The 142140-nt window shown below is 44.8% G+C and overlaps 3 protein-coding genes and 2 long non-coding RNA genes across 16 annotated transcripts in view; 3 read left to right on the top strand and 2 right to left on the bottom strand.

The window, feature by feature from the left end:
• The first annotated feature begins 264 nt into the window (after positions 1-264).
• Positions 265-32658, top strand: B3GALT5 (beta-1,3-galactosyltransferase 5). Of its 10 annotated transcripts, none has more exons than XM_068179557.1 (4): positions 265-422; positions 28789-28972; positions 30037-30219; positions 30658-32658. In XM_068179557.1, the coding sequence occupies exons 3-4, from the start codon at positions 30139-30141 to the stop codon at positions 31609-31611; spliced, it is 1035 nt and encodes a 344-aa protein (XP_068035658.1). In that variant the 5' UTR covers positions 265-422; positions 28789-28972; positions 30037-30138; the 3' UTR covers positions 31612-32658. The 10 variants fall into 10 exon arrangements, with proteins under 10 accessions (XP_068035658.1, XP_068035663.1, XP_068035660.1 ...); XM_068179562.1 differs by having other exon boundaries at positions 30037-30135; XM_068179559.1 differs by lacking the exon at positions 28789-28972 and having other exon boundaries at positions 30037-30135.
• Positions 32659-39561: 6903 nt separating this feature from the next.
• Positions 39562-44754, bottom strand: LOC137468156 (uncharacterized). Its single transcript, XR_010995781.1, has 3 exons — positions 44224-44754; positions 40814-40936; positions 39562-40647 (listed from the first exon to the last, which is right to left on the bottom strand). It is a non-coding gene; the product is annotated as an uncharacterized lncRNA (long non-coding RNA).
• A 2884-nt stretch (positions 44755-47638) lies between these two features.
• On the top strand, positions 47639-76029 carry IGSF5 (immunoglobulin superfamily member 5). 3 transcript variants are annotated; one of them, XM_068179565.1, is made up of 9 exons: positions 47639-47768; positions 49665-49866; positions 55226-55546; positions 56696-57004; positions 61131-61259; positions 61738-61762; positions 65153-65265; positions 66529-66605; positions 75008-76029. In XM_068179565.1, the coding sequence occupies exons 2-9, from the start codon at positions 49809-49811 to the stop codon at positions 75074-75076; spliced, it is 1101 nt and encodes a 366-aa protein (XP_068035666.1). In that variant the 5' UTR covers positions 47639-47768; positions 49665-49808; the 3' UTR covers positions 75077-76029. The 3 variants fall into 3 exon arrangements, 1 of the variants encoding a protein (XP_068035666.1); XR_010995782.1 differs by lacking the exon at positions 61738-61762; XR_010995783.1 differs by lacking the exons at positions 47639-47768; positions 49665-49866; positions 61738-61762 and adding an exon at positions 52666-53125.
• A 20095-nt stretch (positions 76030-96124) lies between these two features.
• Positions 96125-142140, top strand: part of PCP4 (Purkinje cell protein 4) — a 48723-nt gene continuing 2707 nt past the window's right edge. The window contains exons 1-2 of the mRNA XM_068179566.1: positions 96125-96219; positions 114373-114424. Of these exons, the coding sequence (XP_068035667.1) occupies positions 96211-96219; positions 114373-114424 (61 nt within the window). The 5' untranslated portion in view covers positions 96125-96210. The remainder of the gene's footprint in view (positions 96220-114372; positions 114425-142140) is intronic.
• Positions 115476-117335, bottom strand: LOC137468158 (uncharacterized). The gene is made up of 2 exons (XR_010995784.1): positions 116862-117335; positions 115476-116587 (listed from the first exon to the last, which is right to left on the bottom strand). It is a non-coding gene; the product is annotated as an uncharacterized lncRNA (long non-coding RNA).

Consider the following 142140-nt stretch of genomic DNA (forward strand, 5'->3'; position numbering starts at 1 on the left):
CTCTGGAAATGTGGTAAATCCAGTGTGTGCTGTGCCTTGATGTATTCCCAGGCTGCCTGAGCTTCCTGTGGCTGGTGAACCACAAGTTCCACTCTTCCCCTCAGAACAAAACCCCTGAGAGTACTCAGGACATCAGGCAGGGATGCAGCCTTTGGGTTTGAGACAAGACCCACCACACTTTGTACATTCTTGTTAAGGCAGAAATACAGCAGTGATCTTCTGGACAGGGTCTAATCTGGGAGGGAATGTGAGGAATGCTAAGCCTCCCACGTGGGAGGGACACACTGCCCTGGTCCTCAGCTGGTGACTGGGGTGAAAACAGCAAACGGGTAGCAAAGATCCTACAGCCAGCACAGAAATTTGGGGTGTTCCTTGAGATCAGCACGTGCTGGCCATCCTTCCTGCCAGGAGAAAAGGAGGCTGTGAGTATGCCAAGGATAAACTGGGGCCGGCTGCTGCTTGGTGGTTTTAGCCGTAATGTTAATTCTGCTTACATAAGTTTAATACTTTCTGCAGTAATTTAGTGCAACTGGGCAAAGAATTCAATCTTTTCTAAACTGCAGCTGAATGAAAATCAGTAGCACGAATTTGTGAGCTATTGGCTTAAATACATGTGGAGGAATACTGTCCGCATTTATATATTCCTGTTTCACTGGGAGAAGGCAACTGCAGCTGGTTAACACAGAGTACATGGCATTTCAGAGGCTTCAGGAATTCATGGATCCAAAATCCTACCAGTGCACCCCAGTTACACACAAACCAGCAGGCTTTTTTATTCTTTTTTTTTTTTTTTTTTTTTTTTTTTTTTTTTTTTTTTTTTGTGGTGACACTTTGGTATGTAAAGCATTTTCCTTGGATGATTGATGCTTGAAACTTCTCGTATCCTGAAACAAGCTAAAATTAGAAAGGCTTCAAGCTATGCTTCCTACAGATCCATGTATGCCATAGGACGTGGCTGTTGGCACTTCAGGATGATTGATTGTCAACTTTCACAGGCTGCTGAAGTGTAAAAGACGTGATTTCGAGTACCATGGCAAGCAACAGAGTGGATAGGGTTAGTCAATTGTTTGTTTTGTGGGAAAATAAATATTAAGTGCTTCAATGCGTTGCTAATAAAGGGTTTGGAATGGCAGGTCCAGAAGGCAACTTGGGCTATAGATGAGAGCACTTCTGAGCCCACAAACTGTGTGAGAGATTTTCTCCTAAGAAAACTCTTTGTGAAATTCATTGGAGAGAAATTAAACTGTTCCGGAGCTTTGCCAAGGCAGCACCAGTCCCCAGTGAGGGTTTCTGTCCACTTTTCCAGCCACCACACCTGTTCATCCACCTTCCAAGTAATAAAACTTGCTTACATTCTTCTCTTTAATGTCAGAATGTCAGTGTTAAAGGAGGTAAGTCTGTCTGTCTGCATCCTTTGGCAGCTTTGGGAGGCTGGAAATATGCTTGATATATCATCTGGGAAGCTGAGAACTCAAGGCAGTTATTCCTTCAGGAAGCAGATAGTGAGTTTTAGGTTTGATGTCAAATATTCTGAAGGATGCTTCTTGTTCCCATCATTGCCAAGCAAGAAGCACAGGGAGAGAGCAACAAATCTCAGCTGAGGCTCATCTTAATGAGTTTCTGTCTCCAATTAGCTCAGGGGAAAGGAACTTATTGGTTACTCAAGGTGCAGAGTTGGATGACACAAATCAAGGGCACAAGAGTCCAAATTAGGTGTGGAGAGCTGTGGTGATGCCTTTCTGTCACTGAGAATTTGGGATCATTTAGGTTGGAAAAGACTCTTGAGATCACTGAATCCAAGCATAAACTAAACACTGCCTACCCCACCACTAAAAAAGCCTTCTCAAGAGTCACATCTTCACTTTTAAATGCCTCCAGGGATAAAAGTAGGAAGGAACTGTGGAGAGATGAAGGATGACTCTCTGAGAACACTTGCGACTGCTTTAGACACCACAGTTCCTTTGAGGCACTGTACCTTTCAGGATGCTTGATTTGTGAGGAATAACTCTGTCACTGGATTTGAGAGAAGTTGAGTTTTGGTACCAGCTCATCCAAGCCCATTTTTGACCATAGACTACTGTCCTGGTTTGAAAAGCCAGGTGTCTGCTAAGGAAGGCAGGAGCCTCCCCTGAAATGGAAAATGTAAACCCCCTCCCCCTGAATTATTATAATTTTGAAATTAAGGGGCTCTCAGGCAAAGATATGGGAGCAGGAATAACAGTTCTTTACTAGGAAAATTAAAAATATAAATGCAATAGTACAAAAAAACCAAACAAACAAAGAAACAAAAAAAAACCCTGCCAAAGTCAGATCAGGCCCTGACCCCCTGTGGGTCAGGGTGGTGGCAGCAGTCCCATTCCATGGTGGCTCAGCCCTCCTGCAGTGCCAGCTGTGGCTCTGCTGGAGCTGGGATCCTGGACAAGGCTGGAGTTTTCCTCTGAAGCTCCAGGGCTGCTGGAGATGGGGCTGGGCTTCCTCTGGGAATGCAGTGGGCAAAGGCTGCTGTGGTGTTCCCAAAGTCAGATTGTATCCAGGTAGGAATGCTTGGCTCCTCCCCTGGGCGGAACATCTCCCCATGGGATGATGGAATTTTCTCAGCCATGCAGGGACACTCACTGGCCATGGACAGAAGATAATTAATAATTAATGGCCTATGAACAGAAGAGATCTCCTGGAGGGAGGATTGGATGTGAGAGAGATAAAGAAAAAAATGCCCAATGAACAGGAGATACCTGCCCCACCTCTGACAGATGGGGATAGAACACACACCCAGCCAAACCTGAGACAACTACCCAGTTAACTTCCTCTCACCTTTATGAGAAAAGTGAGAAAATATCGCAGAGAATTTGTGGGAATAAAATCAAAGTATCAATGCACTGATTAAAAGATGAAAGCATAACTGCGCCTTTTTCCTTTGATAAGATGATTTGCTTCTGGGTTGTACATTCCCCTTTAAAAATGGTAACTTTTTCCCCCCATCATACTGATATCTGACAGCTATCAAACCTTCTCCTTCACATGGTATTTTCACTGCTTTCTCACCAAACTCTCCTACTAAGCAGCCTGCAGGAGAAATGGCTGAGAATATGCTCACCTTTCACTCCTTTTTGCTCACTGGATGGCCATGAAGGTCTCCTCCACCCTTGATGTTTCTGTGATTTAGTGACATTTTGAAGCAGAACAGAACTTATCTGTGTTTCCTACTTCACTGAAAAAGTTTGGGGCATATTTCTGAGACTGCAGAGGTCTCTTCCTTACTTATGTGGAGGAAGATGCCACACAGAGTGCCTTCCTGACAGCTAGCTGGGATTTTGCTGAGAGGTGTGGAAAAAACCTGTTAGCACCTCTCCTTCCTCAGCAGTGCAATCCCTCAGGAGAACATAGCCCCAGAAAAAGAAGCCTGGAGGCACAAAACAATGCAAGAACCTAGAAGAAAAGTTTTTTTTTTTTCCTTTTCTTTCACTGTAGCACCAGAGTGGAGCTCAGTGGATCAAAGAGAAACCAAATACCAAAGAAGGGATCTTCTCCCCCTCCACAAGAAAGTTCAGGAAAGAAAAAAGGAAAGGGAAAAGGAAAGGAAATTCAGGAAAGTTCAGGAAAGTTCAGGAAAAAGGAAAGGAAAAAAAAGGAAAGGAAAAAGGAAAGGAAAAAGGAAAGGAAAAAGGAAAGGAAAAGGGAGAGGAAAAGGGAGAGGAAAAGGGAGAGGAAAAGGGAAAGGGAGAGGAAAAGGGAAAGGGAAAGGGAAAGGGAAAGGGAAAGGGAAAGGGAAAGGGAAAGGGAAAGGGAAAGGGAAAGGGAAAGGGAAAGGGAAAGGGAAAGGGAAAGGGAAAGGGAAAGGGAAAGGGAAAGGGAAAGGGAAAGGGAAAGGGAAAGGGAAGGGAAAGGAAAGGAAAGGAAAGGAAAGGAAAGGAAAGGAAAGGAAAGGAAAGGAAAGGAAAAGGAAAGGAAAGGAAAGGAAAGGAAAGGAAAGGAAAGGAAAGGAAAGGAAAGGAAAGGAAAGGAAAGGAAAGGAAAGGAAAGGAAAGGAAAGGAAAGGAAAGGAAAGGAAAGGAAAGGAAAGGAAAGGAAAGGAAAGGAAAGGAAAGGAAAGGAAAGGAGTGGCCTCAAGTTGCACTAAGGGAGGTTTAGATAGGATATGAGGAAAAATTTATGCAAGGAAAGCATTGTTGAGCATTGGGGTGAGCTGCCCAGGACAGTGCTGGAGTCTCCATCACTGCAGGGATTTAAAAGCTGTGCAGAAGTGGCACTTGGGGACATGGGGCAGTGGTGGCCTTGGCAGTGCTGGGGGAATGTTTGATCCTGATGACCTTAAAGGCCTTTCCCAACCTAAATGATTCCATGATTCCAAGACACATCAGAGCTCAGAGTGCACAAAGAGTGGGTGAGGATGGCTGTGGAATCCTGAGCCCTGAGCTGTGGGGCTGGGGTCAAAGCACGGTGGTTTGTGCTCTGCTGAACTCCAGGATGGGTTCCTGGCTGGATGCCATTGTCCTGTCAGTTCCAATTTGCAGTCCCCTGCTCTGGTGAGGCCCAGCAGAGGCTGCAGGTGAGCTGGAGCCATGTGCTGAGCAGTGCTGAGCCTGGCTGTTGCCAGCCCAGGCCTTCAAAATCACATTACCCTGATAACATTTCCAGGCAGCACCAAGCACAGGAGCTGTCTTCTTTCCTGATGCCCAGCCTATGTTTGCCTTACCCCTCACCATGGGGATTTTATTGTTTGTTTAATATTTTATTCTAAAAAAAGTGAAACATCCTCCACAATAGGCTCCAAATAAATAAATAAAACAAGCAGACACATCCCTTTCCAGCCCCCCTCTGGCCAGGGAGGTGACAGTTTTTGCATGGCACTGCACATGAGTGATTCCCAGCAGTCAGTGATGGAGCAGGAATATTGGCTTTCCGTGGGCTCCGGTACTTTTCCATAAGCATTTGAGTCTTGTTGGATTTTAATGATGGGTCGTGCTGCACCCAGTTGAAATGGGTTGGATACTGGTATCTGTGTGGTCTTAATCAGATAAATCACTACAAGAAAATTGTATTTAATTTGGCCAGCCTCGGGCTGCTTTTGGGGGAGCTGCCAGTGTGGCCAATCCAGAGACAAATACAGGAGGTGGAGGAAGCAGCTCTTGGAGGGCCAAAACTTGGGTGGGGAGTCACCAGCTGTGCCATGGTGAGGACACCTCCACCTGATTCCCAGCACTGGGAGAAGGGAATTTGTGGGGAAGGAGGAGGGACATGCCCAGGGTAGAGAAAACCTCCAAGGGTGGGTCCTGGGACCATGTTTAACATCAGCCCCAACCCAGGCTGCCTGTTCCAAAGAAATGTGAACTGGCAGGGAGTTGAGGAGCATTGCCAGTGTGGAGGAAAACAGGACAGCGTCCCAGAAAGAAGTGGAAGATCCCCAAGTGCAGATACCAGACAAAATTTGGTGGCATGGAGTGCCAGCATCGCTTGCTTTGGGGTCTGATAAGAATTTCTGCTAGAAACTGGGATCCTGTCCTCCTAGGATTGGCAGGAGGCAGAATTTTGTGTGCACAGGTTTGTCTCCAAGCTGTGGGGAGCTGTAATGTGATGCAGCCGTGGCAAAGAGGAATGTGATGAGTAGCTGTCCCAAGGAGTTATTTTCAGAAGTAAAGTGAATACCTAGTCACATTGCAAAGCACTGCCCTGGCACCTCCTTTGGGGCAAGTCTTGTGGAGTGTTTTAATCCTGACCAAAAAGGTTCAATCCACACTGAAGAGATCGGGGAGAAGAAATTCCAGTTATCCAGGTCTGGCACTGTCCAATTTATGAGAGGAGGCAACAGGACCTTGTCTGGTGTAGAGCAGCAACATTTCCAAATTGGAAATTCCCAAAAATGGTGGATAATGAAAGTTGTTTCATACTCAGGAATAGAGAAAGCATAAAGCTGGGGAAGGAAATTATCCCAGAGGAAAGGGCAATAACATCTCTTTGGCAGACGTGCACTGAGTACTGCAAGTGTCAGGAGGAGCATGGGATGTAAAACAAGGACAGACAGCAAATACTGGGTGTGCAGGACCTGTAGTGTGCCAGAGGCACCTGGAAAGAGGCAATTCAGCCAGTGCTAGATGTCCTTAGCTAATTCTCCTGCACTCCTGTTCTCAGCAGTGTGTTTTTAACCCGTGGTGATCTTTCCCTTGCTGTTACTATTCCAAACCACAGCATCACCCTCTTGCCTAAGAGGAAGAGCTAAAAACACAGACATTTTGGTGCCTGCTCCCTGAAGGGGGGCATGTTGAAATCGTGTCTGCTACAGCTCGAAGATCAGAGAGCCGGGCAGACACTCGATCCCTGTGGTGTCTGCGCTGGATAATCCCCTGGGAGGTGACGGAGCCTCTCTGGGTGAGGGACAGAGGACACAGCCCACCCCAGAGTGCCCAGGCTGGCAGCAGGGCTTAGCCACATGCCACAGATGAAGGGCAGAGACTCCTGCAGGGTGCCCTGTCAGGCTGTATTTCTGGTTTCCAAATTAGATGCTGAGCTGGCGGCAGAAACTCGGGAAGTTCTTCTGCCTTGCTTGGGGCTATCACCTGTGGGATTGTGTCCCTGTGCCCCCAGAGGTGAGAGCCCACCTGCAGAGCTGCCCCAGCCCTGTCCCAGCCCAGGGAGGAGCTGGAGCTGCTGCAGAGAGCCCAGAGGAGGCTCCAGGATGAGCAGAGGGATGGAGCAGCTCTGCTGGCAGGAAAGGCTGGCACAGCTGGCATTGTTCACCTGCACAGGAGAAGCTTTGGGCTGAGCTCAGTGTGGCCTTGCAGGGCCTGGAGGAGCCCCAGGAAACCTGGAGAGAGACAATTTCCAGGGGATGCAGGGACGGGACCCAGGGAATGGCTTCACACTGCCGGGGGCAGGGTTAGGTCAGACATTAGGTAGAAATATTTTACTGTTAGGGTAGAAGGCACTAGAACAGGTTTCCTAGAGAAATTTTGGATGCTCTATTCCTGGAAGCATTTCTCAGTGACATTCTCAGTTTTCTTTCTTTCTCACAGAAAGAAAACCTCAACAGCTGCCTTTTGGTCATAAACTATGACTCCAGCAGGAGTCTTTTTTTTTTTTTTTTTCCTGTGAGTTGGATGAGCTTTTTGTACAAGTCATTTCCTCTAAAGGATTTTTTTGACTTTTGTACAAGTCATTTCCTCTAAAGGAGTTAGATTAAAAATAAAAGGTTCCACAAAAGCAAAAGTCAGTGACCTTCTTATATTTTGCCTGATTTTTTTTTTCGTAAGAAGTGTTTCCCCTCTTTCTTTGTGTGCAAGGGCTGGGAGACGCCCTTTGTGTTGAGAAGATGCCAAAAAGGGAACGTCTAATTCCTGTGGCCCTTGCCTCTGCTGCCAAGGCTTAGCCATGCAAACCCAATAAAAGACTCCAGAGTGTCCATTTGCTTCAAGAGTTGACGGTTTAATATCTGAAGCCCAACACTGACTGACTTCCTAAAAGCAGGGAGCTGATTTAGTGGGCAAGAGGAAGCAAGGACAGGTATATTTACTGCTCATCTATGTTTTGCTGCCCTGTATGAAAGATTAATGAGTTCTGAACTTGTGGGCAGGCAGTTTTCCTGGCCTGAGATGCTAAAGAGGAGCTGGAGGGGTTTCTGACAGCCCTGTTTCTGTCTGAGCACAGCACACCCTGATCTGGGTGGGTCATGAAAAAAAGAGGGGTTGAGAGGGGGAATATAAATTAGAAATCAGATAAAATGCTCATAAGCAGAGCAACTTGTACTATCTGTAGATATTTTAATTTTTTTTAATATTCTTTTCATAGAATTACAGAATCATTGAGGTTGGAAGAGACCTCCAAAATTATCCAGTCTCACTATCAACTCAGAGCCACCAAAATCAACCCTGAACCACATCCCCAGGTGCCACATTCAGACATCTTTTGAGCACTTCCAGAACTGGCAGCTTCACCACCTCCCTGGGCAACTCATTCCAATTCCTGACCACTCTTCCAGGGAAAAACTTTTTTTTTTTTCTCTCTAATCTGAACTTCCCTGGGCAGGACTTGAGGCCATTTCCTCCCATTCTTCACTTGAGAACCATTTTTCATGTTTAAGAAATGCCATTCATGTAAAGTGATCTGGCAAGGAAGCCCCCAGAAATAAATCTATAAACACCCAGCTGGACACTGCCCTTGTGGTGGACGCCTTGGAGCTCATGTTTCATGGGGCAGAGTGGAAGAGGGATGGAGTAAAACACAAAAGCTGTGGCCACCCTGGCTGCAAGATGACCTGAACTCTGTAAGGGGTCAGGGAGCAAAGACTGGGGCTCTTCAGCTTGGTGTTTGAGCAGGGTCTGCTCCACCAGCCATTTATTTGATTTAGTGACTCTTACATTTACTCAGGGTGTCCCCCTGTGCAAGGTGAGGGATGCAAGCACCAACCCAGGGTGCAGAAATGAGGGAGATCCTCTCCAGAATCAGACATCCTTCACAGAGGGAATGCTGGTCACAACAACCCTGTAGAGCTCCAGGCTGGACAGAGGGGCTGGAAAGCTGGAAAAGGTCCTGGGGGTGCTGGTGACAGGGGCTGGACACGAGCCCAGGGGTGCTCAGGTAGCCAAGGAGGCCACTGGCAGCTGGGCTGGGTGAGGAATTGTGTGTCCAGCAGGAGCAGGGCAGGGATTGTCCCTCTGGGCTGGCTCTGAGAGGCCCCTCGAGGGCTGTGTCCAGTTCTGGTCCTGCAGGAGAGACCTGGAGGGGCTGGAGCGTGTCCAGGGCAGGGAACGGAGCTGGGAAGGGGCTGGAGAATTCCTGAGGGAGCTGGGAAGGGGCTGAGCCTGGAGCAAAGGAGGCTCAGGGGGGACCTTGTGGCTCTGCACAGCTCCTGCCAGGAGGGGACAGCCGGGGGGTCGGGTTCTGCTCCAGGGAACAGGGACAGGAGGAGAGGGAACGGCCTCAGGCTGGGCCAGGGCAGGCTCAGCTTGGACAGCAGCAGGAATTTCCCCATGGAAAGGCTGCTCAGGCCTTGGCAGGGGCTGCCCAGGGAGCTTTGGAGTGCCCATCCCTGCAGGTGGCACCTGGAGGTGGCACTCAGAGCTCTGGGCTGGGGACAAGGTGGGGATCAGAGTTTGGACTGGATGATCCTGGAGGTCTTTTCCAGCCTCAGTGATTCCATGGTTCTGTGTTTTAGCAGCAGGTGGGGGACACAGCGATGGCACCTTTGGCATGGGGGGTTTCAGCGCTGCAGCTCCTGAAGGAGCTGCCTCTTCCCGCTCTCAGGGTCACATCCCCTGCTCCAGCCTGGATCCTCACCCACCAGATCCCTGCCACAGGTACCTGACAAACCCTCAAGAAGCACAGAAAAAAAGTCAGAAGCTGATCACAGAGTAGATGTGAGGCGTGAGTTAAACACCCAGGAAATCATGGAGAAGATGGATATGTGGTTGACCAATATCCACTGTCACCCGCCTGAAAAAAAAAAGAAAAAAAATCAATCCAAAACCCAACACAGAAGGAAAAGTTGTGGTTTTTTTTTTTTTTATGTATAAATATTTAAAATTCATTGATAAGTATTTGTGGAGTCAGTCAAATATTACTCAATTTACAAAACCACTGCAAAAAATGCTTTGAGGGAACAGAAAATTGTGTGGTAGAGCAAGTAGATGGAGAACTGTACTGACAAACATGGTTTCCCCTAAAAAATAATAGGGTAAAAGAGTTATAATTTTATTTCTGATGCTGACATGGCAATATGTTATAGATCAGTTCCAGATATAAGAAATAAAATAAGAATATAAATATAAGTAGTAGAGATATAAATAAGAATATAAATAAGAAATAAATGTTCACCAAATGGCATTTTTTTCTTTTGTGAAAAACACATTTCACTCCTTGGAATTCATCTTGAAACAGAGTGGAAACATTTCAAAGAGTCAAAATATCAAAAATATTTCATTTTGGTTGAGCTTTTAGGATAACTTCTTTGAATTTCCAATTTCTTTGAAGGCAATTTTGTGTCACATTTCCTTTTCATCCCATTTTATACCAATGCCGTGCCCAGCAGCAGATGAACTCGTGATCAGCTGGATTTGGAGCCTTCTGCTCTACACAGGGCTCTGCAGGACATGTGCAAGGCAGGGTGGGCTTTATTTTTTAAATTTGGAAACTTTGGTATACTTGGTTTCAACCCAAATGACCTGAAACTTCCCTGCTGACAAGCCCTTGTTTTGAACCAGATCAAAAAATATTCCATTTGGACACCTTCCCCTTGGCTTTTGCTCTCTTGCTGGCCCAGAACAGGAAGAGGCTGATAAAAAATAATAAGAGAAGCACATGAAACTCAGCAGCTCAGAAGGATCCATTTGTCAGAGGCATAACTGAGTGAACATTTTTTGGCGCTTCAGTCAGGCTCCATCTCAGCCCTGCACCAGACAAAGGCGCTCAGATCAGTCAGGGCTGAGAAGATATTGGAGGCAGATGCGGCCGGGAGGGAAGGAGTGGGAGCTTTGTCAAACCTGGGCTGCAGCCCTTGTTTCCCGGGGGTCACATCCTTGGCTGGGTGTTGTCCTTCCCTCAGGGGTTAAGGGGACAGAGCTCTGCCCTTTCCCGGGGGAGGCTGCAGATTCCCGGCTCCCAAAGAGAGTCCCAGGGATGGATTGCTCCAGGCTGGTCCTGCAGCAGATCCCAATGCCTGGGCTCCATCCTCTGACCTGCACAGCTCCAGGGTGACCCCTGGCCTTCCCTGGGCTCTGCATGACTGCCTCACTACTGACCCTTTCCCTTTCTCCCTTTCCCTTTTCTCCTTTTTCATTTTTTTATTTTTTCCTTTTTTCCTTTTTCACTTTTTCCCTTTCACTTTTCCCTCTTTTTTCCTTTCTTCCTTCTTTTTTCCCCTTTCTATTTCCCCCTTTCCTTTTTCCCCTGTTCCCCCTTTTCCTTTCTCTTTTTCCTTTTCCCTTTTCTTTTTTCCATTTTCCCTTTCTTTTTTTTCCCCCAATTTCCCCTTTCCCTTTATCTCTTTCCCTTTCTCTTTTCCCCTTTTCCTTTATCTCTCTCCCGTTCACTTTTTCCCTTTTCATTTTCCCCTTTCCCCTTTTTCCTTTCCCTTTTTTCACTCTCCCTTTACCCCTTTCCATTTTTCCCTTTTCCCCCTTTTTCCTTTCCCTTTTCACTTTCCTTTTTCCTTTTCCTTTCCCTTTCCCTCTTCTTTTCCTTTTCTCTTTTTTTTTCCTTCAAAATGAAGAAGGGTTGTTGTTTTTTTTTTTTTTTTTTGCCAACAGGGCAAAAAAACCCCAAAAAACAAACAAAACCCACAAACATATGGGAAACGTTCACAACCTTCCACTTGATTGTGCAGTGGGCAGGAACCAAAAAAAAATCTGCTTTCCTTATTCCTTCAGGCAGAAGCCCCGGAGCATGTGATTTGATTCCCATCACTGCCAGGGCAGTGCTGCGTGCCCGCTGGCAGAGAGGGCAGTTCTGGGGGGCTCAGGGGGTCACTGGTGCCCAGGGCAGGCATGGACACCCTCAGCTGTGTCCAGTCCCTGTCCCTGCATGCTGGATTAAGCCCTTTTCTGACTCAGAGATTGGGGCAACTGAGAGGCATTTAAAAAAACTTGTATTCTGTTTTTAGTTTCATTTGGAGGGTGAGACAATACGGGTGTTACAATTCATGTTATCACAATCAGAAGCCAACTATTTCCAAATTACAATACACTATAAGTGTTTCTTGGCCTAGCAGTTTTTGCTACACCATGCTGCAAATCTAAAATTACTCTTTGTGGGTCTTACTACAATGCATCTTCCATAGTTCTATTTCTCTAAAGTATCTAGTCTTTTTTGTAAGGCCATTCTTTGAAACTTGTTTTTAGTTCAGTTTCTCTTTTAACAATGTCTGTCCTATTCTATGGTGTTTTTAAGTCAGTGTTTTTTATTTCAAGGTTTGTATACAGATGACCCGTCTGTCGGGTTTTGAGAATTTTCTACAAATCCATTTCCCACACCTGCAGAATGTTTCTCACCAGATTTGCCAAGGGCTCCTTCCAGGAGAGCTCCAAGCAGTGAGGGCGAGGTTGTGCTGCACTTTTCCAGTGGCCCCAGCATTTCATAACCTGCACTGCTTATTGAAACAAGCCACATGCCTTAGTTAAAGCCTGAATGGCTCCAAGCCTAATCCCCCTAACGCCAGAGGAGGGACGTGGGAAGGGCTGGTGGCACTGGAGAGCACCAGTGCCACGCTCTCATCCCTGGTGCTCTGCCAGGGCTGGCCTCGGGCTCGAGGAGGGGCCAGCAATGGAAGTGAAGGGAAGAGTTAAGGGGACTCATATTGGAAAAATGCAGCAAACCCCAGCTCAGGGAAGAGATTATGATGTCTGGCTCCAGATCAGGAGGCTCAAGGATAGCTTTATTAAAACTACACTATATTACATTAATATACTATTAAAAGAGAGACTATCCTATTCTACATACTTACTTCTTCCTTACCTGTCTAACTAACTCAAACTCGTGACTCTGCTGAGAGCCCGAGCCACAGCTGGATCCATTGGTCACTGACCCCAAACAACCTTCACCAGAATCCAACCCAGCAATCACTGCAGGTAAACAATCTCCACACCACATTCCACATGGGGAAAACAAAGGAGCAGAGAGAAAGATTGTTTTCTCTTCTTCTCTCTGTGCTTCTCCTGAGGGACAGAATTATGTCTTTCTGTCCAGAGAATGGGAATGTCACAGGCTCAGGCCCTGGAAAGCAGCACAGGACACGGGATGGGATCAGCTGAGAGGGCTCAGCCAGCCAGGGGGAGGAGGAGGGAGCTGCCTGCTCTGTGTAGGTCACAGCTGAGGCCAAACCTCTGAGCCCTGGCTGGCGTGAGGCCGTGGGGATGAGGGTGAGGTTGAGCTGGAACCCACAGAGCCCTGGTTGCCCGTCCCGAGGCCATCCTCAGAGGGCAGGGAGAGCTGAAAGCTGTGCAGAGCCAGGGTTCACCCTGCTCTTTGAGGTGCTGAGATGGCTTTGGCATCCTCAGGGAGGATTTTGGGAAGAAATTGTTCCCTGTGAGGATGGTGAGGCCCTGGCACAGGGTGTCCAGAGCAGCTGGGGCTGCCCCTGGATCCCTGGCAGTGCCCAAGGCCAGGCTGGACATTGGGAGCAGCCTGGAACAGTGGAAGGTGTCCCTGCCATGGCAGGGGTGGCACTGGATGAGCCTTAAAGTCCCTTCCAACCCAAACCATTCTGGAATTCCATGACCTTTTCAGAGCACCCAAATATCTTAAAGGCAGGTGCCAAGGGGATGGGGCCAGGCTCTTCAGTGGTGCCCAGCAGCAGGACAAGGCAAAAACTGCAACACACAAAGCTTCATCTGGATATGAAGGAAGAATTTCCTGTGGTGGTGATAAAGCATTGGAAGAGGCTGCCCAGAGAGGCTGAGGAGATGCTCAGAACCTGCCTGGACATGATTCTGTCAGCAGGAAAAACCTTTCTGTGCCCTGAGGGATTAAAGCAGGACTGGAGGCAGCCCTAGGAGCACTGATGGGTACAGGAGTCAGCTCTGGGGATAGTACACAGCACTGGCTACCCACTTATCTTGTTAACTGCTGATGCTGAGAGGTATTTGGGCCTTGTTTGCACAAGCTGCAGTAGAATTTTACATATTTTGATCTCATTAAGTGAGCACTGTTCCAACCCCCCCATGGCAGAGGTGCTGTTATAAAATCAGGGAATTTAAATCATGCATAGTGAGGTGCCTGGTGTGTCTTGTCTACCAAAGTCCCTGCACCATCTGCCAAAGGTGTGGGTTTAGAGCCACAGAATCGCAGAATGGTTCGGGTTGGGGGGGACCTTAAAATTCATCTCATTTCACCCCCTTCCATGGGCAGGGACACCTTCCACTATCCCAGACTGCTCCAAGCCCCACCCAACCTGGCCGTGGACACTTCCAGACACTGGGCAGCCACAGCTGCTCTGGCAAAACCCATCAGTTTTGCATCAGAAGTAGAATTATAATCCTGAAAATCCGAGGGTAGAAATCATTTTGCTGCCTCGCAAGTAGGTTTTATTGGCAACAATTTTCCTCATATTAGATTGATCTGCACTTCTGTTGTGTCTTTGCAACATAAACTGCACCCATTGAAGGCCGGAGGCTGTTATTTCAACAAAACTCCTCCTCCTGACTGAAATAAATCTGTAGATTTCTGTAGAAAAATCTTGAAAAGCTCTGCATGAAGATTGGGTTTGATTTTGCATTGGAGTGAATATCCTTAAAGCTCCCAGTGCAGTCAGGCAGTGAAGCCATCAAAACGTCCCGTTCCTACACCAAGTGGCAGAGTGTAAATCAGTGACCCCAGAGCTGCCTTAGCAGCCCGTGTGCTCAGAGAAACCCAAGGACACAGCTCCAACTCACATTTTTCATCCTGGTGAACAAACAAAACGTAGCAAACCTCAGCCCCAGCCAAACAATGGCATCTCTTGGTGGGTTTTGTTTGCAGCCTTACCTTACCCCTGCCTGCCTCGTGCTCTGACAGACTCGGGTGTGGAAATATTTACTGTCACTTAGCCAGGCCATGGCCACCCAGACTTGGCAGAGGAGATGACAACACAGAGCCACCGATGCAACCAGCAACTCAAGCTGGCAGTTTCCTGCTTGAAGAAAAGATGGGAGTGCTGGGGGGGCTGAATTTGGGGCTGTGGGGCTTGGGAGGCAGAAACACCCCTTGGTTCAAGCAGAATTTTAAGTCGTGTGAGGAGGGGCTTATGGGGTTTTTTAGCCTGGAGAAAAGGAGGCTCAGAGAGGACCTTGTCACTCTCTGTGGCTCCCTGACAGGAGGGTGCAGAGCCAGGTGGGCTCTGCTCCCAGGTGACAGGACAAGAGGGAATAGCCTCAAGTTTTGCCAGGGGAGAGTCAGGTTGGACATCAGGAAGAATTTCTTCACTGAAAGGGTGATTAAACATTGGCAGGGGCTGCCCAGGGAGCTTTGGAGTGCCCATCCCTGCAGGTGTCACCTGGAGGTGGCACTCAGAGCTCTGGGCTGGGGACAGGGTGGGGACCAGGCGCAGCTGGGTCTCCATGGACTGGGAGGGCTTTTCCAACTTTGATGATTCTGTGAATATCCTGCTCCATGAGCCCCACCTCCTCCTCATCCTCTGAACAGCATCCACACTCTCTGCTTTTTTTTTTTTTTTTAATTTGATCTGGCCTCTTTTGATGACTAAGGGAACAGGAAGATTACAGTTTAAGTATATAATTTTCATTTGATGTGACAGGTTAAAGCTATGTGCATTTAGAGCAGGCTTAGATTATTTCAGTTCAATTGCAACACTGATTTAGGCCCTGACTCACTCTTTGAGGCCTGATTTCATGTAGATATATGTTAGCTTAAATTTACTGCTGGTGAAATAAATGCAGGCACATGTGTGCATTACTCTGCTGAAATGCTGGGGTAGGGGTGGACTCACACAGCAAACACAGCCCTGAATCAGAGGCAGAGAGGAGTAGATTGTGTTTGTTGGATATTGTTTTTTTCCCCAGCACGAAGGCTCGATATTCCAGAGTTTATTTTCTGTCCCCCTTTGCCCCTCCCAGATGCTGGGCTGTGTAATCTGCCCGTGCAGTGAGTGCTTTGCGTGCCCTGGAGCCTCCCTGCCTTTGCTGACAGCTGGGCAGCCTAAAAAGCGTGCGGCAGCAAATTGCTAAAACTCACAGAGCAGGCTGGGAGCAGCGACCTGGAGGTGGCTGGCCTGGCTGGAGGGAGTGGAAACTGCTTTATGTGGATTGACAATGCATTCTCCCCCTCTCCCCTGCCCCTGCGAGCCCCCCCTGCAGTGCTGTATCCAGCTCTGGGTGCCCAGCATGAGAAAAATGCGGAGCTGTTGGGATGAGCACGGAGCAGGGACACAGGGATGAGGGGCTGGAGCACCTCTGCTATAGAGACAGGCTGGGAGAGCTGGGACCACTCAGCCTTGAGGAGAGAAGGCTGCAGGGAGACCTTGGAGCCTCTCTCAGTTAATGCTTTACAGGAGAGTTGGAAAGGGGCTTGCACAAGGGCATGGAGTGACAGGACAAGGGGGAACGGCCTTGAGCTGAAGGGGGGCAGGGTTAGAATAGATATGAGAAAGAAATTGTTCCCTGGGAGGATGGCAGGACTGGCACAGGGTGCCCAGAGCAGCTGGGGCTGCCCCTGGATCCCTGGCAGTGCCCAAGACCAGGTTGGACACAGGGGCTTGGAGCAGCCTGGGACAGTGGAAGGTGTCCCTGCCAGAGCAGGGGTTGGAATGGGATGAGCTTTAAGGTCTTTTCCAACCCAACCAAATCTGTGATTCCATGATTCTCATTTTAGGGCTGCCCTGGTGGCAGTGTGATGTTCAGCAGCGATGCGGGCAGAGGTTGGGGCTCCAGCCCCAATACTGTTCCTGTTTTCCATGGGAAAATGCCCCATTTCCAGGTGGAGGGCAGATCATTTGCATGCAGAAGCTTTTGTGTGTTCAGTAGCTGTCAGACTTTGTAGGTCAGACTGTGACAAAGGAAGTGTTAGCACTCTCCCAAAACTAAAGGCCAGGTTTTTTTAGGAACTTGGAATACAAAGGAGAGAGTCATGCAGGCAGAGGGAGGCACAGGCATTCTTGGGTGCCTTAACTAATGCTTCCTCATTACAGGAAACTAAAGCTACCCGGGAGTGGTTTTTTGAATAATTAAAAAAAGGAAAAAGCTTTTGGGGAAGTCCTTTCTGCAGCAAATCTGGAAGTGGATCTGGAGCTCTCTTCTCACTTGTGTTTCTCCTGCAGAGTACACCAAGCAAACAGCATTTTGTGTGTCTCCTTAACTGCATCTCTCCATCTCCAGCCTTGGAGTGGAGGGGGAGGAGAAAGGGAGCTGCCAGCAGCTCGCAGTGATTGATTTGTCTCGTGTTTTCTTATGCTGCGCTCTAACAACCTGTTAAAAAAAAAAAAAAAAAAAAAAAAAAAGAGAATGACAAATCAAAGCGAATATTTTCTCGCTAGAAATTCAAAGTGCCCTGGATCATCCCTGGGTATTTTGCTATTAAATGTGCGGCTTTATCCGTAACGTTTGTCTGGGAGGTTTTTTTTTTGGTGGTTTTTTTTTTTTTTTTTTTTTTTTTTTTCCCCTGCTGTAGCTTGCAGCGTTTAGAAGAGAAATGTCTTTCCCCCGGAGCCATTTGCCTCAATAATTGCTGTGGTGCGAGGCTGCCGCTGCTTGCTGTCGCCAGAGGACAGTTCATAAAGGTAAAAGCGCTGCAGCTCTCCACGTGCTCCAAGTACTGGAAGTGGCCCTGGGAAGGGATCGGCTGTCCTGCCTGGACTCCTCCTTTGCCCTGAAGCAAAGGCTCGGGGCTGAGGGCTGTCCTGAGCCCGGACAGCTCGGGGGTCGAGCAGACAGGGCTGTCCAGGGAAGGGAGGTCAGGGATGCTGTCACCCCGGCGCGGCTGCCGGGGGCGCGCTCAGAGTGAGCTTTGCTCCCCTTGCTTTCCCCTTCTCCCCGGTGTGGTGGTTTTGCATTTGGCTGTCATTCCCCATCAGGAAAGAGCCCTTCCGAGGGTGCCTGAGCGCGGGCTTTGGAGCAGAGGGGGATTTCTGTCCCACTGAGGCTGTGCTGTCGGTAACTGGGAGCGCCCAGCCGAACTTTCCCAGCGCCGGCAGGAGCTGCCGCTGCTCTGACACCATTTCCAGCTCCCGCTCCTGGCAGGACGCTGCTTCCCACCTCCCGTCCAAAATACCCCAAATCAAACCATTTACAGCCAGCTCCTAACCTGCCCTTCCCGCAGAGGTTACCCGCTGAGAGAGGGAGGGAGAGAGGGAGGGAGGAGGGAGAGAGGGAAGAGGCAGGCAGGGAGTTCAGGTTACGCTGCCGCATCGCCGCCTTCCTTCGCTTCTGGCTCGGGAGCCGCGGCCGAGGATGAGTCCCTGGCTGGGGACAGCCGGGCTGCGGGGGGACAGGGGCTCAGCCAGGCAGCTGTAGCCCCGCAGATCCGGGCGATCCCGCTGGGAAGAGCCGGAGCCGCCGGAGGATGCGCTGCGGGCGCCCGGGGTGAGGAGGCGCCTCTTCCTTCGGCCAGCTCCAGGTAGGACCGGGAGCAGGGACTCCCTCCGCTCCCTCCAGCCCTGGGTGAGCCCTCGGAGCCGCCGCTCCGACTTTCCCAAACTCTCCGGCGGCCGCGGTGGGTGGGGAGAGGGAGAGGAGAGGGGGACGCAGGTGTGACCCTGCCTGGAAACCGGGATCAAAATCCAGACCTCCCAGTCCACGGGTGTCCCCAGCTCCGGACTGCGAGGTCCTTCTCCTGGTAAAACGGGTATCGTGCACTGATGTAAACGATGCGGGAGTGAAAACGTGGTGATGAGTAATCTGACTTGCCGGATTTAATGGGGGGAACCTTTTGGCAGCCCCACATAAAGACCAGGATCAGTATGGACAAAGCCAGGGCAGCATTCTCCTCGCTGTCCTGCTCGGATAAAACGCTGAAAAACGGAAGATCCACGAGGCACAGGTAAGTAATTAAAAATGCAGCCACTGGCCCTGATCCCACAAACATTTCTGTGTATAATCAGCATTTTTAAAGCCAAGTAGTTATTGATAATGGAATTGTCAGCATGAGGGCCCCACGGTTGGATTTGTGCTCCTTTGCCCAGGAAGATTTTTTTCCTCCCAAAGTACCAGACTTGATGCTTGAACAGACACATGAATGCAAAGACTTAGTTCAACTGTTAGAGGAGTATAAAGTTCCAAACACCAAAAAATGACTGTGCCAAGAGGCAGAATGAAACAAAAGGGCAAAGCATGAGCACCAGGCTCACCTGCTCCATGTGCTCCCCCAGCTTAAAAAAGGGGAAAAAAGCATCTGCAACGTAACATCCTGACAGGTCCTCATCCTACAGTGATATCATCAGGACTGAGCAGCAGTCAAAGATTTAGGAGTGGTATTGGAATACCTTTATTGGAAATTTTTCCCATTTTGAATGTTTTTTTTTTTTTTTAACTTGCATGATTATCACTTTTCTTCAGTGCTATTTTACTTCTTCTTTCATTTATCTTGAGACTGTTTCCAAGGGAGAAGAGCAAGATCCTCAATCTATCTGAAATACCATTTTCAGTTTTATTTCTCTTCTGCATTAAGATGAGGAAAAACAACCAGCAGTACTACTTGTAAATGAAGGTGCTATAAATAATTTGGTTTGGGGGGCACAAAATTTCTCGGAGAACTGGACTTTTGGAGTCCTGGCAGAGGCAACAAGAACCTAAGGAAGAAATTTCCTCATTACTTTGTTTATGAAGGTAAGAGGAGTGTGAGTTGGATTTTATTCCTGTTCAGCACAGTGAAGCACACGGGTTTACACAGGGTCAGGTTGCTCTGATTCATCCCGTTGTGGACAATTGCTTATCTGTGCTGAGATCTGGGGTTTGGAATAGAGCAAGTAGGATGAAATTGCTGATTCATGAGGCCATTCTGAAATAAGTTAAATATGCCCATTAGCATCAGGGATAAAAGGAACATGGTGGTATTGTATAGGAATAGAGGGAGCATTAAGAAGAAGAGTCTATTAGCATTGGAGAGAAATCCAGAGAGGGATGGTTGCCACTCAGCAGGTGAAGGGAGGACAGAGACAGGAGGAGGAGAAGGCTTTTATGCTGAATGCTTGGGAAAAACACTACCAAGAAGAGAGAGAAGGAGGGAGTGCCCCAGGGCACTGCTCTTTTCCCTGCCTGTGAAGGAGGATGCCCTTGGCGGGCTGCCTGCCAGCTGTGTTTCCATCCCCTGTGCAAGGGGAATAAGCCAAAAGTGTCCAAATATGCTCCTAAAAAGGACACAAAGCACCTGCAGTGGGGGCTGGAGTGCACTGGGTGTCCTGTACAGTGTCCCTGCATTGATGGTCTGAGCTCTCCAACAGGACACCTCCAGCCCCCGCTGCAGCATCTTCTCCATCCTGGAAAAGGGATCTGGCCGTACTAAATACCCAAACTGAACATTTTTGTGGGTGTTTAAGGGCCAGGATTCATCCAGACAATTTTGCAGGTGGCTTGGAAAAGCAAGCTGATATTTTAAAATAGAAGCAAGCTTCCTTAGCTTGGCTGAAGTCCCCGGGAATATATTTCTTTTTGACTCCTCAGCTGCAGCACTTATTTCCTGTGACATTACCAGAGCAGTGACACCTCCTGCCAAACTGTTTCAGTTTGAGTCACTCCAAGACACAAACTTCTTGTTGGTTTTGAGAGCAAAATTGCATTTAGGTCTGAGGATGCTTTTTTGGCTTTTCAAAACAGATGTCATGAGCAAGTGCTCGTGTTGGGTGGATTAGATCAAGGTGTATTCAGAGCTAATGGCTCTTGATTTTTCTTTTAATAAGGAGGAAGATGCATCCTCTGGTTCAAAAGATTCCTGTGCCACAAAGGCCTCCCTTCCTGCCATGATCTTGATTCTCCTTTAGGCATCTGGGCAGGGACAGAGGCAGAACCCAAGGACACCTGGTCTGGGCCATTGCAACCTTTTTAATAATGGAAATTTCCACAACCGAGGTGACACCTCTGTACCTGAGCTGGAAACACTTTTCTGAGTGGATGAGGCCCACGAATGTTTGTTTTTCCTGTAAAAACAAAGAGGCAGCTACTAAATGGATGAGTGTTACCTGCAGAACTCCCCCTGTGCCCGGGCTCTGCCCCTGGCAGAGCGGCCGTGTTTAAGCTGTGTTTGTACAATCTGCTGGGACTGTGGTTAACCACCAGTAAGTTGCCCTCTGTGGCACAGAAAATACAATTCAGAGGAGGAAATGGTGCAGATTTGCCTCTGAAGGGGTGAGGTTAAGGAGTCAGTGTGGGTCAGGTGGCTCTTCTGAAATAGCCTCCATAGCATGATAGGGCAAGGAAGTGAAACTTGAATTCAATATCTTGCTCAGATATTGAATTTTAAGCAATTTCTATTTTAAAGTTTCTCCCTTTTTTTGACCATGGTTTTTCTTTGATTGCTGTGAAAAATGTTTCTTTGCTTATTCTAGCTGTGCCAGTGTTTAGGCCATGTTGGCCATGCATATTTCTGTATATATGGAAAATGGTATTTCATTTGGCTTACATTACTCTAGAATGCAACATCTCACTCTAATTTTTCTTTCTCTAGAAAGAAAAACTTCTATAGTAAAAACTTGTTTTTACTATGCATCTTTTTATTTTAATTATTCTTAACTCTCTCCTTATTAAAACCCAAAGTGGCAAATAAAAACCACCCAAAATAAAATATAAAATAAAATAAAAATAAAATAAAATAAAATAAAAATAAAAAATATAAAATAAAATAAAATATAAAATAAAATAAGAAAAAAAAAACCAGCCCAACTTTTCACAAAGAAAATTCAATCTGCTGTTGGAGTCACAGGGTCAATCAGCTAAATGGGTATTAGTGACATAAAGACAGAGCATAATCCAGGCCACGTAGTGGGATTTGCAAATCCACGACAGTAATGCTCCTTTTCTATCTGTTCTCTAATTGATGGCTTAGGGACTCCTGCCCTGGGTCTGTGACAGAGTCACTGCCTGGACATAAAACATTTCTGGAGAACCACAGGCTCGTTTTAAGCCTGGAAAGCTTAAAACAAAACCCAGCCCTCAGATCCCTTTTTTCCCATGCAGATCCCATCACAGCAGTCCTGGGAGGAACTGGGGAAGCAAACCCTCTCCCACCACAGTGGAAAAAATGGGAGAAAAGCAAAAAAAGCAAAAATAACAGAGAAAAGAAAAAAAAAACCCAGCAAAACAAACAAATAAGCAAAAACCCAAAACAAACAAACAAACAAAACCCAACCAAACTAAATAAAACAACACCCCCCAAAAAATAAAACCCACCCCAAAACAAACAAACAAAAAAGCAACAAGCAAACAAAAAAAAAAAAAAACAACCAAAAAAACCCCAAAAAGATTAAAAAAAAAAAAAAAAAAGAAAGGAAAAAAAAGGGAGAGGATCTGGCCATAAATAATGAGCCCAGCAGCTCAGTGCTGCAGTGATAGAAACTGGTGTGTGTGGAGAAGAGGAACAGTGCCTTGCCCTGTCTTGCTGATGGACTGCAAGGAGACACCGTCCTGAGAGCAGAGGCTGGTGAGAGGTGTCAAAGGGAAAAAGGTTCAGAGAGTACAGCACAAAAAGTTTTTCCCTTTGTCCTGCACTTTTTGGGTTTCCACTCTTTTTGCCTGCCAGTTTGGGTGAGCACACATAAAGCTGGTGACCCAGGCACTGCTGAACCCATTGCATCACCAGAGATGTCCTTTTGGAGAGCTCCAGTCTGGCCCCTGCTCCTCTGAAACTCTTGCATTTAGGAAAAAAAAAATGTTTCCCGCTGGTCTTGACATTTTCTTATTTTCTGTGTGTGTTTAATCCTTCTCTGTGTCATGCTGAGCTTATGAAAAAGCAATTTAGGGGCTTTATTCCAAGGAAAATTGTGAGTTAGCAGCTTTTACTAGTCCTTATACCAGGGCATGTGTTACATTCAGTGATTAGGAAAGGCAAAAGGGAATAACACTGCTGACTTTAACTGTGCAGGACCTGAGCTTGGAGCTCCTGGTCCCACTCTTAAGTCATGCCTCTGATTTTGGGGCTGCAGCTGTTTGAGTCTTGTTGCAAAGCAAGGATTTTGCAGGTGTCTTGGGGTCTGGTGGTCGAGGTGACCCCGAGAATGCAAAAGTCCTTGCTTCCCAGCCCGCACAGCCAAAGAAGGAGTCTGAAGGTGTAGGGTCGTCTTCTCAAGGTTGTTTATTTTCTCTTACCTATAACATTCTTTCTCTGCCCTGCTGAGCTCTGTCCAGCAGGTCAGCCATGGCATTCTGTCTGCCCTCTGAGGCGGTGTTCACATTTTATACCAAAAACGACGTGTACTGTGTTTACAGTCACATGCCAATATCTGTCATTTATGTTAGACAGTGTGTCTCTACCTTAAACCAACAGAAAAGTGTCACCATCACAGCAAGACATGGAGGGCAAGAAGAAGGAGAAGAAGGTCAGGACACACCCAAATCCCTCCATCTTGTCCCCTTGAACCCCATTCTAAAAAGCCCCAAAATTCTACTTTTTCACCCTGTGCTAATTCAACTACTGCACCACTCAAACCCTTGTGGCTTGTAATTCCTCATACTAAGTTGGCAGCTTTTTCCTAAAATCGAAGCCACAGGTGTTTTTGACTTCTTGTCACAGTCTCTGAGCCCCCTGCCAGGGTCTTGAGACAGCCAGGGCAGCCAGAGGGATGTCCTGGGTTCCCACACAGGCGGTCCAAAGCACTTTGATCTTTTGTGGTTTGGGTTTTTCTCTGGCTGATGTGTGTGACCTCGGTGCGGAACATCAGCAGCCACCCACTGAACCTGACAGCAGCTTTGCCCCAGAAAAGGTAAGGAAAGTTAGTTCTTTAAATTGATATTTCCAACCTGCTCCTCAGGGGGACTCCAGACCTACTTCCCTGTCTCTGCCTCAGGCCAGGCTGCTTTCCTTGAACTATATGGCACAGCCCCCATCTCTTGGTGCTGTTCAGACAATTCCACTCATTAAAGGAGATACCAGGTTAATTTTGATGCAGTAATTAGGCTTTGGCACAGGAGTTACCACGGCTTGTTCTCTGGGAAACACAAAGGAGTTCCAGCAGGGTCAGAGGTGTGAACAGAGAGACCCTGAAGCCAGCCCACGGCAGGGTGTAGGAGGGAGTTTGTGCCACCGGTGGAAATAGGGACTTGCAAAACAGAGTGCTGCTGTTTGGGATTTGGATCCCAGACCTTGGCTACCTTCTTCAGAGGGTCCCAATGACAAATAATGTAGAGAACAAACATTTCCACCTCCCCTGAAGCTGCTGAATAGAGCTTAAAGACCAACTGGCAAACAGAAAGATAAAATTATTATGTCGAGGCATGCCCAGAGGATGATAATCGTGTCTGGGACCAGTGGAGAAATAGATAAAGAGGCCTCCAGTTTGGCAAATTATGTAAAAATTATCAATTGTGGCAAATTATGTAAAAAGAAGCAACAGAAAGAAAGTTAGAAAAGTTTATTCCCGCCAATTTTGGTGCCATTTCTGGTGAACACACACAGGACAACTGCCTGGTCTCCCCTGAGGCTCTGGGATTTTCCATGCTGGCACCAGGACTTTGCTGGAGAAAATCACAGATTCCCCCACATTCATTTGGGACACAGGTAGGATCCCACTGTGACATTGAGGCATTCTCTTGAGCTTGGGAATCCTGCCCACATAAGACACCTGAAAATTGGTATTTTGGAATTGGGTACTTTCGAATTTGATATCTTGGATATCTTGGGTTACTTTGATATTTTGAAGCTTGATGTTCTGGCATTTTGAAGCAGAATTATTTTAGTATTTTGGAACTTGGTATTATAATATTTTGAAACTGGGTTACTTTGGTATTTTGGAACTTAGTATTTGAATATTTTAAATATATGCTACTTTGGTATTTTAAAACTTGGCATTCTGGTACTTTAAAACAGAGATTTTGAAACCTGTTTTTCTAATATTTTGGTGGAACAGCTAGCAGCGTTCAGATTGTCAATGGAAAAAGGAAGTTTAAGACTTAGCTGTAAAGTCCTGTTCATAGAGAACTGAAAAGGCCAGCTGCAGGCATAGATAAGAGAGAAATAAAGATAAGAAAACATTTGGGAGGAAGGTAAAAGTTGCCTGGCTTCTACTTTCATAGGACAATCCTCAGATGATATTAGAATAAAGCTACTGAAAATCCAAGAAATGGGTGGTTATAATACAGGTGAACCACTTCATGTTGCATGGTCAGTGTATCAAAATGTGCAAATCCAAAAAAAAAAAAAAAGAAAAGAAAAGAAAATAAACAACAGGGAAAAAATAAACAGAAAATGATAGAAATTATAAAAGAAAACAGCAAAAAGTTCTTACCCCAGTGAGGAGTCTTGTAACAGGGGAAGGTGTTCAGTTTCTCGATCTCCATTAGGAAGATTGGGAGCTAATCAATACACAAATTACAAAATAAATATAAATATTGGAAGCAGGAGTATGCTCAGGCAAAACCCAAGACTCCTCCAAATCTTCTCATGTCAACAGCAGTCTCTGGTAACAGCCACACCAAGAAATGAAAACCTGGAATTTTTAGTAGGCACAGGAACCAATTATTCCATTTTAAATACCAGTTATTCAGTTTTAATTACCAATTATTCAGTATTAAATGCAAGGGGAGTTTAGGGATGCCTCCATCACAATTGTTGCTGCCACTGGAACTTGTGAACTGTGCCTCTTTTTCAAACCAGTTAAGTTCAAAGTAGAAAAATTATAAATAACCCATCAATTTTTGTACCTGCCTAACTCTCCAAAACCGTTATTAAAGAAAAAAAAACTTACTGGGAAAATTGAGTGCAAAAATCAAATTTCAGGAAGGAGACATTCAAATTAAAATCCCTGAGGCTAAATGCATGTAAAATTCAATTTTTATATTATACTGACTTCCCAATCTGAACCTATCCCAAAGTGAATTAAGGATGCAGTGATCCCCATTGTGTGGGCCAGGGAGATTCCTGGAAAATCAAAAAGAGCAGAATCTGTGAGAACCAAATTAAATCAGACACAGACCTGGTAAGACAAAACTAATATCCTTTAAAATTAAAACATTGAAAAGGCTCATTACCTAAGATTAAGAAAATTGTAAGGTACAGGTTGTTGGTGAACTCCAATTTTGCCAGACAAAAACATGAATTGTAAAGATTAATACAAGACTCAAGAGCAATTAATAAAATTGCTAACTAACCCCAAAATTGCTAAGTTACCCAAACCACTCATAACCACAAACACACACACACAAAGTAAACAAATAAATAAATAAATACATTTGGAATGGCTCACTGTAACAGATTTAAAGGAATTTTGAATTATTGGTTCACCCTTTGTATGGAATTCTAAATATTTTATATAGTAATAGCCATACATAGTTAATAGCCATGAATACTTTAAAATACATAAATACTTTTAAACACAGAAATACTTTATTATATGATGATGATACTCATGCTGCTTTCAAACTTAAAAAGCCCTAATGAGTTCTCCAGCTTTGGGCTTCCTAGATCCTGTGAAATCTTTTGAATTATTCCCTTATGCCAAGGATGACCCAGCTGTTTGTGAGCAGTCACAGCCACGGAGCTGCAGAGCCAGATATTAAACCAGAATATAGCACAAAAATTTGTCAGTTAATCAAAGAATTAAATTCTAAATTTCACCCTGGTGGATGGGCAGTCAGCCCTGCTGGACAAGTAATAGTTTCTGAGAGAATAAAGTAGTGACAGAGGCTGTCAAATGTAGACTCTCCTGGAGATTATTATCAAAATGACTTCACAGAACTTCCATGCAAAGACAGCTGTGAATTTCTTTTAGTGGATCCCTGTGCTGCGTGGCCTGAAGCATTTCCCTGTTGCACCAACATGGCAAAAGAAGTAGTGAAAATATTTCTGAATCAATTATTTCCATGCTTTGGAGCTCCTCTAGGAATGCCATCAGACAGAGGGTCTGGTTTTATAGCAGGAATAGTGGGACAAGTTTGCAAGGCCTTGGCAATCCAGTGGGATTTACACACTCCATGATGGTCACAAGCCAGTGGAAAGGCAGAAAGAATGAATTACACTATTCAACTTAAATTATTATTCCCAAGCAGAATAAAATGGAGCAAAAAGAATGAACAACCTTGCAACTGAAGTATTGCTCGTGTCTGTAAGATGTATCTCAATACAAAATCTTGTATCTCACGCCAAAATCTTTGTTTGCCAAAAACACCTTTGGAGTTTCACGGAGGGATTAGTCATGAAAATTTGTATGAAAATTTCCAGTAGCTAAAAAATATATTACTGATATATATTATTAATATAGTATATATAATATTAGAATATATAATATATATATATATATTAATATATATTAATATATATATAAAATGTAACTAATTTCTGGATATGTTCTCAAGGCATGTTGGTAGGAATGAGGCTCCACAGAACCACATGGCCTTAAGGAAAAATTTGCTGTTATAGGGTAAGAATGTTGCACTTACATCAGGGATGAGTTTGAAGCCCAGCAGACAAAAATCGGTAGAAAAAGCAATAGAAGAGTGGCAGAAAGAACAAAACTCTTTGATGAGGTTGGCTTAACTCATGGCTACCAAACTGGGGACTGCTACAAAATGCATTTGTGGCAGTCATTTGTAACCATTACAGAGTGTTTGCTTGTTTGTGTTCAATGTCAGAGTTGCTGTAATACTTTGTGCTGAAAAAATGAAGTATTGTGACTTGCCTAAAAGAGACAGTCTCAAGAAAAAGGAGGGATTTGATAAATAACAAAGAGAATAAAACATTTCAGCTCCCCTTAAGCTGCTGGGAGGGAGCAGAGTCTTTTTTCATGTGTTCATTTCAGGTGAGTGTGAGAAGAGGCTGCAACTCCCACATGGTTTGGTACCAGGATTCCATGCAAGCCACAGCTGCAGAGACCCATGAAGTGCCAGTCAGTTTAAGAAAAGTCTCTAGGTTATGAAACAAGCAATTTTTTGGCAATGCCCTTCATCAAATATTTTGCAGTTGGAACAACAAGAGATGGAAACAGTGTTGAGATAATTAAAAACTGATTTCTGACTGAGATCACAGAGAAAAATCAAATATTTCATCATGCAAAAGGACTTTATATAAAAGCAGAAATATTTGTTTTGATGCAAAATGGGGATGGGAGGGGGGCTCAGCATCTCATGGGTAAGGAGACAATACCATGGTGATTTAATTCCCTGATACAGAAACTTCAGGGCTCCAAGGAACTGCCCTGCCTGCATTAATATAAAACGGTTTTAGTGTTCAGAATTCTCCCCGTTCCTCTGAAAACAAGGATTGAATGGATGGTTTTTGAAGAAAAACGGCCTTGGCAAGAGGAAGCAGCCTGTGTGTCTGCCACTCCTTTCCCTTGGAGGTCTCTCAGTGAATGCCAGGCTGGACACTGGGGCTGGGAGCAGCCTGGCACAGTGGGAGGTGTCCCTGCCAGGGCTGGGGTGGCACTGGATGAGCTTTAAGATCCTCTTCAACCCAAACCATTCCATGGTTCCACTGCCCGCCCCTTGGTCCCTACACAGGGACCTGCTGGGAGAGGATACACGGACACGTGTGCCATTTGCAAAACTTCTAAAATGCTGTTTACAATTTGCATGCATTTGCAAGCATTTGCATTGCCCAGGTGTGTGTGTTTGTGTGTTTATGTGTGTGTGTACAAGCTGTGCCCCTTCACACATGGGCTGAAAGGAAAGGAATCTGGTTCTGGAAAGAAAAAATGGTAAAGGTGGGAGGCTGCTCACCCAGCTGTCCAAAACAAGACAGCTTTAAGATCCTCTTCAACCCAAACCATTCCATGGTTCCACTGCCCGCCCCTTGGTCCCTACACAGGGACCTGCTGGGAGAGGATACACGGACACGTGTGCCACTTGCAAAACTTCTAAAATGCTGTTTACAATTTGCATGCATTTGCAAGCATTTGCATTGCCCAGGTGTGTGTGTTTGTGTGTTTATGTGTGTGTGTACAAGCTGTGCCCCTTCACACATGGGCTGAAAGGGGAAGGAATCTGGTTCTGGAAAGAAAAAATGGTAAAGGTGGGAGGCTGCTCACCCAGCTGTCCAAAACAAGGACATTTAAAAAGGTTTTTTTTTTTTTTTAGATCTGTTACCAATGCTGGAAATAAAAGTAAATAATGGTCACGTTACATTAGTCTGATTCTACATAAATCTTGTAAAATGGTTGTTGTGTGTTATGGCACCTTGCACTTGGATATTTGGGGATATTTTAACAGAATGCTGCTCTCCATTGTTTTCTTAGTTCAGTGTTTGGTTTGTAGGTGTTCGGGAATTTCTGTAACAGAGAAATATCAGACTCTCAAACAGTCTTCTGTGAGCTGGTGACAGGAAAAAACCTCTGTACATCTCCATTGTCAACCTCAAAACACCTTCCTGTCCTGAAAACACAATTCAGGTTATTCATGTGCTTCCTCCCAGGCCACTGAAGAATGTGAGGACAGATGCAGGGCAGATTTTTGTTTAATCTTTTGTATCTACATATAATATAACTGCATAGATCTAATCTCACACAATTTTACCTGTGTATTTAACTAAAGCAGTTATAAAGTTAATTACAAGACTACTATGAGCTATAAATACAAGGAAAAATCAGATCTGAGGAATACTCTATTTAAGGATAAAGTGAATTTCAATATAAGTGCCAGAAGAGATGTGAACTGCTGAAATATTTTCAAAATTCATTAGTGAATCATTGCAAAAATGCACTTCACTATGGGAGCAATTCCAGCAAACCAAGACTCCACTTCTACTTGTTTCATGCTTTTGAGAATTCCCACTGAAGTCAGTGGGACTATTCTTGGGGGTAAAATGAGCTGGATTTGGTTCCAGGGACACCTGGCTGGACTTTCAAATGAGCTGAAATCCTGCAGTGCAAAAACCTCTGATTGCCTGGAGAGGGGAATTTGAGCAAAAGGAAGGCACTAAAGTGATTTGGGGGACTCTGCACAGAACATTCCTGGTCAGAAGGCAGAGATCAAATTTCCATGAAATCTGCAGCTGTGGGCATGGTTAACTTGGTTTGCTGTGTTGTCAGCTGGGGAGCCAGATACAATTCTTTGTTAAGAAAGGGGAAGGTGGAAGGCTTGCCCTTCTCCTGGTAAAAATTTTCCCATCCTAGTGCTCTAAAATAGCAGTAGGAGAGCCTGTGGCTTACTGGAATGAGCAACTCAAGCCTTAAACTCCTCTCACCAGGTTTAATTTATGGAGATGTTGATACTTTTGGCACTGTAAGGATTTGGGGTTTGCTTTGATAATTTTTCTCCCACTCAGAATTTCTATTAGATTTATAACCAGATGCCCAGCTCATTAATCCCTTACGAGGTTAAATGAGTGAGCATTGTTGTTGTTTGGATCTTTCTCACTTAAAAAGGGGAGGGGAATAGGAGAAGCCCCTTCTCACCTCAGCATGTCCTGGTGAGTCACTCAAACTCTGCACAAGCTGAAACACCCAGATAATGTGACCCACTGCTGTTTTGGTTCTTTTCTTTTTTCCAGAGCAGCTGACCCAACTTCAAAAATGTGACTCATGGCCCCTCCAGCAAAAGGATCAGGAGCAGTTCCTGGGCTGGTGCAAGAGCCCCACAGGACACGAAGGTGATGAAGATGAGAGGAACCTGGCTGGGTGTGCCCCTTGGACACCTGCTGGCTCTGGGACACAGGCACAAATGGAGAAACACGGTATTTAAACAAAAGAAAAAACAAAACCAAACCAAAAGACTGTCACTGTTATTCTCTGCCCTCTGAAATGGACACATAAATCTGCTCCTTCTCTGGCCCTGGTGGGTCTAAACTTGGTTTGTAGGATGCTGGAAATGGGGAAGAGGTTTGAAGCATCAGCCTGGGTAATCCGGTGTCAGTGGACACACTTGTGTGGATTTCTGAGGACACACTGGCTTGGAGGGCAGATTCAAGTTAAGCCCAAGCGTGAATCTGCCAGGAGAACATCTCGTGGGGGTGACAGGAGGAGAAATGCACGTGGCTGAGTGCCCTCAAACAGGCTGCTTTCTATTAGAGCGGACCTGGCTTTAAATCCCTGCACTGGGAGTTGGCAGCAGAGCGCTGAGAGGAACCAGAGATTATTTTTATGGATGTGCTGCTCCTTCTTGTTCCTTTCAGATGGATTCCAGAAAGTTCAGGCTGTTTGTCTGCCTGGTGGGGCTCAGCAGTGCCAGCCTCTGGGTTTTCCACACCTGGACCGAATTCTGCGTGTTCTGTGAGAGCAGCCAGGGTTACCTATTCCCCACGGAGACTTTCAGGAGGATGGAAGGGAACTTCTCCCAGCTCCCAGACATTGACTGCCACAAGAACCCTCCTTTCCTTGTCCTGCTCGTGGCGTGCTCCTTCCAGCAGCTGGATGCCAGGATGGCCATCCGGCACACCTGGGGCCAGGAGAGGACAGTGGCTGGGAAGCGCCTGGTGACCTTGTTCCTCCTGGGGAGCCCTGTGGATGCCAGCCAGCAGGCTGACATCGCTGCTGAGAGCCAGAGCTACAGAGACATCATCCAGAAGAACTTTACAGACACCTATTACAACCTGACCCTGAAGACCATGATGGGAATCGAGTGGATTCACAGGTTTTGCTCCCAGTCCAGCTTTGCGATGAAAACCGACACGGACGTGTTTGTCAACGTTTTTTACCTCACTGAGCTGCTCCTGAGGAAAAAGAAGAGCACTGGATTCTTCACAGGCTTTTTAAAACTGCACGAGTACCCCATCAGGACAAGAGGGAGTAAGTGGTATGTGAGTAGGGAAGAGTATCCAGGAACCACCTACCCACCCTTTTGTTCCGGGACTGGATATGTTTTATCCAGCGACGTAGCCAGCCAGATCTATAACATTTCTGAGAGTGTTCCATTCATTAAACTGGAGGATGTGTTCATAGGGCTGTGCCTCGACAAATTAAAAATTCGGCTGGAGGAGCTTCACTCGGAGCAGACGTTTTTCCCAGAAAGGATCAGGTTCTCTGTTCCTCGCTTTAGGAAAATCGTGACGTGCCATGGAATAAAACCATCTGAGCAGCTCAGCTACTGGAACCACTTAGTGGCAGCAGCTCAAGGAGGAGTGCTCTAGCACCTACCCTGCTCCACTTAACAGACTGAAATTCTCTGCTTTTACAGGGCTACTCCCCACTCCAGCAAAGTCCCAATTAACTCCAGCTCCATCATGGTAAAGGCTTTAGAAATGGTTATTTTAATCACAGAATCAGAGAATTGTTAAGGTTGGAAAAGACCTCCGAGATCATCGAGTTAAACCTTTGACTAAACACTACCTTGCCAACTAAACCAGAGCACTGAGTGCCACGTCCAGTCATTCCTTGAACACCTCCCTGGGTGGCTCCTTCCAGTGCTTGCCGCACCCTTTCTGTGAAAAAATTCCCTATTTCTGCCCAAGAACATGCAAACTTCCTTCTCTCCCATTCACTCCCACCTCTGTGCATCCCTTCTCTACAAACATTACAATTACTATATTTTTTTCCTGAAACATCCAGGCCTGCTAACTCACCCTCCAAATCTTGCTGCCAGAGGCCTGGGAACATTTCTGCTGTGCCAAACAAAAAAGTCGAAGCACTTTTGTTCAGAGAACAAAATCTGCACCATCTTCCTGGTCGCCCTTGATAAATTACTGCACCCATCTGTGCAGGCACTTAAGGGATGATATTTGTAGCTGTCAGGATGCTCCCTCCTGGCATGGGAAGCTGCAGCCCTGCCCTTGCAGCCAGCTCTGAGTGGGCTGAGCTGCAGCCTGGCACAGATCCCTCCTTCAGTCTACACCAATTTTTTTTTTGGCAGAGATGGTAGAATTTACCCATGCAATGCTCTTGAGTCGACCTTGGGCACTGCAGGTCACCTGGTGGAGGTGTAAAAGCTGCTGCAGCTGTTTCCTTGTGTGTGCTCCCTGCTGCAAATAATCCGTGGTGGAGCCAGTGCAGGGTGTCCTGCTCCTCCTATTAAAACAGACCCTGGAGATGTCTTTTATATTTGTGGCTCACTTTGATTGCCTGAGAGCTGCTGTGAGTGGTTTGCCAAGGCTAAACTAGAGTCACTTAGAGTGATTTAGACATTTTTTTTCCAAAGAGAAACTGGGCGTGTGAGGGAGAAGACAGGAGGATTTTTCTCTTTTGAACAAGACCTAATAGGAAAATGTTCTCAAGTAATCATTCAGGCTGGGAGCCCTATTTTTTATTTCATTCCCAAGCAAAGACTCATGAAATCTCTGGGATGATTATAAGTTTCAGAAATAAGGAGAGGGGTCTTTACAGCAGATGCTGAAAAATCCTGCAGGGCTCTGAGGAGGGAGAAAGGAGCTCAGAAATCCTCCCTTATGCAATGGTCCTGTTTGATTTTCCTGCAGGCACGGGCAAGGTCAGTGTTATCAGCATGGAATGCCTGTAATGTCTGTGTGAAGTGTTTTTTCCAAACAGCAGTGAAAGTGGAGCTGTTCCCAAGGCGAGCTGAGGGGATCCAACACCCAGCATGGTAAAAGCATGGAAGAGAGACAGGAAAACAAATTTTATTATTTTGGAGTTATTTATTTTTATTGTTTTTATTTTCATTGAAAAGAAGAATTTTCTTTCTTTCTTTCTTTCTTTCTTTCTTTCTTTCTTTCTTTCTTTCTTTCTTTCTTTCTTTCTTTCTTTTTCTTTCTTTCTTTCTCTTTCTTTCTTTCTTTCTTTCTTTCTTTCTTTCTTTCTTTCTTTCTTTTCTTTCTTTCTTTTTCTTTCTTTCTTTCTTTTCTTTCTTTCTTTTTCTTTCTTTCTTTCTTTCTCTCTCTCTCTCTCTCTTTCTCTCTTTCTCTCTTTCTCTCTTTCTCTCTTTCTCTCTTTTCCTTTTCCTTTTCCTTTTCCTTTTCCTTTTCCTTTTCTCCTTTTCCTTTTCCTTTTTTCCTTTTCCTTTTCCTTTCCTTCTTTTCAAATCCTTCTTGGCAAGTATTTCCCAAGTATCTCATTTTACTTGCCAGTGTCTGAAGAGCAGGGTAAATATTTTCAGCAGGAAGATCCTGAGAAGTGTTTAATAATGGCCATAATATATTATTTATTTTCCTCTGGTGTAACCTGAGATCATGCACTTACTTTTGACCACTGATGATGAAAGAAACAATGTTTATTTGTTTGTCAGAAGAATGGTCTTTTTCATTTTAAGCTTCTTTAATAAACTTTTAATATTTTATTTAAAGAATTAAAATATTTAAACAGCTGAATTTTGCTTAAAATTCAGCTATTTTTGAATACTTTTGCTGCCTTCAGAAGGCATGATGGGTCAGACTGGTAAAGCCAAGCCAACAAATTTTTAATCACTATTCTTTCCATATAATATGCAGAAATATCTTGTGTCTTTCATTGCTGTTGGGCCCAAGGTTCAAGCTGGTTATTCCTTTAATTTATGGGAAAATGGTGAGCAGAAAGGAATGTGTCCTGGTCATTCCTAGCTCCTTGTCTTGAGGGGCAGAGCTCTGTGGGCTGGGACAGCATCATCAGCCTGATGTTCTTTTCCTGTTCCCAGAGGTAATAATACAGTCATAAAAAAATTAAAAATGTAATAATGAAATAATTCTCAGGCAGTTGTAGGTCTCGCTTCCACCTCTGTGCCTGGTCCCAGCTTTGGCTTTGCATCAGCATAAAAGAAGTCACCCTTGAGGGTGACCCAAGTCCTGCTCGACCTCTTGGCTGGGGCTTTTATTTCAGTCCAGGAATGCTCCAAATTACTTGAATCCAGCTGCTGACTGCTCTCAGTCAGTCCCTTCTGCAGACCCAACCTCTGTATTCCTGGGGTTAAATTCTAGTGGAGGATGTCCCTGCCCGTGGCAAGGGGGTGGAAATGGATGTTCTTTAGGGCCCCCTCCAACCCAAACCCAACCATTCTGTGGCTCCATGAAACCCATCTCTGATGGATTGGGAACGAGGACCTGACACAAGGTCCTGAAAACCATCCTGGGAGATGGAGTTGTCATTTCAAGTGACCTGTACAAGATGTCCCTGTTGCTGCCTTCAGAATGTTTTGTCCCCACATCAGTCTCCAGTGGCCTGACTGTCCATGAGTATTTAATTTGCATCTGCTGAAGCTCTGCTGAGGAGCGGATGAGTTCGGGTTGAAACGTCAGGGATTCATATTTTCAGGGATTTTTCTGCTCCTCTCCTCTTTGCAAAGTGGTTTCCCAAGTGAATGCTTTTAGCTGCTGCACAGAATTTTCCTCAACATAATGATTTTCTTTGTGTAAATGAGAAACTGATCTTATAATTCACAGAATCGTAGAATTGTTTCGGTTGGAAAAGAACTGCAAGTTCCCTGAGTCCGACCATTATCCCCAAAAGGTGTCCCTAAGCACCACATCTACATGTTTTTTTAACACTTTCAGGGACAGTGATTCCACCACTTCCTTGGGCTGCCTGTTCCTGTGCTTTACCACCGTTTCTGTGAAGAAATTTTTCATAAATGCAATCTGTGAATTCTTAAATGCAATTTAGACCTCCCCTGGTGCAACTTGAAGCCATTTCTTCTTGTCCTGTTGCTTTTCACTTGGGAGAAGGGAACAAGCCCCATCTCACCACACCCTCCTGTCAGGGAGTTTTGGAGTGCAATGAAATCCCCCCTGAGCCTCCTTTTCTCCAGACTAAACCACTCCCCTGCTCCCTAGGCTGCTTTGAATAAGGATATATTAATTGAGTAATTAATTACTTAAAGCATAAGCTTACCCTGCTGGAAAATGAGATTTAAGAAAAAGCAGATGATTGCGTGTAAGGCAAATCCATTTGTTTAAACTAAACCACAGTGCTAGTGAGTTTATATGTATCAGCTAAATTATATTAGCTTTTGCAGCTGAGGCCTCAGCTCATGAATTTTAAAACAATCAAAACAGCATTAGTGGCCTTTTGCAAAATTAGATTCATTTTCCTATGAAAGACCATCACAAAACAATCAGAAATATAAGTGGAACTGCAAACACAATACTGCAGTGTACATATACTTATTTTTAAAATTTTGTATAGGCTGACAAAAGAACTTAGGCAATTTGGGGGCAGTTTGTCTGCCGAAGTTGAGCACTACCCCAGTGTTTTTATGCATTCTGGGTCAGAAGTTCATTAAATCTTTTTTTTTTTTTTAATGAATAGCTTTGAAAAGGTCATCTAGAAGTTACTCCACTGCTTCTAAGTAGGGAGGAGTACAGAAATCAGCAGAGCTGACACTGTCTTAGAGTTGGTTTCACTTCAGAACACTCTATTTCTTTCAAGATCAGTTTTTAGATGCATAAAAATTAATACTTTTTTTTTCCCCCACAACCCTAATTCATCAACTAACACATTCTCAGTTTAAATTATGATTTTCAAATCTGTGCGTGAAGGATTTGGTCTCACAGCCCCTCTGACTCAGATTATTGAGGAGGTACAACCCTCCCAGGCACTTCTGAAAACACAGAAGTGGATTTTTTTGCCATGGAAGTTTTGCCTTATTTCAGAGTGGAAGGGGACAAAAGGTCTCCTGGTGTGTGCTGGATGTGACAGGAATGCTGCTCTTCATGGATGTGTGCAGGTGACAATGCAATGTTAATTGAAAAGGCATGACAGTGTTTGTGTTATTTGCATAGAACATGAGAGTGTTGAGCCAACAGTTCCACGTTTGATATTTTATTAGTAAAGAATTTTGCTACCACAGTTTTGTGTGTTTGCTTGTCTTTCTGGCTGTGAATGTACCAACATTTTGGGGTGTAGTCATGTCAGGGGGCTGGTTCCTTTTCCATTTAATATCAGTAGAATCATAGAATCATTTAGGTTGGAAATGACATTCAAGGTCATCGAGTCCAACCTTTAACCCAGCACTGCTGAGTCCAGCACTGACCCATGTCCCCAAGTGCCACATCTACACAGCTCTCAAATCCCTCTGGGGATGGGGACTCCAGCTGTGCCCTGGGCAGCTGTGCCAGGGTTTGAGCACCTTTCTGGCAGAAATTTCCCCAGATATCCAATCTAAACGTCCCCTGGCTCAGCCTGACACCGTTCCACCCTGTAACTTGTTACCTGCAGGGAGGGTCTGACCATCTCAGTGCCCCTCCTGGCAGGAGCTGTGCAGAGCCACAAGGTCCCCCCTGAACCTCCTTTTCTTCAGGCTCAGCCCCTTCCCAGCTCCCTCAGGAATTCTCCAGCCCCTTCCCAGCTCCGTTCCCTGCCCTGGACACGCTCCAGCCCCTCCAGGTCTCTTCTGCAGGACCAGAACTGGACACAGCCCTCGAGGGGCCTCTCAGAGCCAGCCCAGAGGGACAATCCCTGCCCTGCTCCTGCTGGACACACAATTCCTCACCCAGCCCAGCTGCCAGCGGCCTCTTGCCCCCCTGGACACCCCTGGGCTCATGTCCAGCCCCTGTCACCAGCACCCCCAGGGCCTTTTCCAGCTTTCCAGCCCCTCTGCCCAGCCTGGAGCTCCCCAACGTTGCTGTGACCCAAGGGCAGGACCCAGCACTTGGTCTTGGTCTTGTTAAATCTGAATTTGAAACTGTTGGATTTTCTCCCCTTCTCAAAAATTACTTATGAAATAGAGAGGGAATTGGAAGAAAAAGATCAATTTAACCACAGCTAACACCTTTGGGAAGAGCAAGAGCCAAACTGAAATGATTTCTGCCCCACTGTGTGCCCGAGGATGGCTGTCATGGTCCTTCTGGGACCTGGAAGTACAGGGCTATTCTCTTATCACTTCAAAGAGAAATGTGAAATAACTGAAGACTGTCAGATTGATTTTCAAACACAAGCAGTTATGAACAACAAAAAAAAAAAAAAAAAAAAAAAAAACAAAACATAAAAAGAAAAGTCTTCCCTTACTGCCTTTATCTTTTATTTTCTCTTGCTTACATTTCTGATGTATCATGCATGAGGGTTTTTTTACTGCTGGACTTCAATTCATTAGTTCATGACAGCAATATATTCCCAGGAATATCTACAAATATTGTCACAGGACTTAGACATATGCAGCACATAGGAGATCCAGCCTGAAAAAGCAGACTTGAATTTGCACATGTTCTGGCTGAGCAAATAGAGACTTTTTTCAAAGCCTTGTAATACAGTGGGTTTGAGGCTGTTCTTCTAAAGAGTTCACTTAAGTACATTTTCACCGAAAAATGCAATTGGGTGATTTCAATGGCTGAGAAATAATGCTTCATATATTCAAAAATGCATTATTTTTGCAGGAAAAAAGAAATAAATCCACGTCCCTTCTTAGAATCTCCCCAAGTGAACCGTGTTCACAACATTCCTTCCATTCAGCTACTGACCTGACCCGACCTTGTTTAATTTATGACTTTGGGTGCAGGGACAGAGGCCTGCAATCATCTTCCTGCTCCTCAGGAATCCCAGTTCCATTTCCATTTCCACAGTTCCACTCCACAAACTCCCGTGTACAGCCGGAGGAACGTGGAATGCCATAAATGAGTGATGTGCTGTGATTTGCACCTCCAGCTCGTGGATCTCCGGGCAGCTCTAATCCCTTCGTGTTTAATGGAATTATTCCCGCTGAAACAGCAGTTGTAAGTAAATGTTTGACTCGGGTACACAAAGGGACCTGCAGCTTTTACACGTGCTGCTGCTCGTAAAGGTCCAGCGGGGGAATTAGAGAGCTGAGAGAGCTGGGCTGGGAGCAGGGGCAGCACGCGGAGTGGGAGTGATGCTGCTGGGTGCTGCTGGGTGCTGCTGGGTGCTGACAGGGTGAGGAGGGGTGGAGCAGCTCAGGGTGAGGGGCTGTGAGGCACCTTGTCACACTGCGACACGAAATAACTCACAGAAGCAGGCTAGATGTAAAAGGAAATAAAAAGAACCCCAAAAAGCCAACTTTATTTTCTGACTCCACTACATATACAAACAATAGCCAAAGTGACAGTGGATTGGAGGGTGAAACTGCCACCTCTCCAACCACACTGGTCAAACCAACAGTCCATCAATTCTCTCCACCCACAAAGAAGAATGTAAAACAATCATTATTTACATGAACATGCGTGAAAAAACTCAGTTGAAATATGTAAGTATGAGAAGGCGTAGGAACTTTTAGAAGAAATTTTAAAACTCTCAAAAGAACAGGGCGACAGCACCTCAACCTATTTTGGGGATGTCAGCCCCTTATCCTGAGGGTGGGACTCTGGCAGGAGGTTTCCCGAGCCAGACCACCTTCAGGTGCATGGGAGATGGAAGAGGAAAGAACTGGAAGATTTAGCCTTGAAAATGTCAGTCTTCACTGTATTCTTGAGATCTTTTAGTACTCACCAGTTCCCTCAGCTTTTAGGAGATCTCATTTTGTCTACAAGTGTTTCAAAGGAAATGACCAAACAGAATCATGAAATCAGAGTGGTTGGGTTGAAAGGACCCTTTAAAGGTCATCCAGTCCAACCCCCTCTGCCGTGGGCAGTGACATTTTCAACTCACTCAGAGCCCTGTCCAGCCTGGCCTTGAAGTTTCCCAAGGATTGGGAATCCACCACCTCTCTGGACAACCTGTTGTGGTTTTCCTCATTCTCAGTGTAAAAAAAATTCTCTCTCCTATCTAGTTCAAACTGACCCTCCTTCAGTTTAAAGCCATTACCCCTGGTCCTATCAGTACAAGGCCTTGTAAAAAATCCATCTCCAGCTCTCTTGCAGCCCCTTCAGATAATGGAAAAGTGCAATAAGGTCTCCCTGGAGATTTCTCTGGTGTGAACAGCCCCAAGTCTCTCAGCCTGAATATCAAAACAAATTCACTGCTCCTCTACAGGAGAAAGCCAAAATACATCAGAGATTGTGGCACACAAAGAGAAATTGAATCTCTGAAACCACCTCTTCAGAGCCTTACAGTGTCATACTGCAAAAGGGCAGCTTTCAGTCACAGACCTGGTATCACAAACAGTGCAGAGGAAACACTGATTTCCAAAAAAAAACCCTGCCATTTCTACTTGGTGATCTTAACTGAATGCCCAAAGGGAGCAGCAAGTTGTCAGTGACAGAGATGTAGTGTAGTTTATGAAAATGCAAAAGGGAGACAGCTCTCCCAATATCACACCTACTGTCCTGGTGCCACTCTGGATCATGCCTGTGGGGCACGTGGGGAATGTTCATTAACATTCTGTTTTCAGAGGTGTGAGTGTGAATGTTTCTCATAACCGGCAGCCCTTGCAAAATCATCAGGAAAATAAGAAAGGTCTGGGGGTGTTGGACAAGATGAACTTCAGAGGTCGCTTCCAGTCCTAACAATTCTGTGGGATTCTGTGTGAAAAGGGGTTTAATTCCATGGTCCCATGGTAGGTTTCCTGGGAAGTCCTGTGGGATTTGGAGCCCTGGGCTCAGTGTCTGTGTGTGCGTTTCTCTGACAAATCTGTCCATTTGTCCATCTGCTGTGCCCAGAGCTGGACTCGCTGTGCTTGCTAGAGAGAGGTGTTGAACACCAGTTTTAAAGGAGCTCTGGATAGATTTGCACTTTGTTTGAACTCCTTGAAGAATCTGGTTTTCCATGTAAGCCTCAGGAAGAGTCTAAAAAGCACGACCTTAAGCGATAATGAAAAATGCAATCATGATTATGAGTGTAGAGAATGATGTTTCCCTTTTCTTGGCACATTATCATGCATTGAAAAGTTCTTTAGAATAAACTGAAGGATAAACCAGAGCAATTAAAGCTGTTTGAACCAGAGACAAAGCATTTCTAAAGCTAAAGAAAATGTTGCCAGGGGAACTGATGTATTAAAAAATTTCCTTCTCAGATTTACACTCCCTCTGACAGCAGCAAAGCTGCATCTTCTGTCACTGTGTGATAAACTTTCTTACTTCATCTTGCCTGAACTCCACGATATATGTCTTCATCTACCTGCCCTGATTGATGACATTTTCATTTTTCCAGCTACAACTCCCTGGTTTCAGTGCTGGAGAGGAGAAGTGCACCTGGCAAAGGGGAAGCATGGAATGTGCTTCCCAAGGAGTGCTGGCATGAGAGAACTGGAGAACAGCATTCCAGTTGTGCAGATTTATTCAGGCCAAATAAAAAAATGTGAGCATATTTGTGCCAAAAAAAGTGTTGAATACTGAGGCCTCCTGGGTGTGAAAGTCTGGAAGAAGATTATGTCCAAAGCTTTCCTCATTAAGAGCCCACAGCAATTCTGCAAAGAGCTGTGACTTTATTATAATCAGCGAGGAAAAAAAGGAAAAAAAAAAAAAAAAGAAATTAAAGAAAAAAAAATCAGATCAGTTAAATTGGTGTTACAAGGTTTTTGAGAATTTATCCTGGCCTAGATTCATGGTAGCATAATTTCACGAATCTTTACATCAAGGCAAAGATTACCTGACTTCCTTGGAAAGAGATAAAGCAGGATTCCTCAGACCAGTGGGAAGCAACCTGGTGGGATTTGTCTCAGCTACTTTTGCAGTCTAAACCAGAAAGTCCAGTCCAGCCTTTCAGACTCCTCTGGAGTAAAAATAAGGAAGGAGGCAATGGGGGAAAATGCATCTCAATGTTTACAAAGGTGACACAAAGAGGAAACGGCCCAGCCCTGTTATTTCCAGAGCATTTCCTCTAAGCTTCTAATCAGAAGAAAAATGTGACTACACTAACAGACTAATTAAAGATTTTAAAAAACTCATTAGAAACAGAGAGGGATCTGTGTGTCTCACTTGGACCTCTAAAATCTGTTTTGAATGAGAAACACCTTGCAGAGCACCAGATATTTTGGAGAGCATTAGAGGAAAGGAGGAAGAGCATAGAAAGAGAGGAAAAAACCAGAGGCAGAGATATAAAAGTTATGGCTTAGCATCTCTTTGGCCTGATTTGCTAGTGGAGAGCAGCATCCTGTAGGCAGCAAGATAGAGACAGCTATTTTAGTCCCATGGGCAGCTTTTCTCCTGCCTTTGTCTTTTCTAAGGGTTTCAATTCCCTTGCGCTTCATGACAGAAAACAACATTTATTTCTTTGACAGAGAGGCATTTCTTAAAATCCTTGTAATGGTCCAACCTCCTTTCAAGCCTATTTTCATGAAGAAATGAAGAATCTTATTTCTGCTTCTAGCACTGACCTTAAACGTGGCTCTTCTCTGCTGTTTTAGTGCTCACACAATCTGATCATATTTTCTTTGACTCAGCTAAATAAGCCAAAGTACAGCGTGGAACTGTAGGGCCTGGTGATTTTACAGATGAAGGTGTCTAAATGCTGTTCATTTTCTATCACAGAATGGTTTGGGCTGGAAGGGACCTTAAAGATCATCCAGCTCCAACTCCTCTGCCATGGCAGGGACACCTTCCACCGTCCCAGGCTGCTCCAAGCCCCAGTGTCCAACCTGGCCTTGGGCACTGCCAGGGACCCAGGGGTGTTGGATGAAGTCTTTTTCTGACTTAGACATGGGGTAACTGAGAGGCATTTTAAAAACTTTTATTTTATTTTCAGTCTCATGTGAAGGGTGAGACAATACAGAGGTTATAATTTACACTCTTACAATCAGAAGCCAAGTATTTCCTAATTACAATACACTATAAGCATTTCTTGGCCTATCAGCTTTAGCCACACTATGTTGTAAATGCCTTAAAGCCAATAATTTAAAATTACCCCTCTTGAGTCCCACTACAATGCATCTTTCATCGTTCTATTTCTCTAAAATATCTAGTCTTATTTGTAAGGCTATTCTTTGAAACTTTTTCTAGTTCTATTTCTCTCTCAACAATGCCTGTCTCATTCTATGCTATTTTTAAGTCAGTATTTCTTATCTTAGAGTTTGCATACAGACTACTATGTGAGCCTTCTGTGTTTGAGAATTTTCTACAAATCCACTTCCCACACAGGGGCAGCCACAGCTTCTCTGGGCACCCTGTCCCAGGGCCTCCCCACCCTCTCAGGGAAGAATTTCTTCCTAATATCCAATCTAAACCAACTCTCTTTCAGTTTGAAGCCATTCCCATCGTGACAATTTGTCCCATTCTCCTGCAGGGGAAGCAGAAATTACACTTGTGGCCCCAGTGGCAGCGACAGAAGGTTCCACTGAGTGAATCCCAGGAAGTCCATTTCCCTTGGAGCTCCTTGCGTGGGATTGCACAGCAAGCTGTGCAGACATATGTTCCAGCCTCACACATCCCAGAACAAAAATGTGGGGGGTTGCTTAGGAATTCACAGTGTGCACGACACCCAGAAATGGGTTTGGAAGGGCTGGGGGTCTGGAGATCGAGGTGACCCCAAGAATGCAAAAGTCCTTGATTCCCAGCCCGCGCAGCCAAAGAAGGAGTCGGAATGCGTAGGGTCGTCTTCTCAAGGTTGTTTATTTTTTCTTACCTATAACATTCTTTCTCTTGACCTGCTGAGCTCTGTCCAGCAGGTCAGCCATGGCATTCTGTCTGCTCTCAGGGCGGTGTTCACATTTTATACCAAAAACTACGTGTACTGTGTTTACAGTCACGTGCCAATATCGATCATTTATGTTAGACAGTGTGTCTCTACCTTAAACCAACAGAAAAGTGTCACCATCACAGCAAGACATGCAGGGCAAGAAGAAGGAGAAGAAGGTCAGGACCCGCCCAAATCCCTCCATCTTGTCCCCTTGAACCCCATTCTAAAAAGCCCCAAAATTCTACTTTTTCACCCTGTGCTAATTCAACTACCGCACCACTCAAACCCTTGTGGCTTGTAATTCCTCATACTGAGTTGGCAGTTTTTTCCTAAAATCAAAGCCACAGGTGTTTTTGACTTCTTGTCACGGTCTCTGAGCCCCCTGCCAGGGTCTCGAGACAGCCAGGGCAGCCAGAGGGATGTCCTGGGTTCCCACATGGCAGGGCTGGGAGGGGTAGGGGAAAAAAGGGTGAAAATCCTCCCACTCACCAGCAGAAGAAAAAGGAAAAAATGGAAAGAAGTGTCTATAGGAAGTGGAGTGGGAGGTAGGACTTGCCTGGTGATTCACAAAGTGACCAAGATGCTTCTCCATTTAAATCAAACTTAGGAGCTGGTCTTTTGAACATCATGAGCGTGGGTAACTGTCGCTATTGGACACAAAATGGGTACACAGAAGCTTGGTGAGTTCAAGAGAGAAAAAGAGCCAATTTGATTTCTGACCTCGCAATACATAGAATTCCAGAGATGACCGTGGATTGGAGGATGAAATTCCACCTCTCCAACCACACTGTCAAAGCACCAGTCCATCAATTCTCTCCTCCCACAAAGAAGAATGCAAAATAATCATTGTTTACATGACAGTGCGTGAGGAACTCCAGTAGAAATATGTAAACAGATCAGAAGGCTGAAGAAGTTTTATGAGAACTTTAAAACTTTCAGAAGAACTATAAAAGAAAACTTAACACTTTTAAAAATCAGGGCAACAGGTAACCTTGTGCATGCACACTGGGGACTCAGACACTTCACCACATCTTATCCCAGCCATCCTCACCCAAGGTTTCACTCATCCCAACACCGTGGCTCATTAGGAAGGCCAAAGGAAAGAAGGAGCTGACAAGGGCAGCAATTAATAAATAATAAAATGTCAATGCACATGCTGGTCTTTTCTAACACAACTGATTCTGGCTCTGTCATCTCTCTAATTGCTCCTCTCAGGTAGGCTTAAGCTGCTCTGAGGTTCATGCCCATCCCCTCAGTGTAGAGAGGACAATCTCAGCAGTGCCAAATGACAGCTTTGCACAAGTTCTAAAAGCAGCAATTATCCTTTCCAAAGCATTTTTATGAAGCGTTATCTTGATTAATTCAAGTTGAAAATTCATTTTAACCTTCTGCACTTCTCCTGCTTGGGCAACCAGAGATGGAATGTGCTCATTAGATGTTGTTTATCCCTTTTCTTGCTCCAGCTTTAGTCAGACACACCTGTATGGAAGGCATTTCAAGAATACTGTCATTGACATCAGTGGAACAAGAGTGCAACGTTTTAGACTTAAAAAAAAAAAAAGGTTTGTAAAGTGAAGGAATAGTAACAAAAAATTATAACTGGTCAAAAAAACCCCTTCCTGCAGCTTTTGTGGCTATTTCTTTTAACAAGTCTAGGCAATACTTTTTCTAATAAAGCAAAGTCTTTAAAATTTATTTTCAGAAATTTCTCACAATTCCCCCAGTTGAATGATTCATTCCCCTCTGCTGAACCTTTCCATTTTGAGCCACTGTGGCATTAATTTCTACTTGCTACTGTTACTGTGCTTAGTAGGAAACACAGTTCAGGGAAGTTTTATGTCTCTTTTTTACAATTTAAGCTCATCATAAAAATACCCTGATGTGTCAGATCGGTTCAACTCACTGACCAGCAATGGCATAAAGTGAGGATGCAGTTCCTGGAGGAAGACAAAGGCTGTAAGGACATCTCACACACACTATCCCTTTAGTCTCCCCGGACCTTCAGGAGGAATTTCATCACGGAAGGGGTGATTCAACACTGGAAAGCACTCCCAGGGAGGTGGAGTTACTGTGCCTGGAGGCGTTAAAGGAAAGATTGGGTGTGGCACTCAGTGCTCTGGTCGGGTTGACAAGGTGATGCTTGGTCAAAGGTTGTACGTGATGATCTCAGAGGTCTTTTCCATCCTAATTGATCCTGTGACTCTGTGACGCTCCCCAGTGGTGCCACAGCCTGATCCATCCCTGCCCTCATCCTTGGATGGGCACCTTGGGTTTACGTGCAAAAGATTTACCTGAGAAGTTTTACACCACAGCTCTGACAAAGCCTTACCTCCAGCCCTGCCCCATCTCCTTCAGAGGAGGGGGGGCAAACTGGACCCCTGGATGCTGCCTGCTCCTGGCTCAGCCCCTCACCCTGTCGAGGGCTGCTGGTGGACCGCAGCACCCCCAGCTGAGGGTGACAGTGACCACTGGCAGGGCCATGGCTGGCACAGGCACTTCTGCTCTGTCACGCTGCACGAGACATTTTGACAGTGGGATGCGCTCCAGCCTCATCACACTCACCTGTGCCATTGTAATAGGGGACATCAGTGCCAATGGCACTCACCTGTGCCACTGTAACAGGGGACATCAGTACCAATGGCACTCACCTGTGCCATTGTAATAGGGGACATCAGTGCCAATGGCACTCACCTGTGCCACTGTAACAGGGGACATCAGTGCCAATGGCACTCACCTGTGCCATTGTAACAGGGGACATCAGTGCCAATGGCACTCACCTGTGCCATTGTAACAGGGGACATCAGTGCCAATGGCACTCACCTGTGCCACTGTAACAGGGGACATCAGTGCCAATGGCACTCACCTGTGCCATTGTACCAGGGGACATCAGTGCCAATGGCACTCACCTGTGCCATTGTAACAGGTGACATCAGTGCCAATGGCACTCACCTGTGCCATTGTAATAGGGGCCATCAGTGCCAATGGCACTCACCTGTGCCACTGTAACAGGTGACAGGAGTGCCAGGCACCATCACACTCACCTGTGCCATTGTAACAGGGGACATCAGTGCCAATGGCACTCACCTGTGCCATTGTAACAGGGGACACGAGTGCCAGGCACCATCACACTCACCTGTGTCATTGTAAAGGAGGGGCATTGGTGCCAGCACATCACATTCACCTGTGTCATTATAACAGGGGACATCCATTCCAGGCACATCACACTCACCTGTGTCAGTATAACAGAGACATGGCACCACTGCACTCAACGGGTGAAATTGGCACCATGGCTCTCACCTGTGTCACTGTGACAGGGAACACTCGTCCCAGGCACCATTGCACTCACCTGTGTCACTGTGACAGGAGAAATTGGCACCATGGCTCTCACCTGTGTCACTGTGACAGGAGAAATTGGCACCATGGCTCTCACCTGTGTCACTGTGACAGGGAACACCATCCCTCTCCCCTGCTGGTTGCACACCTGGCCCCACCGAGCCCGCTCCGCCCGCCGTGTCCGTGTCCACCCCACCGTGTCCGTGTCCATCCCGCCGTGTCCGTGTCCATCCTACCGTGTCCGTGTCCACCCCGCCGTGTCCGTGTCCACCCCACCGTGTCCGTGTCCACCCCGCCGTGCCCACCCCGCCGTGCCCGTGTCCACCCCGCCGTGTCCGTGTCCATCCCGCCGTGCCCGTGTCCATCCCGCCGTGTCCGTGTCCATCCTACCGTGTCCGTGTCCACCCCGCCGTGTCCGTGTCCACCCCACCGTGTCCGTGTCCACCCCGCCGTGCCCACCCCGCCGTGCCCGTGTCCACCCCGCCGTGTCCGTGTCCATCCCGCCGTGCCCGTGTCCACCCCGCCGTGTCCGTGCCCGTGTCCACCCCGCCGTGCCCGTGTCCACCCCGCCGTGTCCGTGTCCATCCCGCCGTGTCCGTGTCCACCCCGCCGTGTCCATCCCGCCGTGTCCGTGTCCGTGTCCACCCCGCCGTGTCCGTGTCCACCCCGCCGTGTCCGTGTCCATCCCACCGTGCCCGTGTCCCAGCCCGGCGCTCCGCGGCGCTGCGCTGGCACCGTGCGGGGCTGGCACCGTGTGTCACCGGCTCCGTGTGTCACCGGCTCCGTGTGTCACTGGCACTGTGTGGGGCTGGCACCGTGTGTCGCCGGCTCCGTGTGTCACCGGCTCCGTGTGTCAATGGCACTGTGCGGGGCTGGCACCGTGTGTCGCCGGCCCCGTGTGTCACCGGCCCCGTGTGTCACCGGCTCCGTGTGTCACCGGCCCCGTGTGTCACCGGCTCCGTGTGTCACCGGCCCCGTGTGTCACCGGCTCCGTGTGTCACTGGCACCGTGTGTCACCGGCTCCGTGTGTCACTGGCACCGTGCGGGGCTGGCTCCGTGTGTCACTGGCACCGTGTGTCACCGGCTCCGTGTGTCACTGGCACCGTGCGGGGCTGGCTCCGTGTGTCACCGGCTCCGTGTGTCACCGGCTCCGTGTGTCACCGGCTCCGTGTGTCACTGGCACCGTGCGGAGCTGGCTCCGTGTGTCGCCGGCTCCGTGTGTCACCGGCTCCGTGTGTCGCCGGCCCCGTGTGTCACCGGCTCCGTGTGTCGCCGGCTCCGTGTGTCACCGGCCGTGCCTCACTTCCTCCGGGCCGGTTAAACATTGACAGGCACAGGGCGGAGGAAGGCAGAGGCCATCCCTGCGTGTCACAGTGCCAGGCACGGCCTGCGGCGGAGGGACAGCTCGGAGCAGCCTTCCTTCTCTCAGGGACAGCGTCCCCAACACCTGAGGGACGTTTCCTTGCGACAGCAGGTGAGGGCTGGCCCGGGATCCTCGCCTGGATCACCTCCAGCCTCCTGCGTGGGCAGCGTGAGCCGGAGCTGTCGTCAGAGGGAAAGCGGTGGGAGAGATCTCAGCGCCGGGGATGTGATCCAGGTAACCCCCTCGGCAGCCTGGATTTGCGTCCCAGCAGACGGAGCCAGGGGCTGGAAGATAATTTAGCCCTTTTGGCCCTTTTCCCTGCTCCTGCCTCAGCAGGGAGCCTGCCCTGGGCTGGCAGGAGTGGTTTGTGACTCTGTCTCCTATTCTGCTTCCTGGCATTTAGGGCCGGTGTCCATCGTGGGGAGCCCAAAGCATCTGAGCCCTTCTCTGGGTCCAGCTGCCATTCCTTGAGGGCCATATTATTATTGTTATTCCCTGTGTGTGTCGTGGATGAGGGAGGGAGCAGGCTCAGAGCAGCACTGGCAACCCTGAGTCACCCCATGCACCGGCAGAGGAGGGGAAAAGCAGCCCAAAACAAACCCAGGCATTTAATTCATCATCAGCCAAAATATCCTGTTTCATCTGGGGATCAGAAAATATTTCCCAGTTCCTTGAAAGTCCATGTTGAAACAAAGTAAAACAAAATATTATAGATCCTTCCCTTTCCTGCCTTGCTCTACTTCAGCCCAAGCTGGTTTACTTGTTTACTGGTTTTTGTCCTGGATTTGGCACAATGTTCTTGCCAGTTTATTCTTCACCATGTAAAACTGCCCAGCTCAGATTGCTTTGGTGCAGCTGGATCTGTCAGGGGAGGTATGAAGGCTGCTGTTCTGGCTGGAAATCCTGCTTGGTGTCACAGCTTCCTGGATAAAGGACCCAGCCCTGTGTTTTGGATTTGTTTCCTGGTGCTTTACTCGGGCTGTTTCACTTGGTGACAGATGATACCAGCTCCTGTAGTCCTGACTGGTTTGTGTGTGACAGCCAGAGAGCTGTCACAGTGACAGAGCACAGAGAAATCCCTCCAGGCTGTGCACAGGGACCCTCCCTCCCCACTGCCTGCTGGGGACTCCTCCACACATGAAATATGGAGATAAAAAGACCCCAAACCTTTCAAAATGCATTAGGAAAACCCAAACCAGCCTTTGAACGAGCAGGTGAAGAAACCAGCCCCCAGGTTTGGCTGAAAACCAAAGCTGATAAGTTGACAGGGCTGTCGTGTAGGTTCCCAAGGTAAACTGAAAGCTTGAAAAATGGGAAAATGTGGATGAAAATGCCAGCTGAGCCTGCCAGATTCCGGGCAGGGAACAGAGCTCCAGTACCTCCTGGTGCTGAAGCTGAGCAGGAACCTCAGGGTGTCTCTGTGGTGACACTTAATTTTTATGCACTGCACAGTCTTGCCACAGAGAGCAGCCCCGGAGTCAGAAACACTTTCCTGACAAGAAATTTGGTCTGGCCACAAAACCACATCCTCTGGCCCGGGTCCCTTTCACAAAGGCAAGCTCCAGTGACCCAGATGAGGAATTTGTACACCAAGCGCAGTCAAAGCCTCTCCCACATATTTTGAGGGGGAGGAGGATAATATCTCACAAGTGAATCACACACACTGAAAAAGCAGAAAATGTGGAATTAAGGTGGTGTCTCACACCCAGAATCTGTGTATTATTTCTGACCACAGTGGAGAGCTGCTGGTGGTTTATGGTGGGACACAGAAGGCACTCTCAGGTTCTGAGGAATAACTCTGGGGACCTTTTTTGCGCTATCAGCCTTTCTCAGGGCTCAGTCTGGGCAGCTGGGAGGAGATTTGATGTTTCTCATCCTCACAAGTGCAGCAGCTCAGAGAATTATTTTTCCCAGTTGCTGAGGAGTAACTTTAATGATGCAGCTGGAGTCAGTGCTGAAGCAGGAGTGTTGTAACAGCCAGAAGGGGCTGAGGAAGGGGAGATCTGCAGGAGGAGGCTTCTCTGCTGAAAAAAGTTCCTCTGTGTCTTTTGAAACAGTTATTTGAGGAAAGATTCTGCTCTGCGTCCAAACCCTCCCTCATTTAACCTTTTCCCCTTGTTGGTGGTACAGGCCACACAAAGTCACCCTTGTCACAGGACCCAAAGCGGCGGCTCATTCCCGAGTTTCTCCAGAAGTTCTGTCCTTCAGCTTCTTCTCAAGCATGCAGTGACCACTGGTGGCTTCCTGCCTCAGGGACCAGGAGAGAATGCTCCAATGGAGAGCTTCCAGAAATCCATTTTACTTCCCCTCATCCTGACTGCCTCGCTGCCAGGTAGGACACGTTCAAAACCCGTGAGAGGAACCACCACGGACAAAATACGGGCGCTCCTTTCCGTGTGGAGTAAATGGCCTTTGCTGATGAGCTCAGACTGAGCACTCAGCCACAGAGTGGGATTATTTCAATGGTTTGAAAGGGGGGATGTTTGTACTTCAAGCCTGCACAATCTGATGATTTAAAGTGTGCTCCAGTGGGAAGGACTGAGCAGTGTGTGGGGTGGGGAGGAGGTGGGAGGGCTGCCTTCTTTCAGTTTCTCCCTCTCCTTGTTCTTCTTTTCCTCCTGTTTGGGACTGCTTTTGAGGGTGCATCTGTAGAAAACTCATCAGCAGCTGGTTTTTAATTCAAGAAGTAAATGCAAATTATCACGTTGCTGGTTTACCACCAATTCACACTTCACATGCCTGAGTTTCAAAGTCAGTTCAGATTAAACGTGTCTTGGTGGCAAAGCTTTAGAGGAAAAGTGAATATTAAGTGACTAGTTGGGTAATTGGAGACAAGGCTGATTTTTTTTTTTTTTTAATTATAGTCTAGCTGGAGTTTTAACAGCTTCTGACAGTAAGGAGCTGCAGTGGGATGAGGGAAAAGGTGTTGTCATGGATTAATAGTGAAAGGAAACACAATGCAGGAATAAACCCTGAGTTTTCTGAGCAGTGGAGCTGCACAGGGATGTGTGGTATTCAAGAAGCTCTCAAACAACCTGGTGAAGAGGAGGGAGCTGTGAGGTGGCAGACTTTGCAAGCGGTGCAGAATTACTTAGGGCAGCCAAATCCAAAAAGAAACTAGGAAGATTTGCCAGAAAATGTCATGATGTCAGATGAGTGAGTAAGAAAGGCAGAGAAAGCATTTAATGCAAAGCATCTCTCAAATTCAATGTCTAGTGGAGAATAGAATAGATGTCTTGGAAAGAGAGTAAATTGCTGAAAAAGAGAGAAAATTTCACCATTTAATGTCTTCAGCAAGGCAGATAAAATGAAACCCGGCATGATGCAAATCCACAGAAAGGTTTAAGCTCAGATATTGGCTGTTTTGTTAACCCTTCCATTATGGGTTAGATTTGAGAAAGCTGCAAAGTGTGACTGAGCTGTTCAAAGGTAGAGAATCAAAGAACCATAGGAGGGTTTGGCTTGGAAAGGACCTTAAAAATCTTCCAGTTCCAACCTCCCTGCCGTGGGCAGGGACGCCTTTCTCTAGACCAGGTTCCTCAATGCTCCATCCAGCCCTGAGCACTTCCAGGATGGGGTGTCCAAAGCCCCTCTTGTCTAGGAGGGAAGGATGAGGAGGCTTCACTAGAATGGGATATTTTTTTCCTGCTTGTGAAGAAGAATAAATAGTAAAAATGTATTAAAATGATTAATTATATGGGAGCGAATGGTGAAATGATTATTCACAATTTCTCATAACCAAAAGAATTCGTGGCAACCACCAAAAGTATCAGATTTAAGGCTAACCAAAGCCTGTTCTTTTCTCAGAGCATGTAATTAAATAGTAAAGCTCATGGTCACTGGCTGTGTGGGATATCAAATTATAAAGAGGCTGAAAAAAAACTAGAAACAAATATCATAAAGGGTAGATCCATAGCTGCAGAAGCAATTTTTGGCTCAGGAAGTCCCTCGATCTCTTTTTTTTTTGGGCACTGGGAAATTCTACCATGGATTGCTGTCAACAGTGAGTGAGAGGAGAGAGGGAGACATGCCTGGGGGCTGTGGAGAGGTTTGTGTGCAGGTGGGAGGAAATAAGAGTTGCTGAGCATCAGGAGCCTGGTATTACTTGACAGAAACATCCTTGTAAGCATTTAAAAATTCGTGTTAACATAAGCGAACAAGCCGGTCCCCTGCTGCAGGCTTTGACAGGCTCTAACCTACTTTGGTTTTCAAAAAGCTCAGCTGCAGGGCTGTTGGGTTTTGAAACACACTTGGGCTATTTCTTTCTTTCTTTCTTGTTGTGTATTTAACAGTTGGTAGCAGAGCTGTGGCTGGAGCAGAGGGCCAGTGGTGAGGAAGGGGAGGTAGAAGGCAAGGTGGGGTGAGCAGGAGACTGAAGAAAAAGTGAAGAGAAAAAGGAATTTCAGAGGGACTGGAAGGAAAAAAAAAAAAAAGATGTAGAAATTCAAACAGAAAGAGCAGAGAGGGAAGGGAGAATGATATATTAGATACAAAAACTGAAGGATGAAATGCAGTGTTTGTGGAAGGGCAATATGGGTAGAGAGAGGGAGATTATTTTGAAATACAATAATGAGGCTGGAAAAAAGGAGAAATCATTATGGTAAAAGGATAAGCCCATCCTGTCCTTCCCTGTGCTGCATCCAAATAGGTCACTTACAAAAGAGGAAAGACAGAGCCAGCAGAGGACAGGAGGCAAGGAAGAGAAGGTAGCCACGTCTCAATGCCCCTGTTGTTGAAAACTCCAGTGTGGAAGAGTGGTCCTTTGGGGCTCATTCAGGCGTGGAGGAAAAACCATTGCTGATGAAGAGCAAGGGTGGTTCTTGGCAAGTGAGGTTCTCTCAGTGCAGGCGTCATCCTGCACAAGATGCATTTTCATTTCTTCACAACCTGCAGCGGCGTGGCGGTGAATTTGTGTGGCAGAGGAGGGAAAGCACCAGCTCACAAAGGAGTTGGTTTGTGCTCTGCGTGCTGCTGGGAGGCACTGAGCACCTGGGACACCATAAACACTTAATTCAGCAGATTTTCACCCCTGGTGACTGCTCTGTAAACGTTTAGTGATGTGCCTCAAAGAAGGTGTCCTCACTCAGCTCTGATTTTCAAAAGCCCAGGGGTGATCAGGGAGCCAGCCCAACATTTCCCTGCTGCAAGGATGGTCATTGCCTGGGTGGGATGTCTGCCTGCTGCTGTGTGGGGAAGCAGATGTTAGAACAGCTGTTAAGAGCTGAACATGTAATTCTGTAAACTGCAATGAAAATCTAGCTTGAGGCCTTAATTTGTTTAAAAGCAACCATCTGCAAGGTATTTTTGAAGCAGGATGCAAATGAAAGAAGCACTAACATTTTTCTCCCCAGTGCGTGAGGCAAGGTCCAGCAAAGGGGCTCCCAGCACTGGTTTAAGGCATTGGTAGCTGGGTTTAGATCCCGTTTGTGCCATGAATGTCCTCTGTGACCTCACACAGGTGACTTTGTCAGTGTTTGTGCACGGGGTGGACAATGGAACATGCTGTTGGTTCAGGACTCCACGTGCAGAACAAACAAAAGCAAGAAGATAAAGAGGCAAAGGTAAAATGACCAAAACCATTCAGGCCACAGGTGGAGAAAAGCTGGTGAAACTCCTTTATTGGTTGTGCTGGGGCTGGGATCTAAATGGGGGAGATGTTATGTCCCATTCCTCAGTCCTCTGCCTCCCAGAGGATCCCCATGCAGGGCTCAGGAACCTGTTCCCTGTGGGGCAGCAGTCAGGGAAAGAGCATTTATTGCTCCAGCAGACATGGTTGGTGGAAGAAGATGTAGATCCTGCCTTAGCTATGGACTGATAAAAAATAATTATCACAGATAAATGATTAACTCATACCTACCTGCCTATACTGCCCTGAATGTCTGAAGAAAGCAAAAGCAACATAGCCAATTATTTTTACAGCAAATGATCACTGATTATTCCTGTTTAGGGATAAATTTCATAGATTAATTAACAGCAAGCATTGTCCTGAAAGTTGCATCATTTATTCAGAGCCCTGGCAGACCACAGCTCCTTGAAAAAGTAGAGTGTTTGCACAGGCATGGAAATAAATTCCAAGTGCACAGAGAACAGTTGGCATTAAGAGGGGTACAGCAGGTAAATTTTAATTTTAACAGAATCATGATTTACTTAATCTTATCTGGCTTTATTAATTATCAGTGTAGATAAAGTTTGCTTTTCATTTAATGTTTTGTTGCTCACACACAGATATACTTTGCAGACTGAGGTGCATGGCAGAGGTAACATAACCCAGGAAGGTGGAAAATTTTTATGAAGGTTTTTGTAAACATGACAGAACTCAGAGTCAGCCATACACAGAACCAGGGAGAGCGAGGTTTGCACAATCCTGCAAAACAGAGAAGTCTGTAAATGCTTGCAGCGGGTGGGAGGAGAGGGAGGAGCTATTTATATTAGAGAACAATTCCTGGTTGGATGTACAGTGGTTAAATGTGGGCTGGGAACTGCAGAAGGCTCTGGGCAATGGAGCAATGAGGTTCCAGACCCTAGTCCTGGGTGCAGCTCACTGAGGTACTGGTTGCAACATCCTCACTGAGACTGGGCTCTGGTTCCATTTACACAAACACCAAACACTCCTGTTGTGTGAAAAATACAGCGTGTCCTTCTCGCATCAGCTGCTGACTGAAAGAATTTTTTTTTCAATAATTCATAGCTAATCCATTAATGAATAAACTACCTAAAAAAAAAAAAAACAAAAAAACAAACTTGGTGTGAACAAAACCCTTAAAAGTTACTTCATTGTCCTGAATACTCTTAGCAAGGGAGTGATGAGCATTTCAGGCTTCCTTTCTCCTGGAACATAATTGAATACTTATTCTCAGGCCAAATTTGCTGGCATGGGGTTTTAATTAGACTGCCATGGACTGCAGGGTCCAATTGCTGTCATGGTGCAGAGCTCAGCTGGGAGCATTGGGGCACCACTGGCAGTCCTGGTGCTCCCTCAGCAGGATTGTTCCCTAGGGAGGGACGGAACATTCAGGCAGATCCCCCTGGCAGGACTGTTGGGCCTGCAGGGAGGGAATTGACCATGCTCGGACTCAAAATATTCCTGTGCAATTGGTGGAGTTGGCAATGGGAGGCCCTGGGTCTGCGAGGAGGAAAGGAAAACAAAATGACTTTGTTAGGAGCTTCCAGCTCTGAAAGATATTGGCCAAAATTCATACTGCCTTTCAAGGGTTAAAACTAATGAGGTACAGCACCTCTGGTTAACAGGAAGCCTGGGGAAGGCTTTAGGAGAAGCACATCACAATGTGTGTGATGGATGATTGAGGAGCAGGGGAAAGGGCACTGAAGGATAAATGATGGGGCTGCAAGAAATCAGCAGCAATCCAAGATACGGAAAAGGGACTGGTTGCACACTCCTTTAATTATTTAAAATGTAGCAACTCATGTCTTTTCCTACTTAAAAGCAGATTTTTTTCTGTCAGCAAAAATGGTAGTCAGTGAATTACTTAAGAGAAGCAGGTGATTTTGGAGTGGGAGGAGAGACAAAATAATTAAAGGCATTTTTAAAGAAAACCACTTAAATCTAAGCAGGATCTGAAAGATTAGATTGCACACCTCCATCTCTGAACCGGTTAAGATGTTTTACACTATCCAACCACCTCTGTTGGTGTTGTATATGTATTTATGGGCTGATTTTGGTTCCCTCACAGGTCTGGGCTTTTGTTACTCCATCACAAAAGGCCCCGAGAACGCCACAGTCCTGGCTGGCTCAGAGGCCAGGTTCAACTGCACGGTGTCTGCAGGATGGAAAGTCCTCATCTGGCTCTTCCAGGGAAGTCCTGTCCTCACTGTCCTCAGCTCCCAGGGCTCTGTGGAAACCACAGAACGCTTCACCTCCAGGAACTACACCAGTGGGGATGAGTTCACCTCGGAGCTGATCATCCACAACACCCAGCTGAGTGACTCTGGCAGGATTGAGTGCAGCATCCAGCAACCCAGCGAGAACAACTTTGCCTTTCTCTCTGTTCAAGGTGTGTATGGCTGATGCCTTGTGAAGGCTGGCCTAGAGCAGAGTTACAGAATAAAGCAGGGATTTATGAAAAGGATCTCCTCCATGGATCCACCTTGGGCAGCACCAGAGCCCAGCCAGGGCTGCACCCAAGATGAACCCAAATGGTCCCAAAATGCACGAGCGCTCCCGGGGGCTCTCACTGTGATCAGCTCTGCTCCATTGGCACATTGGAGTTCATTGTCCCATTCCAGCTTTAGCCCATGCAGTCCCATCCTGCTTGTTTTCCTCTCTCCAGCCCACGTTGTTTGTGCTCTTGGGCTGAGATTTGGATCATTTGTCCTTGGTCCCCAGCTGGAGAAGGAATTGTTTTGTCTCCCTGCTCTGTGCAGAGAGCTCACCATCCCCTGATAGGAAGCCCAGACCCACACACTAAAGCAGTACAGAATCTGAAACATAGGAAAGCTCAAACCTGAGGCATCATAGCCACCAGCAAAAACCTGTTTTATTGTGCTGCACTTAAGGGAATCCTCTGAGGAATTTCTCAAGTTATCCCTGGGAAGGAGTACATGCTCCCATTTACCATCCTTTGCCTCCTGCCCTCCTCACCCTAAGTGTGCTGTCTGAGTGGGTTTTAGAGTCACGTGCAGAGTGCCAATAGCAGAGGTTATAACTGCCCCTGTTTTTTCCTGCTCCATCTCTTGTTCTTTATCAGCCTGCAGCCAGGAAAGCAGGATCTCACCACCAGGCACTATCCATTTGTCAAGGAGGGGCTTGGTGCAGTGATGACATCTCATCACCTACCTGTAAACCTGTTCTTATATGACCTGAACATAGTTAAAAATTAGAGAGAAACACTGTTATTCCATTATGCTGTCCTCCAGCTGGATATGTGTCAAGATAGCTAAAAAGTGCAATTTCCTGCTTTTTATTGGGAAGGTACTGAAAGCTGAGACTTGTGCTTTAGACATATTGGGTAATGGGCCCGTGTAGTTGAAATATCTGCATGTTTCCATCATGCATATGGTGTATCTGTATTAACAATTGTTTTCCACCTCATATCTCAAGGCATAGCTATTTCTGGGTAGTGAAATAAGATTCAAAACTACCAGCAGGAAAGCAATGCAGCGAAACATTCTGAAGGAACAAAACCATCTTTTCCCTCCCACAGTTAATGGATCTTTACTCATCAAAAATAGCACCTTAACAGTAAAAGACAACCAAACAATTGAGATTGTTTGCGAAGCCTTAGGATGGGCTCCGGCTCCAGACATTACCTGGATGACAAATGACTCTTTGATTGATAAGTCCAGCTATGTTACCCAGCAAAATCCAGGATCTCATGGCCTCCACAATGCCCTGAGCACCTTAACTCTGACTCCGAGGGACACTGAGGTTTTGACTTGTTTAGCTGACATAGAAGCACTCCCCAGCCCTCAGAATGCAACTGTAACTCTTATTTTTGACAACTCTGCGGCGGGTAAGTGAATGTTTGTTGTGCTTTTCCCGTCCTGTACCGCCTGTGCTCAGGGCTGTGCGTTTTGTTCTGGTTGGTTTTGCTTCCAAAAGTTGTTTATTTGCAAATGAAATCCTCTGGGGTGTGGAATTCAGGGCCAGGAGTCACAGCATGATGTATAGGTAGGGTTAAATGTACTTTTACCAGTCTAATGAACCATGAAGCCCAAGGCAGGACTGAGCAAGACAAAGCCTCTGACAAATATCTGCCTCTGACTCCTGTGGATTTGCTGCTAGGAAAACCAGCCTTTGCTCCTTGACCAAGAAAACCCCCAAGGAATTTAGATCTTAAATCTCCTTCATCAGAGCACACCAGCTGTATTAACTTAATTTCTTACAAAGCCAAACCCTCACGTGAAATTGTTTTCTGTAATATCCAATACCAGTTTTACCCCTGATTTGGGGAAAACAAACAAACAAACAAACAAACAAAAAACCCTCCCAGTTTCTGCACACAACCCAGAATAAATTCTGTCCTAACATATATGGATTTTTTTGGGCAGTGCATTAGGTTGCCTTTTACTGGCTTTTACTTAAAGAAATTCAAAGTTGCTTTAATCCAAGCTGGGATGTGGTGCAAATCTCTCCAGAGCAGTTAGCAAGGCCTTTGGTAATTCTAAATATTTTTGCTAAGGTCGTAATCATGCTGACAGCTTCTCTTGATGAACTGATTCTTCTTCTGCAGTGGGTGAACAAGGCACACACAAAACATCCTTACAGGGTATCAGTGAGGGGTTTGGTACAGACATTTTGACACATAAACAGCTGAGAAGATTGTGCCCTTGGTTTTCTGTTTGAATCATTATTAGCAGGCCTTTTTCAGAAGTGCTTGCTCGGTAATGCAGTTGGAAAAGGTCATTTTACCATCCCTAATATGGCCTTTTGTAGTCACATTGATCTTAATTACTGACTAAGCAAAATAGGACTATCCTGAGGAAGTTAATAAATTCCCCTGCCCACTCATTTGTGATGTTTCCATAGCTACTCCCTGCAAATCAGAAGAGGAGAAAAACAGATGTCATGAAGCACTATTAGTGTATAATTAGTGATTGTATAGGACCATCATTCATTTCTCTCTGGAAATACCATTGTGCAGCAGCAGCAGGCACTCAAAATTTGTCAGGATAGGAGAACCTGAAGTCTTTAAATGATCAGAATGAAATAAAAGCATGGCATTTATGACATAGGAAGGTATATAATGTAGATATCACACTCAAAACCTAAGAGCTTGTCCCAGTTTTCATACACAGGCTCAGCCTTAGCTGGCTGTTGGGAAAGAACACAACCAGCTTCAAACATGTAAGAAATCCTTCCCAAAACTACTGAAATATCAATTTTCCCCTTCACTTAAAAGCTGGGGGAATCAAATTCTTCCTTGTTCCTCTCAAGCAATACAAGAACTACAGAAAATCTGAGCCCTCTCCAGCCACCAGCTGCTGGTGAGGGAATGTCCCACCTTCCTGCACCTCTGGGTCAGTCTTTCCATACAAAGTGATGCATTTTTATGTCATTCTCTCTTCCTACAGTGGTGTTTGGCTGTGCCTGAAATTTGGGAACTCCTACAGAGTTATCCCAGGAGATGCATTCACAGAGCTGTTACTTGGAATGGGATCCATGGTGGAGTTCCTTAGCTGGGTCCAAGCTGTCTTTGGCTTTGGTGTTGAATTCCCGTGGCTTTTGACCCGCAGAAGTTGAGGACAGACAGTCTCCCATGAGCCTGGATGTCCTTTGCTTTTGAACTCAACCAGGAAGCTCCAAAGTGTCCAAGAAGCCACCTGCAGGTTTTTCCAGTCTCTCATTCCTCACTGGTCACCAGCACCTGCCTGGGAAAATTCCCTTTTCTGCAGACACTTTGTCAAAGTCAATGTTTGGACAACTTAGGGAGGAGCCAGAGGTCGGGATGGCAGCAGAGGATGGGCCCTGTGGAATGAGGAAGTGGCTCTGTCCACACTAAACACTTCATGGAACTTGGCTTGGATTTCCTAAGGGACTCAAAGGGATTTAACTCCTTGACCCCTTCGTGCCCTCCCTTGCAGCCCTGCTTGTGTGTTCATAAGCTCCTCATTCACACCCGGCTCCAGTTTCTTTCTGCATCCTCCAAAACTGCAGAGACACAAAAATGCTGAAGCTCTGGGAGTGTTTGTGTTGTACCCTGTCCTTCTGGCTTCAGCTCCATAAATCTCTGGGCACATAAACTGACCCTGGCAGGGAGTGAAACACCTTGGTGTGGCAGCCAGCCTGCAGGAATGGGCTGGTGCAGCTGTGTTTATCTCCTCCCTTCTCACTAGGGTTAAGCTTTCCCCTCTAGCTAAATAGATTTCATTCATATTTTAGTCATCTTGAAATCACTGTGGCATCTCTATGGAACAAAATGTACTAAAATGTAGATACCTGTTGCAGTAGTTCTAGATAAAAATACCATGAACAAGTTTATCATCAATTGATGGCAGCCTACAGGATTTACTGCTGATTTTCAGGTTACTGAGTGCTTGTTTTTTTTCCTAAGAGAAGAAATTCCAAACATGCTGGTTGAGCATTAGGATTAGAGAAGACCTGGAACAAATTGCTTAATGATAATGACCTGAGCTTTGGAGAATGCAGGTTCTTGGCAGAGGTTCAAGCTTTGTAGGAGGCTCTGGTACTGTATCTTTTCAGTCGGAAACCTCCAAACCCCGAACACTCACCCAGGAAAATTCATAGATTGAAAGGATTTAGTTTATTCCCTGCCACAAGTAAACCTGATTCCCACTTCAGGGGAACTGCCCTGACCTTGAGCAGCTCCCAGTCACCCTCATTCCTTTGGTGCCTTTTCCAGAGGCTGACAGCCAATTGTGGCCATGGAGTTGTTAATTAGGACCTCAAATGAGGAAAAGGCAATCATAGACCCATGGGACAGAACTGTGCCAAATCTGCACGTCTCACACCTGTAATTTGGATTGGAGGATTGCTTCTAAAGAACTGCCAAAAGTGTTTGGGGCTGCTTTCCAAAGGGAAGCCAAACTGGAGGTGCTTCTGGAATGTTTGGTCAAACCAAGGGGCAGGATGATGTGGCAAGCAGAACTGGCACCTTCCTTGTACATCCAGCTGCCTGAGAAATATTCCCCAGCCCTGGAAGTGTCCAAGGCCAGGGCTTGAATCAACCTGGGATGGTGGAAGGTGTCCCTGCCCGTGGCAGGGGGTGGAACTCAGTGATCTTTGAGGTCCCTTCCAACCCAAAGCATTCCATGATTCTGTAATTCTAAATGCAAGATGTTTTTAAAATTCTGCACACGTGGGAGCCCTGTTTGTAGCAACTGATTTTAGCAAGACATTGAATTATCCTTAAATCCCCTCATTTAACCCTGTAGATTACAGCAAAGATGAAGGAATCAGTTAAATGTGAGAATGCTGTAGAGGAGATGGGTCAGTAGCTGTGTGTTCTTCACTGGTTTTGCTCTTTGGTGCTCTTTAAGTGGGGAACAAGAGTCCCACCAAGCACATCCCAAAATCAAACACTTGTTGAAATCATTGAGAGAAATTCCAAGATGGAACTGATTAGAAAATCATTTTTCCAAGCTAGAGGTCACCAACTCTACTAATCACCTACAACTGTTGCTGTGGTTTGCGGGGAGATATGGACTTTTTTTCAAAGCAGTTCACCTTATTAAAAGGGACACATACACATTTGATCAAATTAATTGTAAACCAAAATACCTGTTTCCTCTCCACTGACAAGAGCAGCCAGGCAAGACACTCAATATCTGCAGTATGGACACCTAAATTGGATCTTACCTTTCCCCAAATGTCTCCAAAGGACTCTGGGATGCCCAGCATAATTATAAAATAAAGTTGAGTTTGAAGGTTGCAATGCTGTGCTTTTCAGAAGAGAGGTAGCAGTGGGAGAAGCTACAACTGCAATAAAGGATTTGAATTCAGGAATATTTTAAATTCTTGGGCGCCATCCATAAATACAGAGTCTGTCATTTGGAAAACACAGACTCCTTGTTAAATATTCACCAAACACTTAATAGCATCTCACAGAAAATGTAAACATGCTGAAAAGGATGTTTTGAGGCTTTGACAGTCCAATGTTTCTCCATTTAATTTAACAGAAAATTATTACAGTGAAGACAACAGGAGCACGTGGGTTGTTGTACTTGCAGTTGTGCTTTCATTTCTTGGCATTGTTCTGCTGGTCGTTATTATTGTGGTTGCTGTGCGCTGCTGCCTGAAGAGGAGAGGTGAGTGGACCCTCACAGATGGTCTAAACATTAAAAAGTGGTTTTTGATGAGACATAAATCTACTGGTGCCAGCTCTGATGCTGCACAAAGACCTGTAAGCAGAAGACTGAGCAGGCAGATCCTGCTCTTAACCATGACCTGTTTAGGATCCTCCTTAATTTCACGATCATGTTTCTCTCATAAATTTATTCCAGTCAGTTTCAGTCCTTCACATTAACTCCCATGGGTCATGTTTTTGGGGAGTTTTGACTTTTAAAGACATTTAAAGGTTCTTTATTGAAGGATGTTTTCAATGCTGTGTGCCTAATTCCAGTTTCCATGTAAGATGCTCTGCAAGGCTGCCCAGTTTTGCAGACAGCATGGAGAGATGCTCCTGTGGTAGCTGGAACTCAGGACATGCTCTTAGAGAACTTAATAGAAGTTTTAAATTTTAATTTCCTGCATTTTAAACACTTTTTTTTTTTTTTTCATTTTTAGGATCTACTTACCAAAATGAAATAAGGTAAGACAGACGATGGAAAACTTTTTGTGTTCGCCGGACTCTGCTGCAGGGCGGCAAGAGGGACGTGCCAGTGTCCTTGTCCTGGCATCCAGCATCCCAGAGCTCCCGGTGCTGCCAGGCTGTGGTGGGGACAGCAGAGGGATGGGGGACAGCATCCAGGGAAGGGGGCTGACCTTAGGGATGAAAGGCGAGCGCCAGGGCTCGCAGCAGGCTGTGAGCTCCGATCCCACAGCGGCGAAAGCCCCATGGAAACCCCAAAGCGCCGCCTCGCCGGCTGATGCAGCGCAGAGGGGACAAACTCAGCGGGCTCTGTAAAAGCTGAAGGACAAAGCCAATCCCTCGGAGCCGGTGTCCCGGGGGAGGAAGGGGAGGATGGCTGGCGACCAGAGCCCGGCGGGCGATTGCCGCGGCCGCCACAGGATGTCACTGCCAGACCGGCAGCGGGCGAGCCCCGGAGCGCGGCGGGCGAATTCCCCGCATAAACGGGTAAAAAAGGCTTCAGAGGCCAGGTTTGGATTAGATATTAAGAAGAAATTCTTGCCTGGGAGGGTGGTGAGGCACTGGGACAGGTTGTCCCGGGATGATGTGACTCTCCATCCCTGGGAGCGTTCATTGGAGCAGCCTGGGATAGTGGAAGGTGTCCATGCCCACGGCATGGAGCGAGATGATCTTTAAGGTTTCTTCCAAACCAAGCTATTCAATATTATTATTATTACTATTACTATTACTATTACTATTATTATTATTATCAACATCATCAACAACAACAAAACAACAACAACAATAATAAATTATATAATAATAAAAATCTATTCTAAATTAATAAAGCTGCCCCGTGGATGGGTATCAGCACCTCATTCAGTGATTTTCAGACGTGTTTCAGTGCAAAGCTAATGTTCCATTATTGCACTGAGATGGAAAACTTTAGAAATCAATAGCTGGTGGCTCTCAGCATTAAGATGCTTTTTATCAGCACCTGTGACAGCCGTGGCAGTGGGGTTATTAATATTATTATTTATATTTGGGCAGCATTGTGAATTCATTCTCTGCCTACGCTTGTGGGGTTTTAAGTCCCCGTCCCTTAATGAGTTTGCAGAACGTTCCACCCCACTGCCTGCCACATCAGTAATTCCCAGTTTCATTAGCAGCCTCTTGTGGGGGAAGTTTGTGCAGGTCTGTTGACAGATTTCCATTTGTAGAGCACTTTATTGATAGGAAACAAAATAAGGAAATTAGATACCCTCTGTTTTCTCCCAAGGAAATGATGCTTATTATGCTATGCCGTATGTGTAAACTTCCATGTGATTTCTTACTTTGTGGGGCTAAATTCATCATTTTGCCAAGTGCAGCTAAATAAACAGGGCAGGACTAAATCAGCAGGGATTGCTTGGATTCTGACTTGGTTCAGAATCCCAAAAACTTCCACAGGGATCAACCCTACGAAGGCAAAAGCAGTTGAACATGCAGGGAAGGACCTGCCCAGCAGTGGGGTCTGGAACAGTCGGGTCCGTGCCCTTCCCAGACCCTGCCTCGCTCTTGTGGATCTGCAGTGCTTCTTTCAGACAACCTGAACAGGTCCAGAATAGGGCATAACTTTCCTTTTCCTCTATGTTTTTTGCATCTGATCTAGGCAGAAATGATTCTACCTTCATGGCAGAAGTGTATTTTTAGCTCTCAGTACTGCAAAGTCACTATTTCTCCATTAAAGATGAGTCGCCTCATTGTGTTCACAAACTTGGTTTATACTTTAAAGTTAAAAAAACTGGGATGTTTTAAGTTAAAAAAATTAAGTAAAAAACTGGAATGAGTTTAGGCTCTGAGGCTCAGTTTGGACTTGAAGATTCAGTGTTGATTTCAAGGTTTGAAAAACAATGACCCTGAAATCACAAGGATTATTAACAATCACAGATTTTGTAGGCTCAGTGATATTTTCCTTGGGGGGGAACTTCCCCTTGTCCAGATTTTGGAAGCTGCATTGCTGTGGTAGCAAAGAAGTAGTGAGACCAAACCTACACTGGTTTTATTTCCCACCTTTATTTTTAACTTGGCTGGTTATCTTCCTGAACCTCCCACACAACTTTTCTTTTTTTTTTAATTATTTTTTTGTAGCTGCTTTTTATTTGGCTACTCCACTGAGTTTGCTGAGATCTAAGGCTCAGATAAAAGAGACAGCACAGTGTCATGTAACATGTGGGGGTGTTACAGCCCTAAACAATGCTTTTGTCTTCTAGCAACCACGGCAGGGCTCTTAGTGGTGTCCAACCAGTCCAGCTCCTAAAAAAGCCCCATAGCTGAGAGCTGACTCACCAGATTTGTGTGTGCATTAGTAACACCCCACTGAAGCTCTGAGGGCCTGCAAAGCGATTCCTACTAAATATAAAAGAAGTAGAATTACAGAATCATGGAATCTCTGAGGTTGGAAAAGACCTGCAAAGCCATCAAGTCCCAGCTGTGCTCGACGCCCACCTTGTCCCCAGCCCAGAGCTCTGAGTGCCACCTCCAGGGGACACCTGCAGGGATGGGCACTCCAAAGCTCCCTGGGCAGCCCCTGCCAAGGCCTGAGCAGCCTTTCCATGGGGAAATTCCTGCTGCTGGCCAAGCTGAGCCTGCCCTGGCCCAGCCTGAGGCCGTTCCCTCTCCTCCTGTCCCTGTTCCCTGGGAGCAGAGCCCAACCCTCCCTACAACTTTTGTACAAGGACATGCAGCATTTCCCAGAAACGTCACTAACATCCCTTCCCACTAAAAATTCCTGGTTTTCCATAGTAGATTTGCATTTGCCACACCTCAAACCTAGGCAGAGAGGGACCTGGGAGTGTCCTGGAGATGATTCTATGGTAGCAACAGACCAACACTAGCATCTCTTCTAGCATCAGAATTTTGGGTGAAAAAGCACCATTCTCTCCCTGTGCAGCTGTGAGGGCACCATTCTGCAAATTCAGAGATGTGTAACTTTAACCAAGGGATTTCTCTCATGTGTAAAGGAAGTTTCAGAATGAAAGATTAACTCCAGAGTGTACAGATGAATCCCTGACTGTGAGGATGTGAGAGGACACGCAGCTGGGCACCAAAACGATGACCTGGCTGGTATTCCATTACTGGGCACCTAAATATCCTGCAATTCAGAATCAGAGATCAAAATTAGTTTTCTGCAAAACCTATGATCTGGCACAGGGTCCACACTTTTTGAAGCTTGCCTTATTTTCATGGTTTTTGACATTGCAGCTGATGGAAGCTTTCCAGACAGAATTCCATGGGCAATACTGCCATGCTGATTGCTTGGAATATGTTTTACACCTATTTTTTGGGACATTTACTCTTTTCTCTCTAGTCTGCTACCCAGGAGTTCTCCCACCATGAAGAACTTCTAATGACACCTTTTTTGTTTTCTAGAAAAGTTTCAGCTGAGAAGAAAAAAGAAGGTGATTTGGAAAACGGGCAGAGGAGTGGCAATGAAAATCTGGGATACATTCCAGAGGAATTGTGGAACACAGAGCGAAGCCCAGGTGAGTGTAAGCTGGTGAATCACAGGTTGTCAAATTGCTTCTCAACATGGGCCTTTTGGACAGCAGGTCAAGCAATTAAAATCATGAGGTTTCACAATATTTAGTGAAGGACTTGTGTTTTTCCTGGATCTGTTCAGAAGATTTTTAATTTTTTAGAGGAAGATCCTCCAAAAATATTGTGGAAACACCCAAGTTCTTTGCAAATTAATTTAGGTTTAGTCCTGGGTTTGTTTTTTACATGCCTTTGTTCTTCCAATTGTCTTCTGGGGCCAGATGTGGGAGGACTGGATTTTCATAGAAGCAGCAGTTTAGGCAGTATTTTGCAGTTGGCCAGTGAAAACAAAAGGAAATCCACCACTGCCAACATGCACACAAAAAAAAAAAAAAACCAAAAAAAAAAAAAACCAAAAAAAAACCCACCCAAAAAAACCCAAAAAACCCCACCAAAACACCAAAGAGAAGAAGGAAAGAAAGGCGGTTAGTGAACTATTATTTTACTGATAAATGACTAAGTTAGCATTATAAATTCTTGTCCTTAAGCACAAAGACTCTTCAAAAGCAAATGTAAATCTCCACCAAATCGTTACCTGGCACTTGCATTTATAACCACATTATTCTCAAAACATTCAATCAAACACTTAATGGCATAAAATTATTGTGCAGAGCCTATAATCCAGGAAGACATCCTTTCCTCTCTGACAAATAAGTGGTAAAGAAATAACTACAGGGGAAAGATTTTGAGAGTATGTAGTATTATAAAATGCAGCTGTTATAAAAAGTAAAATTAAGTGAATCTGGACAAATTGATTCCACAGAGTCCTAGACTGGCTTTTTTTCATATTTGTTTGTGTTCTGGGTTGACCTTGGCTGGTCACCTCCCTTCTCCACTGACCTGGGTGTCTCCAGGACTGTTTCCCTCACACTTTCTCACTCCCCTTTCCCAGGTCCTGCTCTGCTGTTTTTTTTTTACCTTTCCTTAAATATGTTATGGCAGAGGTGCCACCAATGTCACAGCTCAGGCAGGACCCACCTGGAACTGCCTCTGTCTGACACTGGGGGCAGCTCCTGGTGTCACCTCACAGAAACCACCCCTGCAAACTCCCTCAGTACAAAAATCTGGCTGTGTTAGCCCAAAAAATTAGCCTATTGCTCACAATATTAATAATTAATATTATTAATTTATAATTAATATTATTAATACTAGCCATTGTGGTTCCTGCCATGGTGGACCCTGAGTAACTAATTTTTATATTCTTTTTGCAGGAATTGCCTCTCTTCCCCCAATGATTTCCAAGTTTTCTGGCCCTGATGACAATTTGCACATCAGTTCTGTACCAAAGGTAATGCTGATAGCTTCAATATCTCGACCTTTTTTTTTTTTTCTTTTCCTTTTTCACAGAGTGTGTATTGTGCTAGAGGCAAGCATAGATTTTGGGGAGGTAGACAATTAGAAGTCAATTACAGCTGTAATTGAGGAAGTGGAATGTCCCTTCAGCATTCTTGACTGTATTTTCCTTCAGACTTGAAGGAGATGTGGGTCTAAGATGGAGGCACTGTGAAGGTGAGGTTTGCAAACAAAATCCAGTGTAGAGAGAGTAAATAAATGTGCATTTTCTCTCGATTATTTCTTGACTATGTTTTCCAATATTCTAGAAGTTGCTTCCATCTGGAACTTTACATTGATCTTGAAACCTTTGGTATCTCAGCAGAAAAAGCTGGGAGGGAAAACAAACACCCAACACCCAGTGCCCCCAGAGCTTTGCCCCTTTTCCTTGTGGATAAAATGTAAAAAGAAGAGCTCAGTGTTTGTTCCTCCACTGGTTCCATCCTCAGTGGCCTCGTTCTGAAGGCTGGTGCTGCTCTCTCTTAGTTTCCAGCAAAAGAGCATGTGAATCTTAAATTTTAAAAGTTTTATAATTTTTTTTATTTTAAAAAAATTATAAAATTTTAAACAATTTTCTTATTTTTTATAAAATCCATTTAGCACCTCCAGGATGTTTTCTGCCAATATTCTCTTGAGAAAGTGGAGGTGATGTGGTACTGAGTTCCCTCCTCAACACAGTGATAACTCATTTATTTCTGAAGAGCTGCTTCAACATGTGCAATGCAGAAATCTGCCTTGGGGATGACATTGCACATAAATCACAGCAGAGTGTGTGTGTCAACTTCTTTTGGCACACAATGAAATTTAGGAAGCACTCAATCAACAATTAAAACAATCATCACATAATACCAGTACAAAATAACAGCAATGACACTGATGCATTTGTGCCTGGTAGTTGTGATGGTTGACATGAATTACTTGTCAAACAAAATACTGATAAAGCAAAGCTGAAAAGCCTGCAAAAAAAAAAAAAAAAAAAAAAAAACCACCTGTGGAGGCATCAGTGTGGATCTATAATCCCAAGCAACACTTTCAGACAGAGTTTGGAATGCTTGTGAACAGGATTATGAGGCTTTTATCAGCTCCTGCATACACAAGATGGGGCCATCACAATATTCTGAGAAGCCCTGTTCAAAATGACAAGTAGTTTGTCCTCACCAAACCATTTTTAGATTGCTAAATATTCCTCTAACACATGGAAAATAGTTACAAATAATTTTCACCTCTCGATTCTCTCTCGGTGTTTTTCAAGAATGTGTTTGCAGCTATTGATGCAGGTAGAAGCCACTGTGACAGAGTTTTTATATTGTCCAGGGACAACAAAATAAATATTTCAATTTTATGCTGTGTTCCTGTGATGGATTCAAAGTTTCCCTGGCCACTTGATCTCCTAGGCCATCTAACCCAGGATTTCATGTGGAGGCTGCGCCTTTCCTGTCTCAGTTTGAAGCAGGACAGTGAACATAAGCTGTGCTTCCATGCATGTGGCACGTGGTGTCTGCTCTGACACCAGGAAAGGTTGTGCTGAGCACCCTGGACACATTTCAGGGCAGGATATTGACTCCAAGAGCCATCTGGATGTGGCACCTGGGGACATGGTTTAGGTGTGGTGATGGTGGTGGTGGGCTGATGATGGGACTGGATGATCTGAAGGTCTCTGCCAGCCTTGAGGACTCTGGGATTTGCTGGTTCTGGGATCTATTTGGCATTTCCCAGTGCCTGGGTGCTCACTGATCGTTAGTGGGCACTGGCTGGGCAATGTGGTGGCGTTAAGGCATCGAATTTGGGTGTTCTCAGGCAGCTCCATCCACTGTGAGAACAATAATGCTGTGAGTGGGGACCATCAGGAGACTGGGTTCATTGTCCTGATTCAATCTGAGACAGGAAAGGCGCAGCCTCCACATGAAATCCTGGGTTAGAAGGCCTAGAAGATCAAGTGGCCATGGAAACTTTGACTCCATCACAGGAACACAGAATAAAATTGAAATATTTATGATTTTTAAACCAGTTGTCCCTGGACAATATAAAAACTCTGTCACAGTGGTTTCCACCTGCATCAATAGCTGCAAACACATTCTTGAAAAACACCGAGAGAGAATCGAGAGGTGAAAATTATTTATAACTATTTTCCATGTGTTAGAGGAATATTTAGCAATCTAAAAATGGTTTGGTGAGGACAAACTACTTGTCAGTTTGAACAGGGCTTCTCAGAATATTGTGATGGCCCCATCTTGTGTATGCAGGAGCTGATAAAAGGCTGCTGAAGGTTTACCCTAAATTGTGGATTTGCAGTCCGTGATTTAATTGTATCACAACAAATGCAAACAGAGTAAAACATTTCCCACACAAAAAGAGTTTTCCTTTTACATTCATAACCTTCCCTGTTAAGTGCATAATACAGATTTTCTCTCAAAAGGTGCTCCTGGATATTTTCCAATCAAGTTCAATCACCACTGATGCCTAATAGCCACGTATTGCCTAATAACCATTGCAGTGCTCTTTCATTATATTTCTTGTCAAGTAGGTGAAATCAGATGTTAACTCATTTAGCTGTTTGCTGGCTAGTGCTGAATCAGACAATTTGTTCAGAAACCACCTGCCTTCCTGCCATCTTCCAAGCACAGAAGTTGTGATTCTCAGGCTTTCCCTGCCTGGAAACATTCCCAAAGACTTTTCATCTTTATTCTCTAGGGCCTTTTAGGGAGAAGAAGGGGGTTAAAAAAACCCAAAAAAATAACAGGACGAAGAAAAGTTATCCTGAGAATTTTTTCCATAGTGAAGTAGGTCAGGAAGGTGTGGACTCCAATAAATTACTTCTCTCTCCCTGAGTAATCAGGAAAAATGAGCAAAAGTCCTTGCAGTGCTTCTTTAGAGGTCAAGAAGAAGGAAGGAAAATCCAAGGCCTCCCTGAGGAACAGGAAGTCCATCTACTGATGGAAAAATTGCAGACTGAAGATGTAAAACCTTATCTATTCCCCTGTCTCTGAGGGTAAGGGCTTCAAATTTGATCCCTTTTGTTCCATATATAAAAAAGTTACAATTTTAAATGATTTGGGAGATTGAAGGAGACTTCATATCACAGGTTTTGTTTCCTCAGGATTTGTTGGTACAAACCCTGAAATCCTTGGTGTGTGTCATAAAAGGTGACAACAGAAAAACACTGAGCTCAGCTTTTGGCCATTCAAACTCTTTGAATCAGAAACTAATGCAAAACGTCCACAGAAGATAAATGCTGCCCAGCAATTGCACCGATCAATTCACAACCTGAACAACAGGTTTGGCAAAGAACAAGGGAGGAAAAGCAAAGGTGTGTGAGATGTTTAAAAAATGATGAGTAACAAAGCAGATTATTGAGCTGAGGGAAAAATGACCAGCCACTGGAAGAGGAGGCCAGAAGCATCAGTCAGAGGTGCTGGAGGGTCTTTGTTGTGAGGATATTAACTGAGAAAAGGTCAAACTGAGAGCAGAGGTGCAGGCTTCTGTTTAATTGCAAATGTAGTTCCTGTCAGGGATGGGTGAGTGTGATCCTTGCTCCCAGTATTGGGGCTGAGCTGCCAAAAAAAAAGGGTTTTAGGGGCCAAAATCCCACTCAGGGAACAGTTCCTCATTCCCTGACCCACAGTGCTCCTTCCAAAACCCAAGAGCAGTGAGGGGGATCCCCTGCCTGGGATTTTGCAGATTTTGGGGCAGCGCCACCTCCAAGGAACTCTGTTTTCCAAGTTCCCACAGAAGGAGCTCTGAGGACTGAGCAACTTGCAGGATTGGACAATCTCCTAGAGGAGCTTCATAATTAGCTCATTTAATATGCCACAAGGGTCTCTGTGACAAATCAGGAGCCCATTCCATGAGGGTGTGAATGCTCATTTCCAGTGGGCTGCACTCATCCCTGCTGTGACTTCAGCACAGCTCCAGGAAGCTTCCACAGCCTCACTCCTCCTCCCCAGTCCAGAGTGAGTCATGGCTCCCTTAATGGGGAAGGATCTATTTTTCTTCTTAACTACTCCAAATGACACTCTATAAACTGGAAATATTATTTAGCTGTGCTTGTGGTTTTAGACTGAGAAGGAAATGAATGATGAATTGCAGCTCCATTTATTGCCCCATATAGAACTGCTCTGACTCTGAGGGTTGTTGGAAAGAAAAATTAAGCTATCAAAATTGAATTAAAAGGTCAATAAATAGAAAAATAAATCGATGAAAGCAAACAATTTAACCCCTGCTGATGAAATGGACTGCAGATATGTCACGTTATGATATCCATTGGTTAGCATATCTTGATTAGGAGAGCAATAAATATTGCTGATACAGATAAAGAAACGGCAGGTGCAGTTTACAGGTTTTTTTTTTTTTTTTCCAAATGTCTGTTGGAGAAGGGGAGGAGTTAAGGCATATGGGTGGGATTAACCCATGAAGAAATAAGGGGGAATTTCCAGGCTGTATTGATGGGCAGGGAAATGTGCTGAGTGTCCAAAAAGCTGACAGGATGGAACTGGTTTGTTACTTGAAGTGATGGTGTATCTGAATTATTTTGTGGGTATCCACAGTTTATCAGGGTGGGTGTTTCCCTGTAAAAGAAGTGAATTTAGAATCAGAATTGAAAACTAAGGGCAGGGTGAGATATAACCTTAAGAACCAGAAAGCTGTGGCTTTGCCCCTCTGATTTTTTGTTCTGTTTTTGTTAGCCCTGTGTGTAATGCATGCAGACACATTTGGGAGCACTCCTGCCACATTAATGCCAGCAGTTTGTTCTAATGCAGTTGGACTTGAATATTTTTGGCTGGCTAATAGCAAACCTTCAGTTTATCACACACTTCCCCAGCATCAGTGTCTGAGGAGCTGCCATCCTTCAGCTCAGTGTTGAGATCCGAGTCCTGTTTCACAGGACTCATCGTTCACATCACTGGTGTCACACGAGGTGCAGAACTGACTGAAACATGCTTGTAAGAGCAGAAATCCTTCTTTCATTGACTGAAGATAAGTATTCAAAACACCATGGAAGGATTCAACCCTGAAACCAGCTGATACACACTCAGTTTACCTTCTGAGTCATCCATGTGTTGCTAGCTCCCTTTTTGTCTGACTGAAGAGCTGGAAGAGATGAAAAGATCTGTGCTGCATCTGTTTCCCCAGCCAAACCAACAAACTATGTGAAGCTTTTCCCAGTATTATAATCCTTTTATAGTAATCCCTGTGAAAAGGCACCCAAGGCAGATGATAAATCAACAGGCAGGCTTTGAAGCATGTCAGATATCCATGGTTAACTGGATGCCAAGCTGACAGTACAAAGAGATTTAAAACTATGTAAAAGAAATGCTGATGTTAGCACACCCTTCCTGAAGGGGGGACCACCTCAGGAACTCACTCCTATGATGTTGTGCTGTGCAGCAAGCCACTGGAGATGGGGTTTTTTTCCCTTCAATCTGTAGGGAGTAATGAGTTATGAAGCCATTTTTCCTCAGACTAGGACTGGCAGGACTAGCAGAGCACTGAATTAATCTAAAGAGGAAACAACTTTGAAATCAAAACCAAGCAGGGGCTCCAGCAGCTCCGGGTATAAATATGAAGTGGTTGTTGTGGTCCTGCTTCTCTGCATTATTATTTTTAATGTGTTGTATGAGATCTTCCATTGCATTCAGCAAATGAGTTTTAGGTCAGTGACCAGCAGCCAGGAGCCTCCATTTCAGTGAAGTGCAACCTCAGGAAGGCTCTGCTGCTTCAGAGAAAGCTTCCCAGAAAATGGGCCAGCACACAGCATGAGCTGATTGAAATTAATGAAATTATTCATTAATTGATACCAGAGCACAGTAAGGACGAAGTAGAAGTAACTCTAAAGCAAAAAACTCTGAGAGCTGCTGCAGGGCAAGGGTGACCCTCATGGATGTCAGCCCCACCCTGGGAGCAAACTCTGCTCAGTTCCTGCTTTGGTGGTGAGAAGTGCCAGGACAGACAGGGGCTGGATGGCTCATTCCTGGAGATGGGATTTTTAAAGAAAAAGAGGCCTGGTGGGGTTATCCTTTCCCCAGAGCTCTCATGGGGCTGCCTGGATCCAGCTGCTGCTTGTCCTCTGGCTGCCTGTTCAGGATCATATACGAACCTAAATCAGAGAATCTCAGAGTGGTTGGGATTGGAGGGGATCTAAAAAATCATCCAATTCCACCCCCTGCCATGGGCAGGGACACCTTCCACCATCCCAGGCTGCTCCAGCCCCAGTGTCCAACATGGCCTTGGGCACTGCCAGGGATCCAGGGGCAGCCCCAGCTGCTCTGGGAATTCCATCCCAGCCCCTGCCCACCCTGCCAGGGAACAATTCCCAATTCCCAATCTCCCATCCAGCCCTGCCCTCTGGCAGTGGGAGCCATTCCCTGGCTCCTGTCCCTCCATGCCCTGGAAATTGTCTCTCTCCAGGTTTCCTGGGGCTCCTCCAGGCCCTGCAAGGCCACACTGAGCTCAGCCCAAAGCTTCTCCTGGGCAGGTGAACAATGCCAGCTGTGCCAGCCTTTCCTGCCAGCAGAGCTGCTCCATCCCTCTGCTCATCCTGGAGCCTCCTCTGGGCTCTCTGCAGCAGCTCCAGCTCCTCCCTGGGCTGGGACAGGGCTGGGGCAGCTCTGCAGGTGGGCTCTCACCTGAGCAGGGCACAGGGACACAATCCCCCCCACTAAATCTCCTGTAGCATTGCCCCCAAATCACCCCAAAACTGCCTCTTCCCACAACACTGCTGGGTGAACTTTCTGCTTAATGTCTTTCTTCCTTTAGCAAATCTGGTGCAACAGAATATTTTTCTGCAGCAAGTCCTGGGAAATATTCTCACCTCAGTATTTTGCTAAACATGGGATACAAAACATGACCTGCTTCAGGGAGTTTTGGAGACAGGGTGTTCTTGGGCCCCCTCTGAAAATTTCTGGTTACTCAGTATGCTACTGGTTCAGTATCCTTTATTCTCACAGACCGCAATATGTGGGAATATTTCCTTTCCACAAACATAAAAATTGCCTTTGGCATTTTTTCAGATTTTTTTTCCCATTCTATTTGAAATTTTGTTATTTTGATGGGAGAGGTAGTAGAGAGCTCCTCTGCTTAACACCACTGAGTTCTTTGGGCAAGAAATTAAGTGCAGCAGAGGGATCTTGGAAAAGGTCCTTGAGCAGTGCCAGGCAATGCTGTTACTTCCCAAAGTACCTCTCCCCTCTGCAAAAATAAACAGCAAAGAAGGGTAAATTTAGAAAACAGCAGTATGTTCTAGCAACCAGAAGGGATGGGAGGGTGGAAAAAGAGAGTTGTTGTTAAAACAGAAGGCAGCTGTCTTGTGAAATGCTTCTAGGATAGTTAAATTTATCCCACAGTGGTGCTGGGGCTCATTAAATACCAGAGCAATATTGTCCACATTTGTTATCTAACATTTGCCTCCATGTGTTATTCAATAATGTATATGTACCAAATGCATTATTGAAGATGTTAAGTACTGGAAGAATACCAGAGCAATCCAGACTGTACATGATTAATGCTCCAGAAACAAACCTCAGGAAAATTGGTCAATAGTTAGAGGACCATGTTTACCTTGATAAAACATTTCACTGAGAAAAACAGTGAAATTTCCATTCATTTCCAAGGGCTTGAGACCAGGTGAGGAATTGCAGGGAGATGTTGCTACTACATTTAGAAACCCACAGTTTTTGTTACTCAGATGCATTTGAGAGCGAATTTTTCCTTGTCTTTTCCTCTCCAATGGTATTTTGTAAAAGCACAGAAATAATTGGGACTGGAGATGCACCTGCACTTGTTTCAGATGAGGAAAGGCTTTCCAAGGCTGCTGAGCATTTGCCCTGCTCTGATCTCACGGGGGGCAGTGTGAGAGCAGGCTGCAGTCAGTGCTAGTGGAATCCTGGCAGTCTTGGGAAGTTTAAAAAAAGTCTGGCTTGGATAAACACCGAGATGCTGAGAGTGATCTTCCAGCCACGTGAAATGCTGCTGTGCTGTGATTTCTAATGGATTTGGAAAGCAAATATTCAGAATTTTTACAGCTAAACAGCTTCCTTTAAGAGAACCAGAGCAGGATCACCCAACATCACCTTTTGCTTATGAACACATGGACTGCAGAGGCCACAAGAAGTTCTCAGGCAGCATAAGATCAGATCATGAATTCCCAGAACTGCCAGCAGCGTGTTGCATGCGAAGGTTTTATCTCGTTCTGCTTCTCGTGCTTTCCCTCGTGTTTGGATTTTGAGTGGGCTGCTGGTGATAGATTTCATTTTGCTGTCGTGCTCTGGGGTGAGGGGTTGGCAGGTAACCTCCTGAGACCCGTTGTGGGACTGCTTTTCTGGGATCTCTTTTAGTTCTCTAACTGGTTTTGCTCTCCCCTAGGTGCGACCTCAAAGACGTACTGATTACCTGATCAGCCCAAAGAAAATCAGGAATGTGACACTCGTGTAGGATGTACTTCTCCAAGAAGTTGCTTTTTTACATGTTTGGATGCCTTCATGCAATGGAGAAAAGTTAAAACCAGTTCTCTCAGTTTAACTTATAAGTTATTATTATTTTTTTTTCCCTCATGCAATGAAATAAAATTGCAACCTTTGTAATGCAGCACATGATATCACAGCAAAATAATGGACAAAAATGACATTAATAGACAGCCCTAATTTCCAAGACAATGAGTTTGATGGGACTGTGGAAGAAGGATCCATGTTTTGGGTCCCAAGGAAATCAGCAAAACTGTCAGACAGGAATGTTATATTACAGCAAGATCAAGGACTGGAAATGCAAGATATTTATTATTTCAGAAAAACTGTTAATAATAATGATAATGGTTAATACAATATCTATGCTTTTAAACATATTTTAGTACAGCTGATCATCCTGAGCTTTCAGATCAATAACATTTTTCCATTCCTATTCTGTAATAAAATCAAGGGAAGTTTTCATGGAGGCTGCTTCAAAAGTTCTAACAAAACTATCTTTGGATCAGAGATGACATTTCTCCATTTCAATACATTATTTTATATGAAGTATTTGCCTTAAAATTCCATTTCAAAATAAAACCCAATCACCCATGTGCCAAAAAAATCCTTTTTTAAAAAAATTGAAATTCAAATATCTTAAGCTGAAAAATGTAGATTTGAAACTCTTGACTTTGAAGAGTTGTTGCTTGAATGTTTTATGTCTCTGTTCTACTTATGGGCTGAGTTGTGTCGCAGCAGTGGTGGTTTCTGGAATTCAGTTTGAACAGTGTTTTTTCCTCAGGGATAGAGTTGATAATGACCATGGAAAATGCACTTTAAAAGCAACTCCTCAGCAGAGCAGATCCAGCACGTGGACCATATCTAAAACTGATGAAATGTTTGGTCTGAAATTTTCTATTGCATAATAAAAAAGTTCAAGCTTATTACTTTATTTTTTTTTTCTTTTACAAAAAGGCAAACTTCTTCCAGAAAAACAAGATATTTCAGTGTACTCTTCTTTCTTCCCACTCAAAGAATTCTGAATTATTCAGTGTGTCTCACGTTAATCTTTGGTACGAACCAATGCACGTGCTCTTGAAAGAAGCCCTTGCTTCAAATCCCTTCCAGTGGCACTCTGTGCAACAAAACTGAGGAATTTGAAACCTGAACTCAGGAAAGAGAAGTTGTTTTACACATTTACCATTTGGTGTCTCCTTACCTCAGACAGATTTTGTGCTGCTGGTGGCATTTTCAGCCAGTCTGTCAGAACAAGTGCAGGGTCTGCCATGTGCTGTTTGTACACAAAGCTGTTTCAAATTCTGACCATCTACTGCCTTTCTATCTTGTTTGCCTAAGGAGGAGCTTTGAAATTAATTTTATAATGTTACACAGACAAAAATATAAGCAATTTACATTGTGGCATATTGAAATTGTGCTCGAAAATATCCTTATTTTGAATTAACCACTCGTGTTGAAAAACTTCTACCTTATTCTGATACAAGGATCCCTATTGCTGACATCTGCTTGTTACCACTGTAGCTTCACGCAACCAAACACAACCCAAACACAACCAAAAATCCACTTTATTAGAGGAATGTCCATTGCATGAGAGAGGGAGGCCCAGGGTAACACCAGCCTGTGACCTGAGTGGGTAAAAACCATGGAGCTTTGGCTTTCTGTTCATGATGCATTGTTAACAAGCCCTCCTGGCTGTCAGAAAAGTAAAAATAATCTCTAAACTCTATGGAGACAGTGGTTTCCCAGTAGAAAGTGTTGATTCACTGGGATGTATTTTGCAAAGGGCTCAAGCTCTACACCTTTGTTTACCTCCAGGACTTTATTTTCAAGCTTAGCTTTGATATTATTTGGTGTCACAGCAAAGCAGCCAACCTAGAACTGAAGAAAACCTTTTCTCCACTTAATCTGAATCCTTCCACATTAATCAAACACATTTCTGTGTTGATGCCATGGGCCAGAGGACACAGACTGTGTCAGCAGTAAGGAGATTTCTGTGCTGGGGAGCCCCCACTGAGATTCCCATGCTGTGCTTCCAGGTACTCGAGGCTCTTCACTCTTCGGCAGTGCTCCCAAAATTGGTTTGCAGGCTGTGGCTGGGCCAAAGGGCTCCCTGGCACTGCTGATGAGTGAACAGTCTGAGAAGAGAAGGTTGTGATGCCTTGTGAAGGCTGACCTAGAGCAGAGGCTGGACAGAGCTAAAGAATAAAGTAGGGATTTATTAAGAGGCCTCAATGGATCCACCTTGGGCAGCACAACCCAAAATGGTCACAAAAATGGATGACCAGGGTCTCTCACTGTGATCAGCTCTGCTCCACTGGCACATTGGAGTTCATTGTCCCATTCCAGCTTTAGCCCATGCAGTCCCATCCTGCTTGTTTTTCTCTCTCCAGCCCACGTTGTTTGTGCTCTTGGGATGAGATTTGGATCATTTGTCCTTGGTGCCCAGCTGGAGAAGGAATTGTTTTGTCTCCCTGCTCTGCGAAGAGAGCTCACCATCCCCTGATATGAAGCCCAGACCCACACACTAAAGCAGCACAGAATCTGAAAAATAGAAAAGCTCAAACCTGAGGCATCAGTTGGAGACTTCATAGCAGCCTTCCAGTACCTGAAGAGGGGCTCCAAGGAGTGTGGGAAGGGATGTTCATCAGGAACTGTACTGACAGGACATAGGGAATGGCTTCAAACGGTCAGAGAGCAGGGTTGGATGGGATATTGGGAAGGAATTCTTCCCTGGGAGGCTGGAGAGTCACTTGGAACTGGTTTCCCAGAGAAGTTGTGGCTGCCCCTGGATCCCTGGCAGTGCCCAAGGCCAGGTTGGATGGGGCTTGCAGCAACCTGGGATGGTGGAAGGTGCCCCTGCTCATGGCAGGGGGTGGCACTGGATGATCTTTAAGGTCCCTTTCAATCCAAACCATTTCAGGATTCTTAGTGAGGCTCCAAACCTGGGAACCACGTGGGAGCCCCTTCCCTGCTGCCAGCTCCAATCTGCCTCAGTCAGACATCAGGGACAGCCCAGACAGGTCACCCTCCAGCTGCTCATCCTGCCTGGCAGCTGGAGCAGTGCTCCAAGGTGCCACACTCCTCAGGAACCACCAGGAAAATGCCCCTGAACATCCCAGAGCAGCAGGAGGAATTAACACCCCCTGACTGCACCTCTCACCCACTCAAACAAAGCTTTCTGCACAAACAGGTCCCACAGCCATGGAAACGTGCACATTAACCAGAGTCTGGAGCTCTTTTCCCTCCCTGCCAGCTCAAAGAATGCATCCCACACAGCTCTGGAACACTCCTAACAGCGCTGGCACGAGGTTAAAAAAATTCTCATCGTGTCCTTGGGATTTATGGTTGGGGGCATTTATTTCCTTCCAGATTTGTTTGTTTGGGCATGTTGTACAGCCTGTATATCATCTCCAGTACTTGCTGTTACTTATGTTTGCAAATAGAGCTCCACAAATAACAATACATAAAATACAGAGACAATTTTCAGCTCACAGGGAATATAAAATATACAGGCACTTTCAGAAGGCACAGTAGACTAAAAATATTGAATTTCAGGCACTTTATGGAGACACCAATCTTTTGTATGCATGCATATTGATTTATAATTATGACTTGAGGGACATTTTAGTAATCTAGAAGTACCCAGCTTTTTACAGCTCACAGGCTGTGCACAGTTTGATAATATAAAACCCTTCCATGTTTTCTTACAAAATCTTCTAATTTGAATTCTGTGCTTGTATACTTGGGGAACAAATGCATTGAAGATAAACAGTATTTCATGCCACAGCAAGGTTTCCTAAACTTGTCTCACCAGTTTGGTATTTCACAGAAAATTCAGGCTACCTTTACTACAAAGCCACTTAAAATTAACACTTGACTTCACAGGGACGTTTCTTGTTTCAACAGAATGCACCTCAGGTTTGTGTGGGCTGAGTGGAATCAACAGATGAACTCTTACTGAAGAGTACTCACAATATTGACTGAACATTTGGTTTCTTACTGATCTGACTGAACAGAGCCTCTATTTTCAATATTTATTTGGTAGAATGTACGATATATGGTGCTGCTAACCTAAAACACAGCATTTTTGAGGATTTGGGCCTCCCAGTGACATAGATGGGAATAGCTCTTTGGTTGCAGGGCTCACCATCCCTTTCCTCAAAAGGATCCTGCATGAGGCAGGAAAACCACAGCTTCCTACCAAATTCCCCAGCAGAAACTCATGGAAAACTAGAATGTGGTCACCTTAAAGTGTCAGAGATATCTAATTTTCTCATCCCTCACTCTCCACCCAAGCAGATCTTCCCCATCCAAAGTGGGGAAATGAGGCCCACCCCCAACTCTCCCTCTCTCTGAGTTTCTCTAAATCCCACACCCACATTCCCATCAACACCATAAAATTAATCCAGTGGCCTTATGGTAACTGTGTAAGCAAAATTAAGCAGTCAGGATAGACCAATGTGAGCTCATATTTTCAAGCTACAAGAGAACCCAGCCAACCTCAGCTGCCAAGGGGAGAGCACAGCTCCCCAAACACCTTTGGTATCTCAGTACTTTTCTTCCCAACAGCCTCCAAAACCCCTCCTAAAGATGAGGCTGAGCATTGAAATTCATAAAGCCACTTGATCTGGAGGAGCATGCACTCGGCAGATGTGACTTTATGATTACTCTCCTCCCACTCACCACGATTGACTCTTGTTCCCCAGGCTATAAACTACCTGCCTCTTCCTCCCCCCAGGTGACAAGCAGCTTCATTTAACTTTAACTTTCTCTGTCTCTCATTTTCCGCCCTCTTCCCCATCCTTTCTTCTCCACAGCTCCCAAATACATTTCCTTTAAACAAAGGCCTAATTGATACATACCTAATTAACATCTGAGCGCTTGTTCTCAGCTTGTATTTAGCTCTGAAAATTGCTGCTTCTATTTCAGACCTGAATAAGGGCTTGCATACCTGAAAGTTTGCCTGATATTTCCAGCAATACCAGTTGATGCAATAAAACACACGCTAGTGGCTGTGTATTCCCATCATCCCATCTCCCAGGATTCAGGAGGACACTGTGCACACCTCAGCTGACCTTCCTGAACTGCTGGTGGGAAAAAAAATAGAGCCAAACCAGGTCTGCATTAATATGTCTGCACCATACCTCCTCAGCCAGCAGGAAAGTTCTCCCTGTAGTTGTGAAGGTGGAATTTGACAGGAATGTTCTACCTTGCTGCAGTTTGGAGCTCTGTGTGAGTTCAGTTTTCTCTCACCCATCCTCACCCTGCTCTCTGTTCTTTGGGAGGTGCAGGTTGGTATCAACTCCTTCCCATTCTCCTGGAAATAATGGGAATAATCCCATGGATTATTTATGCTAGATTAGCACAGATAGTTATTTAAATGTTGCACATTTGCAGGCTCAGAGAAATATTGCAACTTCTTTCCAGATCAGAGAATCAATGTTTGGGAGTTCCCAGCATCATTTGGCATTAGCTCTGATAGCAGAGCTCGTGTCACACAGATGTTATTTATATTGTTTATTTTCTCCTGTGCTATGATCACTCCCTCAAATGAGGCTTACACCAAGTGATTAAAAAAAAAAAAAACAAAAAAACATGTTCCAGCAAAACACTCTGTTTGGTTTTGTTTTGTTTTGGGGGAAGTATGCCAAAATCGAGGGAAAACAATACTGAGAGGTTTTTATCAGAGAAGTCAGCCAGATCCATCTCAGCCCTGCCTCCCACTGATCAGCTTCCCATCAAAGGGGCCCAGGGACTGCTCCAACCTTGGATCAGCTCATCTGTGCTATTGATTCCCTTAATCCCAGTGCCCTTCCCCTCAGGTACTGATGCTGTGGGCTCAGGTCTTACCTGGGCTGTGTTTTCTGCACCCTGGCTCTCTCCTCTGCAAGCAGCACCCATTTCTCACCCCCTGTGCAAGGATGAAGGAGCCTCGTGGCTCAGCCCTGCTGCTCCACAGCTGACACTCTTCCAGAGGGGCTGCCAGGATGGATTTTCCTTTCCCAGCAGAGCAAGGATTCACATGGGGCTACAACCTACCAGTTGCTGGGATTATTCCATGCCATGGGGTTTCTTTAGGTGTCACCCTACTGACACAGCCCCTTGATGAGCACTGCTCCCTCTGGGTTTGCCTCTTGCATGTTGCAGCACCTATGGAGAAGCCTGATCTTCCTGACAACTGCTGATCCACACTGGAATTGTGTTGGGGAAACAATTGCTGCTTGAAAAATAGCATTATGTTGTGATGTTTTCCAGTATAAAGCAGTTAGACACATTCAAACCGTGCAAAACACTGGCACAGATTTCCCAGAGCAGCTGTGGCTGCCCCTGGATCCTTGGAAGTGCCCAAGGCCAGGTTGGACACTGGGACTTGGAACAGCCTGGGACAGTGGAAGGTGTCCCTGCTTATGGAAGGGGATGGAATGGGGTCATCCTTAAGGTCCCTTCTAATCCAAACCATTTTGTGATCTGATGATTCTAAACCAGAGACTGTTCTGTTAAAATGCCAGCCAATTTAGCCACAATTTTTGTGGAGATCTTCATCTTGGAAATTTGCAAGTCTGTTCCCTGATCCTCTAAAAACATCCTTATGAAGATCTAAAGTTACCAGCCAAGCCCTCTGATGCTGCCTGAGCTCAGAAAACACTTTAAATTTGATCACTGCTTCCCTGTCTCCATTTGCAAAATGACAACTAAAAGGTAGCAAAGAGGGAAGCAGTGCCTGTGCCAGCCTTCAAAATTCACTGTGGAAGCATCTGAGCTGGCAGAGGAACAGTTACTTTCCCCTGCTCCCTTTATCCATTGCCAGAGCAGGGGACAAACACAGAGTGAGTGGTTTGGGAGTGCTGCTCACCAGGAGTGCTCCCACTGCTGTGCTGGGTGGAAGGGAGCAAAGCACTTGGGAGAAAAGCTGAAACCGCTGCACAGATTAAAAGTAAATCTACCACGTCCCCCTAAAATTATAGATGATGGCTACATCATGGATTCTGTGATGCTGCTTGCTACTACTAATAATTATTGATTGATTACCCTTCCCTGGGAGGGTGGGCAGGCCCTGGCACAGGGTGCCCAGAGCAGCTGGGGCTGCCCCTGCATCCCTGGCAGTGCCCAAGGCCAGGCTGGACACTGGGGCTTGGAGCAGCCTGGCACAGTGGGAGGTGTCCCTGCCATGGCAGGGGGTGGAAAGATGTGATCTTTAAGGTCCATTCCAAACTGTTCTAAGATTTCGTGATTACCTTTCCCTAGGGACCCTGAAAAGAATTCTAAGCTCTGTTGTGCAACCAAATTTGAAGACATTTTAGAATTTTGTTGAAATGACAAGTCAAAATTCTGTTCCCTTTGCTCATGCAAAACCTTTGCTGATCTCACTGGGGCTGAGTCTATTTTTAAAACTAAAATACCTCTCTTATGCAATAGGACCATCCAGAGTTACAAATAAATGCATTCTTTCCAAGGCTTTCATATTTGACTTCTTTTCATAACGTTTAAAGGTTAGCTGAGTGTATTAAGTGTGTTTACAAGAGGCAGGTGCTACAAGAGGAGGATGGAACATTGAGGAGTGCAAGGCTGGAAAGTACAAGGTAAGGGACGAGGTGGCTGTGGTCACACACATATTTCCATTGCTCTGAGCTGACACCTGAGAGCTGAGGTGTTGGGGGACTTGCTGAAATGACTTAGCTGCTGTAAATGCAATTTTGAGAGCTTTCAGTGCAGCTCCTCAGGGCCCTGGGAATGCCAGCAACCTCTGGAGCCACCTTTCCCTGCAATCCTCCTCTGCAGGGAATTCCACCCTGCACATCCAAGGGTTTGCTGCCAGCGTTTGAGGTGGTGCTGTGTAACCTTCCCTCACACTGCTGTGAGAACTGCTGAGCTGGGGGAAAGAGCAGAGAGAATCCTCAGGCAGGGCTTCTGTTCAGTGCCTGGCAGGGAGCTTGGATTCCCTGCCCACTGCCCAGCCCCTCCTGGGCTGCCTGGACCTTGCACCTGCCTGTTCCTCTGGACCTGTCTGCTGCAGTAAGGTAGAAAAATCATAAAGAAAGGCTTCATAAAATCAAGCCTGCTCTCCTGGAATCAGTAGGTGGCCTTGTCAAAGCTAGCTTTTTGCAAGTTCCCATGTGAAAGCAATCCTGTTGTGAGCAATTTGTTAGTATAACAATCTATTCCTGGGTAAAAAACAACTTCCACCTGTATAAACTGTTTTTACACCATTAGATAGAAAAATGAAAATTGTCTTTCACAAACAACTTCCCTACACATATACACTGACAGTCTGAGTGACCAGTCAATACAGAATAACAACTTCTTACTAACCAATAAAGGTAACTGGCAAAAAACTACTGACCAACTGGAGTCCCACACGAGGTCTGTAAAACTGGAAAAAAAGGAGTTATGTGAATAAAGAAGGGGCTTTTTCCACCATCCACCATGAAGAAAAAGGAGTCCTGTGTGATTTATTCCCATACCTATGTGGTCACCTGGGCTTCTGGTGCCTGCCTGGTGGGGCCTGGACCCTGTGTGCTGCTGCCAGACCCTTGGGGAGCTGGAGAAAAGCTCTGTTTCCTGGCAAAGGGCTGCAGGAATTCCTCAGGTTGCAGGAAAGATTATTTTGGGGACAAATTTAAAAGTTATTTTTACAGACAACACAAACTAAGTGGTAAGCACCTTCTGTAGCTTCCACTGGTTGCACATTATGGTGAGTAACCCCCATCCATTCTGGGACAGAATTACTTCCAGATTTAAGTGCAAATCCTTCCACCAGGCAGTGAGGCACAGCAGCACCCTCTACAACTCCGACAGGAGTTTGTAGCAATTTGGGGCTGGTCCCTTCTCCAAGACAACAGGACAACAGGAAATGACCTCAGGTTGTGCCAGGAGAGGTTCAGGCTGGACACCAGGAAGAATTTCTTCATGGAAAAGGTGGTCAAGCATTGGAATGGGCTGCCCAGGGAAGGAAAATCACCATCCCTGGAGGTGTTCTAGAAATGACTGGATGTGGCACTGAGTGCTGTGGTCAGGTTGAGATGATGGTGTTCAGGCAAAAGGCTGGCTCTGATCTTGGAGGCTTTGTCCAACCTAAATGATGCTCTGTGGGATTCTGTTTGGGGTCCTTGTGTCCTTGACACGGGGGCTCCTTCTGAAACAGCCACAGCATGACTTGCAGGGCACAGGTGGGAGCATCCTTTACTCAGAGGGACAGGCTGGGCTTTTTTTTTTTTTTTTTCTTGAGAGGGCAAAGCTCCCTTTGCCACATAATAATGGTCATACAGGGAAGAGGGAGATGAGCCTTTTGCCTTCATCACTGTGTGTATCAATGCAGAGGCCACTCAGCCTTGTGGTGCTGCCCCTAAGCAGATGCCCAAAGAAAATCGCTTCAGTGTTCAGAAACCTTTTCGCTGCAACTCCTTTCCTGCTGTGACAAAAACACTGCTGAACTACGCAGCACTACTTCCAATAATGTTTTATTTCCCTCCAGAAAGTTTCCTTTCTCACCCTTCTTTGCAGATGTTTCTTTTCTCCCCCTCTGCCTTTGATTTGTTGTTGACTCTCAGAGCTTTACTCCTGTTTAATCAGGAGCCCAAATGCCTCAGAGCAGGTGCCTTGACTCCTCAGCTGGCTGTCAAGCTCTGTGAGCAGCCACATGCCACTGCAGAAGAAACAAGGAAGAAAATCTATATCCTTTTCCCTCACTGGCCAGGCTGCTGACAAATTCTGCCCTGCATTGCAGAGGTGATTCAATTATTTCAATGAACCCAATCAGAAATAATTAATGAAGACCTTCTAATGCATTTTGGGAAGACCGTCCACTAAAACATGAAGCTTTTCTTTCTTTTGCTGTATTGCTACACTCAGCAGCTTACAGCTAATAAGTTACAAAGCCTTGGTTTACTCTATTCCAGCTGCTAATCCCTTTTGGTAGGGCAGAGGTGGATACAATTAATGTCAGAAGATTATGAAAGCATTGATGGTGCTTTGAAATGGAAACTGTAAGAAGAGCCACAAGCTGTGGTTACCCACATTACAACACTTACATCACTCCTTGGCTTGTGTTTGTTAATTTTGCCACGGAGCAGGATTTGCCAAGAAGCACCCCTGTCCTTTGTCCCTCTTGTAGCTGCTGGATGATCAAAGTTCACCGTGGGCAAGTGAGTGACAGGGCACAGCACCTCTCATGTTCTTGTGAGTTTGCCCTCCAGGGACACACTGCCTTCAGCCACACTCGTGGGTCAGCAACCCAGGCAATTAAAACCATCAGCTAAACAGCCTCTAATTGCAACAATTTCCATGGAAGTGCCAGGCTGTGGCTGCTTTTCCTGCTGCAGGTGCAGAGAGCTGAGGGTTCAGCCCACACTGCCTGAGTTGATGCCATGCTGGAGGCTCCATGGGTAAGAGTTCACTGAACTCTGTTTGCTCCATTTGCTGTTTTCTGCTTTCAACCACAGCTGTCAAATGAACAGATTTGATAGCACAGGGTTGTTGCCTTTTTTTTTCCCCATCTGTCAGGGAAAATAAGATTTTTTGAAGGCCTAAAGACCAAAGTAAAAGGTCAATTGGCATAATCAGCAATTTAGGTAATAAATCTATTATCATGCTTTCAATTTCATTAGCCAATTAATAATTCCAGCCCCTGGGTTAGAAGTGGCATTTCAGTGTGCAGGACATGGTGATTCCCAATGGAACCAGAGAATCCCAGAATGGTTTGGGTTGGAAGGGATCGTAAAGCCCATCCAGTGCCACCCCTGCCATGGCAGGGACACCTTCCACTGTGCCAGGCTGCTCCAAGCCCCAGTGTCCAACCTGGCCTTGGGCACTGCCAGGGATGCAGGGGCAGCCACAGCTGCTCTGGACACCCTGTGCCAGGGCCTCACTACCCTCACAGTAAAGATTTTTTTCCTAATATCCAATCTAAACCTGCTCTCTGTCCGTTTGAAGCCATTTCCCCTTGTCCTGTCGCTCCAGGGCCTTGTAAATAATCTCTCTCCTTCTTTCTTGTCAGCTCCCTTCAGGTCCTGGAACAGTACAATTTTAATTTACTTTATGGCAAAGATAATTTATAACACAAAACCTCAAAAGGACACAGCAGTTCCTTTGCTCTCCAGGCACCAGTCACGTCCCCCTTTAAATTAGAAATGTGTGTAATGGAACAGGGGGAATAAACATCTAATATGGAAATGGACTTCTGCTGGGGTGTTTATGTACTTGCACATTTCTTTGCTTGCCATTAATAGAAAGCAGCAAGAAGCACATTCTGGCAATACTCTTGGTCACAATCTAGAACACTGCAGCAGTGAGGTTGGAAGGAGAACATGGACAGAGAGGGAAGGACACATTTCAGCAGCAGCAAGAGCAGCCTCTCTGCTTTTGTAAACTGTGGGGGGTTTTTTTGTTTGTTTGTTTGTTTGGGTTAGGGTTGGGATTGAAAGTGTTTGAGATGGTATTTTGTGTTTAGATTTAGATGTTTATTATTTCTTATTTATATTGCAGTTTTATAAGCTGTGAGTTTTACAGTATTTTACTAACAAGTTACAAAATGGCCCTGTATCTATCTTTATAAGGGTTTTTAAGGAAAAATTTTTAAATTAAGAAATGATACTTAAATTAGTTTTATTTTTAATTTAAAAACTAATTCCTTTTGTTTCGTAAGGTGGAGTTTTTGTCTAATTGTAAAATACTGCCTAAAATTATGAAGAAGAAGGTGAAGAAGAATTAGCTACTGCCCTAAAACTTCTGTTTTAGTTTTATATATATTCTTATATTTTAAAACTTTAAACTCTAAGATTTTTGCTACATGATATTACACACTTTTATTTAAACTACACACTTATAATCTTAGTTCTATCTTTCAATATTGGAAATTTTTTCTATGGTTTTGGGTTAAATGTTGTGTTTTCTTGAGGGTCTGTGTTTTTCAGCACAGAAAGTCTAAAATTCTCAGTATCTAGTGCTCCAACAGTAAACCAAAGATCATTCATTTGAAGCTCTTTTCTTGAAAGACACTGATTTGAAGAAGACTGAGCCCAGATACTGGGCTGTTCTGCCAACAGCTCTCCTGAGAGCCAAATCCCCCAGTTTTACACTACTCATGAGCCTTTTCCCACTGAACACCACATGTTGCATAGGTTAGTGACAGTACTTGTCACTGCTTTTTCATCCTGGATTTAAATGTGGTCTAAGCAGATAAGAAGCAAACTGTTTGTAGATGCAGCACTGTATAATTAACCATCCTGCTTAATAAGGTATTGGTGAGGATGTGGACACAGTGGCCATTCACCTACTTCTCAGTCTAGGTCCTGATCAGTGCTCATCAAACTGAGCTCTCCAGAACAAACAACCACAGAAAATCCCATTAGGAAGTAAAGCTTCAGGTATCATTAAAGATCCTGTGTCACCCACACTGGCTCGAACAGGACTGGCAGAGTTTTCCTCCTGTACCAGGCTAAGATAGGTCCAGCATGGGGCAGCCCTTGCCTTCGGGCCCTGGATTTGAAGATTTTGTGCCTCCCAAAAATTTGGGCATACTTCATAGAAACTCCAAAGTTCTCAACCAAGGAACAGCTCCTGACCAGATGGCAGCAGGAGGCCTGTGAGTGTGTGTTAGGGCTACTGAAATCTCCTGCTAGAGGTTGGAGCTACACTGAGCTCACACAAAAGCCCTCTTTACTCATCTGAAATTAGTATAAAAATACAGTCACATAGCTAATGCCACCCGGCACCATAACAATGTGTTATTGACAAAATCAATGCACACACACAAACAAGAATAAAAAATCCAGGTTTAGGACAGAGTTCCTTGCACACGGCGTCCAGAAATTTATATCAAGTGTTTGAACTGTTTCCTTGCATTCAGTATTTCATTGCTGTTCCACTGATGACCTCCAGAAATCCCTTTTTGACCTAAATTATTCTTTGGTTCTATGAATTGCTTTGAATTCCATTGAATTGCTTTGAAAAATGAAACAGGATAGATACATGCTCAGCAAAATGGCAATGTGCTCTGTAAAATAAGCCAGCAGGTTTTTGGTCCTTCCTGGGTAAGAGCTATGTTATTTAACACCCTTGCCTTCCTCAATATCAGGTGAACTCATCTGTTTACAGTTCTATAACATCATTAAAGTTTCAGCTTCTGAAACTTTAAATGCAAAGAGATTATAAACTAAATATTTAAGAGAACCTGGGATTAGATTCCTCTGACCTTCACAAACTCCTTTGAGTAATTTATATAAATGAACGTACTTATTATTCATACAAATAAAATGCATGAAAAAAATGTAAATCCAGGAGTACTCCTGTTTTTTATAGCTGAGATCAGATCTAGTTTGTCCATTAGCTCATAGCCAGTCCTCCATCACACTGCCAAGGACACTGTAAGGCCTGAACTCCTTCTAATTGAGTCAAAATTATTTTATTTCTGGTCATTTAAGGGTGCACTGACTGGACTTTTGTTCTGGCCAGATCCTGGTGTAAAATGTCAGACCTCTTTGTGCTTCAGGGTGCTTGAGGTGCACAGGGACAAACCAACTACCCAAGAATGCATTAAACCTCACTGTGCTTTTTTCCTAGTCCCAGGTAACAATGTGCAGCTATTTTTAATTTCTACGCAGCAGCAAGTGTTAAACAAGCTCCACGTCACCTCACTTACATTTTAAAGAGGTAACATCAGTAGAAAAAAGCTGTAGGAGCAGCACAGTGCCAGACATGCAGCCTGGGAGGTTGGAGTTGGGGGATCCCAGAGCTTGGCCTTGTTCTCACCCTCCTCCAGTGCCATCCATAGAAGACTTTCATCTTTCAGCAGAAAGGTTTCTGTGTCAGCCCTTAGGGGTAGCCACAATGACCAAAAAAGAGGTTTGGGATCTTTTCTTTCCCTCACCCGAGCAGAAAGTTAAAGGAGGGGGAGGGGGAGGAAGTGGGAGATGCTCTGACAGGGCACAAATCTGGGTGGTCAGTTATGTCCTGAAATTACCTTAGGGGAAACTTCCCTTTCATGGTCTGCAGAAAGATCCCCGAGAGCCCAGACCTTCCAGCCTCACCTTCTGATGGTACTTTGGAAATACCACCATGGAAAACTCTGAATAAAATGGCACCACAGTGAGCCAGGACAGAGAACCACTTCCCTTTTGTGAACGTGAATCTATTTTAGAGTTGTGCTGACCTTTGCAAGAACCTTCACTTAATAATACCTCAGATAAAGAGACTGGCTCAGAGAGAGCACTTTCTAGCAAGGATACAAGGTGGGCAAGGGCCTCAGAAAAGTCATCAGCCATTAAACTGAAATGTCACCATGAGCCCATAGGAAATAGCTACATGAGGTGTTATTATTGGTAACACAGACATTGCAGAAGAAAGATGAAGGAAAGGGAACTAGGCATTTATTTCTGTTAAAAGTGAGGGGTCATCCTTTTCCATCAGTCATCAGGGAGTTGCTTTTATTTCCTCCTCCATTTTATCATTTTTAACATAAAAAATTACAAAGACTCTCATTAAAAAAGACTCAGACAAATTAGCTGCACCTATTCATCATCTTAGGTCTTTAGATGCTGAACAGGATCTTTTTTTTTGGTAGCATACTTTATTTCTCCTTTCCTTTCCATGCCTCACACTCCTCTCAGCAATCCAACCATAGCTAAAAGATTTAACTCCGTGGGACAGAACAGGCTGTGCTAAAGTGCCTGGTTTTGGGTCCCTGACTATGCCCATTGCTAAATGGGTATTTCTACAAGGCAGCCCAATGTATCTCAGTCTGTTGTTGCACTTCACAGCTCAGATATTAAAAAGTGCTGAGCTCACCTTTCCCTTGACTGGCTCAATTTCTGACTGCTGAGTAAATACCTTTACCTTGCTAAGTGGAAGAGACTCTACTTTGTGAATAAACTGAATGTAGAAAATAAATCTAGATAGGGCCTCTTGAAGTATCAAGCCCATTTCATGCTTCCTACCTCCAGCCAATGTTGTATGTAACATTAATTCTAACTGGCTCCTTTCAAAAACCAGGCATGCAGGGGAAAATAGGCCCCAGCAGCTGAGGCTGAGAACTGCCAAACTTCACTTACCAGTCCATAAATATATTTTAAAGAAGGGATTTAGCAATAGTGACAACTCCTGCTGTTCACTGACCTTCTTATGTGTGAGTCCTTACATTGATAAGGGTTCTCCCTCCTCAGCAAACTGCTCTGTCATGCCCTATCCCTGCCCATCCTGCACAGCAGAGGCATTTTTGTGCCCTCTGAGAAAGTGAGGAATCCCAACGTGCATTTGCATGAGGGAAGAGCAGAGATGAAGTGAGTTCATACTTGTTTCGTCTTTTGGCAGCCACTAACTATGCATCACTTGACCTGGTGACTTTACCTTCTTTTTACTGGAATGTGTTATGTGTAATTACTGTCAACACAGCAATAGAAAGGTTTCTAGATGAAGTGGAAAGAAAGGGTTTGGATGTCTCAACTTCATTATTCGTTTTCCTGTAAAATGTCTGGCCAAATTTGGGTCTGCTACGACACCAAGGTCAGAGGTTCTTCTGGGGGCTCTGCTCTGTCTAAAAGATGAAACACAAATAGGAGAGAAACTCTTCTGAACCTCAGCTTTTTGCTGTTACAGAGACCAAAAAAATAATAATCCAGCAGCTCCCCCAGTCCAGCAGCAGTGCTGGGTGCTGCTTGGTGGATGGGGTCTCATTTTTGGCCAAACCAGTTCTCTGCAGCTGGGTTAGGAGAAAAGGGTGGGATCCCTGAGGTCCTCCCAGAGGTTGATACTGACAGGGATATTACCTCAACCCTTTTGAAGCTGGGAGCCTTCTAGATCCATTATCTCAACGGGGACTTAGGGAAGAGACTCCCTGAGAATTTGCCCTTAACCTCCCCAAACTCACTGAAGTAAAGTAAGGGAACAAATCTACTTAAATCTTCCTTATCTCTCCACATCACAAGTTATAATTGTGGATCTTCTAAATCACATTAATTCCTTTGCCTGTACAGAGATTGAAAATTGTTAACTGGTAATTATGATGTCTTTTTACCTTCTAATTAAGAGGGGAACTGCCATAGGTAAGCGCCAGGTAACATCTGAATGCTCCACATCTTCACATCCTCTGCAGAGCTGAGCCAGTCAAGGAGTCAAACCCCAGAACATTCATCAGGCTTTCAAAAGTTTAGGGAGTTTGGCTTAAACTGAAAATGGCTTTCTTAACAAGTCTGTCCAAGTTAAGGACGCAGCTCTGAATGAAATCCATTAAAACTCTTTGGCCAGACAGAAGAATTGACACACATATTTGGGTGATTGGTTTTTGGGCTGTATTTTTTTAGGATGGAAGATGACTCACACTGTACAGTAAGTGGTGTCTTCTAACTCTCCTGAGAAAAGCCGCAATTTTTCAAATTATATTTGATATCTTTGTGACAACGACAGCAATAAGATTCTGTTGGAGCCATTGACTCATTCCTCTTGTATGGGAACAAAGGTTAGGTTGTAACAAAGGCCCTCAGGCCCAGATCTTTAAAGGTATTTTGTTGATTAAGTACCCACAGCCATTAGCTTCTTAATTAAAAGGTAAGAAGGCATACTAATGGGAGTTCAGCTGTGGAAACTGGCTCTTTAGATTTTTTCTTGGGCAAATTAGCTGATAAATCTGAGATGACCAGTCATCCATCATCTAGCATCTGAGGCTATGCTTGTTAAATCTATTGTTACCAAAGCCTATAATCACAGCATAATCTCTGTGATTAAGGCTGTGATCCAGATCCTCTCCTGTTTTCTAGGATTCAAAAGCCCACGTCTTTCTGGAACAAAAGCTTTCCATTTGAAATCAACATCCTTAATTTCACCTTCCACATGGACTTTTTTTTTTTTTTCCCCAGAAAGTTTGTGTGAAGTTGTTTCTTCTCTTTAAAAAATAATAGTGTAAAACCAGCAAGAGGCAGAGTTTCACTTCACTGTACCAATTTCAAGTGCTGGGAAACTTCAGTTTTTGCTGTCACAGTCAAAATTCAAATATATTCTACCAAGCAGAGCAGTTCTGCTCTGATGGAATGTGGAATGCTGTTCAAGGCACAGCCGTATTTTCATTTTGATATTTTTGGACTTGATTTGAATCAAACTTTGACTGAAAAGTGCAACAGCCTGAGGAGAAATCTTCCCCTGCACTCGGTGGTACCTCCTGAAAGGAGTTTGGAGCCAAGTGAGGGTCAGGCTCTGCTCCCAGGTGACAAGTGACAGGATAAGAGGAAATGGCCTCGAGCTGTGCCAGAAGAAGCTCAGGTTGGACATCAGGAGGATTTTCTTCCTGGAAAGGATTGTCAGACCCTGGAAGGGGCTGCCCAGGGACGTTTGGAGTTCCCATCCCTGGAGGTGTCCAAGGAAGGGCTGGATGTGGCACTCAATGATCTGGGCGGGGTGACAACGTGGGCATTGGACACAGCTGGGGCTTGATGGTCTTGGAGGTCTTTTCCAGCTAAAGGATTCTGTGATTCTGTCTCTTCTGGAGCAATTCTGTGCTTCTGGTCAAACCACTTCACTTTGCAGACACCTTCAGTGGTGGGATCAAAAGCCAAGCAAGACTGTGCAGTTGTGTGTCGCTGTCAGTGACAAAGACTGAGCACACAGCCAGCTCTCTCCTTGCACAAATACAGCACCAGAGGGGCACCTCTCCTGTGAGGAAAGGCTGAGAAAGCTGGGGCTGTTCAGCCTGAAGAAAAGACTTTAGAGTCCCTTTCAGGGGGCTCCAAGAGAGCTGGAGAGGGACTTTTCACATGTAGTGACAGGACAAGGGGGAATGGATTCAAACTGACAGAAGGCAGGGATGGGTGGGATATTGGGAAGAAATTCTTCCCTGTGAAGGTGGTGAGGTCCAGGCACAGGTTGCCCAAGGGGTTGTGGACTCCCCACCCCTGGAATTGAAAGCTCTTTGGGGCTCTGAACAACCTGATCTAGTGGAAGATTCCCTGCCCCCACAGCAGGGGTTTGGAACAAGATGATCTTTAAGGTCTTTCCAACCCAAATCATTCCAGGAATTTAACACACACTTCTGCAATTATGGATTGCTCAGTCTGGCACAGAAGAGCCGTTTTCAGTCCCCTTAAACAGGTGAAGCTCCTTGGAAGCTTGAGAGCCTTTCCGTTCCAACACCCAGCTCAGATTCTCTTCTCTTCTCTCTGCTGAATCTCTCAGGTAAGTGGGAGTAAAAGGCAGTAAAATTGCAGTCATATGCCAGCAGACAAGATTGAACACACACTGAGTGCAGACTTGATGAATAAGAAGGTGGTATTTTAATAGTCAATTTTCAGAATATAATGGCTCTTGAAAATAGATTGCTTAGAATATTTTCTCTGCTTAGAAGTGCTACTACTTAGCTGTGCACTTAAGTAAAAGCAGAACTTTGGGACACCTTTAAATTGAGGAAAGGCTGACAGGGAAAGGGGTACCTCAAAACTAAAATATGGTGCCATCAGACAGCAAAAATGGCAGGGTATAAATAAAACAACTACTAGAGTTACCTTTATCGTAAGAACCTTTTGAAAAGCTCAGGTTGCTGCTGCATTCCCAGAACTTGGGATTTGTCCATTTAAGATGGTTAGACCCACGGTTTGGAGGCATCAGTGTGTTTGTGAACAATTATGTTCATCAGGTCCACACTGAGAAGTAGGAGAGGCACAGAGCATTTCAGCTCAAAGTTCATGTCTGGATGGCTCTGGCTGGCTATGGAAATTTTCTGCAGTGTATGACATGCAAAGCTGGGAGGCAAGGAACAAGATTTAGAGGGAGAGAGAGGACAGATACATCTCTGCCGGTCAAAGGCTTTCCCTGGGAGAGGGGAGTTCTGTGCTCACTCAAGAACCTTTCTGCAGATAATGCACCTTTTACTGTGTCTGCATGCCACAAAATGTGCAAGTTGTCCTCAGAGCAGAGTCGCTGCTTGGAGGGCACTGTCACCTCAGCATTGTTCCCCTAGAAGAGGCACTAGGCTGGGTACTGTGTTTCCAGAGTGCCACCTCCCAGAGACAGCTCAGCGTGCCCTCCAGGGTGCCTCTCTTGAAACTGTGAACTCCTCCAAACAGATCAGAAAATAAGAATTTTGTATGTTCTCCTGCAGCATTTAGTGCAAAGAGCTTTCTCTGCTAACCTGCTTCTCGGGGCACACAGCCTCCATTATCACCAGGAGATTATCTGCTTGGATTTGACACATTTATTTTGATGGTGAAGAGCGAGACCGACGCGATTCCTCTCAGAGTCAAAGGGACCTGAACAGATTTCCTCTCAGCGGTCTGTCTCTTCCCATGAGATTGGGAGCCCTTTGATCAGCAATACTCTGTTAATAATTTATGTTAGCATTGTGCCTTGTACCCATAAGCTGACAGACCAGTGGCACTCCTGTCAGAACAGGAATACTAATGCAATACACCCACAATTGCTCTTCACTGCAAAAGGTGTCACATGAAACACAGCTTCTTCAGGGGCTAAACTCCATCATCTTTATTCTGGGTCCTCACAGGGCAGCTCCTGAAGCTGCTCATGCAATGAACTCTTACCATGTTTGTTGCCTGCTTGGGCCACTGACAACAAAAACCGGGACAATTCATGTTAATTTTAAAAAATGCCAAGTGCTGGTGGAGGTCCTGGGAATAGTGGTATGATGAAAGAGGCAAAAATTGTGTTCAGTACCTCAGATTTCCTGTTTTGTTTCCCAGAAGGGTAAATTTTATTTTCTCCTCCTTTTCTGGCCGACACACTTGTAGAAGCCCTTATTACTTTTCATATCCCATGCCAAATTCAGCTCCAGCCATCCTGATCCTGTCCCTACATATTTGGCCAGCATCCCTAAAATATTTCCAGGAAACACCCCCCTAGTTCCACTGCCCGTAGAGCCTCCTCATCCTCAGATGAAGGAGCCCAGCCCCTCCTGCCTCTCCAGCTCCAAGGGAAGATGTGGTTTCTCATCGAATTTATTTCCCTGCCTCTATTAATGCTGGCCCTGAAGACAGATGTTGGCGAAGAGATGAGGCCGCTGCAAGGCAGTCCCTGGAAGTGGGAGGGCTTGTCAAGCTTCTTGGGCTCTCCAATATAATACTTTAACTTTTTTATCGATTTGAGAAAAAATTGAGGGAGTTAAGTGCATTCCCAGAGCTAATTGAACCTATAGTTTTTCACAGATACGTGAGTCAGACAATCTGAGTGTGTATTGCCAAATATAGCAATTGTGCTCCATCGAAAGACGGATGCTAGAGCACAACAGCACACATCCGAAAGTCTTGCTCTAATTAACCACTCAGAGAAATGATAGAAAGGGCTGTTTTCCCTGTATCTGTGGAAGAAATGCTGTATATTTTAACAGGAATGACAGCAAGACTGATGAGACAGAGAGGAAAGCCAGGGGTGAGCAGAGCAGTGATTCTCTGCCTGGTTTATAGGATTGCAGAACGTTAAGGGGTTAGAAAAGGATCTTAAAGATCATCTGGCCCCAACCCCTCTGCCACGGGACACCTTCCACCATTCCAGGCTGCTCAAGGCTCCAACCTGGCTTTGAACACTGCCAGACTTGAGGCACCCACAACCTCCCCGGCCAGCCTGTTCCAGTGCCTCCCCCCCCTCACCGCAGAAAGCCAAAAACGTTCCCCATTTCATTTATTCACCCCATCTGCCGCGATAATTCCCCACTGCCAGGCTGCCTCCAGCACACCTGGAGTTCGTGTCTCTCCCGTGTGGGGATGCCCGAAGCCACCCCAGCGTGGCGCGCATGGTGCGGAGCACTCGGGGAAGGGCGGGGGGAAGGGGGACAAGGAGGAGGAGGAGGAGGAAAAGGAGGAAGAAAATGAGGGAAATAAAAGAGGAGGATGAGGATGAAGAGGAGGACAAGGAGGGAAATAAAAGAGGAGGATGAGGAGGCGGAGGAGGAGGGCGCGGGGAGCGCTCCCGGCCGTGAGGGCTCTGAGGGGCCGCCAGGGGGCGCCGCGCGCTCTCGGGACGCGGGGAGCGCGGGGATTGGGTGGGGCCCGCGCGCGCGCGGCGCTGATTGGCTGGCGCGGGCCGGGCCGGGCGCGCGGCGCCGCTTCTTAACGCGCGTCGCGGGGCGGCGGGAGCGCTGAGCGCCGGCGGGGCCGCTGCCACTGTCGCTGCCACTGTCGCGACATGAGCGAGGTGAGCCGGGCTGGGCGGGGACGGGGCGGGCAGGACAGGACAGGACGGGGGGGGTCGGGGTCACCTTCGCCTCTCCGCGGGCGACAGGCGCGTCCCGGGCTGGGAGCGCGGGGCGGTCCCGGGAGGGGCTCGCAGCATCTCCCGTTACGCGCGTCCCCTCAGGTGTGTGCGAGCCTGCAGAGCGCACACGGCACGGTGGTGGCTTTGCCCTTTGAAGGACCAGGCACGCCGGTGGAGATCCCTAATTACGAATCCGCGGGAATTCACAGGATGTCTGGGTTGGAAGAGACCTTCAAGATCATCGAGTCCAACCCATGCCCTAGCACCTCGACTAGATCATGGCATCGAGTGCCACATCCAGTCCTTTTTTTTAAACGCATCCAGGGATGGTGACTCCACCACCTCCCCAGGCAGTCACATTCCAGTATTTTATCACCCTTTGTGTAAAAAACTTTTTTCCTAATATCCAACCTATATTTCCCTTGACGCAGCTTGAGACTGTGTCCTCTGGTTCTGGTGAAAGAGGTCAACCCCACCTGAGTGCAACCACCCTTCAGGGAAGTTGTAGAGAGCGATAAGATCACCTCCGAGTCTCCTCTCCTCATACCTGCCCACCCGGAGCTTTCCTGTGTGGGAAGGGGGGTTTTAGTTAAAGTTAAGTTGTGGGAAAGTTGCCTGCCAGAGCTCATGGAAAAAACCGCTCTGTTTTTGGCTGGGTGCTGATGTAAACTTTGTAAGTAGCGTCCTGAGAAGGATTGCAATCGAGGCGAAAAAATGTAAACAGTGCCAAACATGTAAGGATCACTTGTACCCTTGTAAATAAATAAGCTGAAATTTTGCACTTGTGGGGTTTTTTGCTTGCCTTTTTTTTTTTTTTTCTCTGCAGTGGAAAAGCTCAGACTAGAATTTTTTTTTTAGTTAAATGTATTATTAGACAGAATGACTCCTTAGGTTCGGCTCAGAGATCCCACATTCTCTAGCTCATCTCATTCTTTGGGAATCAGCAGAGGTACCTGTAACCCAGCACCTATTTTTGGAGGCTGTTTGTTACAAAACACCTGCTACTCCGTTAACAAATGGGATTTTCCTTTTTTAGAAGCAAAACTGAGAGTGACACGGGATAAGCTGTGACGGTTTGCTGTGCAGGTGTTACACTCAGCTGTGCTTTTCCACGAGGTGTAAGCCAGAGATGAAAAGCAGGAGCAGCCTGGTCTGTGGTGCAGGGATTTGTGAGGAGCAGCTCACATTTTTGGCTTTCAGGTCATGTCAGGTGGGGAGAGCAGAGGAAATCCTCATCTCTGCTGCCTGCAGGGATCAGGCACAGGGATCTCTTCACGACCTCTCCTCCTCTGCTGCTGCCTGTATTTCTATCACCTGGCTGGAGTTCATGCAGTGTTTGTTTGGGGTTTTGTTGCCCTCTTTTTTTTTTTTGTTTGTTTGTTTGTTTCAGCCGCTGTGACTTTGCTGCCCAGGCTGGCTGAAGTGTGCTGTGAGATGCAGCAGCACTAAAATTTACTTTAAATTTATAATCTGGGGGAAAATTTTACGGAGAAGAATGATGCTTGAGTGGTTCTGCTGTATCTACTGTAACTATACGAGGCGTTCTTGTCCCAGCTTTGTGCTGGGATTTTTGTATTTGCTCAGTAATTACCTTTCATAATTTGAATTAGACTGATTGCCTTTTGGATTTAAAGAGACACAGTGAAGATAAAGATCCTCCCTGCTACCAGCACAGGGGTTCTTTATTCCCAGTGCATTTGTTTGTGCCTGACAGAGCTGTATTCCTGGCACACCCCTGGAGCTGGGAGATGTTTCCCTGGTGCAGAGCTGTGTCCTGTACCTGTGAGACTGAGCACTCAGTGTCTTCAGTGCTGCTGTCATTCCCCTGACAGAACTGGGGAATTAATCACTCTCAGCTCCAGTGAAGAAAAGCCTCCCTGCTGTTCCTTGCTGTCAGCTCTTCCTCAAAAGGCAGAGGAGAGCAACTACACCACCCCAAACCGCCTCACTGCAAAAGATTGTTAAAACAATGAGGCAAAAACCCCTAAGCAGAAGGGAAGCTCTTGGATAACTGTTTGCTGTTTGGGGGGGTCTCCGTGGATTTAGCTTGCAATGCTGTAATTGAAAGATACTTTTATTTTTGGCTTAATCTGCTAAAAAAAAATTGTGGACTGGGTGATTGAAAAGAGGCTCAATTAGAGCCTTCAATAGATCATCCCACATACAACAGTGTTGGGAAAGTGGGAAGGTTTTCTGTTGGGAATTTTTTTTTGCTTTATGTTACCAGTTGCCTGGATTTGAGCAGTGCTGGAAATGCGATCACAGAAATCTCTAAGAAGAGCTTTCATCTCCCCGAGTTATTTACTGAGACTTTGCATGAATTCTCATTTTACTGCTTCAAGCAAAATTAATTTCTTTCCTGTTTATGGGCAGTGATTTGGGTGATTTATGAGTCTGGTGAGGCACTTCAACAGGTTTTGTAGAGCACCTGTGGCTACCCCTGGATCCCTGAAGTGCTCAAGGAGAGGTTGGATGTGTCCCAGGAACAACCTGGGATAGTGGAGGGTGTGCAACAAGATGATCTTTAAAGTGGTCCCTCGTAACCCAAACCATTTTGTGATCACCAGTCTCCTGGAATAAAAAGCTGAAAAGGAAGCAGTTATTCATCTGACTGTAGTACTTCTCTATTTTCTAGCAGCTATCTTATATTTTTCCAGGAAGGATAAGGACCTTTTCTGCAGGATGAACATTACTTTCTCTGCAGTATCTTTCTGAAAATGTGTTTAATGAGTTCCTTCTTCTGGGCAGAAGTCTGGCCCTACATGTAGTCAGTGGGAATGTGAGGTGTAAGAGTTGACCTAGTGTCTTTGCAAATTGTGATTTATGCTTCCTGCTGCCTGCTTTAGTGGCAGGCATGTCCCTTAGCTGTATGGGAATTCCTTGGGAATGTCTGTGTACATTGAAATGCATTTTTAGCTGTGAAAGTCTGGCCTCAAATAACTGGGGAGCCTTTTCTGTAGGTCTGTGGCTGTTCTCTGTTGTTTTTAATGAGCCTGGAGAGGAGAGCTGTCCTGAAATGTATCAGCTGCTGTCAATGAGCAGCCATGAGATGCAGCCTGGCTTCCATTAAAGATCTCCAGTCACACAGGCTGAACTGGGGGAAGAGATCTTGGGTAATGTGCCCACAGACCAATGCCAAATCTTTATTCACAGTCAGCAGTGGTGCCAGTGAGCCTCTAGACTCACATCAGCCACAAACTCGATTCACCACAGGGAATCCTGTCACCTGGTCAGTCATTTAACTATCCTGAAATGTTGCAGATGATGGTGGGTCGTGGTATTCCCCTGCCGTGAGGCTTCAAAAGAAACATTCAACCACACAGACATTTTATGATGTTCACTCTTGCCTTCTGTGTGGAATGTTCGTGGTTATCATGAGGAATCAGCTCTGGGCTTAGGAAGGAGAGCATTTGAACAATGTGGTCTCACAGCCATGGGTGCTGCTCTAGTGGCTCAGGGATGAGGCGTCTTCAGCAGAGATTGCCTTGGATGCATTTATTTCCTTTTGTTTTTAAAGGATCAGAGTGGTGCTACAGGTGTAGGGGGACAAGCTCAGCTTTCATAGGTGTTATTTAGGTGTGTGACTTTAGGAGAGCCATTTGGGAAATCTCTTTTTGATTGCCTGAGGCGTCTGTGATTGAAGAACGTGCACTGGAAAGGCCTTGTGCAATGGGAGTGAAGTGCAGCACTGATTGCCAGGCTGCTGATGTGCACCCCCTGAGTGGTGTGTACTTTGAGCCAGCAGCCTCTTATATTTGAGAATCAGCCTGGTTACCAGACAGCAGCAAGAATATTCTGGCTTTCCTTTGGAAACAGCTGTTGAGCAACCAGGCACGTGAAATTCAGAGAGCTGTTAGGGTCTGACTGTCTTACTTGGGAAGGTGAGGAGCTGGGGACTTGATCTCTGCATAAATGCAGAATTTTTGGTCAGGCTTTGAAAGCAAAGATCACCAAATTCTTGCTTCTTTGAGCTACACCAGGCTCTTTGCTTTTCCCTTAGGTAGGTTTTGGAATCCTGCAGCCCCTGTTGTGCTGTGCCCACCTTCAAAAGGGTCATGGAGGGTGTTTGTGTGTCCTGTAACTGGGAGGTGCAGGATCTTCCTGGGGGATGAGCTGTCCTGGTGGGTGTGCTCATGCAGACAGCTCTGCTCTGCAGCCTGGAGAGCTGAATCTTTGCTTCGGAGTTCAGCCACCCTCACTGGGAGGTGTCCAAGCAGCCAGCAGAGCAAAGATGCAGGCTGCATGGGGTCAAAGATGTTCTTCTGAGAAAGGAGCTTCACCAGTGCCTGAAGTGTGTCTGTAAGACAGCCACCAGCAAGGCAGCCTCTGCTTTCCAAACAAGTGATACCCCATGGTTTGGGCGTGTCCCACAGCAGGCAGGCTTGGAGAGAGTGTCCTTTTCCCCCAGAGTTGAGGAAGAACCTGGAACACGTTCCTGTCCCTCTGGACAGGTATGTCCAGCAGGAGGCTGTTGGAGAAGGACAGGGATTGTGTGAAATGTTAGGTGTAAGTGGAGGTCTTTGGCTGAAACTGTGTCTGCTTCAGGTGGTTAAATGGTATAACTGAGGTTCTTCCCTGGGTTGTTTTCCTGAATTCCCTTGAAACCATTCCATTGAAATGGTATTTAGCATCTTGGAACCACATAGACACAAGGGAGGATTATACAACCGTAATCCTGATGGCACTAAGCCTGAGAACTGCTGTTTGTAAGGGAAGAGCACACCATATTTGTTTAGAGGAGCTCCTGTTCTCTGCTCTGGTGCTTCCAGTCCTGGTGAGTGTCTAAGCCAGCCCCTCACTTTGGGGAGCCCTTCTGGTTGCATTTTTCAGATATTGCCATGACCCTAATAGTTAATTATTTGCCTTCTCATACCCACAATAGGTACAAAAACTGCAGCTCTAAAAACCCCAGCAAGAACATGGCAGAGAGGAGGAGGAAATTCTGCAGCTGTTACAGGATGGGGGTGGGATCGATAAGCACATGAACATCAGTTTTTAATTTTAACTCACATCTATTTATTAGCTGAGTGGTAAATTGCAGCTCAAAAGAGGAGGAAGAAGGGAGAACAATAAGTTTTACATCTGTCACTTTGCCTACTCTTTCCATCAGTGTGGTTTCAGTGGGATCAAGCATCTTCTAAAATAGCACTTAGAAGTGATGTTGGAAATTGATCTTAATTTGATGACACTGGCAGAAGCTCACGGGTTTCTTGCCATGTATAGAATGCCAACAGATTCAGGCAACACACTAAAAAAGGACATTTAGCTTTAATAGTGTGCTTTGATTTCATGTTTCCTTGTAAAAGAGTAACTTACTCCAGCCTTCATGCTGCAGGACTTGACAGTACAATATAATTTCAGATTGCAAAGGAATATTAGTTTCCAGTTCAATATCCCTAAATTTGTAATGAATTGGCAAGCTAATAGGAGTCATCATCCAACAGTTATTACATTATCTAGATCATGCTAGTGATGAAATGTGGTGTGAAGTAGCAGTTAACTTCAGCAGGGACAGCAGTGGCATTTTCATTAAAGCTTTCTGATTTTTTTGTTGTTGTTATGTTTTTTTTTTTTAATTTAAATAAAATATTTGTTTTCCAAACTGCCATTTGCTCTTGTCTGTCTCAGTTTTTTGTAGGGATGGTTTGGAAAATGTGTTTGCATGTTTTGCTTCTAACTCAGCTGTGGAAGAGCTTGTAACAGAGTGGGCTAAACACTGGGTTATGTCAATCCTGAGACATTGGCTGAAGAGGATGGGGGAAAGCAATGCCTTTCTTCAATTCCCTGAGCCATGTACCACGTTCTCTGCAAGGCACAGGATCATCTCATGAAGATAAACATACAATCCCCCTCTTTCTAAGGAAAGCTCTTCTGTTTCTTCACTTGTTTGGATATTGGGTTTCTAAATAAATAAAAAAAATATGGTAGATACCTATAAACTAGGTCAAATCATAAATAATCCCCTTTTTAACTTTGTCCTCTAATTTTAATTCAAAAAACCAATCTCTAGTTCTGTTATAAAAAAGAGGTGTGAGGCAAACTATAAACATTAGTCTTACTAGCAAAATAACTGGCAAGCCAACTGCAGAGGAAATCAGTTGTGAAACATTACAAATGACAGGATTTGGGGGCACAGTTTATCCTCCTCTCCATGTCTGCTTCCTCACACTAAGTCTGCTTAGAGGTAAATTGGGCAAGTGTCATGCAGAGCAGGTCTTTGGCTGGTGCTGTCTCACATCATCAATTGATACCAAGAGGGATAAAGCCTTTTTTATGTACTAGCCTGGAATTTGGAGGGAGAAGCACAAGTTTAGTCAGAGAAGAAACAAAAATTGTCTGCCTATGTGACTTGAATATTAGTTACAGCTGAACTCTTTCCTCTTAAAGAGAAAAGTATTACTTTATAGACACTGAATGTTCTTGCATTATCACCTTAGTCTAGAGTGCATGAAATATGACCTTAACCAGTGGTGTAGCTGACACTGTGAGTGCTGTAACAGTAGACAGACTGATGTTAGAGAGCTCTTTTGTGAGAGATGAAAGTAAGAAACAAAAGGAAAAAGAAGAAAGTAAAAAAACTTGCCAAATCAGGTGTCCTTCTGACTGACCTTGGAGACCTCAGATATCCCTGGGCTGAGACAAGGAGCTGGTGAGAAGGGTGGAAACACAGACTCTAGCTCTGCCAAAAAGTTTGGAGCTGTGTGTTTAATATCTTTAACATTGAGTCTGAGTGTCCAAATGCCTGCTGAGCTGCTTTGTCACCAGCCTTACCTGGTGTTTCTTGGCTGGCAGTTGGATTCTTGGTGGGTTGCCACAGAAGTGGAAAGCTGCAGCAGTAGAACCAGAGAAAGCTGAAGTGTGGTCAGGTTATGATGGTTTTAACTTGGAAGGAGTGAGCAGGGCTCTGGAGGTTCATGTTGGATCACTGCACAACAGGAGTCTCCTAAAATAAAAGGGAGAGATTGCTTTGTGGATCCTGGCTGGCTGCACACACTGGTGTGGATGGATTTGTTGGGATTTTGGGTGCACCTTTTCTGGGAATGATGGAGCACAGTTCAGAAATATCCAAACCAGCTCTGACCAGGGCTGACCCTGGAAATGGGATGAATCCATGTCCTGCTAAATCAGCTCGACAAGAGTTCACAGGCTCCTCTGCAGTGAATCAGGGGATGGAAGAGATCTTAGAAGACTTGGGGTCTGCACAGTTTCAAAATCCCTGGGCAGAGTGTTGGGAAGCTGGCAGCACCCACTGCTAATATCTGGGGATGATTTTTGCATCTCCATGTGTCCACTGTGACCAATAAAATCAGCCTTGGTACCCAGTGGGTACCATGATCTCAACAGCCTTTCTCTAGAATGCAAGTGTGTAACAGCAGATGAAGCAAAAATTAGTAGATCTGAGGACAAAAGTGATTTCCTGAGGATTTTGGGGATATTAGACCTTTTCCTAGTGACAGTCAGGACATGAAGGAAGACCAGTGGTTTGTGAGAATGGTTTTCACCATCATAGCATTTTCCCATGAAATGTTTGCATCACCAGACAGTAGGGTGAGGTTGGTTTGGCCAGGTGAGTATCAGGGTACAATGCCTAGATAAATGTGAAAACACATTTTAAAAGGCTGAAGTCCAAGTTTAGGTGAGAGGGTACAGAGGCAGAAAAATAACCCTTATAAAAATCACAAGTATGTTCTTCATTTGAATTTTAGTGATTTTCATTCTCTAGCTTTAATGTTTCAAGAAATGGGGTTCTTTTTTTCTCTTAAGGATCTTTCTTTCTCTTTTTCCCGTGGAGGAAATAGGCTTTTTTTGCAATAGCCAGCATTAAATTACCCTTGTATTAAAATACTGAATACTCTGCATGTTGACTGTAAAGCACATAATTTTAACATTAATGGAAATGCTCTGAATAATGACTTTTATTTGAACTTTTTACTGTAGTGTTCCAGGAGGAAATCTGAATGACATGGAAATCTGTTTCTTGGAATTCCAAAAGAGTACTTACAAAATGTGAGGTCGAGGGAGGCAGAAGCTAAACCGCCAGAAATTAGAGGCATTAAGTTGATGGGAAGGAAGGAGGAGGAAGGATGGCTGGGCAGGCAGATGACATGGGGGGAGAAAATGAGCCATGTGGCTTCATGGCTGCTTCACACATATCACTGCTGCAGTCAGAGCTGACAGATACACACCCCTGGAAGAGAGCAAACATATTGTTGGCTTGGCACATTTGAGAGTGCATGTGCCAGCACACATGTGCTGCAGTTTAAGCAGGGCAGCCAAATGCCTAAGGCAGGCCAGCTTGATGCCAATTTTAATTTGCCAGTCAGACTTGGCTAGTTATCGCTTCTTTCCTTCAGCATATTTTGCAAGCTACTGGAGAGCACTAACACCCAAAGCAAGCTGAATGAACCTCTCAGGATAGATTACAGGAGCTCCTCTCTTTCTCAGAGGGCTTTTATTCGGAGCATTGCTTTGTATTCCTTCTGTGGATCAAAAGCTTTGTGCACTTCCATCCTGGCATTGGACTTAGGGGATGGATCTGCAGGTGTGAGAACACTGGTAGCAAAGCTTCTACCTTAATATTGTGAATTGCAGAGAACCCAAATTGCAAATTACCTGAATTCTAGCAATAGCTTTTGCAGTCATGCCATGTAAGTCCTTAATAGATGTTTTTATCTGACTGCAGTGTGTCAGGCAGCACAGCTGGATCTAAATCTGCTTTCTGCATGGAACTTCTAAGGAACCTATTTTCTCTCAAGTCATAGGACAAGTATGGGAGACTATTACCAAAATGCATGACTTTTCTTGTAGGAGCACTGATGTTTTGCCATGTTCATGTGTGAGTGAAGTGCAAATGTTTTTTCTTTTACTTCATATGCAAGGCACAAAGTGCAGAATGGAGCCTGGTTCATAATGTGAGTCTGAAGACAGAGGGAATGAAAGAGGATTACATAGAGGAACTTGCAAATTTTCATTGAACTTGAATTGGAAAACACAGTTTATAGAATCACAGAATGGTTTGGGTTGGAAAGGACCTTAAAGATTTTCTCATTCCAACCCTGCCTTGGACAGGGACAGCTTTCACTATCCCAGGTTGCTCCAAGCCGTGTCCCACTTGTCCTTGGACACTTCCAGGAATGGGGCATCCACAGATTCTCTGGCCAGCCAGTGCTAGGGCCTCCCCACCCTCACAGGGACGAATTTAGTCTTAGGGCAGGTAACCTGGTCTGTCTCTGCTGGGGCCAGGGAACCTGGGAACTCCTACAGCTTTTCTGTGAAAATTGCTTTCTTATCTTCTCTGTTGCTGTTAGCAATGAAATGGATCACAGCAACAATTTCCCTGAGCAGCTGCAGGGTCCTCAGAGTTTCTGATTTGTGGAAATCCCAATTTTCTGTCCATCTCTTGGACAGAGGCAGTGACCTGACTTGTCTGCTGCTTGCTACATATGAGCTTATTTGATTGCTGTCCCTGATTTGTGGCCATCAAGGTGACCTTGTGCATCACCCTGCCCATTTTCCTTTCACTGTGGCAGGGTTGTTCCTAATCTCTTGGCCATGGTTTTTCCTCCCAGTGCCAAGAGCTCTGCTCTGAACCACATCCCCCCCTTAACAAAGCAGCTCCTCTAAAGCTCTCAGCGTGTCATTCCCGATCCAGATTGGAACAATGCTGGGCAAATCCTCTGTTGAGTGATGTCCCACGTCAAGCGCCGCTCCAGCAGCCCATCCTGGGTCCCTTCAGCAGGGACGTGCCCGTGGCACGGAGCCAGGGGTGCCAGCTTTGCGTCATCCCCCTGGGCAGGGCTGCACTGCCAAGGCTGGGCACGCTCACGGTGCCGCGATTCCCTGGCGCTGGGGTGACCCTGGAGAAGGCACTGCCATCCCAGCAGATGCTGCCTGTGACCAGACTGGCTTCCAGGGGTGGGTGGAGCAGTGGAGTAAGTGATGCAGAAACATCCTTGCCGCTTGGTCTTGCTCTTGTCTTGAAAATCAAAGGCTTTGCCCGAGGCTGAAGGCAGAAAGTTCCTTTGCATGGTGGCTTGAAACTGCCATAATTAATAGTTTTGGAAAATCCTGGCTGGCCCAGTTACTAGAGCAGTCTAACTGACTGTGATAATACCTGTTTACCTCTGAAATATGTAGGGAGACAGCAGGGAAGTAAGAACATTTTTTTTTTTAATTGTACAACTGGAAATAAAAACATGCCAACAGAAAAAAACCAAGCACCAGAATTTTTGCAGTCTGGGGAGAAGCAGCCTGTTTTAATAACGACAGCCAATATGATCAGGGATGAAGCAATTTGTCAGTGCCAATTTTCACTGTGAATAATCCAAGCTGGCCCTTGAAGACAACCTCTAACTCAATTACAGCTGGGTTTAGAGCTCAGCAAATTGCATTACCCAAAACTTGAGAAGGGCTCGGAAGAATGAAATATAAAGTAATTTTTTTGCTACAAAACCACTGGCCATAATCAGTTATATTATGCCTAGGCAGGGACTCTGACCCCTTAATTGGCTTAGGACACTCTTCCTGTCTGGGGATGCTGATATGAAAGGATACCCAGGATATTGGCTGTATCCAAAAGCTGTTTCCAGATCCCCAAGGTTCTCTTGTTCCTAATCAGGTGCCCTGCCTGTATTTCCCACACAGGGGACCAAGGCTGATAGTTTAGGTTGCCCTGGTACAAATGTTTGTGGATCAGAGACATCAACTACACAACTGAAATGATCAATAGAAACAGTTGAAATATGTATTTCTTTTTTTAGCTGGATCATTTCAATGATTGTTTTCAACACAGCTCTGCTGAAGGGTTATTTTTAACTTGAATAATTTCAGTACTTCTATTTTCTGTGTGACCTTGCAAACAATTGTTTCCAAAGAAATGAGGCCTTGGGGATAGGAAGGTGTGGCTGGATTGGGCTCTGATGGGAAGTAGGAGTTCTTAAGGCAGGTTTCCTGCCCAAAAATGCCCTTTTTGGAACTGTAATGCCAGGTCTGATGCTACCAGTAGATAAGAAATAATAGGAGGAAAAAAAAAGAAGAAACCACATTAAGATAAATATAAATAAAATAGATAAAGATAAATAAATCCAGGTTTTATTTATGCCATCTAGCTTAATCAATTTTTATGTAATTGAAATATACCTCTTGGGTCACCTTGGAAATGGATAAAGAGGAGAACTCAGTGTAATTGGGATATGGGCTGTATCACCCATGTCCAAGTGAGAAATGAGGTCACTTTTTGGCAAGTGATGTGAGAAGGTTTTTTTTGTAGTTGATTTTACTCTCTTTGCCCTTTGCTAAACAAAGCCCAACACGCAATTCAGGGAAATTCCACAGTACCACACTGAGGTTCCAGTTCCACTAATAAAAGTAATTCTTCTGAGTTGAAGACAACTCCTTTGCACGTCTGAGTTAGCCCTGTAAATAAACCATGCTGGATCAAATCTTCCATTTCCTGCAGGAAAAAAAAAAAAGGGATTACTTCTCATGGCTGGCATGGTAATTAACAGGATTTGGGAAATACATTCTTGCAGCTGCTTTCAAAATTAACTTCAAAGATTCCATTAATCCCTGCCTCTGAAAAAAAATAAAAAATTGTGATTACAATGTCTTTGGAGAAATAATGTTTTAATTCAAAATATGCTAATAGCCTAAATATTAAGCAAGCTACTGTTTGTGCTAATTACGTTGATTACATTTGGTGTTGGTGTAAATATTCAGTTTATAACATTATATGGAATCTGAATACAAAATCAGCAGGTTCTCACTCTGCTGATTTATAAATTACAGCCCAGCATCGGCAAAAGTGGGGCACAGCTAAAGTTCTTTTCTGTGCTATTAGAATATTTAAAGCCAGCACTCTAAGTAGGTTCCTCTATCCCAGGCAGTGATTCCCTCAGCCCATTTTCATCAGATGCCTCCTAATTTATCCTGGGATCTGCCCCAGCCCTGTCCCAGCCCAGGGAGGAGCTGGAGCTGCTGCAGAGAGCCCAGAGGAGGCTCCAGGATGAGCAGAGGGATGGAGCAGCTCTGCTGGCAGGAAAGGCTGGCACAGCTGGCATTGTTCACCTGCACAGGAGAAGCTTTGGGCTGAGCTCAGTGTGGCCTTGCAGGGCCTGGAGGAGCCCCAGGAAAGCTGGAGAGAGGCAATTTCCAGGGGATGCAGGGACAGCACACAGGGAATGGCTCCCAGTGCCAGAGGGCAGGGCTGGATGGGAGATTGGGAATTGGGAATTGTTCCCTGGCAGGGTGGGCAGGGGCTGGGATGGAATTCCCAGAGCAGCTGTGGCTGCCCCTGGATCCCTGGCAGTGCCCAAGGCCAGGCTGGACACTGGGGCTGGGAGCAGCCTGGGACAGTGGAAGGTGTCCCTGCCGTGGCAGGGGTGGAACTGGATGATCTTTAAAGTCTCTTCCAACCCAACCCATTCCATGGTTCTAAGTGTGCTCAGTGCTGAATGATTTCCTTCTGTCTGTGTACACTCTGAACATTTACCTCAAGCCAGAAGTTCTGTCTGGACAAAAATGAGCAAATCACACCTCCTAAATTGATGCAAATGCCCTAAGCCTATGGGCAATCTTGTGATTAAGCACTCTGTGTGTATTTTGTGTAGCCATGTAAATAAAACTGTGTGTTCCACATGGGCAGTGGCTATACTGCAAACAACACCATTTATAGTTATCAGAGACTGGTTAATTTTGGACAGATAATACTGTGCTTTCCAGGATAACAGTGTGCATTCATGTGCATAACCATGTCCCTTCAGTGACTAAAAAAGTCACAAAAAACCACTGTTCCTCTCTCCCTCTGTCAGCTTGAAGCCACTGCATTTAGAATCCCATCGGCTCATCTCAGCCCACCTGCGTAGTTTTAATTTATTAAAATAGCTGTAGGAAAGCCTTAATAAAATCAGGGACAATCAGGAGCCTAGTCAAGTAGAAAACTGTCTGACCCATGAGGATAATTACAGGAGTTGTCAGAGTGCCAGGGATCATTTAGCTTTGACAGCCAGGATGGAAAGATAGATTTTGGTGCTCTTGCTCTGGCAACATTGTGCTGCCCTGGCAAAGCAAAACAGACGGAAAACTGGCTGTGGAAAACTCCCTTGGAGTAGAGAAGCGTGCAAGGAGGAGGGGATACAGAGGTGAGGAGGTATAAGTTGATAAATAATTTTTCTATCAGGCTGCTCAGGAAGTGTGGTCTGTGATTTCTCACAATGATGTGTAAGATAGAAGTTACAGGCACGTTATCAGATTTATCCATCATTCCAACAAAATCTTGGCTAGGTGTTCTCTACCTGCTGCAATTCCCTTAAGCGCGGCCTTTGAAGGACACTTCATCTCATCAATATTCAGTAGCACACCTATAAAAATGTGTGGAAGAGTAGAGGAACTTGTAAAGGAGGCACAAGTAGAAGAGTGAGGAGGGTTTATTTGTGTAGTGTCTTGTGCAATTTTTATTGCTTTATCCAACCTCCTGTCAGGGGTTCTTCAGCTCTGTCTGCAGATGTTCTTTAGGTGACTGATGTGAGTGAACCTGGACGTCACAGAGTTGGTTTGGGATTTGCCATCTGTCTGTGCTGCAGACCAGTTTGGAGAAGAAATAATTAGAAGGAAATGAGTGAAATGATAGAAGTTGTGCCTGGCTCTCCAGCAGTGCACTTTATCTCTCCCAGCTGTTCATTTCCGTGCTTTCTGATGTATAATTCCAAAAAATACTGTGGCGCTAAAATTCCAGTCCCATTACTTAGAGGCTAGTAATCTCTTGCAGCTTCAGCAACCAAAGTCTTTTTGTCACAGTAACATAATTTTTCCCGCTCTTAATTTTTATTTTTGAGCATTATGATTTATTTTGTCCATTTCTAAACCAAATTATTACTGTGTTGTGGCTAAGAGTGATGTTTTTCACACTTCAGGGTCTGAAATGCTGAGTGCCAGAGTTTCAGGTTGGCACATGATGTTAAAAAGAGGTAGTGACACTAAAATCTCCAGTAAAGGAGAACTTAACCTAAATAATCATATTGAAATTCCAAATTCTGCAAAGTGTAGCCACTCATCTGAGGTCATACTGCTTGCTTCTTGCCCCTACTTAAATTCTGGATTTTTATTTAGATTCTGTTATATCTCTTGATCATTCTGCTGTGATTGGGAAGCTCTCCTTGCTTGGAAAACACAAGTCTCTAAGCAGATATTTTCAGTGACATTTTTATTTGCAGAAAGGTCATAAACTCCATAAATCTTTGAAATTTATTTTTTCAGTAATTTTTTTTCACATTAAGGCTGAAACAGCTGAGGTTATTTTTTTTTTTTTTTGTTAAAGTAGAATACTATAAAAATATGGTCCTTATGAAATCGTTTAGTTGGATTCAGTTTATGTTTCTTAAAGAGAAATCTTTGTATGGAGAAGGAGTGGTGATGCGGAGGGAAGGCTTGCTTGGCACAGTGCTGGCAAACCCACAGCTTTTTTGTGTTGCTTAGTACCAACGTGTGTTTCCTTTCGTCACACCTTACGGTATCAAAACAAAGCTTAGGAAAAGTTTAGGATACGCACAAATTTCCATGCTGCTCTCCTTGCCAATTCAGAACATCCTAAATAACTTTCCATGTGTGTCACCCTGTCAGTCTACGCTGACTTTCTCTGCTGTCCACTTTACCAAAACTTTCCACCTGTTTCTATTCTTTTAATTCCACTCTGTGATCTTTTTTCCATTCTTTTATGCAGAAACACATCCTGTTGAAAATCTGCAGGCACTGCTTTCCTGGGATTCAGCCCTTTGTACCCTGTTGACCCTGCACTGAGGTGAAGCATCAGCATGATGTTATTATCTGGAAGAGCCCATTTGTCAGAACATTCTGGCAGTTTCATGTCCCTGATCTTGGACTTTTTGTGGCTCACCATAAAACAAACAACCCCTTCTGCCCCCAAAAATTCTCTAATCAACACCTGGCTGCAATCCCTAACACCGAGGTGCTAATTAAAAGCATTGCTGAAAAGGTCAGGCTATTTCAAGACAAGAACAGAATGTAAGATTAAAGGCAAAAATTAAGCTTGGGGGTGCAGCAGGGGCTAGAAGAACGAGTCAAAAAGCTGCTGCAGTAATTTAACATTCTTTTTGAAATGTCCTCGTGGCTGCAAGTTCACTTTTGACCTTAGTTTGCTCACCTTGGGGACTAATTTAGTACAGATTTTCATAGCGCATTAACTGGCCTCTGCATATAGCTGTGAGAGTTTAACAGGAAAGCAAACCTGTTCTTTTCTTACTGGGATTTTGAGCATGTGGCAGAAGTCTTTTTAACTTCCTCTGCTGACAAATTGGGAGTCACTTTGATTTTTGGAGACATTTTTAATTACGTGTTTTGTAAAACCACTGAGTTAAAAATTAATATAGCCCGAAGCAGTCATAAACTCCGTTTCCTCCTACGCAACATAGCAACAAAACTGTTCATCATGTTTTACTGTATAATCGTTACAGGTCTGCTCATGTTCATTTTAGCTCTGATGTTTCTTTGATGCCGGTGGAAAGTTTATTCAATGTTTCTGTCCTGGTGCTTGCCTTAAAAGATGCTGTGGAATTCCAGAGTCTCTGAAGGAAGGAAGCTGGCTGCAAGTTATAGGGGATGGGAATCCTCTCTTGGGAGGAAAGGCTGAGGGAGCCAGGGCTCTTCAGCCTATCAGGTGCCAGAAATTAATATTGCTTTGGTTGTATTTCAGTGATTTTAATTTCATCTATTTTATCTATGGACAATATCTGCTATACCAGCATTTCATCTATTGCTTCTTGAAAATACCCCCAGTAACTCCTCCTCATGTTTAGTCCCTTTTGCTCTGAACCACATAAAAAAGCTCAGCTTTGTTCTGCAATCTGCAGTAGCATCATGAAAGGTGATGAAAGAAGAAAGAAACTCCAGCTGCTAATAATACCAACACCTTGAAAATGTTTTGAAAAGTAGGTCCACTGAATGTATTGAAATAAAAGACTAAAGGCTTTTTGCAGGAGGATGATCCCATTGTATCTGGCTTTTTCCTGAGTTTCAGTGCCGTGTTAATGAGCAGCTGATTCTGACTTTCAAATCCATTGCAGTCACTTGGAAGACAGCACAGGGCTCATAGATCAAAATACATCTATAACTAAAGGAAAATCTCTCAGAAGCTGGCTTGGCAGACTTTCAGGTTTTTTTCTGTACAAGTCCAGTGGTCACCAATCAAACGAATGGCTGCAGAATAGTGCAACTGATTTCTGGCTTAAAGAAAAATACTGTGACCTCATGAATAGAAAAACCTTAATTTACCAAAGCCGAGTTTTTATTCTTTTTCTTTGACAACATTCTGCTCTCCCCGAGGGGAAATCTGGAGACACGAAATAAATGTGTGAATCCATATTCCAGCACTCCATCATAAGCAGACTGAACCTGACAGGTATAGCCTAGGGAGGAAAGAGAAGCTTTCATAAAGCTTAAGTAGCACAGCCTGAAATGCTCAGGAAATAAGACAGCTTGAAAAAGCATTTAAAAATATACAGGGGAAGAAAAAGGAATATAGGTACCTTTTTATTGATAGGAAAAATAAAATATTTTGTAAATGAACACTAAAATCTTCTTTAAAGTGCTGTTTAGAGTTGAAACATGGAATTATTAGCCAGACTTCATATAAAGGCACAAAGCAAAACTGGTTGTTGGGTGGATGTATTGATTTCTGGCTGTTGGTAACTTATGCTTTTGTCAAAGGTGTTTATCCCTTTAGAATCCCATTCTCTGTTATTGGCCAAGTTTTTGTCTTGGCTTTGAGGCTTCAGGGTGAAAACAAATGTGTTTCCATTTTCCATGTCAGAGCTAAGAGCACACCTGAAGGTCTTGTACTTACCTCATAATTAAGTCTATATACAAAAAGTACCTTGGAAATAGCACTGCTTGGAAAGGCAAAAGACAGAAACCAAAGCAGAGGAGGTTTTAACCAGAAATTGTAGAGAAAATGCCTTCAGATAAGTATGGCTGTAAGAATTTTCATGGGAGAATCCACATGACTGTCCAGTTGTTGGTAAAAACCATTTGCTTTGCAGTGCTCCTGTACCTGTTCACTTCCCTGCTGCTTGAGGATGTGCTGCCTCTGATGGCTGAGTGCAGCTGGATTTATTCTCTGAGTTTAATATTCCCAGATTTTTGCATGTACAACCGTAAAGGACTATTTCTTTAGTTCTATTTCAGTAACACACACAAGCATGAATAATTTTGTATAAGAAATGTTAGTTTTGCCCTACCCTTTAAATACCTTAATCCACCTTGAGATGCTTTCTCTGGAGGATGCAGAATATTTTTCATAGAGTGACCATTCCTAAGCTGAGAAGTTCCCTACTATTGTAACCACTCTGGTATTTTGCCACTGTATTTTTACTGCCCTGGTGTTTGCCACCTGTCACCTGGCAGAGTGATCTAAATCAGTTCTTTTTCATGGAAATTCAAGAGGCTGTTCTTTGGGACAGAGTGAATTAAAGTGGGAAATTCCATCATCTCTTGTGGCCAAAGCAGAAAATGAATCTTCTAGCCAAAATGAGATCTGGAGATTCTCCTTAGCCCTCCTTCTGTTGCTAATGTATTTCTAGGAAACACTGTTATTGTGTCATTTTGTGGCATTGTCCAAATTAACTTCAGGCTGGCTTTGGCCCTTGTCATTTTGTCCCTGCAAAACCTCACGACTTGCCTGTAGTCCTCTTGAGTCATGGAAGAGGAGGCACAGCAGGGAGCTGAAGAAATTAAATGCTGCAGAGTATCTCCTACCCTTGTCCTGCTGGGAACCTGATTACACACACATATATCACTCATGGTGAAAATAACATCCAGGGGCACAAGCAGTGATGCAGCTGGACCTAAAACTGAGTCTTTTATATTGGAAAAAACTCTAGGATCACAGAGTCCAACCTTGAAATGGAACTAAGCATTCCTGGTTCACTGGCAGTGCCTCAAAGCAGTGTTGCTGGAGGGTGAATGGATTATCCAATGTATTGAGGAGAAATCAGGCTGTAATTACCAGGAATTCCAAGGGGAAAATGCGTGTTCAGGTGTGTTCTAACCTCTTGTTTTGTGGTTTTTTGTCCCCCCTAACAGAGACAAGGAACCGGGGCTACAAATGGGAAAGACAAGACGTCTGGTGAGAATGGTAAGGGTTGCCTTTATTTCTGGATGGGGAATACTGAGTAAAATGGAGCCAAAATACTTTTTACTGTAATGACAGATGTCTGTAGTGAAGGCTTTGGTGTCATAACTTAGCTTTTGATTGTATTTGAGAAACTGGAAGGGCTTCAGTGGATTTGTTTTCTTTTTATTTGCATGTTTAAACCCTTTGCTGAAGTAGAGTCTCTTTTCTGTGTGTGTACTGTGGTAAACCAAAGGACTTCCCAGAAATCAGAGCAGACACAAATGGGGCTAAAACAAGATTAGATATGTGTGAAACACTAAAAAACAAGGTGGGGTATTATGAGCTGTTCCATGAATGAGAAAGGTGAAGAGAAATAAAGTTTCAAAGGATTTCCTCGTAGAGTTTCTGTAGTCTGATTAATCCTACCTAACTTTAGGCCCAGAACTAAGATACCAAAGTTAAAATCCACTTGTTTAGAGCTCATTTGAGTGTTGCTAGAGAGAAGCTATGCACGGAGCAGCTCTCGTGGAAGGACCAGATGGCAAAGAGGCTCTGAATTTCATCACTGGAGCGAGTCTGGACTCATCTCCACTCCTCCAAAGGGTGACTCATGGGGCTTTTACAGACCTCAACAAAGGGGCTGGCAGAGACCAATGTCAGCCCTTAAGTGGCACAAACAATTCTAATTTAAAATGTTGATTTTTTCCCCCCCTGAAGAATGAAAAATTGAATTTTCAGGAAAAATGTAATTGTTTGGGTTTTTATCAGCTGAAATCTCATTTTATTTCTTATAGGAGCAGGAATGCTTTACACACAAGTGATAATTAATTCAAAGCTGGTTACCATCAGAAACATTTTTTCAAAGGAAAATATTTAAAAATATATTTTTTAAATACGCCCAGCTGAAAAATAAGCAGCATCAGAAAGAGGATTGAACTATAAAATGTGCTCTCTGCTTCTGTTTGCTCATCCAGTTCTAATCAAAAAAATGTGTTCTGTGTCCATCCCATCCCTTGAAAAGCAGGAAAGATCCAAGTAGTCCCTTCTCTGAAAAGGCTTTTCCAATGGGTCATTTGAGCAGTTATTTTGGAATTGTTTTGGCCTTTTAAGTGTTGGTCAGAGTAGAATTTTTGGGCCCTTTGAGGCAACACATCCTAAAGCATTAAGAGCCTTCTTTATGGATAGTTTTCCTATTACAGGGAGGTGACTTTCCCATAAGGGCTGTTTGCATAATGTTTCAGTAAATGAAATCTATAGATGATGCTCCCACTATGATAAAACAGAAATTGGAGTGGGAAAAAAAAAAAAACAACAAATAAATATTTTGGCTTGTTATAGTGTCTTGAATTAGTGGGAATAAATGTACCCTGACAGCAAAGCAATTTGCATTTTCAAGTTAACAGGGAAGAAAAGCAAGCAAAATTATGTCAGCCATTTGGGCAGCATAGGGAGCATATTTTTCTCTTTTCTGTTTGAGCACATTATGAACTCAGCTCATTTGCCTTGAATTTCTTTCCCAAATAAAAATTTCTTCCCAAATAAAATCGTCCTGTTGTCAAGTTCAGCTTAGATTTACCAATCCTGCAGCCTTTTTAAAAGCCGTTTTTTTTCTTACTGGGGATTTTGAGTGAGCAAGGGCTGCATCGTTAATTCAAAAATATATATGGTTCTAGTTGTAGCATAATTTTATGTATAACATACATAGAGAGATGCACAGTTAATCTTGGGTAAATAGATACCAATTATTTTTTGTAATGAAATTATAGCAGAAAAGCTGTCACCCACATAAACACAGGAGCAGCAGGGGAGATGGAATAGAGTCCTCTGATCTCCCCAGCCCACATGATTGCATAAAAATAAAGCAGAATCAGAACTTTGAACCTGAGATTGAATGCTAAATCAAAGAAGCAGAAATGTGTAACTCTTTGTCCTTATTAGCTCTGTGTGGTTAAAACTCAAGCAGTGATTTGTTGCTCTGAAAATTGGGGTGTGCTGGAAACCTACATAAACAATATAAATCCTCTGTTCCATGTTTTTCTGGCCAGAACATTGCAATGTGTCCATGTCTTAAATGTTATTAGCCTCTTCTTCAGGTGTTTGTTTCCCTGTCAAAAGGAAACTTTCCCTTTTGTTTCCCTCTTGTTGAAAAGGAGGCAGGGTGGAGAAACAAAAAACTCTTTCATCCTATAAAAAGAAAGGAAAAAAAAAAAAAAGAAAAGTCATGCTCTGACAATGTTTGCAAAGGCAAACTGGTCTGGTTGCTGTCTTTGCTCTTGTTTACATATCAGGAAAAGCTGCTGAAAACTGGCTCAGACAACAAGCAACGATGCTGGGCTTTTCTCAGGGTTTGGTTCACACAGTGAGACACTCTGGGGTCAAACTTTGTGCATTGCAGTAGAAAATGAATTTTGGGCTCGCCTCTAGGTTAGGTTGAAACTGAAGAAAATGGAATAATGACCATGGCAATCAGCAGTGTCCCTCTTTGAAGACATGTATGGCCTTGCTGTCACCGTGCAGCACTTGGAGAAATTCAGTCTCTGAGGATTCCTTTTATAGCAGGGGTGGTTTGGGTAGGCACAAATGCATGTTCCTGTTTGACCTTCCTTCGACAGGAGCAGTCTATCCTTAATTGTGTTTAGTTCCTACCCCCACAGCAGCAGTGATGGCTCTTAGCAAACCTCCCTTCAGCAGCAGGGACTGCGCTGCACACACAGGATGGGTGAGGATGGCAGGGACCACAGGGGACAGCTCGTGCCACCTCCCTGCTCCAGCAGGGTCACCCAGAGCACAGGGCACAGGGCTGTGTCCAGATGGCTCTGGAATATCCCAGGGAGGAGACCCCAGAGCCTCTCTGGGCTCTGCTCAGGGCTGGGCACTGCCCAGGGCAGAAGTTGTGCCTCCTGGGCAGGGGAATTGCTGGGCTCAGCCCCTGCCCGTGTTGGGGCCATTGCTGGGCCTGGAGCAGAGCCTGGACCTGCTCGGACCTCCTGCACACAGGGACACACAGGGACACACAGACAGGGACACACAGGGACAGACAGACAGGGACACACAGGGACAGACAGGGACACACAGGGACAGACAGACAGGGACACACAGGACAGCCAAGGGCAGCCAAGGACAGCCAGGGCTGAGGCCCCTCTCACTGGGGCTCCTCTCCAGGCTGAGCAGCCCCGGCTCCCTCAGCCTCTCCTGGGCACGGAGATGCTCCAGGCCCTTGCTCAGCTCCAGGAGCTCCTGTCCCTGCTGTGCTGAGGAGCCAGAGCTGGACACAGCACCCAGAGGTGCCCCCAGGGCTGGGCACAGGGGCAGGGTCACCCCTGACCTGCTGGCAGTGCCCATCCCGATGCCCCCCAGGATCCCATTGGCCTTCCAGCCCCCAGGGATGCTCTGCTGGCTCAGGGACAGCTCGGTGTCCCTCAGGACTCCCACATCCTTCTCCAGCAGGTCACCCCCAGCCTGTGCTGGTGCCTGGAGTTATTTATTCCAGGTGCAGGACCCTGTATTTGCCCTGGTTGAATTTCCTCTCTGCCCATCTCTCCAGCCTGTCACGGTCCCTCTGTAGGGCTGCACAGCCCTCGGGGGGACCAGCAGCTCCTCCAAGCTCTGTGTCATCATCAAACTTGATGAGGAGGCTTCTGCCCCTTCATCCAAGTCACTGGTGAACAAGTTAAACAATCTGGGCCCAGTATTGAACCCATAACCTCACTGGGACCTTGAAGGACCTCAGTCTACCTGAAACCCAGGAGATGCTTACTTGTGAAACTGCAAATGTAACTTGTAAACCTGTTCCATAACGCTGTTCTCTGTGGTAGAAAATCCAAAGGGAAGACAGCACTACTATTCCCACACAGCTCAGTGTGGGGTAAGAAGCTGTAATTTCTTTTATGCTCACCTGATTTGATTAGTTGGGACAATCATATTTGCAGATGCAAATATGAAAACAGAATGTTCCCCCCGACTACTATTTTTAGTGAATAAGTGATTCTTCTCTGTGACCTTGGCAATGTCACAAAGTTCCTTCGTAGGTTAACACTTGTCACTTCTTGTTCTGTTTCACATTGCTCTGTGTTGTTTTTTTTCTTGTGGTGTAATTTGCAAGCTGCTTTCATGCAATCTACTCTTTAATAGCCCAGCACAACTGCCAGGGAAACAATTGCATCAGAAGCAATTATTTCTGTCTTCAAATTTAGAATCGCTCTTTTTCCTATTAATAGATCTCACCCTTTCTTCTCAAACTACATAAAGCATGTGATTATTAATTGGTATTAATATTTTTTCTTGGAAGATGAGATCTATCATTCAGTAACATGAATATTTATGATAACAAAGTGAGTGTTTTCATGGGATGAATTCTGTGCCTTCCTGGCTCTGAGTGAAATGAAAATGAGTAGGTTTTGCATGAACTGAGATGTCATAGTGGATTAATCCAATCACAGCAAGATGGTCAGTTGTGTTTTGAGTTTCTTCTCATTCCCAAACACTTGTCAGTGTATGAGCTCTGCTTTGGGGCATTCAGAAAATTATACATGAATAAATACTCGATGTTTCATCCTGTCCAGGGGATGCTTCTATGTAAAAGATGAAGATACAGTAGATTTAGTAAAGTAAATTCTTATATTTTACATCTAAAGTGGAGTCTCTTCAGTCTGAATGCTTCTAGAAAACTTTAAGGGTAAGGGTAAGTAATTACAAAGCAATTCTGTGAGGGAGAATAGAGATCTCTCTCTATCTAGTAAGCTTTCCTGGTGTAGGGACAGGCATCTTGCAGTGTTATCAACAGTCTATTCACCCACTCCCTCTACTCAAGAAATTTGGGAAATTCTGGTCACTGCACTCAGGAATAAAAAAAAAAAATTCTCGCCAGATCTGACAGTGAATACTAATTTTCAGAGTTATTTATGTAGAGTGCATAGCTTAATAGAGCTTCAATTCCTGGCGAGAGGCCAGGATCATTATTGTAGTATGGGCGAATATAAATATCTCTTTAAGAACTCAAAATTAATTTTCCACTAATATTCTCCAATGACTGCGTAAAAAATGTGCTGGTTTTGGGAACATCCCTACAAATAAACTTACTGGTGGAAAAAACGATTCTGAGGAGGGAGGGGAACCCATGAGGGTTATTTGTGTAAATATTCAAAGGACCTCATGGAACATGGTTTGCTGTATCTTTCCGGGCCTAGAGGTCACATTTTTTAGTCCAAGGAAAGGACAGAGCCTGAACTGCTGCATTGCAATGCTCCTGTATTTTCTTTCCCACAAAACATTGCTTGTGTGGCAAGAGATGAATCTTCAGTATTGCAAGCAACTGCTGATTCAATGTAAAAAAACCCCACCCAACCCTTTCAAACTGCTGCTCTCTGATATTTCACCCCCACTTCTGAAGCACTCTTCAGAAGTTAGGATGAGGAGTATTGGATGAAGGTAATTAATATTGAGTTTTCCTGGGTGATAGGTTGAGAGCTGGCAGGGAAATTAGCTTGCCTTGTTGTCTGTTTTCACTGTGGTGTTCTAAAATTCATCCCTTTTAAGTGGTGCTTCAAGGGATATGATCTCGCAGTAATGCAGTCTCTCTTATTCTACTTTCAGCCTATATCCAAAGCCAAATTCTGCCCTATTTCATCCAATCTAGCCAGTACTAGTGGGGATTTGGGAAGTGTAATGAGAATGATTTGTTGTCCCTCATCCCACATCTCTTAAAATAAAAAGTCTGTGCCTCAGCAACATTCCCAGACGTGTCTGCAACCACCAAATACCATAACACCTTCACAGAGCCTAAATCCAAAAGTGTCTGAGCCCTCAGCATGGTTACATAAGTTGTGTTCGGTCATGTACAGATCACTGAGGCTCAGAGAGGTGTAAAAATCCTGTGAGAACTCAACACTGTGATCTTTAGCTGAGGGTGGATGAGATGAGAGGAGAAAAAGTCCCAAGTGAACAGTTCTAGATGAATCCCATCTCAAGGCATGGCAAAAACACTGCAGGAAACTGCTGAGTTTCAGTTTAGGTGTTTGCCTGGGGACAGCTGAGCATAAAGTTTGCCCAGAACCAAAGCAAAGATGTCTCAGGTCCTCTCCTGGCCTTGTTCTTTTCCTTTTCCCATCCTGGTGTGTTTATCAAGGAATGTGCCCATCCCTGCAGCAGCCAGCAGGGCTCAGCTAAAGGCAGATTGAGCCTTTAATAACAAGGCTCTGGGATTGTTCACAGATCTTCCCTGGAGAGGATGCTGAGAGGAAGAGAAGGGAATTATACATGAACATTATTTCCTCTCCTAGGTGAACTTCCATTTCTGGAGGCCAGGGATGAGCATGAGTCCTCCCCAGAGGGATGCTGTGTGCTTATTTATTTGGGGTAAAGGCAGTGAAGGATTGTTCACAAAAAATATCCAATCAGCAATTTTTGGTGTTTATCCAGCAACAAGACATTCTAAAGTGATTTTTATGTGTGTTTGAGATAATGTGGGCACCTTCTGCACTGAAGCTTCACCTACACCCACGTGTGCCTGTCCATGTGCAGTGACCATCTGGTTTCATGGAGAGGAGCCTCTGGAGGAGTTTAATCAATGTCTGATCCAAACTGAAGTAATACTTCTGAAAGAGTAGATATTGTAGATAATACTTCTGAAAGAGCAGATATTGTTCTTTCTGTTATCTGTCAAGTTGGCTATGTGCATTACACAATGCATCCTCGTTACCTCATCTGGTAATGAGGAGCTTTCATTTTTTAAAAGTTCAGGCAGAAGCATCTTAAAAAAAAAATTGTATTAAAAATGTCATCAGTTAACAACAGTGCTCTTGTAGTCTGGCTTGCGCCCTGGCTCTGGAATTCCCCACAAGTTTTCATTTTGTGTATCATTTATAACCACTCTTGTGACTCCCAAATAAGTCCACCTTCCCAAACAAAGAAAATAGCACTATCCACAGAAGGATATCTGTCAGTATGATGCTATATAATTTAATTATGCAGCTTTTTCTTGCATGTTTTGGGTTTCTTTTTTTTTTTCTTTTTTTCTTTTTTTAATGTAGAAGTACCACAAGGAAACAAAATATGGAGCAGAACAGCACAAGCATAGAATAAAAATTTCAGCTTTTTAAGGACTTAAAAAAAGGGAAATTAATTCAAAATATAAAGCTTCTATTAACTGGTACCTTTGACATGGAGAATCTTCACGCCATACTCGTGCTACCAATGAATCTGTCTAGGTACTTATATGGTCCTCACCACCATAGTAACTGAGAGTCTTCCAAGTATTTAAAAATAGAGATAACAATAACAATTCTTGCCCTGGTCCACCTCTTTCTTTCCAGCTTGCCAGGAGAACAACTTGATTAATTTATGGGATCTTTGTTTTGCACACAGTGCCTGCACACAGCTTGGGAACCTTGTATGCCTGCGTGGATGCAATGTTCTCAAAGCCGGTGCATCCAAAAATCCGGCTGCCTTTCTAAAAATGGGAGATGAACACATGTATAGGAGTTATATATATTTCTATATGGTCCCTCACAGTCTGCTCCTTTGCAGGAGGTACAAGTCAGTAGAACTGCAGCATTCCTGCAGTATTGAGATCAGGAGAAGCCCAGGGAAATCATCATGAGGTGCCTCATTCAAGTGGGCATTTGAACACCTGAAAGGTGGTGGTAGCCCAGCTCCTTTCTGAGAAACTGTCTGGAAAATCAGCCAAGGTCATTAGGGGGAAAAAAGTGTCAGTGATTAGAAATGAATAAAACTTAAATTAAGCAAAAGAAAATAAAACTGTGGTGATGCTTTGGTGGGTTTTGCCTTTTGGATGAGTCATAAATATGCTGGAGTTCCCATCAAGTGTTAACGAGGAAAGACAGAATTGAAATGATGCCTTTGACAAGTGCCATATTTCTTCTGGAAATCAGTCTGTAATTATCAGTGAGCTGCCTGACTGTGCACCAGGCAGAAGGAGCCTTCTTTCCCTGACTGGCATGTAACTGCCTGCTTTCCACAAATGTACAATGCCTGGAAAATGTGTTTTTTTTGGAGCAGGAGCCTTTAATTCTGCTTTGATGCTGGTGCTGACCCAAAGGGAGGACACAGCTCAAGCCAGCCCCTCAATAATCTTGGTAACACCTCTGAAATGAAACTGCTCCTGCATCACCAAAGGTGTTTTGGGGTCTGTCAGGACTAGAGTCAATGGGATGTGGGAGATGGAATATTTACACTGGGAATCCATGGAGCTGGGCTGACTGGCACAACTTGGAGATTCATCTCTCCACATTCCCCGACACTAACAACACATAACTAAAAGGCTACAAGAGCTGCATATAGCTGAGCAGCAAGTTTTTTTTTTTAATTTAGTGGAGGTGAAAAATGAAAGTGGAACACAATCTATGCCCAACAGTGGTTACCAGGATTTACTGTTGTGGAAACATCACTTTTCTTTTTGACTTTACATACATGACTGTACACAGACCTGCTTTACTTCACACCACAAGCTTTTGTTTTCTTCTGACTTGGGTTTGTAAATGGAATGAAAATACTTTCCTACTTAAGAGCTCCTCCATTAGCAATCGGTAAATGATTAATCATATTTTTTTTTCTGAAGGTTTTTAAGATTTTAATTTGTAGCACACAGCTGTCTTCAGGCACTTAGCTCGATGCTCCAAAATTAGCTTGTAATTTGGTGTTATCAGGCTCCCTTGTGTAAGCAGGCACCAGAATTTAGAACAGCAGGAGTGTTACAGACATGATGAAAATGTGGTCTTTTGCTGAACTGGTGGCTAGAACAAAAAGCAAGAAGGAAGTAGATGCTGCATCGGGAACCAGCACAACACCTCCCCTTCAGTCCCTGTGCTCAGAGGACTTCAGGACCTTATATAAAATGCTTAGGTTGCTTGTCCAAGGGAAGAGAGGGGTGTCTCAAAGCCCAACATGTGTCTTCGGTTCCTGTGCCTCTCTCTGTAAGTTTGGGGTGAAATTCTTCATGTCTGGATCTTTGGGTGCACATTTGTGAGAGAGACCTAAAGCTCTGTTTGTTCTCAACAGAGAAAAATGTATTTTTTGGTGACTTTTTTTGTGTTTACCAAAATGACCTTCTCTGGAGAGCCTGGTGTTCTTAGATCTTCATTTGATTTAGGCTTCTAATTTGCTTAGCTCTCTCAAGGCTGAGGAATTTGTGGGTAATACTAACATTACAAACTAATAAAAATAATATAATAAATCATAAATGTAAGATTTTTTTGTCTATCGCTAGAGTTAAGTGGAAGCTCATTTCCAAATGTCTGGTTTGTACCTGGGAACAGGTACAAACTTTTCCTTAAATTCATCTCGAGCCACTCCATCCTTACTCAGATTTGACTTATCCTGACCACCTTGTGCTAGCTCTCACAGCCATTTTATCTGTAGAAGTATGGATGTGAAAACATCCAAAAATTTTCTGGCTTGAGGATTTTGTTAGCCAGGATACTGGATTTGATGGAAGCATTTGCTTTAGCCAAACACTCTTAGTGTTGGTTCATTTTTCCCCCAGCCCACAGTGGGTTATGAATAGGAAAGACTGAGAAAAATACATATTTTCCAAGGAGGAATTTCCAAGAACAGAAGAAAGTTGGATAGCACCACATATGGAAAAGGCATTTTGAAAGTCACTGTGGAAAAAAAAAAATAGGGCAGGGTGCTCTGGCAGCTCCTGGGACATGGTGTGGGTATTCCAGAGCTGGAAATCAGCTCTCAGCACTTCTCCAGGGTCTCACAATGACATTATTTAATCACTGCTGATGAATGAGTTCTCTAACTGTATTTTGAGTATCTCATCTTTCATTCTAATTTATACCTAAAACCCCCTGAGACTGCTGGTTGACTCTAGGTAGAGAAAGCATTAATTATTCCTTAGGTTTTAGTGAAACACTGGCACTCCACAGTGACCAATTTACTACTCCTGTAAAAGCTGCCAATAAAAGATGGACATGTACAAATATATTCATTAGCACAAACTAATTAAAACCCAGGCTAATAGCCAGGAGCACAACACGTTACTGCAGGATTTTGGAATTCATTATGTGCCTGTGCTAATCCAACAGTAACTATCACTGCAGCTCCTAATCTAAGATCTCATACTGATAGACACCTGAAATTCAGTTTATAGGGCCCACAGACACTGCAGAGAATTTCTGACCCAGATGTCTGATAGGAAACAGGGATTGGCCATGGGGAAAATTCTGGACCATAGGAATTAGCCATGGAGCAAATTCTGAGCTACAGGAATTAGCTGTGGAGAAAATTCTGAGCTACATCCTTTGTTGTGTGGTATTGGAGTCCAGGACATCCCTCTGGCTGCCCTGGCTGTCTCGACACCCTGGCAGGGGTCTCAGGGGACCTTGGCACAAAGTCAAAAACACCTGTGGTTTTGATTTTAACCCGTGGGAGAGGCTGCCAACTCTACATGAGAGGAATTACTAGCCACAAGGGTTTGAGTAGTGTAATAGGTGAATTGACACAGGGTGGAAAAGTAGAATTTTGGGGTTTTTAGAATGTGATTCAGGGGTACAAGATGGAGGAATCTGGGCATGTCCTAGCCTTCTTCTCCTTTGTCTTGTTCTCCATGTCCTGCTGTGATGGTGACACTTTTCTATTTGTTTAAGGTAGAGATTCACTGTTTAACATAGGTGGTGGACATTGGCACAAATCTGTAAACATGCAACAAGTAATTTTGAGTATATAACGTGGGAGCCGCCCGAGGTTCAAGAGAGACTGCTATGGCTTCTGTACTAGACAGACCTCGGCAGGTCAGAGGGAGAAAGTTATAGATAAGAAGAAATAAACAACCTTGAAAACTCGACTTCACACATTCCAGACTTCTTTGGCTGCCGGCCTAGGGGAACAAGGACTTTTACGATTTCGGGATCATTCCAAGCAAGCAGACCCTGACAGTGTGGTAGAACCAAACAGAAGGGTGGGAGAGATGAGATTAATTAAGCCTGAAGAATTTTTTATTCTTCTGGCCTTTGATTTCAGAGCTGAATGTAGGTTATCAGGCATGGTACCTTTGAGGGAAGATGTGGATACAGCTGTGTGTATTCCAAAACTCCAGCAGCATTTGGGTCCCATCCTGAGGAATGATGGGAGCACATAAAGCCCCATCCTGGCTTATCTAGGCTCATAGAGGTCAGACAACCTCCTTCTTTTCACCTCTTGGGACAGAACCCATCAAGGAAAGGACTTTAAGACAGAGCTGAGCTGGATCCAAGGCTGTTTGGTGTCCTGAAGCAGCCACCTCTGGGTCTAGCAGCCAGCAGAATAATTACCAGCATAAAATATGTATTTTAATCTCACCTAATGGTTGTATTCATCAAGCATTCACCTGTATTTGTCACTGGCAGAAGTTTCTTGGTGACCTTTCCAATGAATCTGTTTACAACAAAACTCCGTGTCTCTGGTGAGAGATCTCTGTCTCTCATGTGAGCTCTGCCTCTGGCAGACAAAGATGTGGAGAAACTGGGTGAAAAAGCATTGCTGGCTTTTTTTAGCCAGGAAGGTAAGAAGACAAATGGATGTGGAGGTTTGGACTTTTTCTGTCCAAGGGTGATGGATGCTGTCAGCAGAGGGCAAGACATTGGTTTTACCAATCAATCATTCTCTCCACCAGCACCACTTGGTCTCATCTCAGACAAACTTCTTTGGCTTAAATTCCTTCCTCTGTCAAATCAAAGAGAAAGAAATAGCTTTCCTAGGCCCCAGTGGGAAGGAGTTTGGAGATTAATGATTCATAAACAATAGTGTATATTCCTGTGCCATCTGCCCAGCAGGACCAGGTGTGGGAGGGTTGGTGAACATGGTCTGCTCTCACTGCTGGACCTCTTTGAAGCTTTTCCACAGCTATGCCAGAGAAAAGTGTCAGAATTCTTGTGTAAGTATTCATGGTTTTCACGGGAGGGACCACAGAAATAAAAAGCAAAAGATTTAAGTCATGAGATGGAATCCTCCGGAGGTTCCTCAGCTCAGAACCATTCCATTATGGAAAAACATCAAAAAGAAAATATAATTTTTGGCAATTCTCCCCATTTCTCCCCATGCCACGGGCAAACCTAGGGGACAACACAGTCTAGAAGCTGTTCTCAGATGCAGCAGAGTTGTGTAGATTTTTGGTCTCTATTCATCATCTTAAGAAGATTACTGCAGCTAACATTAGCATTTTTGCTATTACATGGTGGACTGGCTGAGGTCCAGACTGAGTTGGAATTAGAATACTTATTTCTTTCCTTTTATTAGTTCTTTTTCTTCTTGCAGTAGAGGATGATGGACACAAAAAAAAGTCAGTGAAGAAAGCTGCATCAAGGGATACCAGTGCTTTCTAGTTTCCCCCCGTACAACTGTTTATGTGAGCTTTTAATTCCAGCTCAGTTTGGTTCTAAGTTTCAAGTTTAAATGAAATTAAATATAAGCACATCCACAACTGACATTATTTTTGAGTGGGCACTATGTGAGACCACTAAGAAGTTACTGTTTTCCTCTCCATACTATAAATATATACAAATTTACTTGAAACTTGGCATGAAAAGATTTTATAACTACCATAAATTTGACCTTGTTTTGAGTCTCCCACAACTCTTTGGACATCACAGTCCAAAGACTGTGGCTGTAAGTAGTTTTCTGTAGGATTCTGTAGTACTGTGGTGCATTATTTGAGGCTGAATTTCTTGACTGAACTTGCAGAGTAGAAACCAACAATTAACCTGAGCTGAGTTAGAGAGCAGCTGCTTCTATTGTGCTGTGGATTTCTGGCAGTTCTGGCCTGGCAAATTTTTTTTTTTTTCTGGCAAAAGGCTGAGTTTATTTTATTTTTATATTCCAGTGTAATTGCTGAGATAGGGAGTGATGCAGCCCAGAGCTGCCAGCCTCATTTGCTTGTGTCCGGGATACCTTTTGTTTTTGTAAGTGATGCTGTCTGAATGTGACAAAACACTGAATAAGCTTGGCCAAGCGTGCCAGAAAACAAAACAAAAACCAAAAAGCAATGTGGATTTTCAGTCCAGGCAGTTTAAAAAACCTCCAGGGTGTTCTGCCCCCACCACCAGTGAGTTGTTTCAGGAGAAAATCTGATCGATTTAGTTAAAAAAAAAAGAAGTAAGTTTTGCTTTTTGCTAGTCAGGGGTGGCTGCACAGATTGAGGTGGAACTCAGATCTGTGATGCACATTGCCACAGCTCTCCTGGCAGTGGTTTCTGCTGGTTTTTGCAAGGCCCAAGAGACATTCACTCACAATATTGAAGCTTTTAACCAGTCACTGGCTTGTGTAAGTAGATATTTTCCTACCACTGAGTCCCCTTGTTACAGGCAACAAGTGAATGTGTCATGGGAGTGGGATGAAGGCTGTGGTGTAGTGGGATGCTCCAGGATGAATCCAAACTCCTGGTCCTTCCTGCCGGGCAGGCCAGGCTGCTGTAATGGGTCAAGTCAGTAATTCCTTACTTTGCTCATAAAACCTGAGGTTTGCCTTTCATCTCTTCCACAAGTAGGGTCTTCTCTGTCTGCCCCTCTTCCTGTCTGCCTCATTTCTTCTGTCTCACCTCTCATTCTTTCTCCACCCCCAGAGAATTTTGTGTCTTCCCAGCACAGCCAGATCAAGTGCTGCTTCTCTCTCTGACTGTCTAATTTCCCCTCCTATTTTCTGAGGCAAATTTGCAGTCTGGATCATTAGTAAAGAAAATTCATTTGCCAAAAAGAAGGTTCCTGACTAATGTTCTTATTTGGGGTCATAGTGACCCTCACCTGAAGCTTCTCATTCCTCTCCAGTCTCACAAACAATTTCCCAGACTAGGTTTAAGGAAGGGCCAGGTCAGGAGTCGCCTGGAAGGAGAGAAACACATGTAAGAGACAAAGCAGTTTTTAAAGTAGAAGAATTAGAAGAGCAAGGGGAAGGGGAAGGGGAAGGAGAAGGGGAAGGGGAAGGAGAAGGAGGGGAAAGTTCAGGAAAGGAAAGGAGAAAGGAAAGGAGAAAGGAAAGGAAAGGAGAAAGGAAAGGAGAAAGGAAAGGAAAGGAGAAAGGAAAGGAAAGGAGAAAGGAAAGGAGAAAGGAAAGGAAAGGAGAAAGGAAAGGAGAAAGGAAAGGAAAGGAGAAAGGAAAGGAAAGGAGAAAGGAAAGGAAAGGAGAAAGGAAAGGAAAGGAAAGGAAAGGAAAGGAAAGGAAAGGAAAGGAAAGGAAAGGAAAGGAAAGGAAAGGAAAGGAAAGGAAAGGAAAGGAAAGGAAAGGAAAGGAAAGGAAAGGAAAGGAAAGGAAAGGAAAGGAAAGGAAAGGAAAGGAAAAAGGAAAAGGGAATAATTTGGTTTCCTGAGCAAGAGAGGAGAAAAAAAAAATTAATTGGTTCTGTTTAAATTCAGATCTAAAATCCGAGCAGTGAAGACAATTAGTTGGGTTTTAGTGCAACAGGGACTGGGGTGTGCTGTATTCTGTGCATTCTGCCCCTGCCAACACTTTGGAGGCAGTGAGGGATGTGAGTCCCACCTTAAGTCCTTCTTTGCACCAACCCAGCTTGTGTTTTCTGAAGCAGAGCAGATGCATGAAAGGTTTAGTCCTTCTTCCAGATGCTTGCAAGCTTTGTCCTTGTAATCCTCAGAAACAGGGGGAGGAAGAATGATTCTCTCTATATCAGAAAACATGGGCTGGAGAGATGATCTGAGGTTGGCCAGCCACGTATGTCAGCTCAGATGCTCTTTCTAATCAGCTTTATTGACAAGCTGACATGTCTGTAAATCCTGACAGACCTTAAAAAGTGCGCATCAGGGTTTAAATTCACACAGGGGAAAATTTTTTCTAGAGCATTTTTAAATGAGTAGCAGAGATAAGTTGAGAGAAATCCTCAACATAGAATTGTAAAGCACTACTCAGATTAATTTTTGTCTTCCATGTAATCATTTTAAGTGATTCAACTATTTTCATTTTTTTTCTGTGCTTAAATCTTCAAGAAATTATTGGCAACTCTCAAAACACCAGCAGAGTAACATTCACCCTCTGATTTTGATCCCTTTTAAAGATTTTCCAGCTATCTGTAACTTTTATTTCATTCAGTTTACATTCCTTCACTGTTATTACTTGCACTTATTTTGTTTATTGCAATCTGGACTGGTGGCAAGGCCGATTAACAGCTGCTGAATTCTGCTGGTTAAAAGCTCCCTTTTCAGTTGCACACAACCTTGCCAAAATCCAATTGCTCAGGCTGAAATTTGTCATTTTGATTGCTTGCCTCAAGCAGAATTATTTTGGAAGGGTTCAGCAAAGTCACTCCAGTAGTTTCCAAAAATGAGGCTTGAGCAAAATGTTAGCACATGAAAAAATTAAAAACAATTTCTGGTGGCCTTTTGTCTGACTGCTTTGAGCCTTTTTCATTTTGAACAGAAATGTAAGATTTGTCATTTGGGATGTGACTTTTCTATCTGTTATACAAGTCCTACATTTGTGTGAGTTCAGTGAAGCAGTTAATTATTTTTTTCTTTTTCTGTGAAAACTCAACATCACTGAGACAAACAGTAAACACTAAAGCAATTAAACTAACACTGTCTTTTAAAGGCTTAAGGAAATCATATTTTCCCTTAATTGCTGCTACATTCAGCGATGCTTTGGCCAGGAGCTGAAGCCAAAGGCAGGGTTGTGCCCTTTCTGTGCTCCCAAAACATCCCAATTGCTTAGGACAAAATGTGCCTCCTTGCTTGGGAGCAGAGGGTCCCAGAAGCTGGAGCAGGGAGGACAAAAGATGGGATAACAAAGGAGTTCAGTAGGGCTCCTCGGGAAGCTGGAAGAACAGAGGATTAGGCAGGATTTGATACTTTTGGGATGGGAAGCAGGACCAGGAGGGAGGAATATGGACTGGCTGGGAGGAATATGGACTGGCTGGGCTGTAATTTAGAATTTAGGGAATGTCCTGGAGCAGTTTTGGGGAGCAGGAGTAGCCAGATAAAGACACAGCATTGTTGAGGTCTGCTGGGAGCCGTGGTGACCATCGGGGCTGGGGCAAAGCTGGGGCTGGCCCCGAGCTGGGATGGACGAGGTGGAGCAGGAGCAGCCACCACATCTGAGGGCATCAGAGTCTTCTCATTGTGCCTTTCCCGTCAGCTTCATGAATCCCACCCAAGAAATAGTCAAGTTCATTCCCTTTCCTGCTGACTCAGGAACAGGACAGCAGCCTCCCACCACTGCCAGTTACTCCATTAAAACTGGTGTTGATGTAACAGTTCCAAGCAGCAGTGCTGAGAAGCCATGTGGGTGTCCATATGTTGCATCAAAATACCTTTTTTTTTTTACTTTAAATCTAGGAAACACTGTGCTCCTAAGACCATGAAAATTTCAATGTCAAAAATTCAAGTTGCCCACTCAATGATACAGTTAATTTTGACTAATCAGTTCATTTTGTCATTTATTAACTTTCTTGTGTTCAACTTTGTAACCTGAATGTTCTTGATTGCACACATAGCTTTATGTGTGCAATAAACTTACAGCTGAAGCAGGAGGGAAACCTTTATCCCCCAGCCTCACTCAGATTTTTATGCCATAGTCTGTCTGGCACAGGGTTTAATAACTTTCTGATTGCAATTGCAGCATTTAGCTAAATCAATGGCCATCCCTCCTGATAAAATTGATTTTAAATAGCTGTTGTTAAAAGGCACCAGGTCAAAACTTAGTGAGGTGAAAACCAAGGTAAGATGAATAGGAAGCCTCCCTTTCTTCTAGACAGCTCATATTAATAAAACTTGTGTTTTGCTTTGCCTTAACATGTTTTTGCATTGAAAAAAAAAAAAAAAAAGGAACCTTGAAGTTAGAGAGGAATCTTTCTGAGCTTCCTTTGAGATGTTCCAGGATGGGAGGATTAAAAGGGGGGACAGTCCCTTCTGGAGAAGGAGGCAGGGGATGACAAGAGGGATTTGTTCTGGCTGTAAGGACTGGAAAGCAGCAAGGCTGGAGGGCCAGCGTGGTACCTGACACACCACTTCGCTGTCAGCTCAAAATGCACCACACTTCCAGCACGTACAACCTTCCTTTGTGTCCCCAGTGTTCTGTGTGGGTTTGTAAAGTGCACCATCTGTCAGGATAATGAGACCATTTTCACTTCCCTGCTCCATAACCTCCTGATGTAGATTAATGTAGGAATATGGACCTGCTTTCTCCTTATGCAGGGGCTTTGTTGGGAAAACATGCTTGCTTTTACCTACCTTAAAAAAAAAAAAAAGATGTGTGGGTGTGATTAATCAATACACAGGCTATAAAAAGTAGATACTCCTCCTTGCTACACACCTGAGAATAAGCCCACTGCAAGGCAGCCTTAATGATCTACACTTTAGTCAGATTCTTGTCAGAACTGCACTCTTAGGGGAGAACAACCCCTCCACCCTTTTCTGAAATAGCATCGAGTTCAAAAGAGGATGTTGCTGAGTCAGTGCCTAGGACCTAGAAGGTTTGGAATTCTGGTTTTTTATGAGGTGGGGGAAAGGCAAAAAAAAATGCAGAAGCTGGATTTGAAGTACTGTCTAGTGGCTTTGGAACCCGACCTTGCTCATTATCTTTGCTGCTTTGGAAAGGCTTGGAAAATTACATTACCCTACAACCATCAGTCCTCACTCAATAAATACAGAGGCTAAAGGCAGGGACAAGAAATCCCACAGAGCTCTGGTATTGACTCGTTACAATTCCAGGCTTTAGCCTCCCAGTCCAGTAACTGCCTTTAGGTAATGAAAAGGCTGCTCAGAAGGACACCTTGCCCTTCTGGATTCATTCCCCCCTCTTTTATAGGATCTGTTCCCTGCCATTTTTTACTCCCTTATGCTAAACAGTACATTGTCCTATGTGACAATAGGGTCTTTTTTATTACTCTGGGACAGGAAATGAGTGGAAGAGCAGAGCTGTGCTCCAGTTCCGTGTCAGAGCCAAGAGTCCACCTCAGCATCAGTTTCCACAGTAGGGGAGGGGAAAAAAAAAAGCATGGCAAGGATGTGTGCTGGGGCTGTATTTCTTCCATTAAGGAGCGATGAAGCAGTAACTTGTGTGCTTTGGCACATAAGGAGCACGTGAGTGCAATTGTGCTGTAAAATCTGAATTCTCTATTGAGTGCACCATGTTGGAGAGCTGCACTAGGATGTGGTCACTGTGTTTTTTTGAGCTCTGCGTGCAGATCCCAGTCTGGTGTCAGTGATCCTTGGCTTGGATCAGCCATGAGAATCATGGCAACACCTTCTAAAGTGTTCTTGTCTTCTACAGGTGGCCACCCAGCACATCTGACACCCACATTTTATTCCTCCCGCATTCTCAGCCCTGTTTTGGCTGCCTCTGCCACATGCTGGGTGCAGCAAGGTCCCTTGGTTCAGCAAGGTTCCTTGGAGCACCTCCACCCTTCAGGATGGCAGCAGCCATCACCTGGCTCATTCTTAGCTAAGTAGCAGAGCAGAGGTTTGGTGTTTGCTGTAGCTGGTGAATTCAATTACAGCTCTCACAGAAACTGTCATTTGGCTGCTTGTTCACGTGAAGCATTTGATATTGCTTGTCTTGGTGTTAGCTGCAATCCATTATTAGAGGTATAGAAGGAGTCTTACTGATGTACACGTAAAGGCACACAGTGTACACAAAAATTCACTCTCTGAATTAAACTGAAAGGAGAGCACAAGGTGCTGATAGCGTCTTTTTTGTCTATTCAACTATATTTCTATAAAAAGAAAAGTGTATGCACACTGTTCAGTCAGCTCCTGAGGGAGCATGAGAGGATCCAGATCAGCTACACAACTGGCAGCTTCCCTGGCCATCTCAGCAGAGGGAACAAATGTTCATTCTGACCCTCAGCTGAAGGTGAGCTGTTCTCTTCTCCATCCCATGGGATCAGAGCGCAAGGATGGAGTTGGGGGAGAAGGTGTGCCTACCTTTATTTTATTTTCTTCCTTCCTGGAGCAAACAGGATTTCTTAGCTGCTGCAGTTTCAGTGTAGTATCTTTCATAAGGGCTAAATAATTCATTTGGTGAGAAGAAATTTCTCATGAAATAGCAGATAAGTGTGTTCATCTGAAATTCTACAGTGTGTAGTTCAAGCACCACTCAGGCTCAGGCAATGTAACTCATTTAAAGGACAATACCTACATCTGACCCAGTCCCTCTGAGCTGCCTTTACAACTAATGGAGAATTAAAATTAACCAGTGTAGGAAGGGGATTCAAGGGTGAGATTCATGCTGTCCAAAAAATGTTGGAATTGCACCCTTGGAATCCTTTCTTTTTCTCCATTTCTAAACACCTGCAAGTTTGGCTTCCTTTACAGCTGGACTTGATGATGTCAAAGATCTTTTCCAACCTAAATGATTCCATGATTCTAAATTAGATTAAGGATTTTTTTCCCCCTAGAAATTGGCCAGACCTTTTAACCTAGATTCTGGTTTTGAAATATTTGGCTTAATGAGCTTCTGCAGAACATGTAACGTGGCTTTCTAAGTGGCTCTTGGGCAAGACAGCCTGGAACACACTCAGAATACCCTCCAGCATTTAATTCCTTCTCATCCTCTTTCAGAGCCACATTGCCACTGGATCTTAATTTATCTCTCCTGTGCTGCTGTTTCAGTGTTATCCTACATTCTCCTGGGGAGCCCCTCCTCTCTTCCTAAGAAAGTTAAGCAAGCCAGCCTGCAGGGGAAATAAACAGAGAATGGGGCTTTTTGCATTCAGTGGAGATATGTAAACTCAAATTAATGATTCTGTTTGGGTAACAGCCCAAGCCAAAGAAAACAGTGGAAATTTCCTAGGACCAACCCTCCTGCAACAGTGTTTCTTTGCTTTATGGTGGAAAACTACAGCTGGGTGACTGTTTCAGGAGTCAGAGATGTTAAAATTCTGTATCTTTTGTGAGAAAATTTCATCCTATGGAGCATTCAATAAAACTTCTGGTCAGACTGAGTCTGTCCTGCACTCTGGCTGAACTTGTGGATGCTGGAGCAGGAATGACAAAGCCAAGTGAGGCAGGAGCATGTGAGACCCAGTGGCAGGCCAAGTTTCATGGTAAATCGATGTCCATCAGAGTTTCCTGGTCTTTGCTCAGGCTGAGCTACCTTGGAGCTGCTCCAGAAGCCTGGACTTTATATCCATCACATCTCTGGGGCTCTCCTGAAGGGATGAGTTTGGTTTTATGGAGGGGTGATGAACTTTCTTTTGCCAAATGCTCTCCTAAAGAAATGTTTTAGAGCAGGTTTGTTCATCCCAGCCCGTTTCTACCCTCTGACAATTCTGTTCTGTCACTAATGGACTCCAGGTACTTTCTTGGGCATTTTAACCTCACAAGCTCCATTTCTACCCAGTTATTGATTAATTGCCTCCACAAGTATCCCCAAACTGGCAGGTAGTGCAAGATGTTAAAAAAACATAGTACACGTATTAAAGCAGTGGCTTTTATTTGTGTTGTGATTGTGCTAAATTAATTTATCCTATTGCATCATGAGCGATGCCCACGTTTGTGCAAATAAAAGCTGCACTGTTTGGCCATTATTAAAGTTGTTTGTTTCTTGCACTTAATCTGTGCAGCAAAGTGAGTGCTTCTTACTGATAATATTTCCAAGGCTTAGAAGATACTGAAATGGAATCACAGAATGGTTTGGATTGGAAGGGTTCTTCCAGCTCATCTTGTTCCAGCCACCTCTTCCATAGGAAGGGAACGTCCACTGTCCCAGGCTGCTCCAAGCCCCAGTGTCCAACCTGGCTTTGGACATTTCCAGGGATCCAGGGGCAGGCACAGCTGCTCTGGGCGCCCTGTGCCAGGGCCTGCCCACCCTCCCAGGGAAGAATTTCTCTTCAATATCTCCTTTGCTCAAGAATGTGATATTGAATGGCAAAGCTCCGTTCCTGTACCTTCCCTCTGAGTGTGGGATTAAGTAATTTATAATTAAAAGCCATGATAGATTTTACAAGAGGAGAGTGTTTTCTCACTGTGACTTTCCAAATGCTGATAAAGTAGTTTTTATTAAAATTACCCGTAAACTTAAAATAGCCTCTCATTAGTTGGTAACAGATATGCTGGTATCCAGTGACTACAAGAAAATGCCTTAATTTTCCACTTTGAAGATGAGCAGGGCAAAGTCTCACTCTTTTTTGTGTGTGGAAAAAACCATCTTCTGACTCCATACCACGGTGCTTTTGATTGATTCCTCTCCTTTGTGTGACTGACAGGTTTTGCTCTGTAACCCGTGCCACCTTCCCCAGCTCCTGTCACTTTGTCAGGCACGGGATTGATCCCCCTTTCCTGCCACTCCTGTGTGGCATGTTGTGATCACTGCCACTTCTCTGAGCTTCTTCCCCAGCTGCTCTTGAGGGAGCATCCCTGGAAAGCACAGCCGGGGGAGGCAGTGCCACACTGGAAGATAAAATCCTCTGTTTTGTGCTTTCCTGGCGAGTGCTCTCAGGTATCATCGGTCATCCCGCAATTAGGAGCGAGTGCCAACTCATTTTGAGGCAGTTCCTTCGCAGTCTGGAGCAGGAAAGTGTTTGGACGTGCTGGGGGCAACATCCCTCTTAGAAAACAAAATGGGTTTAGAGCCCTTTATATGGTTTTGTTGGAAAGTGGTGCAGCATGGCTTGAATCAAAAGGGCTACACTCTCTTTGCCTCAACACCCCAGGGGTCCCCCCTCTGCCACCACAGTCCCTTGGCAGAGTCTGTCTGGAACAATCCCAGCCATGCCCGGGGCTGCACCAGCTCTCAGATATTTAGGGAAGCTGTGGATGATGCCTGAGCTGTGCTGGGTCCTTGGATAATGTGCTGCTGTCGAGGTAGCCCTGAGGAAGTTCTCCTGTTGTTATTTTAAACGTTACTGCTGAAGACACTTTTGCAAAGGTCAGAGCACTGAGGGGTGGCGGAGGGGAAAGAATTTATTGTTCTGCATTTGTAACCACATTAGGGCTCCCTGCTCGGGCTGGGAGCGCCTGCATGCTACCATAATAGGGAAATAACTGATCATATATTAATCAAGCAGTCGAGGAGCCAGTCAGGAGGGCAGCTTGCACTGCTGAAATGCAGCTCCCTCCACAGCAAGGCTGGTTAAAGGCACAGTGTTTAACTGGGAAATGAGAACTGGAAATGGCAGAGGAAATTAAAACTGCCTTGTAACAATTCCCGTTTCAAACTTGGCCAGGGCCTTGGGCATCACGGGCAGCTGCAGAACGAGACTCCCACAACTCTGGGCTGAATTTGGGAGGAGGATCTTGGCATCCTGACCTGCAGGAGAGGCTGAGTTAGGGCTGGGTGTGTTATCCCTGCTGGTGGGGCATCGTTCTGCAGGGACACAGGGACCTGACAGGAGCTGGACTCCACGGTCCTTGGGGGTCCCTTCCAGCTCAGGAAATTGATTCTGTGTCAGTGCCAGCAGTTGAACCCCAGCACCATTTCCCTTCAGATCCCAGAGGCTCCCACTGAATTTGCCAGTTTTGCATCCCTCAGACACAGCTTTAGCTGGTTAGAGATGAGATTATAGAGCTGAAAGCAGGCGGGTTTTATTTGCTATGTTCCCAGCTAAACTTGCAGAAAGTTTGATCTCCACGTGGGAATGTGAATTGGGGCCTCTGGTTTCATTCCCAGAATGCCTCCCATGAATTATGTACCTATCTGTGTATCAGTTATGTGTTTGTAAACCATTTTAAAAGGCTGGCAGTGATCCATTAATTACTTTGAAGATGACGAATAATTGCTTACATAATATTAGCATTTAAGGAAAAACAATATTTGTCTCTATATTAATTGTTGAGCAAAATCAATTCATCTGTAGTTGGCTACAATCTACTAGAGAATGCAATTTTTGTAAACTGAATTTTATTGCTATTCCTTTCTGTTCCATTATATTACCCCAATGTACATAATTTTTGTGCTACTTCGTTTATCTTATGTCAGAAATAATATTCCTGTTCTCCAACATTATTACAACCAGGAAAAAAAGAAAGATTAATCAGACATTTCAAAAGCCTTATGCTGAAATAACATTTTTAAAATTATAGAAGAACAGCCATTATTTTCTACAGCAAAACTAATTTTTCAAGTTCGAGATAGCAACACCATATTCTGAAAGTAAAGGTCAATTTGAAAAATAAAAGATTCTGGTTGCCTAATAAGGTCATGTTCTTTATACCAAATTGTAATTTACAGTTGAATCGAATGATATTAATTATTTCTGGCTTGCTTTGAGTGATATTCTGGGGCCAGTTGGTGTAGTTCAGATAAAAATAGCTGTTACATTTAGTCTTATTATTAATGATAACCTTTTTTTTTTTCACATGGACCCTTTGAAGTCTCAGGAGACTGCTGAGCTCCAGGGGTTGCTTTTCAGTTTCAGAGATGGTTCCTTTGTGGACTTTACATTTCCCCAGCATCTTCCACCTTCAAAAACCAGAAAACAAAAACCCCTTGTGTAAAGCTGTAATTCCCCACCCTCGAGTGCCTCTCTCCTGACAAACACAACAGGGAGCCCTGGACTCTGGAAGGTGGCCCTGGAATGCCTGGGTTCCTTTTGGAGTGACGAAACAAGAACAGCTTTAGGGATGGAGTCCTTGTCACAAATCGAGCATCTCACCCTGCAGCACTTCTAATCAGCAGGAAGGAAAATTATTGTTGTTCCTTACCTAATTAGAAAAAAAAATCTGTACTTATTAATGAAGAAGCTGAATGATTGTGGCCAAGAAGGCCACTGGCAGCTGGGCTGGGTGAGGAATTGTGTGTCCAGCAGGAGCAGGGCAGGGATTGTCCCTCTGGGCTGGCTCTGAGAGGCCCCTCGAGGGCTGTGTCCAGTTCTGGTCCTGCAGGAGAGACCTGGAGGGGCTGGAGCGTGTCCAGGGCAGGGAACGGAGCTGGGAAGGGGCTGGAGAAGTCCTGAGGGAGCTGGGAAGGGGCTGAGCCTGGAGCAAAGGAGGCTCGGGGGGACCTTGTGGCTCTGCACAGCTCCTGCCAGGAAGGTGGTGGCGTTCTGCTGCCCCAGCCCTGTCCCAGCCCAGGGAGGAGCTGGAGCTGCTGCAGAGAGCCCAGAGGAGGCTCCAGGATGAGCAGAGGGATGGAGCAGCTCTGCTGGCAGGAAAGGCTGGCACAGCTGGCATTGTTCACCTGCACAGGAGAAGCTTTGGGCTGAGCTCAGTGTGGCCTTGCAGGGCCTGGAGGAGCTGGGAAGAGAGATAATTTACAAGTACAAGGGGGAATGGCTTCAAACTGACAGAGAGTTTAGGCTTAGATTAGATATTAGAAGAAATTCTTTACTGTGACCTTAGTGAGGAACTGCAACAGTTTGCCCAGATATTTTATGGATGCTCCATCCCTGGAAGTGTTCAAAGCCACACTGGACACTGGGGCTTGGAGCAGCCTGGGGCAGTGGAAGGTGTCCCTGCCCATGGCAGGGGTGGCACTGGATGATCTCTAAGGTCCCTTCCAACCCAGGCCATTCCATGATTCTATAACTCCCCTAAAAAATGAGTCTATTACTTCCTCACCCTCAAGTAGATACAGAGGGGAAAGAATGGCCAACATCAGCTCTTGGCTTTTAGAAGTGTTGCTTGTCAGGAGTTAAGTGTGGCCTCCACACCTCTGAGCATCCATGTGCTGGCTGGTTGCTCTGTGGATTCTGAGCAGACAAAATGACTCTTCCCATCACATAAAGATAATGCTGCACATTGATGTCAACATCCATGTGATTCCTGCCCATTTTGGTCCTCTTTAATTAGGGACTGTTCTGCCTCTTTGGACAGGCTGGTGTAATAGCTTGGGATAAAGATTGTCACAGCTTGAAAAATCTTTGGAGCAGTGGGAGGTAATGATCCTGCCTGAGGCAAAACACTGCTTCTGGCCCTGTGATTCTGTCCCACACTCCATTGAATCTTTTTTCCCAAACGCTGCAGTTTAGCCCCTGAAAAATGGAGTATTTTTATAAGTGTATTCCATCTTCGGTCTGCTCCCATAATTCCTGTTGGATGTGAGCAGGGTGAGCAGGGGCAGAGGATGGCACCTGGGACACGAAACGCCAGTTAGAGGCTTCAGCCCGTGCGATTTTTCATGCTGAATGGTTTTCCATAATGTGATGAGCAATTTCTGTTTCATCTGGAAGATGGGAATTTCTGAGAATAAAGACTGAGTCCCCTTTTCCACCCCACTAACCTTTTCCCTTCCCTGAGCAGTTTTAGGAAGGACCGGTCTGTTTAGGCTGTGTTCAAATGTCACAAAAGACTGCTTTAAATTTTTGGCCCATATGGAATAAGCAATGTTTCCTTTTCCCAGCGTTATCACAACTCATTTTACTTCATAGCTGAAAAGTAAATGAAAGAAATAGCTGGAGGCACATTTGTGAATAATTACATTTGCACCACATTTCTTCAGAGTTTGATGGGTAGATTTATGTGTAAGATGTTATTGTTTTCCTTCAGCTTCATTATCCATCCAGTGTTTGCCATGGATCACAAGGCGCTGTAGCAGATCATGGAGGCAGCATTCTAATGCTGTTTCATCTGGAAAGGGAAAACATAGATCTTTTTTTCAGCTGCAGCAGTGCAAGATGATGGGAGACTTGGAAAGCAGCTCATTAGTTGCTGCTTCAGGCTCTCCTGCTGGGATGAGTGCTGCCTGTGGTGAGGGAAAACCTGTGCCCTATAAATTGTCTCCGACTTCAGCCCTGCAGTGCGATGGTGCTGGGGTGCAGGGTGCCCCTTTTCAGCAGGCAGTTGATGATGTGCCCCAAGGAGTTTTGCCTCAGATCAGATCAGTTTTGATCAGATTTGCCTCAATTGGCACAGAGCCAGTCCGTGGTTAAACGTGATTTTGGGACATTCATTGGGTAACAATCTTTTGTTATGGCCAACAACTGCTGGCGTGGCATGGTTCACCTCCCCTGCTGGCAGTGATCAGAGCCCAGCAGGGGCATGCACTGGCCGCCCTGCTTTGTCAGGGTGTGCTCAGAAGAGTCCAGAAAGGTATGGACAAATCTTTCAGGGAGAGCCTTGAAATAGCTGAGTTCAGTGGGAGGGGTTTGGGGGGATTTATTTATTATGGTGCTAATGAAAGCAGATCCCCCCTCAGAAAGCAGAAAATGCAGTCCAGGGCTTATCAACCATCTCTGAACCCTGTAAAATCACAAGAAGCTTATGAGTTTAAGTCTGCTGACAATAGTTTTGTTTTCCCTGGTTTTCTCCTGGGGGTGGGTGTAGTCCAGGGATCGTCAGATATCCATGTGGAAGGAATCCTCATGTAATTTAGAAAGGGAAGATACCAATAAAAGGTTGTGTGTGGTAGAGGGTGGGGAGGGAATCCTGATCCACCTTCATTGTCACATCAAGGTAGCTTGGAAGAAGGTGGTTTTTTATGAGAATGGTTGACGCCCACCAGCAGGAATGAAAACAATCACATCCAGGAGTAAAACCTGTGCCAGTGCTTACCTGTGCTCTGGCCTGCTGAGAGCAAGAATTTCTTGGGTATTCAGACCATTCCCAAGCTAATTATCCCTTGTGAAAGGAAAACCAGGAGTGCATGAAAGAGGAGCATTTCTAAAGGCTTGCTTCCAGCTCTGCAGAAATTTAATGATTTGAGGACTCAAATCCAACAGCCTGCAGGCTTGAGATATGTGAACAACTACTGACAGGTAGAAGTTACTGTGGCATGGGTGGTATATGGAGTAGGGAGGGTGCAAAAGGGCTTTAATCTTTTTATCAGTGCAGTGAGGTGATTTCTAGTCTGTGCAGATCCTGAGCCCCACCTGGGTTTCCATTGTAATTAATTGGTTAATTCTTAATTTGTAGAATCACAGAATGGTGTGGGTTGGAAGGGACCTTAAAGATCACCTGGTTCCAGCTCCCCTGTCACAAGGGAGTTGGAACTCCTGCTCCTAACCATGTCATTTGCAGGATGTGATGCTTTTTAAATCACAAGGCTGCTTTTAGGGAAGCAGCTCAGGGTAAAAGCTAAAATTTTATTCCCTTAGACAAAGCCCGAGCTGGCACCCCACTGAATTTTCTCTCCAGATTGACAGTCCATCTGGTAAAGTATCTGTGTTGTGACAGGTATCAATAGAAAATGGTTTGAGGAGAACTCCAAGAAAATCCATTCCCAAAATTTGGGAAATACCTAATCCAGCTCTTTTCAGTTTAACATAGGACTTAAAGTCTTTAAGCAAATATGTCTGTGCAATTATATATTAATATGTATTCTCTATGTATGCAAATGTGGATGGACCATATGTGTATAAAAAAGTGAAATATGGGCACAGGGAGAAAGAAAATGATACAGATGTGTCTATTACATTACATTGCATATATAGATAATGCATGTGTTGTTTTATAATATACACTGTGCACATATGTGTAATCATTATATTTCCCTACCATCTGCTAATTATGAGTTTCTTCTTTATTCATATAAATATCTTGGCCCATTTGAACACTTCTAATTTCTTAATTACAAGTCTAAGTCATGGCTAAAAACTTCTTGTCCTAGCATTTCTCAGTGGTCATAGGAAAATAGAAATATAGGAAGAGCTCATATGGAATTTTGGTTTTGATGTCAACAACTGTAGGTCAAAAGAAATAAAAGGAAGTCAAACCTTAAGATGTTGTAAATTATTGTATTACAGTTGATTTTAATGCAGTGAGAATGGTACACATCAAGCAAAGATTTAAGTGTCCTGGAAATTTTAGAGACAAATTACACTAAATGCTGCATTTTCTTAAGTCTTAACGTGAGATTGCCGAGTCACTGCTGCACGTTAAGATCGGGCTAAAACTTGGCTGTAATAGGAAATGAGCTGTACA

The sequence above is a fragment of the Anomalospiza imberbis genome, chromosome 2, assembly GCF_031753505.1.
Source record: "Anomalospiza imberbis isolate Cuckoo-Finch-1a 21T00152 chromosome 2, ASM3175350v1, whole genome shotgun sequence".
Taxonomy (NCBI): domain Eukaryota; kingdom Metazoa; phylum Chordata; class Aves; order Passeriformes; family Viduidae; genus Anomalospiza; species Anomalospiza imberbis.

What these genes read in the sequence shown, in the direction of transcription:
- B3GALT5 (XM_068179557.1), top strand. Translation starts at nt 30,139, where the DNA reads ATGAAGATGAGAGGAACCTGGCTGGGTGTGCCCCTTGGACACCTGCTG. An exon ending in GGCACAAATGGAGAAACACG is followed by an intron (nt 30,220 to 30,657) that starts GTATTTAAACAA and finishes TGTTCCTTTCAG; the next exon opens with ATGGATTCCAGAAAGTTCAG.
- IGSF5 (XM_068179565.1), top strand. Translation starts at nt 49,809, where the DNA reads ATGGAGAGCTTCCAGAAATCCATTTTACTTCCCCTCATCCTGACTGCC. An exon ending in TTTTGACAACTCTGCGGCGG is followed by an intron (nt 57,005 to 61,130) that starts GTAAGTGAATGT and finishes TTAATTTAACAG; the next exon opens with AAAATTATTACAGTGAAGAC. An exon ending in ACATCAGTTCTGTACCAAAG is followed by an intron (nt 66,606 to 75,007) that starts GTAATGCTGATA and finishes GCTCTCCCCTAG; the next exon opens with GTGCGACCTCAAAGACGTAC.